General features: G+C 38.3%; 2 protein-coding genes and 1 long non-coding RNA gene across 8 annotated transcripts in view; 1 reads left to right on the forward strand and 2 right to left on the reverse strand.

Annotated features, from left to right (window-relative positions):
* The first annotated feature begins 12,370 nt into the window (after nucleotides 1-12,370).
* On the forward strand, nucleotides 12,371-69,055 carry LOC129426233 (interferon-induced very large GTPase 1-like). Its single transcript, XM_073865052.1, has 6 exons — nucleotides 12,371-12,474; nucleotides 23,280-23,366; nucleotides 23,451-24,059; nucleotides 31,574-32,149; nucleotides 40,194-40,260; nucleotides 63,221-69,055. Exons 2-6 carry the CDS (start codon nucleotides 23,363-23,365, stop codon nucleotides 67,992-67,994), a joined length of 6,030 nt encoding a protein of 2,009 aa, XP_073721153.1. The 5' UTR covers nucleotides 12,371-12,474; nucleotides 23,280-23,362; the 3' UTR covers nucleotides 67,995-69,055.
* A 7,391-nt stretch (nucleotides 69,056-76,446) lies between these two features.
* LOC141362900 (uncharacterized) lies at nucleotides 76,447-79,416 on the reverse strand. Its single transcript, XR_012368474.1, has 2 exons — nucleotides 78,836-79,416; nucleotides 76,447-77,176 (listed from the first exon to the last, which is right to left on the reverse strand). It is a non-coding gene; the product is annotated as an uncharacterized lncRNA (long non-coding RNA).
* Nucleotides 79,417-89,150: 9,734 nt separating this feature from the next.
* Nucleotides 89,151-144,179, reverse strand: part of LOC129436771 (RNA binding protein fox-1 homolog 3-like) — a 304,205-nt gene continuing 249,176 nt past the window's right edge. For 2 of the 6 annotated variants that reach the window (XM_073865025.1, XM_073865023.1), the window contains exons 2-12: nucleotides 130,433-130,684; nucleotides 123,882-124,019; nucleotides 118,842-118,895; nucleotides 116,056-116,148; nucleotides 115,304-115,364; nucleotides 115,115-115,168; nucleotides 104,880-105,012; nucleotides 104,594-104,633; nucleotides 99,917-99,975; nucleotides 96,759-96,837; nucleotides 92,672-95,166 (exon numbers count right to left, since the gene is read on the reverse strand). In XM_073865025.1, the coding sequence (XP_073721126.1) occupies nucleotides 95,122-95,166; nucleotides 96,759-96,837; nucleotides 99,917-99,975; nucleotides 104,594-104,633; nucleotides 104,880-105,012; nucleotides 115,115-115,168; nucleotides 115,304-115,364; nucleotides 116,056-116,148; nucleotides 118,842-118,895; nucleotides 123,882-124,019; nucleotides 130,433-130,684 (1,008 nt within the window). In that variant the 3' untranslated portion in view covers nucleotides 92,672-95,121. Of the gene's footprint in view, nucleotides 90,950-92,671; nucleotides 95,167-96,758; nucleotides 96,838-99,916; nucleotides 99,976-104,593; nucleotides 104,634-104,879; nucleotides 105,013-115,114; nucleotides 115,169-115,303; nucleotides 115,365-116,055; nucleotides 116,149-118,841; nucleotides 118,896-123,881; nucleotides 124,020-130,432; nucleotides 130,685-144,179 lie in introns of those variants that run through there. The other 4 variants (XM_073865020.1, XM_073865021.1, XM_073865022.1 and 1 more) reach the window with 3 other exon arrangements.

Genomic DNA, 144,179 nt, shown 5'->3' on the forward strand with positions numbered 1-144,179 from the left:
CATGTTTCCCAATGGAACCAATGCCCATACTGGGGCACTGAAGACACCGATCTCCACACCAGAGTATTTTTAGGTTGTCACAACATCACAAGTGCAGTCTGAAGATCATCCGCTCATTTCACTACAACCTGTCCTCTCATTAACCCATGCCCAAACTCACCTGAACCAAAATCAACCAACAACGTCCCACACCCGGCAAACACCAATTTCAACTCCCCAAGCTCCAAAAAGAATCACGCCTACAATTTCACTATCCAAGTCTATAATAACTTCAACACAGGACATTGCACAAAACAACACTGCCGTTAGATGCACATCTGTAATTATTGTGGCGGCGCTCGTGCTCGCATCATTTGACCTATGAAAAGGTCTCAAAATAAAAATAGTAGACATATTTCCCATCTGTCTGCAGATTTGTCTCAACAATCCGACACTAACTTTTCCAATTATTTATTGACAGGGCACAGACAGGGTTTAAAACCTGGTGTGGAACGCCTCCCCACACAGAGCTTAATTTGCAATAATCTCCAGTCCGCACTCGCCGAACCAGAAACAGTTGATATGCTTATTAAAGAGTAAATAAACCCATGGTCAGAGCCTGACTCCACCCACTGGCAATATTTGAAAAATGCAAGAAAAGTGGGCAGACCCCAACAGAGATAGAGGGGACATGGTGAGCTTGAACGTAGTACCACAACATCCAAAAGGAAAATTCAACTGCAGTAGCTATCGTTCAACCTCAAGAGGGCAGCACTCAGACATTTATGTCACGGAGTGACTTTTTAAAGGCGGAACTAAAAGTGATGGAGATTAGTTCCGCCCGGACCATAATCCCCAAACACGAGCTACTTCCGGAAACTCCGGGCAAACGAAATCTGGGTTTCATTGATCGCAGGTGTGCAGATGAGCATGGTGATCGTGGATTGATCAATTCAGAGAAGAGGAGGCGTATAAAGGAGGCATCCGGGGAACAGCGGAGCAGAGTTGTCTCAGGAGCCGTTTCCGGGTGGTCTTGTTTCAGCCGCTCGCGCTGGGCGGCCGCAGGGATGCAGTAAGAGTGGGACGGCAAATGCCGAACGCCAGAACGCTGAACGCCGCAGATGTGTGTGACACCAAGGGCGTATAGACTGTAAGCCTTCTAAGAAGGAGTCGGAAGGCCCCGTTGATCCGGCGATCACGAGGAAGCGAAGCGGAAAGAGGACAGGGCTGAAGAGAGACGACAATTACGAGCAGTTTTATTCTAGCCAATACATCGGGTGAGACAAGGCGCTTGGATGAGTGAAGAAGTGTTGCGGATATTGTTGTTTGGGCAAAGAAAAGCAAGGATTTGGCATGTGCAGAGACTGGGCTGAGTATACCCTTATTGTTATCTACCGCTGAAAATTCTTATGGAAATGTGTAACGAGCTGTGAATTGTAAACAGTAAGACTTACCAGAAGTACAGCTGAATGAGGTCGCCCTAACAGAGAGATCGCATGGTGAGCTGTGTTGCCATTCAGTATCTGAAAGAATGAGGAAGAGACCTCATGTCAACAAACGTGTGAGTACCCCAAATAATCACCATTGTGTCATCGTGTCCTTATGAGTGTGAAACAACCAGTGAGCCTTTTATGAGTTGTGGCACAGTGTATGAGAGGCCCCACCCTGGGAAGGAGTTGTGGGTGAGCCAGGAACCACTAGAGAGAGAGAACGTTGGATTATCGTAGCGGCAACGCTTTTATCTGGTCACTTGTAGCATCAGTGCTTCCACGAATCCCAGGACGAGTCCTCGGCCCGATGTGGTATTGACCTTATTTTCACTAAGAGTCTGTGGAGTGCAGTGGGTGAGTCTCCTGCTTTGCTGTGTGTTTACAATTGGAACTTTCAGTGTCGTGCTGTGTCCATGTTATCAGTAACCACTCTTTAGGCTGGACAGAAATCCTGTGAAGAGATTAAGTATTGGTGCTAGTGAATGACCACCTTCTCATATATGCCGCTTGTGATTCCTGATCCTTTTTTCCCTCACCCGTACGCCCACGTAAAAGACCCAGTTGCCCTTATGTATACTCGCCGTACGCCCAAAGCTAAAGCCAGCATATTGTATTGTATACTCACTTGTATGCTCAAGTAGGACCCAGTTGCCCTTCTGCATGCTCACCGTACGCCCGGAGCCAAGAGCCCAGTGCACCTAATGCCCCCCCCCCTTGCTCTGAGAGCCCGAAAGGACTGAGACCTTTTTTTAGTATTTAACCCCCCCACATGCCTTTTAATATTTAATAAAACTTGACTGGCTACTGGCTACCTGAAAATTCTCAGGTAAGATACAACATAATTCTGCACTGCATAATTCCATGTTCCCGAGCATAAAGAGCCTTATTTCTAAGAATTTTCTCTTCATTACCACACCATTGATCAAGCTATTACCCTAATCAAAATCCTCGGGTATGGCACTGGTCTGGGAAAGGTCGACATCACCTCTGCTTTCAAAGTGATGCCCATCCACCCCGATTCATGGCATCTATTTCATAAGCTGGCACAAATTTAATTTGCCTAACTTTCAGCATGTTATCAGAAGCTTATCAGAAGCTTTTTGCTGGATTCTTCTCAACAAACACGGCATTCTTCACATTGTTCACTTACTTAATGATTTCTTAATCATCTCACCTCCCGATGCCATCCCAGTGACCCACCTCCTCACAGTCCAAGGGTTTTTTCTGAATTAGGGATCCCTATCACCCAGGATAAAACCATGTTCCAAGCCACAACCATTGAATTTCTGGGCATTAATTTGGACAGTTAAATTACAAGCCTCACTACCCCCCCAAAAAAGTCAACAGGATAATTCTGGTAGCATCCACCCTCACAGATAAACCTAATTGAGCCAAACACGAGCTGCTTTATTTACTCGCCGGACCGCCCCTTCATTTCACATCTCCTCTCTCTTGCGTCTTCAGTCTACGCACTCGAAGACCATATCAACCTTAACAGCTCATGGCACGATGAGCTAAAATTATGGATAACCTTCCTTAAACAATCAAACGGTCTATCTTTTCTACAACTATCTGGTGTCTCTCCCCAGAACCCTTTAAACCTACCTAACCACTTGGAAGTGCTTCAAGACCTTCCACTTTTCTTACCTAATTTTCCCTGACTTTCCATACTCACCATCACCTCATTCATATACTACCTCAATCACTACAAAAACCTCTAAGCCAGCTCCATCAAAATACACCTAAGCGGAATCAAATTTTCCATAAACTTATCTTTCTCGTCAATCAAGAGAAAACGTTTCCCCGCCAATGACGAGTATTTCCGTCTTTCCGCAATACCGCCATTATCCACTAGGTGGCGTCCTTTCGCAACTTTTTAAAACCGGAAGTATTGCCCTATAGTAAGCAGCTGCATGTCCTTGTCTGTTTTAAAGATTGCTCTGAATGGGATCTCTATGAAAAGTCCATCACAAAAATAGAATTATCTCTGCTTTTTGCTCATTTTTGCAGAAATCTACCCATATTCAAAAGCTGATTACAAAAGAACTACTGAAGGTAGGATGAAACTTTTTTTTTTTGTTTGAAAGCAGAGGGTCTGTTCTTTCATTTGGTATATTGTATGTTTATATATTTGAAGAAGAACATTTTCTGGAAGGCATTAAACTTTTGTGAAAATCATGAAAAACGCTGGCGCTGGCTGGAAACTTTTTTAAAAAAACGCTGGCGGGGAAAGAGTTAAAGGTATCCAAAGAACTCACCCTACCCGTCCCGATGCAAGTCAGCCAATAACCCTAGAAATACTCACCAAATGCATCTCCGCCATCCGTTGAGGTTACCACTCCATTAACAATGCCCACACACTCGACGCAATGTTCATTCTGGCCTTTTTTCTGTACCTCAGATGCTCAGAACTCTCCATCACCTCCAACTTCAATCCATATAACCAACGTACAGTTTCAGATCTATCACTTCTGGACAACGACACAATTTGTTATTTCATCAGAACAAAGCATAACGACCAAATGAGGAAAGGCCATTTAATTTACATCTACCAATTCAACTGTACCAGACTCTCCTAGACTACCTACATTTTAAAAACTTCCAGGATAGATCTACGTCAGACCCACTCTTTACATACGACTCCAACCGCACAGTTACACAATTCTGGTTCGAAAAACACCTTAAAGGAAAAAAACACAGTTTTTCAATATTTTACTATGTTCTTACCTCAACTTGGACCAATTAATACATACCTAACTTTTTTCATTGCATGCACTTTAAATCTTTGTACAGCGCCTCATGAATGTGTGTGCATTTAGCCAAACCCCATTTATTCCTAAGGATCCAAACAGGGATGAATTTAAAATATTCAATCAAACTTCTCCCACATCAGAGAAGCCCAGCGAACCCTCATCAGCTCATCCCACCAGCACACAGACAACACAACTATAAGACTCTATCCACTGCTGCAGCAGTGACCATTCTCTGCTCCCGCAGGAGCCTCGTCTCTTCACCGCCGCAGCGGTACTGTTTTCTCTGCTCCCACAGAAGCCCTGTTTTTCACCATCTCCACTGCCACAGCAATGTCATTTCCTCTGCTCTCGCAGGAGCCCTGCTTTTCACAATTTCTGCTCCTGCAGCAGTCTGTTTCTCATCCGCTGCAGCGGTACTATTAACTCTGCTCCCACAGAAGCCCTGCTTTTCACAATCTCCTCTGCCAAGGCAGTGTTATTTTCTCTACTCCCGCAGGAGCCCTGCTTTTCACAATCTCTGTTCCCACAGGAGCCCTGTTTCTCAACCGCCGCAGTGATACTTTTCCTTTGCTCCCGTGGGAGCCCTGCTCTCCACAAATTCTCCACTGCCATAACAGTGATGTTTTCTCTGCTCCCGCAGGAGCCCTGCTTTCCACAATTTCTCCACTGCTGCAGCAGTGATGTCTTCCCTGGTCCCGCAGGAGCTCTGCTTCTCCTCTGCCACAACGGTGATGTTTTCTCTGCTTTTGCAGGAACCCTATTTTTTACAATTCTCCACTGCCACAGCAGTGACTTTTTCTATGCTCCCGCAGGGGCCCGTTTACCTCGCACTTCACGTCCCGCAATTTTGTGTGGGGACCTACACAGTTCCCGGCTGCTGTCCGATGCTAATTTTGCAATCTTTTGGGAAGTGTTCTGGGTTCGGGCCTAAAGTTAAGGCCAAAGCCCTCTCCTCACCAGGAAGCGATTCGGGCTCAGCGCAATAACAAGCTCGGGGGCCCTCTCCTCGTACAGCATGCAAAATATGCATTGCATTCTATATGACCATTTTTTTATAAGTGTGAACTTGTGAAATTATGCTTTATAAACAAAGTTTGGGAGGATCATGTTTAATTAATTTACCTAATCACCTTGTAATTATGACCAGCTGTCAACAATCAGCAATCAGGTGTCCACCTGATCAGCATCAATGGAAACTTGTATAGACTGGCACTAACTCACTCAGGTCCCTCGATAGTTTCAGCATCCCCTCACCACCCTATCTTTGCACTCTTGCCTGGTCACCTTCCTAACCAGAATGGGGAGGTGTTCTGGGTTCTAAATTTGATCTTAAGATCATATTTGAAAAGCATGTAAGTGCAGGGATGGGAATAAAGGCATTATAAGTAATCTGCGTTACTAACAGCGTTATTTTTTCAGTAACGGGTAATCAAATAAATTTTGTTTTCCCCCGTTATAACCTTGTTACCGGTACTGACAATAAAATGCTGCGCGTTAATATAATTGATCTTACTGAAGTGATTTTCACCAGAGTAGGCTCTCTCTCTCAGCCAGACAAGTGTGTGTGTGTGTTGGGGATGGGACAACCACATAGCTGATGATGATTGGCTTAATTTCCATCGCTAGCCAGGAGTTCATACACAAGCACACGCACAGTCAGTTTGAGCATAAACAGTGTAAAAAAAGAGCAGTGTTGTTAACTTTGTCACTGGATTTACCAACTTTCTAGACCCCTTTAGCGACTTTACCTAAAAAAAAAACAACTAGGACAAATCTAGCGATCTTTTCTGGCGTGGTTGGAGAATTTTGGAGATTGATGTGATCACATTTTATTCATTTTGATTTGTGAATTCATGTGATGTTGGTCCCAATGCCACATATTCACATTTTATTATTATTTATTCCCCTTTTACGTTAAAGCGTGTATACCTCCCAAAGCTGAACACCTACAAAAGTGAAACTACCTTCATTTTGTCCAGCTTGATTTGTGAATTTTTTTCACAGTACAGTTTTTCACCGTCAAGTCAGGTTAAGCTGTTTAATGCGAAAGACACACAGTCAGAATTCATGTCAATTCACTTTCACAAACGAATTTGCTTGTAATAGACACTATTTTACAACTGAATTGTTACTTTGTTGTGTAATGCGGTAAATCACACAAGTCAAATTGCACTTTAAATATTATATACACTTCAGTACTATTTGTGAAAACTTTATACAGCACAATAATGATGATATCTCTAAAACAAGTGAATTGACATGATTTCTGACTGCGTGTTCTTTAACTCTTTCACCGCCAGCATTTTTTAAAAAAGTTGCCAGCCAGCGCCAGCGTTTTTCATGATTTTCACCAAAGTTTAATGCCTCCCAGAAAATGTTTGAACATATATACATACAATATACCATATGAAAGAACAGACCCTCTGCTTTCAAACAAAAAAATGTTTCTTTCTACCTTAAGTGGTTCTTTTGTAATCAGCTTTTGAATATGGGTAGGTTTCTGCAAAAACACCACATTTTGAGCAAAAAGCAGAGATAATTCCATTTTTGTGACGGACTTTTCATAGAGATCCCATTCAGAGCGATCTTTAAAACAGACACGGACATGCAGCTGCTTGCCATAGGGCAATACTTCCGGGTTTAAAACGTTGCGGAAGTGCGCCACCTAGTGGATAATAGCGGTATTGCGAAAAAGACGGAAAATCTCGTCATTGGCGGGGAAGCGTTTTTTCTTAATTGACGAGATATCTCGTCAATGGCGGGGAAAGAGTTAAAATGGTCGTTAATTGTAAAAATAAAGTGTATTTGCCATCTTCCGCATTAAACGGCTTAACATGACTTGACGGTGATGAACTGTACTGTGAAAAAATTCACAAATCAAGCTGTAAAAAATGAATTGTGTGGTCTAAATTGTGGGCGCTGCGGGCTGCAGTTGGATACTATACATGGATTTCTCGGCAACGTCATCACTGCTTGCGCATGCAACTGAGAGGCAGACAGAAGAGACGTGCCTTGTGTTATAGGTCTAGTAGCGGTGTCTGTAAGTCAAAATGCCAAGGAGTTGTTGTGTGGTTAATTGTACCAACAGAGCCAGTCCTGGGTGCTGATCTTTAACATACCAGTAGATTCGGCTATTACGTTACTAGCCTAACATGATAATTCATACATGTATCACAGTAACACTGCAAAAATAAAGACAGAAAAACAGATCCAACTAAATTCAAGTTTTATTTATATACAAACAATAAAGAACCCTTCAGAAATTAAGGTTGTTGCAGTAGTGGACCAGCTCACCAATCGGGCTTTTTTGCCTCCAGTATGCGCTCGCACCCTGTTATGTTAGTAAACAGGAAATCCGTGTATTGGAATTGTGCGCAGCTAAACAGTTTCATTTAAATGATGCCTAATTAATGTCATTGACATATAAAAGACCCTGACGTGGTGCTGATCATTTTCCACATCAAAGTGTGAATGTTGCTTAGGATGCACAGTCTATGATCAAATCTGTCCATACGCAGTCTTTATAAGGCCCAGGTGCATGCACGCATGTTTGTATGAATGTACGTGCAAAAAAGTAAACGCATGTGGCTGTGCGAATGGCACGCAGCTGGCAGAGACCCAGAAGATCCGCCTTCTTTACCTTTATAGTCTCGTGTTCCACCTCAGCCAGTAAGGAACTAAAGAAAGAATTTTTTATTAAATTAATAACAACAATTATTTAAAGACTCTGGACAGAGTGTTCGTGAAACACACACATAACACCCCACCTCCAGATGGTGAATGGTGTGCCCAAAAAATTCCAGCATGTAACAGCATGTGGCGCCCCCAAGGGGGGGCCAGGGGGGGCCGCGGCCCCCCCATAAAAGTCACTGGCCCCCCCAGTGGCCCCCCCAAACAGAATGAGATTTAAAAAAAAAATTTTTTTTTTTTAGATTGAAATAATAGTAATAATATGTATTCATTAAAATGTACACTAAAAGCACTATGTAAAAAAATAAAATACATTTGTATAATGTGATAAATAGAATACAACCTTAACCCCTCCCCTCTCCTTTACCCGCGATTACGCGCAGCCGCACTACCATCCATGTGACGTACACGTGACGTCCTGTTCGCTCCTGTTCAGCCATTGCATGCATTACAGAAGAAACTCACAAACTAGTAAGTAAAACTCAGTTAATTCTACGTTATATAAAGCATATTGTTTCAACTTAGATAATCACTGTCAGGATTTAAATTGGGCTGGGGCCATCCGGGGCTAAACCCCGGCACCAGAGACGTCATGCCCATTCAAACTGACCCTCGGTTTTTAAGCCAACTGGATTTTGCATGCAACCTCAAAATCAAAGAAGCATCCATTAATCTGTTGCTTGTCTTTTAATCTGTTTAATATGCGCAATATTATCAATTCTGTGCTGCATCCTTGTCACTTTCACTTGTCATTTTCGCCGCTTTGATCCTGTTAAATTTCTTTATTCTGGCGTCATCAGCGTCGGAGCGCGCTCACAAGCTTTGCTGTTGCATTTGGCTATCTGAGGAATTAAAACGTCTAAGAAACGCCCACAACATTTCCAAACCCCAGGACGGTAATGTGCAGTTAACCTCCTCTGTGTAGAAAATGTATAGTTTAAAATGTGACCGTCTGGACGTTATATTAGTAGAGATTTCTAGATTTATCTTCTTGGCACAACGCCAAAGTTCGCCAGAGTTCACGGGGGCGCAGAATCACACATGCTCACATACGAGGTAACATTTAATGCAAAAGTCCGTTACTCTAATAATTTTATCTAAACATATTGTTTTAAATCGTTATTGAACATTACAATCAATCACGTGGCTATAGCTTATGTCATTTTCGTTGTTTATGTACTTTATGGATTTAAAAATTACATTAATTTCATAGGATAATGCAGTTGTTTTGCAAAATGCATTAATGACACAATTAGAAGTCATTAAACAAAACGTAAATAAACAAAACATGCCGTTTCAGATGTAAATATGATGCCAATATGTCATTAATCCGATTGAATAGTATTTGATCTAAAAGTTAGTCAACACTTTTGTTTTGGAGGTTTTTGCATGAAGGCTGGGGCGCTCAGCTTGTTAAAAATGTAAGTGCCATAGAAAAGACTGAAGAATCTATAATATTTCGTTTGATGTCTGTGTATGGCCACATTTCTGTGAGCTGTGCACACTGTGCCCCCTTAAAAAAGCCCGGCACATAGGCTGAAGGTCTCGCTCTACTCTTGCCAGTGTACCCGCTGCACTTGTGCATGTGCACTCGCTGCCTGCGGTGCCGCGAAGGGAATAATGTGTTTCCATTCATTATGGGGCATACTCACCAAACGCAAGTTCAACGATTTGCGCGAGTAGATTACATACAAAGTCAATGCAAAGACGCAATCAGACAGACGCGTCCTCGCAAGGGGCGAGGCAAAATGCCAATGACGCGAAGTGGGCTGCGCCATTGCCGAAAACACGCGCTTTTCCCTTCAAACGCGTCTTTGTGTGTATGTGTATGTGTGTGTGTGTGTTTGTGAGAGAGAGAGACAGAGAGAGAGACAGAGAGAGAGGTAAGATTGGTGCCCATGTCGAGAAAACTTTATAGAAGACTAGAAACGTGTTAAGGACTAAAGTATGTCACTCATTTAATTACAGTATGTTAACTGGATAACACTGGATATAACTCATTGTATAGTTTAATAAAATAATGTATTTTAAATACACAAATCAAACGATGATCGGTCGATACTCATCTTTGATAGATTAATACTATTCCACCATCTGATCTTTCAATTATTTGCAATTTTTATTTGTCTCTAGTAAATCATATACTAGTAATAAATAACAATAACTATACAAGTAGCATTAAAAGCAAAGGAAAACTGTTGACCATTAAATTCAGGCATAATAATTTTTTTAATTGTGCCACCCTAAGATTTGTACTGGCCCCTTTGTGCCCCCCCATGAAAACAATCCTGGGGGCGCCACTGGTAACAGCATGTAACAGCATGCGAAAATGCATCTGCCAATACATTATTCTTACCGGCCACATGTTTTATCTACAAATTAAATGCTTTGACAAACAAAGCCTACCTCATTAGTCGCTGATTGGAATTGCGCATTTGATGGATAAAATTAAGGATTGTGGTCTGTATAAACGGTGACGATGAGAGAAGGAATTAATATAAACCTAAAATTATTAAGGGCCATGGTTAACTCAAGCGCCTCCTTCTCAATTGTTGAATACGACTTTTGATACTTTTGAAACTTTTTAGAAAAAAAGAAACAGGATGCTCGACACCATCAGGCCCATCTAGGTGCGTGCATCAGGAGGGCTTTAAGAGACTCAGAGGCATACTGGCATTCTGGTGACAGCCACAAATGAAAAATGTATACAAAAGCTGCTGTAATATCCCGCCATTCCCAAGAACCACTGCAATTAACGGCTAGTAGAATGCACTGATATTTAGCCAGATTAACCGTTTTAAAACCTGTGTTAACTGATTAATGTGCCCGTCACATTTTGCAGAATGACGACTAAAGCATGTCCAAAATATAAGAATACGTTAAAAGAACAGCATAAAACAACCGTGTCCAAACCCGCATATTTCCGTTTACATATTTCCGCTTACAATATATCACCAAGTTACGCACGGGAAAACCCCTTTTGGCAATTACGTCACTACCGTTGCGGCACTTAAGAACTGCAAACATAGAACAAAGAAAGTAGCAAAAAACACACAAAAAACATTCAATCCAATAAAAAAAATCATATACAACTATGAATGAATAAAGTTATTTAATACAACAGCAAGAGACGAGTGAGCTCGTAAATAAACTGCATACCAATTGACTCAAATCATGAATCTAACTTTAATTTAACTTTAATTCGGCTTTGATCTCGGACGAGCCCCCAATTATGTTACGGTCCCTATCATAATTGTCTACGAATCATGGGTCACGTAACATAATAGAAGAACAACAGCTAGTGTATTTCAAATTAACTATTTATTTAAACATACTCACAATAATAACAGAAGAAAGAACGAGATGGGGAGTCCTAAAACATAAGACGAAAACAGAAACTAAATAACCAAACTAGGACTCCCCGCTACAAACAAAAACAGAAAAGTAAACGCATGTGGCTGTGCGAATGGCGCGCGGCTGGCAGAGACCCAAAAGATCCGCCTCCTTCACCTTTATAGCCTCGTGTTCCACCTCAGCCAGTAAGGAACTAAAGAAGACAAATGAAATTAAATTAATTACAATAATTATTTATAAAGACTCTGGGTGCAGTCTTCGTGACACAGACATACGCAAAACACACACCTAAACCAGATAATCAAGGCTTTCAGTATACCTTGGTAATTACCAGTTGGATTAAGTTTTACACTGAATACAATACAAACGGTATGTGCAAGGGATTTGTTGATGTTTTCATGTATCCATGCAGTGCACATTTACAAATATAAGCACTATACAGCAAATCTATACTGAGAAAAAACAGACCATACACACATGATTGTAGCAACAAAAGCACACACAACAACAGTTAATATCAGTTGTTAGGGTGTAGAATGAGGAACCATATTTACTTGGGTTTAAGTTCCAGCATTTACTAGTACATAAACTATGGGTTGTCACATTATGTTTTTTTGTTTCACTTTAGTAGTTCTCTTCTTGTTCAGCACCTGCCAGAAGGTAGGATGTGAGCACTTTAAATTTTTTATACATATTGTCACAATACTGTATCTCAGAGCACAAACAAACTTCTTTCTAAAAGTACATTCTTTGTTGTGGTTAAAAATAACATCCAGTAAGTGCACCCACAAGACTCCATGGTGCTTTGATGCCTTTGTGCTTGTTTATGTATCTTTCTATGACAATAAAGAGGGATATGGTTAATATAATGTGATAATAGAATGTAAATAAAGGATATTAATAATAAGAGTTATTAAAATTTACTTATATAAGCATTAAAACAAAAGTTACAACAACTTTTAGCATATACATACAATCCAGCCTAAAATTTAGCATGCATTTGGTTGTTCCTGTATGTCATGTGCCTTCAGAGAACACATACATTGTTTACAGGTGTGTATAAAAGGACAGCAGAGAACAAAAACAAATTAATTAGATAGACAACTCACACACATTGTTTACAGGTGTGTATAAAAAGGACTGCAGAGAACGGGAAACAAATTCAGGAAATCGACAAACAACCCACACACACAGACTTCCACACTCAGGTTTGGCTTTATTTCTTTGTCTATTCTGTTTTTTTTAGTTACTTTGTGTTTTACTGTATTTATTAGGTGAAATTCAAAACTGTAGTGATGGATTATTTTCACAATTTATCCTATAACCAATATGATTGTTTTGTCACATTTGTGGGAATGGATAAACAAACTAAGATGTGTTTACTAAATTGGCACCTCAACAAGAGACAGAGAAACTTAATATATTGGTGTACCATTGGGTTTAATTTTGCAATGATTTTTAATTTAAACCTCCAAGATTAATTGTATTTTTAATACACATTACACTATTCAGGCAATTTAAGCAAATAATGTACCTATTTATTTAATATATGATATAAAACACAGTATACAAAACGATCACCAATTTTTTTTTCTTAAAAAAAAAAGAAAAATATTCCAAGTGCATCAAGGTCAAACAATTGATTTATATTAAAAAAAGATGCAAAAGCAGATATCATGTCAATTCACAATCTCAGATCTGGTGTGTACACTCTTTCAGAAACTTCCGCAAGATGAAGCGATTAGGAAATGGAACAGTACAGTTAATCCACGGATTAATACATACCTCGGTTTTTTGGCTATTTAAAATAAATATACCTATAATTAAATTGATTAGTTAATAAACTTAACAGTACTGCAGTACAGTAGCCTTCATTAGAATGTAAAGTGCAAAATCACTTTATGCTGTGTACACAGTACATCATATATTCATATCTTGTTCATCGCTCTAGATAACTTGTGGAATTTATCTTTGCGTCATGTGCGTTCTCCACTTGAGTTAAAAAAAAAATTCAACTTGCGCGAAAGATGCGTTTGAGGCGATAAGCCTGCGTTTGCGTCATTCACAGTACCCCACGCAAATTTGCATCTTTGCATTAACTCAGGGCCTGTACTACCTATAGGCAGAGTAGGCAAATGCCTAGGGCCTCAGGTTTGGAGCGGAGCTTCCATAACAGCTAAATCCATATGTGCTAGGCTACTGACAGCAATAGACAAAGTTATAAGGTGATTTTGTCTTTATGTGGCGCCGCAAGAATCGCAAGCGGATGACATCAAGGTACCACAAGAACAACTGATAGGCAGATTCCTCTGAATCATTTCTCGAAACGCTCTTGCGGTACTTTGGCATCATTCGGCTATCGGTTCTTGCAGCGCGAGAAGTCAAATTAGCCTAGCCTATATGATGAACAACATTCAAAACTTTGCAGTTGACTGACTTTAAGTGACATTGAAAGCAGCTTTCACATACATTTTTCCTTTCAACATCAAAATTTACCTGCCTTCAAACACATATGGTTTTGCTAAATTTTAACATTTAATCCATCTGTTAACTAAATTAAAAAATAAAAGTAAAGGTGAAAACATGTTTAATAACTGGCAGTGCTTAAATATTTTTTTACAGGGTATGAAAAGCACTTTATGACACTTTCTCTCATTATTCTGAAAATTAGAGGGGTGTGAGGGGGCTCCAACATAAATTTTGCCTTAGGCCTCCAAATATCTAGAACCGGCTCTGCATTAACTTACTCGTGCAAATAATTAACCCTCACTACTCGCACACTCATTGTGCAAGTTGTCTTTATAATACCTTGTATCATGTTGTTGCTAATTGGGCTGGCATTTTTGACACACCCACCAAACAAGAGAAAACATATCTCAAACATGTTGCACATCATTTACAGGAAATATGTCATTCAACCTGAAAACTGAGCAAAACGTTGCGGAGCAATTTGAGCTTAAACGTGCCCCTGACTGTGTTCATTATGTTAATGGAGTTCTTTGTTTAAAGCAGTAGTGTAGTTTCCGTGACCTTTTCTAGTGGGTATACGGCATATAATGTTAGCAGTGTTGGGGTTAGTTACTCAAAAAAGTAATATATTACTTATTACATATTACTCTCAAAAATAGTAATGCCTTACTTTACTTTATTACTCCCTGGAGCAAGTAACTAGTTATATTACTAGTTATATTACTAGTTACATTTTTTTTCTGGGCAAGAATGTTTATTTGGGCAAGCCACGGCCAAGAAAACATCCAAACACAAAACTCCCAAATCAATAAAAAGTTACAATTTTATTAGATTAAATTTGATAACAATTTACTCATTCAAAATACAGGGATGACAACAGGTTGCAATTATTTTTAGATGGACACCTTTAAATGGACAGCTGATAAAATAATGACGGTTCACAATAAATTATTTCCTGATTAAGACTTCCAAGAGTTCTGTATTCTTAGCAGGGGGATACCATGATGTTAGTGCACATTATTTACCCACCCACTATACCAGGGCTGGACTGGGACAAAAATTCGGCCCTGGCATTTTGGCCCAAACCGGCCCACACTACATATATTTACAAATACCACCCATCTTTGCACGCCTTTAAGCAATAGCAACTCCAATTCCATAAAAGCACTAAGCCCAATTAATAGCAGGTAGAAAAGAGTGAGAGTTGACACAACAAACACTTCTAGAACGTGTTATTTATTAATGCAGTAAAACTGTATAATCCACATGAATCCTTAAACAAGCTTCATCCTTCAAACATTTGTAAACATTTTTGTTAGGTCCTAAAAACACTATTCACTACACACCGTAGCCTATAATAAATAATGAACACAACAAAAATATTCCTATCTGATTAACTGTCATATTATATGTTGATTACAGTTTTTCTGAATTGCTAAAACACTAAACCCCAATCTCTGAACCAAATTCATAGTGGCCTAAACACATTTGTCATGCACTATTTTGGCTAAACTCTAAACAAACTTCTGAGTAAAACACACATTTTACACTGCAATGAACTTGTTTTATAAATGCTAAACACAGGCAGGCTGCTAAAGATGAACACAACTACAACTCAGTTGTCATCAAGCAAACACAACAACTCAAAATTGTACACGCTTTTTTCTAATGGTATTCTTTACCAATTGTGTGGATTGTAAACAGTCTGAGAGGCAGATGAAGAGTACCCTATGATGAAGAACAGGACACCAGAGATGGTGCAATTGGCAAAATTTGCCATTGAATTGCTGACTTTTAACAAAATACAAGTGCTGCTTACAGTAATATTAAAAACTGATTATTACTTGCAGTACTTACAGGAAAGTATTCACTACTACATTCACTGAACTAAACTTGTGTGATTACAGTAATAGAGCTTTTTAACATTATCTGTCAATTGTGTTGTTATATACAATAAACATATATTTTGTCTGTAAGCAGATGTCCTGGATTGTTTGATTTTGCTTGAAGAGAAATGACACGTTTTGAAACAGACAATCAACGAAAAATCTACGAATCAGATACACTCTCGTAGTCACGAACACAGTCTCACCCCATGTCGTCAATATTTGACGACACTTGACCATTCGTCAATATGTGACGCGGAATACCTTTCGCGTCATTTTTTGACGAACTGGGGACTTCAATACTATTACGTCCGTTGCATTCTCTTCTCCTATTTTCTTACCATTTTCGCATCGGTTTAGGGTTAGATTACGCAAAATTAAACCGTGTACGCGAAATTAAACAGTGTACGCGAAATTAAACAGTTGTCACCTGGCGTTGGGGTTAGAAACAGTTGTCACCTGGCGTTGGGGTTAGAGTTAGGTTTGGGTAGGGATGTCATTATGTAAATCTAACCCTAAACCGACGCGAAAATGGTAAGAAAATAGGAGAAGAGAATGCAACGGACGTAATAGTATTGAAGTCCCCAGTTCGTCTGGGTTGTAGTCACAGAGCAAAGAGTGCAATTATTTTGTTGCAGCTTTATCACCATAATTGTGTGTTTTTGACTTGGTTTTATCAAGGGGTATCTATCTAAACTTGTGTTTTGAAAGCAGTTCTGCTTACCGCAACTCACTTCTCCCTCGTCTCTCTCTCCCTTCTCCTCACAATATTTTGCGTGCTGGTGCTGCCAGTGCCACGCACCACCATCATCATCATCATCATCACCAGCGACGCGATTTGAAGAAAACAGTTGTGTTATTTTCCATTGTCTGCCTGAAGAGTCTGTTTCTTTTTGTCGCGCAGTTTTTCTGCACCTCCCTTGAGTTTTTTCTCCATCTCTCTCTCTCTATTTTGACACGTGAACTGACCGACGTTGCACGCTCGCTTGCACAGAGACCAAAGCGGTGATTGGGCCAGCTTTATGTCATTAAAAAAAATAGCCAATTGGCTGCTGCTTAAATGTGAGTGGGCCGGTCTATTTAGGGTAAAAAAAAGGACGATGACTGGGCTGGTCCGTCATTGGGCCAGCTTAATGTCGTTTAAAAAAAATAACCAATGGGCTGCTGCTTAAATGTCAGTGGGCCGGTCTGTCTAGGAAAAAAAAGACGCTAACTGGGCTGCTCAGACAAAAATAGTATGAGATGGATCGGCCCAAAAAGTACGTCGGCCCACCGGGAAACTGCCCGGTCTGCCAGATGGCCAGTCCGCCCCTGCACTATACACAGCAATGCACAGCAAATTCATCCAACACCCAAACATATAAATATATCAATTTAACACCGCAAAGTAATAAATACACAATCAATTCAATAAATATCATTAAAATCACTCAAGCTAAAGACACAGCCTTCGTCAATTACGGTAAAATTGATATACAAAATTGATGGGATAAACAACCTGCATGCAACCCCTGTTTACATACAAACAAACAATGAAATGAGCGCCGGGAGACCGTGGCATAACCTCACATTCATCAAGGTCTCCACGGCGAGAAAACCCACCGTAAATACACCACATTTTAATACAACATAAAAATTACTGCTGGCTTCCTTACCCGCTACCGGACGTGGGGCACAGCGTTCGGAGAAACATTAAAGAGTGTGCACTTCACCGTCAAGTTATTTTCCTTCCGTTGAACATAATAAAATAATGACTGAATCTCCTCCCGTCGAAACTAGCGAACCTTCCTCTGAAAAAAAGCTTGCCGTTGTTGACGCTTCCATTTTCCCGATCTGTCTTTGAGTGTGCCGCTCTGCTGCCGGCTGCCGGGTGTCGACCAATCGGTGATGGTAAATGATACCTCATGCCAAACTTAGACCAATCACTGTTCCATTCACGCCCTCCTCCACTTCCCTTTTGTTCTCTGTGTTGTGTGCCTTTGTGTGATGAAGGTGCTACTGGCGAATGTAACGCAAGTAACTAGCTCGGGAAAACTGTAATAATATTACCATTTTCAGACGGGTAATGCGTTACACTACTAGTTACTGAAAAAAGTAATATTATTACAGTAACGCGTTACTTTGTAACGCGTTACACCCAACACTGAATGTTAGTAACCGTCAGTTCCTCTTTCAGCATGTTTGCTTGTGCTTTAGTGCTAAACTTTGCTAAACTTCTGTGTTCATTTTTATATCTACGTTCAATATTTTAATGTAGCCTATACTGTAGGATCTTAAACTTCTGTGAGAAAATTCATGAATGCGTTGATGTTCATATCCGTGAACTATCATCTTCACTTTGGTTTTTATTAAATTATTTGATTTTGCCATAAAAATTACAGAGCAATTATTTACTGTTTTCCGCCGAACTCAGAGGTCTTCTAAGAAATTTAATATATAATGGTAGGGGAAACACTGGTTAGGGTTAACTAAGTTAGCAACCTTGTTGGTTGCAATACAGTTTCCCATTGCCAACCAACTAAGTTGCTAACAGGTTAGCAACTATGCTTTTGGGAAACGCACCCTAGCTCAGTATCAATTAGCTTAGCTCTATAGTTTTTCCTTAACTAACCTAAATGTTGGTGATTCAACCTCTGAAAAGGGATGCAGTGACCTTTCTTTCTCTCTTCCTTTTGTTGTTCCGACATCTTTCCCGTTGTGGGCTAATTTGTTAGATTTTTGAACGGTTACGAATCAAAACAACTCACTCCAAGCATAAAACACAAGCAAGATCAGCATCTATTTCTAGTTAAATGCTGTCGCGTAGCTCTCTCTATCCAGATAATGCAACACTGATATTGATCCCAAACTCTTCTTGGATCATTTGGTTGGCTCGTACGCTTACGGGAGCTGTCTTTGTTGACACAACCAGCGACAGACGGTAAAGAGTAATTTTAGTCCATAAACAAGTGCGTAGCCCGACAGGCGTTAACGCATACTTCCGCATTTGTACACGACACTGTTGTCATGTGTTTTTTACATCAGTAAAGGCGGTAACAAAGGGTCACATGGATATTAACGCCATTGACAGGAGACTGCACTGCCCCGTGTCACTGTTTACAATGGCAATTCTTCACGATTTAGTGGTTTAAAACATTATAGATATTGATAGTAATCAGCTGGACAAAATATATACAGTGGAAAAAAGGTATGTGAACCCCTAGGAATAAACTGGTTTTCTACTGTGATTTGCCATAAAATGTGATCTGTTCCTCATCTAGGTCACAACCAGTGTTGGGCAAGTTACTGAAAATTAGAAATTAGTTACAGTTACTAGTTACTTCTTTTAAAAGTAATTGAGTTACTTTACCAGTTACTGTATATCAAAAGTAATTAGTTACTAGGGAAAGTAACTTATAAGTTACTTTTATGTCTGCTTTTTAAATGTAAATATGAACAGTACTAAACAGTCAAACAATAAAATGATATGGATGGGTTATTTTAAACGTAAGACTCTAATATATCACATACTGTAGGAATCTATTTTGCTTTAGATTCAGCCGTTGAATATTTTTGTTAGACATTATCTTAATATGTAAGCTTAGTTTTATTATGTATATCATTTAGACAAATATTCTGTGTGTTTACATTGAAAATATATAGGCCTAGTGTGTTAAAATTGTGTATTGTCTCTTTAAGAATTTGGAGACAATTGTGTCAACATGTCATATTTTCTAAAATAAATTATAATTTTTCTGATTCCATATTTATTTTAATAAGCCAGAAACCTCTCTGATGTGTCCTGCTGACAGGTGCGGTGTGCACGTGCAGCAGCTGATGCAAATGATGGGTCCTCCGAAGGTTAGACCGTCTCTTTTCAGTTCTCTTCGCGAACTTCTGAGGCTTCCACCTTGAAAGACCGAGTGCTCAATTTTTTAAGTCGCATGCTTGGCAGGGCGCGGCCATGGAATTGGAACACAGCTTGTGAACCTTGCGGCGGTAGTGCGCTCTTTGGTCATATATTGTTTGTATATGTTTTCTGTTGGATTTAAATGATACACAGGATTAAAAGAAGATATTTAATCAGGAAACGGAGTACGTGAATTGTTTTGTCTCACGGACACAGAGCGAGTGGATCGTTTTGTCGGATACGGAGCGAGTGAAACTGAAACTCTGCACTAACACATACAGTGGGGCAAAAAAGTATTTAGTCAGCTACCAATTGTTCAAGTTCTCACACTTAAAAAGATGAGAGAGGCCTGTAATTTTTGTCAAAGGTACACGTCAACTATGAGAGACAAAGTGAGAAAAAAAATCCAGAAAATCACATTGTCTGATTTTTTTAAGAATTTATTTGTAAATTGTGGTGAAAAATAAGTATTTGGTCAATAACAAAAGTTTATGTCAATACTTTGTTATATACCCTTTGTTGGCAATGACAGAGATCAAACGTTTTCTGTAAGTCTCCACAAGGTTTTTACACACTGTTGCTGGTAGTTTGGCCCATTCCTCCATGCAGATCTCCTCTAGAGCAGTGATGTTTTAGGGCTGTCGCTGCAACTCAGATTTTCAACTCCCTCCAAAGATTATTGAGATCTGGAGACTGGCTAGGCCACTCCAGGACCTTGAAATTATTCTTACGAAACCACTCCTTCTTTGCCCGGGCGGTATGTTTGGGATCACTGCCATACTGAAAGATCCAGCCACGTTTCATCTTCAATGCCCTTGCTGACGAAAGGAGGTTTTGAGTCAAAATCTCACGATACATGGACCCATTCATTCTTTCCTTAACTCGGATCAGTCGTCCTGGTCCCTTTGCAGAAAAACAGCCCCAAAGCATGAGGTTTCCACCCCCATGCTTCACAGTAGGTATGGAGTTCTTTGGATGCAACTCAGCATCTTTCTCCTCCAAACACAAGAAGTTGAGTTTCTACCAAAAAGTTATGTTTTGGTTTCATCTGACCATATGACATTCTCCCACTCTTCTTCTGGATCATCCAAATGCTCTCTAGCAAACTTCAGACGGGTCCGGACATGTACTGGCTTAAGCAGGTGGACACATCTGGCACTGCAGGAATTGAGTCCCTGGCTGCATCGTGTGTTACTGATGGTAGCCTTTGTTACTTTGGTCCCAGCTCTCTGCAGGTTATTCACTAGGTCCCCCCGTGTGGTTCTGGGATTTTTGCTCACCATTCTGGTGATAATTTTACCCTACGGGATGAGATCTTGCGCGGAGCCCCAGATCGAGGGAGATTATCAGTGTTCTTGTATGTCTTACATTTTCTAATAATTGCTCTCACAATTTATTTCTTCACACCAAGCTGCTTACCTATTGCAGATTCAGTCTTCCCAGACTGGTGCAGGTCTACAATTTTGTTTCTGGTGTCCTTTGACAGCTCTTTGGTCTTGGCCATAGTTGAGTTTGCATTCTGACTGTTTTAGGTTGTGGACAGGTGTCTTTTATACTGCTAACAAGTTCAAACAGGTGCCATTAATACAGGTAACAAGTGGAGGACAGAGGATCCTCTTCAAGAAAAAGTTACAGGTATGTGAGAGAAAGAAATCTTGCTTTTTTGTTATTGACCAAATACTTATTTTCCACCATAAATTGCAAATAAATTCTTAAAAAATCAGACAATGTGATTTTCTGGATTTTTTCCCTCATTTTGTCTCTCATAGTTGAAGTGTACCCATGATGAAAATTACAGGCCCCTCTCATCTTTTTAAGTGGGAGAACTTGCACAATTGGTGGTTGACTAAATACTTTTTTGCCCCACTGTACTATGGAGTTTTAACACGTTTTAACAGTTGTTCAGCGCATATTTTTCTGGAAACAACAATCGTGGATCGTTCTCTTCCATGAAGCCGATGTAAACATCTAAGATATATATTAACATTTCTCAGATTTATTGCTTTTGTGGACTACACATGCAAGTTAATGTCATACTGGGATTGCTTGGCAAAGATAATTTACAAACATGAGACGGATGGATTATGACTTGCGCACAATTTTTAAACAAAGGTATGTTGTCCAGTTTAGATTTTTCACGTTCATTCTATATGCACTGTCAGCCATGATAAAGTTTAATTCATTGCGCCGCCCACCACGGTCATGCGACGTTAAATCAAAAATGTCTTGTCTGTAAGTGTTATTGTTTTACAAAATATAGTAACGCGAGTAACGAACTCATTTAAATTTCAGTAATTGTAATTGCGTTACTTGATTTTAAAAAATACTTTGTTACATACTCGTTACTGATAAAAGTAGTGGAATTACTGTAACGCGTTACTTTGTTAGTTCTGAATCAGACCTGCGCATCGTTCAGAAGCAATTTTTGCTCATTCCCCTTTACAAAACCGCTTTAACTCACACACACTTGTAGGATGTCTGGTGTGAACCGTTCTCTGGGGGTCATTCCACAGGTTAAGGTCCGGGCTTTGACTAGGCCACTCCAAATGGCGCATTTTGTTTTTCTTAAGCCAGTCTGTAGTGGATTTACTACAATGCTTAAGGTCAATGTCCTGTTGCATCAACTAACTTCTACTGAACTTCAACTGGTGGACAGCCACCCTGACATTATCCTGTAGGATTTTTTTTAACTTAATTCATTTTACCCTCGATGATGGCAAGTGGTCCAGGCCATGAGGCAGCAAAGCAAGCCCAAATCCTGATGTTCTCTCCACCATACTTCACTGTTGGGATGATGTTTTGATGTTGGTAAGCTGTGCCCATTTTGCACCATAACATTTTTCCCAAAAAATTCAACTTTTGTTTCATCAATCCATAAAATATTTTCCCAGTAGCACTGGGGTTTGCCAAGGTGCTCTTTTGCAAACTTCAGGCTCACAGCAATGTTTTCGGGAGAGCAGCGGCTTCCTCCGTGGTGTACTGTCATAGACACCGTGCCTGTCCAAAGACTTGCGTATGGTAGACTCAGGAACAGAGCTGTGTGCCCGTTCCAATGATGTCTTCAAGCCTTTAGCTGTTACTCGTGGGTTCTTCTTTACTTCATTGAGTATTCTGCATAGTGTCTTAGGAGTCATCTTGACTGTGCGCCCACTTCTAGGAAGCGCAGCTACAGCATTTAACTGTCTCTATTTATAGACAATTTGTCTAAGTGTAGACTGATGGAGGTCTAAACATTTTGAGATTGTTTTGTATCCCTTTTCAGCCTTATGGAGTGCAACATCTCTTGATCAGATATCTTTATAAGAGCATGGTTCAGAAGAGCTGATGCTTCTTAAGGACAGCAATCTTAAAATGTGTGTCTTAAAATCAATCAAAGTTGCACTAAACCACACATTTAAACTCATTTTATTTATTGGACTCCAGTTTGCCAGCTTCTGACAAAAAAGCTTTCAATAAAGTAATTAGTCCATGGGCTCACTTACATTTTCCTCCAGCACTGTGAATGTTTAATGGGTGTTTCCAAAAAAGACAAGAAACTGGAATTATTTATGTCTTGTGAGCTTATGCACACCTTGTTTGTTTATTGTTGTGACCTAGATGAGATCAGATAACATTTTATGGCACATCACTGTAGAAAACCAGTTCATTCCTAGGGGTTCACATACTTTTTCTTGCCACTGTAACACTGGACTAGTGGTTTTTGGATATTTTACTGCAAATATCTTACAAATTGCACCTTTAATGTTAGAAATGTATTATCTTTCTTCAGGATAGTAAGAAGAAGCAAGAAACTGTAAACCTGCAGATACAATTGTTGAACCTGATCTGTCTGGGTCTGCTGATTCATCATTCATGGGTAATAAAACAGCCACATTGGAGTAAGTAATAATAAGATTCTAAGAACAGTATGATTCAGTATGATAATTGGTTTTTATTATAGATCACAAGATTTCTAATCGGACTTTGACATTATTTGGAAACTCTGCGGCTCTACAATTTGGTCATGGTAACATTCTACTGGGAGAAGAACCACCTTCTCTTAAAGATGAAGTATTCTCCAGGATTGATCCTGTACAGATAAAGATATCAGAACGTCTTGTCTCAGTCATCAACATGATTGACTTCACTGAACTTCACCTGGACTCTGTGGATCATCTCATCGGTCAACTAATGCATGAAAATCAAATCTGTGCCTTCATCTTTGTTGTGCGTCTGGGTCAGTTAACAGATGCTGATGAGATGGGTCTTGAATGGCTACAGAGAGTATTTGGTGACGGTGTTCTTCAGTTTGTGATGATTCTCTTTACTTATGAGAGAAAAGAAGAATCTGGCTCTATAATAGATCATCTGAAGAAAAACACTGTTGTAGAGCAACTGCTAAACAAATGTGGAGGAAGATATCACATCTGCAGCAAAACCATGAACAACCAATCAGAGATGAGAGAACTGATAAAGAAGATTGACCGACTGTTTAGTGAGAATAAAGGGCAGTGTTACAGTGGAGAGATGTACAACACACACCTTAAAGAGAGAGAAGACAGGAAAAAGGGTGAGTAGTCTCACTGCTAATATGTAGTAGGGTGTGGGCCGATCCACTTTCCATTACCAATCCGATTTCGATACATGAATTCTGAGTATCGACCAATACCGATCCAGTTCTAGTATTTTTCTTAATCCATTTAGTATTGTGGGTGTGTACACATAAATATATATACACACACACATACACACAACATCACAAGAATATCATGTCAAGTGTAAAAAATTTAGTCAAGTTAAAAGAATGGAAGTGTTCTTAAATATTTGTTAATAGTGTCAGTTTTTGAGTGGAGATAAGACTGAGCAAATAAATAGTTCAAGTACATTTTACTTAATTGAACAAACTGTCACAACACGAAAGATTTCAGTGCGATGCACATCCTGGGAGAATAATGCAATTGAATCATTCTGTGCTTTTTGCACTTCCGGGGCCTAGGACAATGTGCTTAAAGCGTCTTCTCACAGATCTTGTATATGCTAGGCATGTAGTGTATTGCATTCATCCAGTGGTTTACTGACACTTTTTAATCAGATGTTTAAAATATGGTTAGTGTGTGTGTGTGTGTGTGTGTGTGTGTGTGTGTGTGTGTGTGTGTGTGTGTGTGTGTGTGTGTGTGTGTGTGTGTGTGTATGACGCATTTAATTCACCGCTACTCCAGTGTATAAACTCTGCGAGCACCAGACCATTGAGTTTTTGTGACCTTTAATATCTTCATATATGCATTTGTTTTTTGCATAAAGCTGTTGAATATATTAGAAAGACTTAGAATATAGTGTATAAAAATTTTAATGGTGCTTTTATAATAATCTGACTTTTCTATAGAATGACAGTAACAACCACGAGTAACGCACAGTATCGGATTTGGATCGGCCCCGTTATTCCGATATTCCATCCAGCAAAAAAGGTCCGGATCAACCCAATATACGATCCAAAGTATTGGATCGGCCCACCCCTAATACATAGTAATAATACATAACTTTCAAAAACACAAAACATATTTTTTTGTAAATTTAAATAGATGCTGAAGCGTACAGTGTATTTGCAACATTTAATTGTAGCATTATGACATTTTTACATCTACAAAACGTAAAACATTTACAAATATTTTAAGATTGCTGTATAATTTTCCTTTAACCATTTTCCTTTAACCATTTTTTCGATAATGTAACCACCCTACCCCAAACTTACCCTAAACCCAAACCCTTTTTATACAAAAAAATGTATGTATTGTTTTTTATACCTATAATGATGGCTCAGAAACACTGGGACGCCATGTCAGTACTCCGGTGAGGGCTCCCTCTGGTGGTGTGGCGGTATGGACCTTACAGAATCCCTCCCTCTAGGAGCGCCTCCTGACGCTCTACGGGGTCTTCCTCAAGGGCGTGGTGCAGGACTGTCGGGTCTGGCTCGGTGGAACTCTGTCCAGGGCAGTAATTCTGACCAGCGATGCTGTTCACGGGTGCAATAGGATCTTAAGTAGCATCCAATCTCGTGATTTAGCCTCTCCACTTGGCCATTAGATTGGGTATGATAACCAGACGTTAAACTGACATTAATATCCAGATGATTACAAAAAGCTTTCCAAACCTGAGAGGTAAATTGGGTTCCACGGTCCGAGACGATGTCTTCAGGGATTCCGAAGTTTCGAAACACATGGTGAAACATGGCTTTAGCTGTTTCCATGGCTGTGGGTAATCCCTTGAGAGGTACTGAACGGCAGGACTTGGAAAATGATCTATAATGACCAATATGGCTGGGTAGTTGTTAGAGCGGGGCAGATCAGTGACAAAATCAATGCTAAGATGGGACCAGGGGAGTTGTGGTATGGGTAAGGGTTTCAGGAGGCCAGAGGGTAATTCCTTGGGTGTTTTGGACTGAGTGCAGACTCTACAGGATTTGACAAACTGAGTAACATCATGGTTCAGAGTGGGCCACCAGAAGGATGCAATGGTGTGAGTGATACCAGGGTGACCGGAACTGAGTGATGTGTGGACCCATTGCATAATGTGGGGATGTAGAGTAAGCAGGACGTAGGTCTTTTTAGGGGGGCATTCAGGTGGTACAGGATCTTGCAGGTGTTCTTGGATGATCTCTTCCATTATAGCCCAGGCTATGGGTTCGATGATGTGAGTGGATGGTATAATGGAGATAGGTGTGCAGTCAGATGGCATGGGATTGTGATAATGTGACAGTGCGTCAGCTTTACCATTCTTGAGTCAGGGTCTCTACGTGATGAAAAGATTAAAGTGAGTGAAAAACAGGGACCATCTTGCCTGGTGTGTGTTCAGCCTTTCAGCTCCCTTGAAGTATTCTAGGTTCTTGTGGTCGGTTAGGATGATAAAGTGATGCTTTGCACCTTCTAGCCAGTGCCTCCATTCGTCCAGGGCTGCCTTAATGGAGAGAAGTCCTTTGTTCCCCAAGTCATAATTACACTCTGCCTGTGTAAGTTTCCTAGAGAAGTAGAGCCAGGGTTAGAGCTGTAATCGGGCCTTAAAAGCTAGGCCCGAAATGTCCGGAGCCCGACAGAATGCAGCCCGAACCCGAACGTACATTTAGATTGACAGCTTGTTAAAAGCCCGAACCCGTTTACAGCCCGACATTATTTAAATGTGCGCACACACACAGCTTTTGTCAAGAATGAGAAATTTACACAGGTTTTAACATTATTTATTAATGACTAATAATCTACACGCCACTTGGAAGTTGAAACAAAGAAATAAAATAAGTCATCTGTAACATTGTAACATCTCATTCTAAATAGGCTTATGCAATACACTATAAATATGCCAATAAAATTATTATTTCTTAATGAATTAAATTAAGATAATACATTCTGAATTAAGATGGGTATTTGGCAATAACGAAATTAAGAGAAAGGCTCCGCGGGATTTGCGTCGGCACTTCTCTCCATTACTGCCAACATTAGTCTATATCCTCTGTCTAAATTATGTATTTAAGACTCGATTCATATTTAGTTATACATTGAAAAACCTACTCACCAAGATTAGGCTACATGTTTTTTATGAGGAAAATCATTAAATCCACTGTAAATAAATTCAGCACGGTCCTGCGCTACTTGACCGCTCATTTATCTCACAAAGCCGGAGCACAAGCCCGAGCCCGCCGTGTAAAATGTTAGAAATGAAGCCCGAAACCCCCCCGAGCCCGTCGGTTCCCGACGGGTCCCATCGGGTTCGGGCAAAGATCTTCAGCTCTAGCCAGGGTATACTTTATTCATCGGACCATGGCGTTGAGACAGAACTGCTCCAATTCCAGTGTCTGTTACGTCCACCTCCACAATTAACTGTTTTTTGGGATCAGCATGCTTCAGAATCGGGGCTGTGGTAAAGCAGGTCTAATTTCTGGAATGCGTGCTCGGCTTGCGGGTTCCAGGATAATTTCTTCGGTTTGCCTTTCAAGAGGGACATCAGGGGTGCTGCCACCATACTGCAGTTACGGATGAATTGGCGATAGAAGTTAGTGAATCCCAGGAATCTTTGTAGGTCTTTCAACAGTGCGGGGTGTGGGCCATTCTGTGACTGCCTTGACTTTTGAGTTGTCCATTTCGACTCCCTGCGAACTGATATTATAACCCAGAAAATTAGTCTTTGTAACATGGAATTCACGCTTCTCAGATTTTGCGTACAATTTGTGCTGGAGGAGGCGAGACAGGACTTCCTTGACATGGCAGATATGGTCCTCCATACTGTTGGAGTAAATCAAAATATCATCAATGTAGGCTATGACATATACTGGTTCAGGAGGTCTCGGAACACTTAGTTGATGAACGACTGGAACACTGAGGGAGAGTTAGATAGCCCATACGGCATCACAAGGTATTCGTAGTGCCCTCTAGTGGTGTGGAATGTAGTCTTCCACTCGTCACCTTCACGGATACGAACAAGATTATAAGCACTGCGGAGGTCCAGCTTGGTGTAAATCTTGGCTTCTCGTAGTTGTTCTAGGGCAGAAGGCACAAGATAAGGATAGGGAAACTTCACAGTTATATTATTCAAACTTTGATAATCAATGCAGGGTCTCAGGCCACCATCCTTCTTTTCCACGAAGAAGAAACCAGCTACAGCAGGAGAGGTAGACGTACGGATAAACCCATTTTGTAGTGCTTCAGAAATATAGTCCTCCATAGCGCGGGTTTCAGGTTGTGACAGAGGATAGACTTTACTCTTGAGGGGCATGGCATCAGGAAGCAATTCAATAGCAAAGTCCCAAGGTCTATGGGGAGGTAACTCGGTCACTTTGGTCTTACTAAATACTTCAGAGAATTCATGGTAGACATCAGGAATCTTAACATTCTTACCAGTCGGGCTTTCTATGTTGGTTGACAGACAGGGTTTGGGTTTCAGATGGTTGATGCAAACCTCCATACAACGAGAAGACCACTGTAGAAATTCTCCAGTCCTCCAGTTAATCTTAGGATCGTGTGCTACAAGCCATGGGTGACTTAAGATGATGTTATAGCAAGGAGAAGAAATTACATACACAGATATGGTTTCTTGGTGAAGGGATCCAACTTGGAGTGTGAGGGGAATAGTATGATGAGTAATGCCATGACCAATGGAAACATTATTAACTGCAATAACTTTTATTTATTAGTGTCAACATTCTATTGTTTATGTTTAACAGCTAACACATTTGAAGTTACTCATTCTAAAATAAGAACAAGAGACTTTGAAGACACTTTATTATAACTAAAACTCGGGTGTAGCACATTTCTGTTACTTGAGTGCAATAAATGTTTTTTGTTGTTGTTGAAAATATGAGAATCGTTTGAGAGAATCGGGATCTCAATTCCCATGGAGAAAAATCGTGATTCACATTTTAGCACGAATCGTGCAGCCCTTCCCATGGTATAACTCCGCTTTGTGTCATGCCACATTACCACCTTGGGTATGCATTATTTTCTTATAATTCAACGGCCTGTCGTCAATTATTCCTTACATATTATGCAATATAATGAATGTGTAAGGAAAATGTTTGTAACAATAGCAACAATATAGCATTTAAAATATATTTTATGCCACTAATAGAGTCCTACCCCTAAACCTGGTCCTCTCTGGAGTATATTATTGTGTAAGATTCAAATTATCCAACCTTTATAAGCCAAATAATACACCTAACACTTAATTTTATATGTACTCCTTAGGAGCAATATAAACCTGTGGTTTGTTATTTTATACTCATTTTGTTATGTTAAACTCCTTTTATTATTTTATACATCAAGTGGTACTTTTAATGCAAAGTATTATAATCACGGAGTTAAAAATATATGCATGACAGCTCTTAAATAGCATGTTTAACAAAATGAGACAGTTTTGTATTAACTAGTTTATTAAGAGTAGAGTAGAGAGATTGATACATGTATTAGATAGAACAAAGCATAGGACATACATTATGGTTTAAAGCATGATTTAAACGGTGTTGGGCAAGTTACTGAAAATTAGTAATTAGTTACAGTTACTAGTTACTTCTTTTAAAAGTAACTGAATTACTCTACCAGTTACTGTATATCAAAAGTAATTAGTTACTAAGAAAAGTAACTTTTAAGTTACTTTTATGTCTGCTTTTTAAATATAAATATGAACATTTACAGTCAAACAATAAAATGATATGGATGGGCTATTTTACACGTAAGACTCTAATATATCACATACTGTAGGAGCCTATTTTGCTTTAGATTCAACCTTTGAATATTTTTGTTAGAAATTATCTTAATATGTAAACTTACTTTATTTATGTATATCATTTAGATAATTTAGACAAATATTCTGCATGTTTACAAAATATATAATGTGTTAAAATTTTGTAGTGGTTCTTTAAAAATTTGGAGACAATTGTGTGAACATGTCATATTTTCTAAAATAAATGATCATTTTTATTATTTCATATTTATTTTAATAAGTTAGAAACGTCTCCGCTGTGTCCTGCTGACAGGCGCAATGCGCGTGCAGCAGGTGACGCAAATTATGGGTCCTCCGAAGGTTAGACCGTCTCATTTCAGTTCTCTTCGCGACCTTCTGAGCGCCTTGAAAGGCCGAGTGCTCACCTTTTATCGCATGCTTAGTAGGGTGCAGCCCTTGAATTGGAACACAGCTTGTGAAGCTCGTGGCAGGGACTGTGCTCTTTGGTCATATACTGTTTGTATATATTTTCTGTTGGATTTAAATGATACACAGGATTAAAGGAAGATATTTAATCAGAAAACGGAGTAGGCTACGTGGATTGTTTTGTCGGACAGACACAGAGCGAGTGGATTGTTTTTCGGATACGGAGAGACTGAAACTAAAACTAAAAGCGAGCTCACACATACTATGGAGTTTTAACACGGGCGTACAGCGCAGTGTGAATATTTTAGTGGAAACAACAATCGCGGATCGTTCTCTTCCATGAAGCCGATGTAAACATCTAAGAATATATGAACATTTCTCAGATGAATTACTTTTGTGGATTACAAATGCAAGTTGATGTCATAATGCAATTGCTTGGCGAAGATAATTTACAAACATGAGACCGGATGGATTATGACTTGCGCACAATTTTTAAACAAAGGTATGTTGTCCCGTTTAGATTTTTCATGTTCATTCTATATGCACTGTCAGCTATGATAAAGTGTAATGAATCATTGCGCCGTCAACTACGGTCCTGCGACGTCAGATATTTTTTACAAAATAGAGTAACGCGAGTAACAAACTCATTTAAATTTCAGTAATTGTAATTGTGTTACTTGGTTTTTAAAAAATACTTTGTTACATGCTCGTTACTGCTAAAAGTAGTGTAATTACAGTAACGCGTTACTTTGTAGGAGAAAGCGCAGAAGAGCTTGGAGAAGAACAAAGAGACTTTGTAAGGATCGAAGGCGTGCCATGAGGCCTTGAACATGATCCTAGAATATGGCCTTTGAGACCAAGATTTTCCTGAATTTTTGAAAAGAACCGGTTCGTGACTTGGGCCAGGGCTAGCATCGCTCATCATAGCTTACATCAACTTTTAATAGCAGTGATTTAAAATGGATTTCTCCAAAAAGCATGCCAAACTTTACCTGTCAAGTAGAAACTTCGTGACTGAGGCATCAGTGGGAAGCCCAACCTGGTCTTTTTAGCGCACGCCAACGTGTGAAATATTCTCCCAAATACACTCTGGTCTTGTTTCTTTCTTCAGAAGTCTTTCTCTTCTTGTAATACAATTTGTAAACACTTTTTCTCTTGCGACATTTTGAAAAAATACGGTGAGAACGCGAGCTTCAAAGAATGGTTGAAACCGTAGCCCACCACACATATACACCTGAAAGTGAGCCAAATGCAAACGCCTGTGATTTTAAAATGTATTGATAGAAATACATACAAATTTGTACATCTGTCAAGCTGTTAATATGCTTCAGTGTGTATGAAAATGTAAGTAAATGTAGTGCATGTGTGGTACAACCACACCTTATGTAAAAATACACACACTCTCATGAGATCATGTTGGATTTTTTATGAGGATAAAAATAATTTTTTTTATTGTAGTGAGGATTATTCTGCTGGGTAAAGATGTGTCAACAAACAGTCGAGTTGGAAACTTCATGTTGGGAAGATCAGTGTTTAAGAGTGAAGCTGGTCCAGATGATCATCAGATTGAGAGAGTCAGAGGAAAAGACATGATGATCATCAACTGTCCTCATCTGCTCCAGCTGAACCTCTCATATCGTCAGATCATACAGACAGTGAGAGGGTGTGTGGATCTGTCTCATCCAGGACCTCATGTCATCCTTATCATCTTTAAACATGATGATTGTTCAAGAGAAGATCAAGAGCGTCTGGAGATGATCCTCAACTCTTTCTCTGATGATGTTTATGAACACACACTGGTGCTCACAACACACGACTCACACACTGAGGAACAGACTGAAGTCAATGACAACATACAGAAAATCATTAAAAAATGTTTCAGCAGACACTACAGACTGGAGGGAAACAGCACTTCTGATGATCTTAAAGAGACATTTAAAGTCATTGTCCAATCAAATGATGGCCATTATCTGATTCGTGATAAATATGAAGATGCACAGAGTTTCACAATGAATCAGCAGACTGATGAAAGAGGTGAGTTTGAACGTAGGAGGATTTAGAATTTGGAGGCTTCTGGGCACAATGTCTTGTAGGCCCCCCATGCACACAATCAAATTATTATATATATATATATATATATATATATATATATATATATATATATATATATATATATATATATATATATATATATATATACAAGCATTATACGTTTTCATGTTTTTATTAAACACAACATGTAAACATTCATAGTGCAGGGTGGAAAAAGTATGTAAACCTTTGGGTTTAATAACTGCTTGACTCTCCTTTGGCAGGCATAACCTCAACCAAAGGTTTCCTATAGTTGCAGATCAGACCTGCACAACGGTCAGGAGCAATTTTGGACCATTCCTCTTTACAAAAGTGTTTCAGTTCAGCAATATTCTTGGGATGTCTGGTGTGAATTGCTCTCTTGAGGTCATGCCACAGCATTTTAATCGGGTTGAGGTCAGGACTCTGACTGGGATACTCCAGAAGGCGTATTTTCTTCTGTTGAAGCCAATCTGTTGTTGATTTACTTCTATGCTTTGGGTTGTTGTCCTGTTGCGTCGTCCATCCTCTGTTAAGCTTCAGTTGGCAGACAGATGGTCTTAAGTTTTCCTGCAATATGTCTTGATAAACTTTGGAATTCAATTTTCCATCGATGACAGTAATCCGTCCAGGGCATGAAGCAGCAAAGCAGCCCCAAACCATGATGCCCCCCTCCACCATATTTTACAGTTGGGATGAGGTTTTGATGTTGGTGTGCTGTGCCTTTTGTTCTCCACACATAGCGTTGTGTGTTCTTTCCAAACAACTCAATTTTGCTTTCATCTGTCCACAGAATGTTTTGCCAGTAGTGCTGTGGAACATCCAGGTGCTCTTTTGCAAACTTCAAACGTGCTGCAATGTTTTTTTTTTTTTTTTGGACAGCAGTGGCTTCCTCCGTGGTGTCCTCCCATTAAGTCCATTCTTGTTTAATGTTTTCCTTATTGTAGATTTGTCAAAAAATCTACAATGTACAAAAAAATGTTAGCATGTGCCAGAGATTTCTGTAAGTCTTTAGCTGACACTCTAGGATTCTTCTTCACCTCATTGAGCATTCTGCACTGTGCTCTTGCAGTCATCTTTACAGGACGACCATGCCTAGGTAGTGTAGCAACAGTGCTGAACCTTCTCCATTTGTAGACAATCTGTCTTACCGTGGACACATGGACATCAAGGCTTTTAGATATACTTTTGTAGCCCTTTCCAGCTTTATGTAAGTCAACAATTCTTTATCTTAGGTCTTCTGAGAGCTCTTTTGTGCGGGGCATGGTTCATATCAGACAATGCTTCTTCAGAACAGCAAACTCAAAACTGGTGTGTGTTTTTTATTGGACAGTGCAGCTTTAACCAGGTTGGCTGACTCCTGGCTCCAATTAGCTCTTGGAAAAGTAATTAGCCTAGGGTTTCACATACTTTACCACCCTGCACTATGAATGTTTACATGTGTTCAATAAAAACATGAAAACGTATAATGTTTGTGCGGTATTAGTTTAAGCAGACTGTGTTTCTCTATTGTTGTGACTTAGATGAAGATCAGAACACATTTTATGACCATTTTATGAAGAAATCCAAGTAAGCCCAAAGGGTTCACATACTTTTTCTTTCAACTGTATATATATATATATATATATATATATTAAGAGTTTGGTTCCAAAACGCGATAAACGCCATTTTTGAAAAAAATGAGTTACTGCCAAAATCAGTATTATATTAGGTCAGTAGTTAAAAGTAAATAATTAATTTTACGCAAAATCCAATACCCGCCGTGATATTCTGTCATCTTTTCTCCCTTTTTTCCCAAAATGCGACAAACGCCACTCCTGCCTTTTTACAGAACGCAATAAATCCATTTCTGATATTACAGCGGACCATTCACGCAATGCAAACAACAATGGCGGCGCGCTGAGTACACGGAGTCCTAGTTTTCCTCATCTACTTTGTACTTCGTGATCAACAAACAAAACAAAATAATACTTTAATAGCATTGCCAAACCTGTGATGGTTTTCTGTGACGGGAAAGAAGCCATCAACAGCTAATAATTTCGCGAGAGGCACTTGGTTGCTTGTTCTCCAGACAGCATCAAGCTTCTCATGCTAAAACATTGTGTTCTTACAAAGTAAGTGTTTTGGTTAATGCCATTAATGTTTATTTTTTAATCATTGTATACCACTAGTCAACTAAATAAATATAAAATGGTAAAGATGAATGCACATTTATACATTGATTTAATAGATTTATAGCATTTTGAAATAAAAAACTGTCATGGATTTATTGCATTTTGTGGAAAAAAGAATTCGTTTTTATAATAAATCTTTGAAAATCAAGTTATGGATTTGAATTTTGTATGTTTTTATAACCTAAAGATGCTATGTGAAAGTTTGTAACAGAAAATAGTGGTTTTCATCTTGTCACTTTCTTGGTATAGAAAACACGTTTTTACCGAAATTTGTCAAAATGGATTTATTGCGTTTTGGAACCAAACTCTTCATATATATATATTGTTGTTTGATTTACTAATCATTATTCAACATGTTTAGACTGTGCAAAAAACAACAACATTTTAACAGAACAAATTGAATATTCACAAAATGTGTGGGTCTAGGTAAAAAATGACTTTTTCTGAAAACAACGAATTTATAGCATTTTGGAAAAGAGCTCCTCATATAGACGTTTTCATCAGACGCATGTGTGGTGACGCGATATGCGTCTGGCCCGAACTTTATTTCTAGTTTTTTATGCTCTGACTCGTTGCTAAACTGAACTCTTGAACAAATACCTCGTCGAAAATATAAAATGTTTTGGTTTAGTAGGTAATCTACGTGTTGGTTATTTTGCTTGTTATATAAATAAACTACATTTAAAGTACTTTGTTGTTATTTATTCTTAGAGTTTACCGGAAGTTACACGTTGACCACGAGAGCCGCTTGTTTATGTTTTTACTGCTGAAACGGTCTATATTCCCCACTTTATATGAATGTTAACCCTTCCTGTCTTTTTTTGTAATTTGTTGTTTTCTACATACAATTGTCACGGAGTGACTTCAGCAGGGCGGAACCAAAAACGAGAGCGCAGCAGTTCCGCCCGGACCCGTTTGGACGAACACCCATACTTCCGGGGTTCCCGGGATCCCCGAAATCACCGAAATAAGGCACAGCTGTACCAATAACGCGGCGAACGGTGATTGGGTGAGTCACGCTGGAAAAGGAGGTATAAAAAGGGAAGTTAGAGGAGACACAGGGTTCGTCAGATTTGAAGCATATTGGGCAAACGCTGGGACACTTCCGCTGGGCTGAGCTGGAAAGACAGGAAAGTAGCGCTGGGCAAATGCTGGAAATCTGCAACGAGAGAGAGACACAGTAAGAGTCAACAAAGGGTGAGCAACAGAGTGATACGAACCTGGTAAACTATTGGATTGTTGTTGTGTTGCACGGGGGCTTGGGCAAGTTGTTCTCACGGAGCCGTTTGGATTCGAGGACGCCCTGAAAAAGAAGAAAACAGAGGGACAGAAACAACAGAGCCGTGAGTAACTGTAAACATTGTTGTGTGAGAGATCTGCAATATTAAAGGAGTGTGTGTCTTGCCTTCTTAGCGGCCCCACTCAGTGGAAGGCGGTGGGTGAGCCTGGAATCGAGCGTGTTGGACCGAAACAACAGAACCGTGAGTAACTGTAAACATTGTTGTGTGAGAGATCTGCAATATTAAAGGAGTGTGTGTCTTGCCTTCTTAGCGGCCCCACTCAGTGGAAGGCGGTGGGTGAGCCGGGAATTGAGCGTGTTGGACAGAAACAACAGAACCGTGAGTAACTGTAAACATTGTTGTGTGAGAGATCTGCAATATTAAAGGAGTGTGTGTCTTGCCTTCTTAGTGGCCCCACTCAGTGGAAGGCGGTGGGTGAGCCGGGAATTGAGCGTGTTGGACAGAAGCAACAGAGCCGTGAGTAACTGTAAACATTGTTGTGTGAGAAATCTGCATTATAAAAGGAGCATGTGTTTTGCCTTCTTGGTCGGCCCCACCAGTGTGAAGCCAGTGGGCGAGCCGGGGACCGGGTGTGTCCACAGGCATTGGACATCGAAGCCTTTAGCCCGGTTGGGACATTGTTAGCGTGACCGACGAGGTTGCCTCCCTTATCCAGAGCTGGTCTTGCCTAAAGAGGAGCACGGACCTTAATTATTCACTGGAGTGTGTGCTGTGCAGCGTGAGAGTGATCATTTGACGTGAGTACACTAAGTTTGTAGTGTGGTGCCGTGTCCTGCTGTCTGTGCTCCCTCTCAGGGAAACTTGGCTTTCTGTGAAGACCATCGAGAGCCGTTACGCTGACAACCGTCCAGCCAACCTTCCATACGCCACGGCCCGTGTCCTGTAGGAACCCGCGGATGCTGCAACAGAGGTACTGAGAGGGAAATAGTAGGTTATTCGACAGCCAACGGTAGAGGAGCCGCCACGAGGGGGGACCGGGGGTCCGGAAGCTGTGTATGTGCCGTGTGTGGTTAGAGTGCATTAACAACTGCTAATCTGTCTAGATCAGTGGTCACCAATCCTGGTCCTGGAGGGCTGGTGTCTCTGCATAGTTTAGCTCCAACCCTAATCAAAGACACCTGAAGCACTTTAAGAGGCCGCAGCGTCAAGAGGAACCCCCCCCCCGCTCCCGTGCCCTGCTACGATCGGTGGTGTGGTGATGTATAACCCCTTTTCTCCACCCCCTCCCGTACCACACTAACCCTCCCATGTAATCTTGAATGTCCAAAGAGTTGTGTAGAAAGAAAATACTTACTGTGCAGCGAGCTAAAGCTAAACCTACCTAGCACATCCTGAATGCCCAGAGACACCTGTAGAAATAAAATACTTACTGTGCAGCGAGCTAAAGCTAAACCTACCCCGCATGTCCCGAATGCCCAGAGACACCTGTAGAAAGAAAATACTTACTGAGCAGCGAGCTAAAGCTAAATCTACTCCGCACATCCTGAATGCTCAGAGACACCTGTAGAAAGAAAATACTAATCTACCCAGCACGTCTTGGATGTCAAAGAGATACCTTAGAACGAAGATACTTACCATACAGTGAGTTAGAGTCGAACCTACCTCGCACACCTCGAACACCTAGCGTTATCTGTGGAAAGAAAGACACTTACCGTGTGGTGAAACGAAGAACACTTGTCCAGTGCGCCCAGAGAAACCTGTAACAAAAAGAGGAAGGATTCAGCGAGACGTCGAACTGGCCCAGTCTGACACATACTTACCTTGAGTTTTATTTTTGCCCACAGGAGGACGAGGCGCCCCGCGAGGAGTCTTTCCGCACAGGAGGTGGGCTGAGGACGAAGGAGCTCCGCCCGGCCCTTGCCCTGTGATTCCTTGGCCCCATAGGATTGACCTCTACCTTCCAACGTCCAGGCCCCGTAGTGTTCCCCCTGAGGGTGAGAGGATATTTTTAGATTCTCTTCCCCATTCCCTTGGTGCTTTTAAATTAAATTAAATAAAGAGTTGTTTTATTTTTACTTATCTCTCGTTTGTCTGGTCATTGGGGTGCTTGGGGACCTCCTCGAGGTGGAACTCTGGTAAGAGCGTGACACAATCATCCATCATAATGGAAAACACACTATATGAAAATAAAATCTTTGATGCTCATTATCAGAGTTTGATGCTTCTAATCTCAGAGTCACAAATATTCAAGACTTCTAAGATTTATACAATTTTAAATCGGTTTGGTTTTAAAGTCAGTTTTAAATATTTAGTTTAGAAAACTGTCTTCACAGTGGTGCAAAATAAATAACTATACATCAGTAATGAGAATTAATTCTTCTTCTTCTTCTTCTTCTCTGTGTTGATCAGCAGTGTCCATTTAGCAATATACAGCCACAGAGCCAATAAAAGTAAACGCAAAACTATTAAACTATTAAAAGGAAAATTAAGAAATGCCCACCATATAGCCTACTTGAAAAGTCATCAAAATTCTTATTTCTGCTAACAAGCAAGTTAATAAATACCCAGTAAATTACCTTATCACCTATTACACTGAGCTAACATTATGGTGTAAATATCATGTAAACAATGTTAACTACAGATCCTTGAATTCTTGCCTGACTGCCGAATCCACACAGATCACTGTCTGTGATCCATGCTCACTGTCACCCCTCGTCTTCAAGACATAGAAACATTTTTATTTGCCACAAGGTGTTTGTTCTAGAGGTCTGTTTAGTCACTAGCCATATATGGCACAATCTAACGCTTTTTGGTTTTGGCTCAATCATTCAAACTATTTTTGAGTTTGATTAATTATATTTTTACACAAGCAACACACACAATATATAATAGACAGGTATCCACACTGTATTCATTCATCCAGCCCTTTTCTAACAATAGTTCAATTATAAATGGAGCCAGCAATCATTTGTGTGTAGCCTATTTAAAACAATGGCAAGAATTACGCTAACTTTAGCGGCTTTTACAACCCCAAATCAGAAAAAGTTGGGACACTGTAGAAAAAGTAATGGAATAATTTACTAATCTCATTAACTTATATTTTATTTACAATAGAATATAAATAACATATCAAATGTTGAAAGTGAGCCTGAAATGTCATGCCAAATATTAGCTCATTTTGGATTTCATGAGAGCTATAATTCCAAAAAAGTTGGGTCTGGTAGCAATAAGGGGCCAGAAAAGTTAAATGTACAAATAAGGAACAGTTGAAGGACCAATAGGTCAATTGGCAACATGATTGGGTATAAAAAAGCCTGTCAGAGTCTGTCAGAAGTCAAGATGGGCAGAGATTCACCAATTCCCCCAATGCTGCGGCAAAAAATAGTTTTCGGAGTTTCTCCGAGAAAAATTGCAAAGAGTTTGAAGTTATCATCATCTACAGTGCATAATATCATTCAAAGATTCAGAGAATCTGGAACAATCTCTGTGCGTAAGGGTCAATGCTGGAAAACCATATTTGAAGCCCATGATCTTCGGGCTCTTAGACGGCACTGCATCACATACAGGAATGCTACTGTAATGGAAATCACAACATGGGCTCAGGAATACTTCCAGAAAACATTGTCGGTGAACACAATCCACCGTGTCATTCGCCGTTGCCGGCTAAAACTCTATAGGTCAAACAAGAAGCCATATCTAAATATGACCCAGAAGCACAGGCATTTTCTCTGGGCCAAGGCTTATTTAAAATGGACTTTGGCAAGTGGAAAACTGTTCTGTGGTCAGACGAATCAAAATTTGAAGTTCTTTTTGGAAAACTGGGACGCCATTTCATCCGGACTAAAGAGGACACTGAGCTCGTTTACATAATCCGAAAATAAAAACTGCATGTAAACCGGAGTGAAGAGGTTAGCTCCAGTCATGTAAACATCTTACTGCGATTAAGACCTTACTCGCATTATTGGAAATAATCGCATTATTGGTGTGCATGTAAATGAGCTGACTGACAACCCAAGTTGTGATTAGCGCTCAGTTCAGAAGCCTGCATCTCTGATGGTTTGGGGTTGCATGAGTGTGTTTGGCATGAGCTTACACATCTGGAAAGGCACCATCAATGCTGAAAGGTTTATCCAAGTTTTAGAGCAACCTATGCTACCTATGGGTTAGTTGTAACACAGCGTTACAATTAACCCCGCTGGGTCAAAATATTTTCAAGCCCACCAAAAAAGTTGCTAAGAGCTGCAGACATATTTCAAAACAATGCTATGTTTTAGTCAACAAGACACTGATTAATGAGACATAACATTGGATTTGGTATCTTACACACCCAACTTAGAAACCGAAAAAACATATGATGAAAAAATTTACTTACATGCCACCAAAACACTTGTTCATCAATAACTGTCTGGAAAAACACTATACATTTCCAATAATTTGCATGAGATCTTCTTTTGGAAGCATGAAAACAATACCGGAAAAAATTATTTTACATCTTAAATAAGTCTCATAATATTTTCCCTTTTAGAAGTACTTAATATAAAAACAAAATGGCCAAAGAAACATTACCTTCTTGTATGTTTTTTGTTTCACAAGACAAACTAAGAGGCTGTGAAGACAGCATGAAACATTCTTCACAACCAACATGCAAGATAAAAACAAGGTAAGTGTTGTGAAATTACAGACAAACTTTATTTCATGTTAACTTTCATACATGTTTACAAATTCACAAAGTATAGTTAAACCCTTAATAGCTCTTCAAACCTGTCTCTTTTAAACTGGCTATAGATTTCCATGTTATTAACTGACTGATTTTCAACATATAATATAATATCTAACATGAAGTATTTTGTTTCTGCGTTGCGGGACAATTACAATGTGTTCACACAGGGCAGGTTTGGTTTGCTTAAAATTTATCTAATTTAATTTCTTCTTAAGCCTACACAAAATCTACGATCCGCTAATAAACTTCTGCTGCATGTTCCACGGTCTTGTCACAAGCGCAAGGTTGATCGGACCTTCTTCAATGCCGGAGCTTCATATAGCATTGCTCCCTAACAAGCATTTCACCTTGGGGCGGCAGTGGCTCAGTGGTTCATGTAGGTTGTCTACAAACCGGAAGGTTGGTGGTTCCATCCCCGGCTCCACCGGACCAAGTGTCGAAGTGTCCTTGAGCAAGACACCTAACCCCAGCTGCTCCCGACGAGCTGGATGGCACCTTGCATGGCTGACACCGCCATCGGTGTGTGATGGGTGAATGTGAGGCAACATGTACAGCGCTTTGGATGGCCATAGGTCTGTTAAAAGCGCTATATAAATGCAGTCCATTTACCATTTGAAACATGAAAAAATAGACATGAAGACCATAAAGTGTGATTTATAAATATTTTAACAAAGTAAAATATAACAATTACACTTATTTTATTGTGAGCAACAATTTCAAAATACTCCCAGACATGGGAGGATTTCCTCTTTCTTGGTGGCTCCAGATTACAAAGCCAAAATAATAGGTCACAAAAAGCAAACAAATCAATTAACAACCAGTCCAAATCCAATGACATCCAGTGGCATCGATGATTGATCACGAAAACGTCATCATGTGGATCAAGTGGGTTTATTTATTGTGGTTATGGCGGCATTTGGATGTCTGGTAGGGTAACAAGCGCCTGTGGCAGTAAAGACTTGGTGCGTGTTTGACGCTTTGTTGAGCTACGCAGACCGGCATATAGCATTACTATGCATGATTAAAAAATGGCAACCCGCCAAACCGCGCAATGCTGTGAAGCCGAACACACCTCACATCACCGGCACTGAGGCACTATGGTTTAAAAGGATGCTGTGATTTTCGAATTTACTTCAGTAGGATGAAAATACAGTCAGTCAGGTGCAAAATGTACAGGCTGTCACAAGTTCAATGGGTTATCTTCAATGGGCAAGTTCAATGGGTTATCTTCTCATATTTAAACACCAAAAGAAATACCAGAGAGCGATACGAGCATTGAATCTTGACTGAGAACAGGTGAGAGGACGACACGACACAGCTATTAGCTAAAATTATAGAAAAAACGTAAAGCTGCTTAATGTTATGAAGCTTGTGCTTTGACTGAAGGGGCGATTCCAGGGGGCACTGGGGGGACCAAGAACCAGTCAGGAGGGGCAATCAGAAAATTAAACTGAAAATAAATACTGGTTTAGAAAATATTAAGCACGGCTTGTACTGGACTGCTCTGTATCTGACTGTCCCTGACATGGTGTCTTCTGAAAGAAACCTTGTACGTCTTGTTGTCATGTCTAACTCTGTCTTCTTTTCATTTTTAACTGTTTTTCTTAATTCTGCCTAAAAATAAACAAAACCCTTAGCCTGACGTTGTCATACTCAATTCTAGTCAGAATTTGAGTCTGATACCGCTCCATTAGGCTATGATTATGAGATGTGTCTCAACCGAAAAATGCCTCTGCACTCAATTGGATAGACCTATCACCAATAGGAGTAAAGGAGTGTGTGACGTATGTTGAAATGGCGTCTTTTGCAGCCTGACCGAACTGCTAGTTATTTCGCTACAATGACACTAACATTGTGATTATACTAAGTCTGAGTAAGTGAACGTACATCAACACCTACTATGTTCACAACATTTCATGTATATCACAACATGAAGGATATACTAAGTCATACAGTACGACTATCTCTTACCATTTGTACGTTAGTTGAACTTCATCCACGACGATACCCATTACGCTTGCTTGAAAAATATCAGAGCCTAGCATGTCACTCCACTTATTCAGCAGCCATGATTCCGGGGTTCAGAAAAGAAGCTGGCAACGACCGCTAATTATATCCATCTCGTCGTGCACGCCGAGTTGCATCGCCATGATACCCATTTCAGTTGCTTCTTTAACTTGGTTCTCCATAAGTCCAATCAACTGTTGCTGAATCACGTAGGAAGGACGGCAAAAATATCTTTCCGATCAACAAATGCCTTGATCGCGTTTCTCTGTTCCTCTTAAAATCAATGCTCTGTCGATATCTCTTAGAACAGACTCAATGTCAGAATCCACACATCTGAATTCTACAGCGGCAGCCATTTCGTTGTTAATAGATTCAACACACATGCTCTTTGGTGACGTGGTTGGATACCTTACTGTTGATCATCTGTCCATCAACGTATAAAGCCTACCCTGACAATTTGATTGGTCGACCAGCTTTGAGACTCGCATAGTAGATCCTCAACGCAGAAACCCCAGACCGATCTTCCTGTCCTCAAAATGAAGATCGGCTGGAACCCAGGCTACAAAACCCCATTTAATAATAGGAATATTTCACTTTTAATAAATTGTCATAATTTACTCACCCTAAAGTTATTTCAGTTTTTCAGAGTTTTTCTCCTGCTCAACACAAAATAAAATATTTTAAAGAATCTTAGCCAGAAAGTTGATGAACCCCATTGCATTGTTATTTTGTTCCTATTATGGAAGTCAATGGGGTCCACAGAGTTACATGTAGCTGGTATTAGTTAACATTCTCACATATCAGGACCGTTTGGGAAAATATTATTGTGCCTTACTGCCTTTCTTTAGTCTTTAAGACAACAGATAAAGTAATATTTATCTACTTTATATGTACAGTATGGTGTGTGCATTGCTGCTGAATAACACTGACAAAGTCAATTCTATTCAGTAGTCTGCTGAAGTTATGTCAGATAATGTAGATACATGCAATAGCTTGGTCAGTCACACACATAAAAGTTTGACTGGACATGTTTTAAAGCGCACTGTCACGGTGCACATCCACAACAGGAGTTGAACTTTCTGTCCAGTACATCACTTAGTTAAAACCCACTGTGTAGTTTTTTGAGTTAATTCTTAGCAAAAACCCATGTGTTCTTTCAAAAGTATGTGCTCATTTATGTGTAATTACTTCCACCTACTAATCAAAGTATTCTCGTGTGTAGAATCTGCTATTTAGATTCTAACATACGGGCGAGTCGCTCGACTGGCTGAATCCATGTTGTGCCTCCATCTTTGAAATACATTCGCCGACGAGGGACATTCCTGAAATTCAAGCTCCGCCTTTCGCGTTTTCAGATTACACTCACGCTGGCCGCTAGCTGAAGCCTCCCGAGGTTGCATGTGTAGGCGGTAAACGTCATTGAGACTTATTTCAGAATATTAACAATTATAAAGCTGACAATTATTCTAAGTTAATTGTAAATTGATGTAATATGCTTATGACTTGCGAATGTAATGCTCAGTTAATTTAAATAAACCAGGCTTGATGACGTATGCAGCCTCCATATGCGACATGCATAGACTGAAATCCTTCGAATTAAACAATAGCCGCAGACCGTGATGATTCCGCGATCTAATGCTTTGATTTGAAAGTCTGTTGAAGAACTATTCATGAGGACATTAAAACAAGTCGCCAAGGAAGCGAAAAAGAGATTTAAAACGACAACGCGACAGGAAAAACAACAAGACCAAAGTCAATATTAGAGTAATGTTAGTTTTCCAAGATCATGAGGCTCAAGGGACACCGAAGTTGCCTGCTTTCTATCTTCTCCACAGGTAATTCAGCATATTAATTTAAATCTATGCAGTCTATGGTGTAAACTCGAAGTTTTATAGTTCCTTGGCTAACTATAGCATGGTTATTATGCATAACACTTGTTAGTGTGAACACGCATATGGTTTAATGATTTCCAACAACCACACGCCGTCTCTCCAACCATTTATGTAATCTGAGGTGCTGAGATAAATGTTTTTCATATTTTCTGACCTCTAGCACAAACACACGGTGACAGCCCTATTTTTAGCCTTTCATTGATAAAACTAATGCCACTGATCTGCGCGTCTTTCGTTTCATTTTACAAGCGTGTGAAAGTTGAGCGATTTTATTTCAGCAATAGCAGAGAACGCTCTCACGGACATGTGACATGTTTACTTAAAACATAAGCATTGGACTCTGAGATAATATTAGTTTGTGTCCATTTAAACCCATCATTACTCCCGCTCATGTTTACAGTAAATGACAGGAGAGGGACTCGTCCACTAACCGTCCCGTCAGTAATTTGGAGAGAAGCGGTCGAAAGTGGACAAAATTGACGGATTTACATGCCAGGTGTAAACGTGATGTGTTAACAGCCCCTGGGATATTTTTCCTCGCGTCGATGAAAAAGGAGTGTCAAAGCTACATTTATGGTTGCTTTTGTATGTGATTTAAAGCGGACATATCATGACCATCTGACTTTTTCCATGTTTAACATACATCTGTGTGCTTTGATGGATCACAGGCAAAGGACACTGTAAATTGTTCATTAATTTTCATTGCTTTTGCTTTGTACTGGAAGCCATGTTAATCTTGGCATGACACGGCCACCGTACGAGTTAAAACATGCTCCTAATGGGGGGTGGGCACTGAAAGTAATATTCATCCAATCGGGTGGACGTGAAGGCATAAAGTCAAGGGAGATTATTAATCAGAATACTTACCAAAATTTGCTACTGTTCACGCTCACCGTCTCTGCAAGATTCTGTGGGTGATTCAGATTTCTCATGGCACGGCTATTAGAAGACTTACAGTTGTCAGACAGGTTGCTCACATGACATCTACGTCATTGAGCTCAGTTTGAGTCTGCGCAGTACGCTCGACACCCAGTAAGTGCGTGCTTCTAATCGACTTCACTTGTCTCCGTTGAATCCAATGGGGTCGCTGTGTCCATTTCTTTTACTGTCTATGGTTCGAATCCACTGTGATACACCATTGTGTCCCTGAGCAAGACACTTAACTTCTAGTTGCTCCAGAGGTGTGCAACCTCTGACATAGCAATTGTAAATCACTTTGGATAAAAGCATCAGCTAAATGAATAAATAAATAAAAATAAATAAATGCACTTCCCTACAAAAATCCAAAGCAATCCAACTAATCGTATCTAACTAATCCAACAATAATATAATATAGCTAATAATTAATCAAAATATATATACTATAACTAATTTCTAATGACATACTTTAACTAATAATCAACTCTCCAACACTTTGCTTCTACTACTCCTAATACCTATCCAACACTAAAACGCCACAACACCCATGACGTGGGGCGACTTTTAAAACTCCTTTATCCAGAATCAAGGCCTCATTTGTCATTGGTCACATGATTTCTACGTAAACAACACAAGCCTCAAATCAAGGCTTTATCTGGCACGCCTATTTATTTTCGACATGAGCTCTGAAGCCTTGCTTCAACTGTCCCATCACTAGCCATCCATGCTGCTTATCAGTCCTTCCAGAAAAACACAGAGTTTTTTGTGATTGTTGCGGGCAAAAACCTCGATTTTGCGGCACGTTTTCTTAAAAAATGCGATGGAATATGCGGGATATTTATGCAATTTATGCGATGGAATTGCAGGAATTTGCGAAAATTGCGGAACTTGCAAAAACTGCGGAAACTTGCAAAAGCGGCAATGATGTTCACGTCACATAATCACGTCACTTCATAATGTTCCCATGGCAACAGAGGACACGGCTGCGCTTGTGTGAAGTAAATGCAAAATTTTTCAACTTTCCGCTAATATACATGTGACTTTTTGCTACGAAAATGCGGGGATTATGAAATCATGCAAGCGCCGCATATTTTGTGTGTGGAAATCTGTAATTAATGCAGCGAAAGTGCGTCGTATTTGGAAAAAATGCAGCCCCGCATAAATATGCAGACTTTGGCTGATTATGCAATAAATCGTGCAATCGCGTTTTTCTGGAGGGACTGGCTTATCAATTTTTAGATTTTTATTGAAACACTTCTATAACAGGGGTTTACAGCTGGTGAAACTGGACTGATGTTTAGACTGGTTTAGTGTTAATCAACATCTAACTCAGGGCCAAAAGTTACTCAACTGTTAATTAAAATAAACTGTTTACAATCTTTAATCCGTAGCTAAATCCACTCTTTCAATAGCTATTATCTGATAACTATTGATAACATTACCATGTGCAATTTAATGGTGTAAATGTTTTTAATTAATACACATTTAAGATGACCATAAATGAACTCTTATTTGCATAGTCATTGATTAATAAACTTATTTTTTGCATATAATACAAGCATTGTCTAAAAATGAAAATAGGCTTTTACTTAATTATTATTACAAGATTATCATGTAGCCTAATACCAGACCCCCAAACCAAAGTGAAGAATATCATCTTGAATTTGCAAGTCTGAACTGAACATCAACACAGACATGAATTTCCTCACAGAAGTTTAAAATCATACATCTTGAATATATATATATATATATATATATATATATATATATATATATATATATATATATATATATATATATATATATATGAACACAGAGAAGGGAAGTTTAACAATGTGAAGCACAAGCAAACATGCTGAAAGAGGAACTGAAGGCAGCTAAAAACCATCAGGACATAAACACAAGGCTTATTTTATTGCATTTTGGAGCCTTACCTACAGATAAAGTATTAAACTGGATTGATGATTTAAATGTTGTTTACTCACATGTGCGTTGTTAACTCTCCGGATTTTATGTTGCAGCACTGCTCCACTCGTTCACTTCACTGTTTGTTTACAGTGTCGCGTGAGCAGCTACACTGCAGGTTTGACTTCATTTGGCGCTAAGCAGACCTCTTGGTGATGTCAAAGTACAGCAAGAGCGATTCAAAGCAGATTTCTCCATGTTATAACTGGAATCGCTCTCGCTGTACTTTGCTGTCACTCTCATGGGTTCTTGTGGCGCCACAGCAGTCTGCTCCCCAGTCACTTTCGCGTCGCTATAGTAATTTGATTTCATACGCCGATCGGATCACGCAGTTCGGCAGGAAGACAACACACCAAATATATAGCCTAATATGTATATGCATTTCAACCCACTAAAGTAGCAAGTGTAGCATGCTACTGGTCAGTGCTTTACATCTGAATTATGACTAAAAGTTTGAAATGTCACAAAACCATGCTGTTACGCACCCTCACGCTATTTTTAGTGGGTATACGGAAATCCTTGACAATTCCTAGTGGGTATACGGCGTATATCTGCGTATCATGTAGACTACACCACTGGTTTTATTTATTAAAAAAAAAAAATGTACAGCTTTCTAGCCTAATGACCATGTTTTGCTGTATTTCTGCATTTTAATGTTCCTCTGTACAGCACTGTGGGCTGTCCTAGCGACTGTAGAAATGTGCATGATAAATAATTAAACTAAACCTCTTTGAAAAACAGTAAAAAAATCGATATCTTTAAAGTGACGTCACACAAAAAGACGTGATCATGTGTAAAATCGTGCTTAAATCATTGTAATACAGAGGCGAGTGAGAAAAGAAACAACAATGTCAAGGCTACAATTAAATACACAGTTAAAGAAACAAAGTGCCCTCATAAGTCTTTATTGATCTCCGCTAAGTTTGCAATAGCGACGTCATGTGAAGGGGCGTGTAAAATCACCTGATGCTTTTCTGTCCAAGGCAGTTTTATCTGATGTCTGATTGAGTGAGACCTGATGCCTTTTAGTCCTATGCCCAATGCCTGATGTGCGTAAAAACGTAGTGTTTGTTAACAGACGCCATCACTCAGTCACGTCTTGATTATGAAAGCAACAAAAAGGAATGCCTTCCCATGCGTGTGAACCTGCGTTTAATAAAGTAACTGTGCAGATATATACCCGAGTAAACAAGGTTTTACAAGAATACCACAAAGTGCTTCAATTATGAGGCAATTTGTGGGGGTTTTTTTGTGTGCGTTTGGCCATCGCGTCACTGTCTTTAAATGCTAGATGTTAGCGTTGTCATGGTACTAGAATTTCTAACTTCGGTACTATACCTGGAAATTTTGCGGTATTTAATACCATTTTCGGTACCACAAGGGATAATCTGCGACTGCTTTAAGGCCTTAAACTTTTTTAATTATTATTTTACTATAAGACACATATAACAAGACAGAAATTGTAACATGACAACGAGGTCATTGCATATTTATTCTCCTCAGCTTTTGTCTGATGCTATTAGGCCTATTAGTCAGGGGGCCAATTCTGAAAAGGGCTTCCGTTAAGACTTTTGCGGACATGTTTTGGTACAAGCTGTCACCCTATTTTTTTTGTTAGAAGACACCTATAGGTAAGAGATTAGGGTGGTTGTCAAGCTGAATTATTATTTTTTTTTACTTGTGCAAGCGATTTCAGGACAATTTTTTTGGTTTCCAGCTCATCTCGACAATCCAACAATAAATTTTAAAATCTCCACAACCACAAGGACCATATACATAAAAATGGTATCAAATGAAAGCAAACACTCATGGGATGCCTGCTGAAGTGTCAAAATGAACATTTATTGTACAATTTAAGAGAAAACAGAACTAGAACATGAAAAAAACAATCTCCGCCTAAAGAGAACCAGTTTTCAAAGTGAATTTCAGCTTGGAAACATAACATAGTATCCCAAAAGTTCTATCTATCAGTACCCCTATCTATGGGAATGAGTCAAGTCAAGTTTAAAGCTTGTAGGGAGAGACAGTGCAATGATGCACAAGTTATAAAACTTTAATGTCAAGCCGAAATGTAGAACTGTAGATGGTGGTCTATGGTGCTATTTGACTTCATTAATGAACCAGGTTGTAACACATACTATATTTAATTGACATATCACTATAGTTAATAATTCTATCCTAACATAACTGCTCTCTCACTTCTGGGGTTAGGGGTTAGTAACTAGTTAGTAGTAATACATGGTAATGAAGAGCAGCTCGAACATTAAAAAGTAAAGTTTGATTTAAGTTCAGATTTAAAGACTTTACCGCATGTCTGGATTTTAAACTTTATACATACACACGTGAGGAAGATCTTCATTTATGTCTGGACATTGAGGAAGCATTTATCGTTATCGTTACCTAAGAAGAACAATGGAGGACGCACTGGAGGAGGATATTGGAAGTAAGTAACAGTTCATTTATACTATTTATATTTGCTATCATGTAATATGCTCATGGCTTGTGCAGTTCAGCCTACGCACAGTAAGCATCAGCAGACGACACGCTTCGGATTGAAAAAGTTTTGCATTGTTTACAAACGAGGACGCGATCTCACGTAATGGCGGATTTCACTGTTGTATGCTGTACAATGTTAAACACAGTTATTCACTTATATACTTCATGGCAACTTTCAGTAAGCCTGCACTGCTGTATCTTTTAAAGGGATAGTTCGCCCAAAATGATATTAAACCCATGCTTTACTCACCCCCAAGCTGTCCGAGTTGCATATGTCCATCGTTTTTCAGACAAACACATTTTCGATATTTTAGAAAATATTTTAGATCTTTCTGTTCATTAAATGTAATGTTACGGGGTCCAGGAATAGTCCACGACCTTCAAGTCCAAAAAAGTGCGTCCATCCTTCACAAATTAAATCCAAACGGCTCCAGGATGATAAACAAAGGTCTTCTGTGGGTAATCCGTGCGGTGTTGTTGTAGAAATATCCATATTTAAAATGTTATTAACGTTATAAACTACCTTCCGGTAGCGCCGCCATCTTAGACTCAGGAGAGAGTATTAGCGTAGTGTACGCACTTTTCTTAGTGACGTATGACAAATTCGGAGGGCGGGGGGACAGAGCAGCAGCAGAGAAACTCTGTACGCTGCGTAAGCGCTCATCCTGCATGCGGATGACTCTAAGATGGCGGCGCTACCGGAAGCTAGTTTATAACGTTAATAACATTTTAAATATGGATATTTCTACAACAACACCGCACGGATTACCCACAGAAGACCTTTGTTTATCATCCTGGAGCCGTTTGGATTTAATTTGTGAAGGATGGACGCACTTTTTTGAACTTGAAGGTCGTGGACTATTGCATGGACCCCGTAACATTACATTTAATGAACAGAAAGATCTAAAATATTTTCTAAAATATCCGAAAATGTGTTTGTCTGAAAAAAGATGGACATATGCAACTCGGACAGCTTGGGGGTGAGTAAATCATGGGTTTAATATTGTTTTTGGCCGAACTATCCCTTTAAGTGTGTGCTGTAATATGATTCCATGTTTACATGCTTATTTACAAACAAGTACGCGTGACCTCCCGTAATGGCGGATATCTGTTACATGTTGTACAGTGTTAGACACAGTTGTTCACTTTCGTATCCTTCATGGCAACTTTGAGTAATGCTGCACTGCGGGATTTGCTGTAAAATGATTCCATATTGTTTACATGCAAGGCAATTCCATACATTGCGCTTTACACGCGACACCGTTTTTATGAGTGCAGCGTTACACGGAGACGCGAGCCCGCGCACATGGCCGCCATATGCAATGTGTTTTTAAAGTTCATACGCGCTTACAGAAACACGTTTAAAACAAAAGCTAGACGATAAGGGGATGGGCATCTGAAAACAGCTTTTTATATAACTAATCACTGCAGATGTTTATCTGAGATGTTCTGAATTTAGTTTGTGTACATGATAGTTTATATGAATGTACTATCAGTGATATTTACCCATCAGTTATATATGTAAGGGTATTTCTGTGGACAATTTATGCTAACAGCTGTCCATAACTCTATTACAGGTCTGCATCCCTCTCATCAGTACAGAAACTATGAAGTGGAAAAACACTTTTTGGAAATAAAGTTATATGGTAACATTAGCCACATGACCAGCTCTGTTGTTTATCAGTTTCTTATACAAGTTAAGTTTTTGAATTGAGTTTGTTTCTAAATAAACTGAAAATGTCCTACTGACCTTCATCTCTATTTTTATTATATTGTTAACTTCTTAATAAACCTCAAACAAACATGTATACATTTGTCCTCACATTCTTTACTGTAGTTCCCAACATTCCTGCCTCATTATGCAGCTCATTATGCGAGCCTTTGTTTGCTAGCTGTAAATCAATCCTTTCTCGCATACGGCCCCTCTAAACAAAAACTGTCTTACAATTTCTAAATCAATATATTGGTTTATGTGAATGAGTAAGCAGAATGATTTTCACATCATTTTAATGAGAAAACTCTTGACGATTAGATTCAGTTTAGGAAAGTCTTGTTAAAACATGTTTAGTATGGGTTTTGTGGACTTATATCAGTGACTTAAAATTTTTTAGCTTTTTTAAAAACCACGCATAAACATTTTTCTCTCAAAAATACAAACATGTACATACATGTAGCTCATATAATATTTTAGCCCAGTTTGTGCTGAACGCAGTGGTATGCGACACTTGCCATTAATATGTTTAAAGCAACTGAAAAAAGACCAAATGTAAGAGCATGTCAGAACCTCTGACAGTGTCCCAAAATGGTCGGACCCCAGAGGGTTAATGTCCTAATGATCAGCATACTTATTTGTATGTCCCACAGCTGACATGGAACGTTATTAACCTGTTCGGGAACTTCATTTTTTTTTGCTCTAACCGGTTCAGGAACGTCAGTTTTAGGGTAGAATTGAAAACCGGAAACTTTAAAATACTGCTTCTGTTCGGAACGAACCAATTGGGAAAAAACCTGTTCAAAGCCCTGGTTTGCAGACAAACTGTTCTTTATGTGCAGCCCCTATGTGGGCAACATTAATCATCAATCCCAGCTGCCGTTGCCACTTTTTCATCATCATCGGGCGGCAGTGGCCTAGTGGTTCATGTAGGTTGTCTACAAACCGGAAGGTTGGTGGTTCAATCCCCGGCTCCACTGGACCAAGTGTCGAGGTGTCCTTGAGCAAGACACCTAACCCCAGCTGCTCCCAACGAGCTGGCTGGTGCCTTGCATGGCTGACACCGCCGTCGGTGTATGAATGTGTGAGTGAATGGGTGAATGTGAGGCTAATTGTAAAGCGCTTTGGATGGCCATAGGTCTGTTAAAAGCGCTATATAAATGCAGTCCATTTACCATTTACCATCATGATTAGAAAGTTTGGTTCAGACTGTTCACTCTGCTGGATCTGCTGCCTCATGTCAAATCACAGCTAGGCTGACACAACAGTGCCCAATGTGGTGTGGTACTCTTGTGGTATTTATTGATTATTATTTTTTAATGATCATGCTTGCACATAAATTGGATTATATTGCACATTTGCCCAAAATTACAGTAGGACATAGAAAATGGAAGCACTTTGGGGGGGATCCCCTTTTACCACTTTTAAGAATATAATGTTAAAATGGTCAAAAAAAAACATTTACTAAGCTGACAACCTGGCTAGAACACATGTTGAGGGGTTAAATATTAATACTGGATAGGTTGTATGCTTGTACCAAAAAGTGTCCGACAAAGTTTTAATATCAGTTTTGGCCTCCTGACTATATCACACTTCAGGAAATATTTTTGTTTTTCTTCAGGCCTTTAAAATAAACTAACTTACTATCTAGGTAATGGTAATGGTCCAAATGTTAAAATGATTAAAAATGAAAGCATTTATTAATGTAATGTTAAAGCAACACTATGTAGTTTTTTTCCCTTTAAATAATGTCTCTAAAATTATTTCAGTGATAGAACAACTTTTAATTGGACAAATTGTACTGTTGCTGCAACCTGAGCAGCCTCCTAGCTGCTACAAGCACACTCTGAAAGTGGTGGTGGAGGGTAGAGCACACAGCCCCGCCCCTCACCCTGCCTGCAGAAGAGTGTCTGATACCAGGCACTGTTGCGCTTTTTAACCACATGGGGGAGCTGTAAGTCATTTTTACATGGAAACTACATAGTGTTGCTTTAATTTCAACATTTTCTAATACATTTACTTATTAAAATCAAAAGTTGTAGCTTAACATTATCTAGCATAAACAGCATAACAGTAAAAAAGATAAACAAGTACTTAAACAAATGTATGTTTTTTTGTTTTTTAATGTTAGTTAATACATTAACACTTATATGATAATAAGATTATAGTGCCAATGTAAAACTAAACCTCACTGAACGAAATGAGGGTTAATAACTGAGATGTTTGAAACTTTGAAAGACTTTTTAGATCATATACACGTCCAGGTTGTCCCAAGCGGCGACACTCAGTCCACAAGCAGGTGTTGGGCGGGGCCTTTTAAGTTATTTCCGGGCGCTGTGTACTCTTTATCTGCATCACCTGCCATCCACGGATCGTAGGCATTGTGCAGGCACGCCTTGAAGGGTTGGTTCCACATCATATCGGGGGCTTGGATATTTAGTGCAGCCTCCCGGGATCCCACTGTTGTGATATTGTAGACACATTTTAGTTCCTCTTTGATGGCGGCACTGATGTGGCAGCGGTATGAGTCCCACACCAGCAGCCATGGGTTGAAGTTACATTTTCCACCACAGACTTCAGCCAGTGAGCTTTGAGGTTGTCATTCATCCAGCCATTCACAGAAGTGGCGATTACTGCACTGGAGATCTGCTTCTGCATCGCCTTCCCGTCACGAATAGCCCCTTTAAAAACGGCATACGGCTTGAGTTTGGTGCCGTCCCCCTCCCCAGTGGTAAGATGGCTTTTCTCGTGTCCTGTGGTTTTTAGAGCGACACTCTTTGCTTCTCTTGTGTCAACAGTAGTGGGAGACACCATGTCAAACCAAACTGCAGTGTCGTCCATTGCAATAAAGTCCTTCTCTAAAATCTTTTAAGAACTGACCACTGTGCTTATGTAGTCAACATACGAAACAAGTTTCTCAGTTAGTAGATCTGGGTCTTTCTGGACCATGGTAGTGCGACGTCGAAATGAGAAACCATTGCAGTCTAGAATTTTTTGTAGCCAACCCCTGCTAGCCACAAACGAATCTCCTCCATCACTCATGGAATCTCCAACACTTTATTTTGTATCATTTTTCTTGATACTCGGTTGTGTTTTACACGCATGGCGTTGATCCATTCTGGTAGATTTCTTTCTAGCTCCAGGCAAACTTTTTTTCCCACATCCAGCTACACTTGCTCTGCTCTTGTCGACTAATCTTGTCAGCTCATCCTTCTGTTTCTTCCAGTATCGGATTCTCCTGGAGTTAATGTTTAAAGGTCTTGTAGCTTTTTCATCTGAGTTTTTCTCTGCATATTTTAAAACACTTTTCAAATTGTCTTTTGGCTATGCTCCACAAGTTCGTTTTCAATATATATTGTTTTCAAGGTTGTTGAAAGGTCCGTCACTACCATTAAATGACACTGATCTAATGTAGCTACTGCCATGTATGCAGCTGTGCATTGTGATGAACTTGAATGCATTTAGGCAATTACGGGGATTCACAGTCATTTTTTCCTGGCCTTAATTTGAGACCGGCCTTTATTTGTCCGTGATGACCACACCCCAGGCATGACCACACCCCGGGCCGTACCAGAGGCCCAGCGTTTATTTGAATACCAGTAATCTTATACACCCCTTAACCACTTTTATATTGGAAGATACTCCATTCATGCCTTAGCCTACTAAATATGATATGATCTATAGTGATATACAGTACCAGGTATATAGAAGCTGATATATGTAGTCTTAATTTGTGTGGTCAATCTGCATTTAACTTTTTCACCGCCAGCGTTTTTTAAAAAAGTTGCCAGCCAGCGCCAGCGTTTTTCATGATTTTCACCAAAGTTTAATGCCTTCCAGAAAATGTTCTTCTTTAAATATATAAACATACAATATACCAAATGAAAGAACAGACCCTCTGCTTTCAAAAAAAAAAAAAAAAGTTTTATCCTACCTTCAGTGGTTCTTTTGTAATCAGCTTTTGAATATGGGAAGGTTTCTGCAAAACACCACATTTTGAGCAAAAAGCAGAGATAATTCCATTTTTGTGAGAGACTTTTCATAGCGATCCCATTCAGAGCGATCTTTAAAACAGACATGGACATGCAGCCGCTTGCCATAGGGCAATACTTCTGGGTTTAAAAAGTTGCGGAAGGGTGGCCACCTGGTGGATAATAGCGGTATTGCGGAAAGACGGAAGCGTTTTCTCTTGATTGACGAGATATCTCGTCAATGGCGGCGAAAGAGTTAAAAGGGTTTTTAATCCAGCTAAATCAAGTAAAACTACTCTAAATCAAGTACTTTAAGCATGCCAAATTGTCAATTTTAATCTAAATATATTTTTCCCAACAACAAAATTGTGGCGAGTGAAAATGGTGAGTGGCTAGAAACTTGAGCAAAAAAAGTTAATGTCAAGCCCTGATAACTTAGAAATTTGATTGTGACATAACACATACTTACAGTGTCTTTGAAAGAAGGACATTTTCTGGCTTTTTCTAGGGTGCATTTAACAGGTCCCAAAAAGAGCAAAAGTGCAAAGAAAAATTGAGATTTGTGTTTGGCTGAATATTAGTTCACTCAAATCTGAAGGCTTGTTCAACTTCACCGACTAAGGATTTACATATTCAAATTAGAATTGTCAAATGTTGCATAAACTTGACTGAAAGTGGAATCATCTATGTATGTGTGCATGGTATGATGCTTATGCACGTGGCTGCCCTGCTTCCATAGCCTCGAACACCTCTGGGGTGGGGGAAGCTTATAGGGCGGAGCGCCTTGCACTGCTGTTCTCTCTCTGCAGTGCGTGTGTATCTCCGGCAATTCTCTTCCCTTAACTTTTTCCTTGAGGAGCGAAGCAATATATCCACATAAATGTCAGCCGGAACATGTGTAAGGGACGTGGCCTACACACGCAATACTCTACAGCGATGATTCACAAAGTATAACAATCACAAAGTATACAATCACAAAGTAAACAGAAAGAATCTGAGGATATGCCTAAAGACGGTCCATATATAACATCAGCTTCTGACGCAATGTCAAGAGACTGTTCTCGAAAGGAAACAGAAATTATGCCAAATGTCTTTCTTTCAAAATCCCAGACGGCAATTTTAAGTGCTTTAATTGTGTGGCATGCAATTACATGCTCACTGAAAAAACTTTTACTCATCCAAAATCAAACAGGACGTTCAGAGTGAAAGGCAGAATCACTTGTTTAACTTCCTTCGTGGTGTATTTACTGACATGCCCATGTGGGTTATTGTATGTGGGCAAAACTAAACGCCAATTGAAAACCAGAATTTGTGTACATAAGTGTAACATTAGGAAGAATGATGAAAGGTCCCCAGTAGCAAGACACTTTAACAGCGCAGGACATGATGCTAACACACTTAGGTTTATGGGTTTAGAAACAGTTAGTCGGCTTATTAGAGGAGGAGATCGTGAGAACTGCCTTCTACAGAGGGAGGCGTGGTATATTTTTAATTTGAATACATGCACACCTAATGGCATGAACGAAGAATTGTCATTGACTTGTTTCTTGTAAAAAATTGTTATTGGTTCATTTGATCTGAGTAACTTTGGTGTATTTATGTTGTAGTTCTGTGTACAATGTGTTAGAAAACAAAAAATGATGATTGTTTTAATTGAATGATTGAATGAATGGGATGACACTACATTATCATTGGTCGATTGTGTGGGTGTATGGAAGGGTAGGAATATATGAATGAGTTTGGAATGTTCATTCACTTAAGCACACCGAGGAAGGCGCAAAGCCGAAACGCGTCTGTGCCAATAAAAATACGTTTTATATGCAAAGTGCGGCCCTTTTCTTTGTTCTTTGCATTTTGGGACACTGTCAGAGGTTCTGACATGCTCTTACATGGTCTTTTTTCAGTTCCTTTAAAACATAATAATGGCAAGTGTCTCATACCACTGTGTTCAGCACAAACTGGGCTAAAATATTATATGAGCTACATGTATGTACATGTTTGTATTTTTGAGAGAAAAAGGTTAATGCGTGGTTTTTAAAAAAGCTAAAATTTTAAGTCACTGATATAAGTCCACTAAACCCATACTAAACATGTTTTAACAAGACTTTCCTAAACAGAATCTAGTAGTTTAGAGTTTTTTCTTTAAAATGATGTGACAACATCCTGCCTACTCATTCACATAAACCAATATTTTGATTTAGAAATTGTAAGACACTTTTTGTTTAGAGGGGGCGTATGTGAGAAGGATTGATTGACAGCTAGCAAACAAAGGCTCGCATAATGAGCTGCATAATGAGGCAGGAGGGAACTACAGTAAAGAATGTGAGGACAAATGTATACATGTTTGTTTGAGGTTTATTAAGAAGTTAACAATATAATCAAATTAGAAATGAAGGTCAGTAGGACATTACCAGTTTATTTGAAAACTAACCCTATTTAAAAAACTTAACTTAAGAAACTGATAAACAACAGAGCTGTAAACTTCATGTGGCTCATGTTACCATATAACTTTATGCACAAAAAGTGTTAATATGTTTTTCCACTTCATAGTTTTGTACTGATGAGAGGGATGCAGACCTGTAAGAGAGTTATGAACAGCTGTTAGCATAAATTGTCCACAGAAATACCCTTACATACATAACCGATGGGTAAATGATAGCACTACATTCAGATAAACTATCATAAACTAAATTAGTATCTCAGATAAACATCTGCAATGATTAGTTATATAAAAAGCTGTTTTCAGATGACTGTTTTCAGATGCCCATCCCCTTATCGTCTAGCTTCTTTTTTAAACGCGTTTCTGTAAGCAAGTATGAACTTTAAAAACACATTGCACGTGGCGTCCGTGTGCGCGAGCTCGCGTCTCCGTGTAAACAACGCGGAGCTCATAATAAAACAGTGTCGCGTGTAAAGCACAATGTATGGAATGCGTTGCATGTAAACAATAACATATTACAGCAGATCCCCCAGTGCAGCATTAGTCAAAGTTGCCATGAATGATACGAAAGCGAATTAGTGTCTAACACTGTACAGCATGTAACAATGAAATCCGCCCTTACGTGATCACACGTACTCGTTTGTAAACAATGCGAAAGTTTTTCAATCCGAAGCGTGCAGTCTGGTAAGGTTGCTTATGTAGGCTGAACTGCACAAGCCATAACATATTACATGATACCAAATATAAATGAAGACAAATGTTTCTTCAGGAATATATCTTCCTCCATTGCTGCGTCTTCCATTGTTCTTTTTCTTAGGTAACGTTAAAGATAAACGCTTCTCTTCCTCAATGTCCAGACATAATGTTAAATGAAGATATTCCTCACGTGTGTGTATAAAGTTTATTAAATTCAATTCAATTCAATTCAATTCAATTTTATTTATATAGGGCTTTTCACAAGTGTTAATTGTTGCAAAGCAGCTTTACATGAGAAGATGTAGAGGAGAACACAGAAAATCAATAGATAATATAAGAAGTAGAGAAAGCGGTTAAACCGTACAAGCGAGCATATTAATAATGTAACGTATACAGTAAAGTGCTAAGTTAAGCCAAAGTTGGCTGACTCTCCCTGGGACTAAAAACCCTCTAGGAAAAAAAACCAATGGGAAAAAGTCCTAGAAGGACAAAAACCCTTGGGAGGAATTAATATATATTTATATATATATAGAAACGGTAGGGATAGGAGGCGGGTAAGCGAATTAAACTGGTTTAGCCGGTGGTCGTTGGTCGGGCATCGGCTGGTCATCACGTTGAAGGACAGCCAGTGGATCAGTGATGCAATGATCTTCACAGCAACCGGAACTGGGTCTGTTTGTCTCATGGTCCTCGTGGTCGAGGACGAGACAGGGAGAGAAAAACAGAATTCTAATAGCGTAGGGGCCGTTCGCATGCAATGCAAGTGTCAAACATTATAGTGGTTCAAGTCAGCTCGGTTCCAGACAGGCTAACTATTGCGGCAATAGTATATTACCCATATGAGGTATGTTAGTGCTTTGTTCTAGACAAACTAACTACTGCGGGAAAAGTACATTTACTGGACATTTTATGTGAATGCTTTGTTAAAGGCGGAGTCCACGATGTTTGAAAAACGCTTTGGAAAAGAAGACGGGCCGACTACCAAAACACACTTATAGCCAATCAAATCAAATCAAATGCCGGGTTGCGTATGTGTGGGGCGGGTCTATCAACAGAAGGTCCAGATTTTATTGGGGTAGGGGCGTGTTTGTTTAGATGATTTCAAATATCAACATTTGCTTTCAAACATCATGGACTCCGCCTTTAAAGAAGAATGTCTTAAGTTTAGATTTAAATTGATCGACTGTGTCTGATACTCGAACATTATTTGGTAAATCATTCCAGACCTTAGGGGCTAAGTAGGAAAAGGATCTACCACCTTTAGACACTTTTGATATTCTAGGGATAATTAAGTGACCAGAATTTTGTGAGCGCAGTTTACGTGATGGATTGTATTCTGATAGTAGTTCTTTAATATACGAGGGCGCTAGGCCATTTAAGGCTTTGTAGGTGATTAGTAATATTTTAAATTGTATGCGATATTTAACTGGTAGCCAGTGTAAAGATGCCAGAATTGGACTGATGTGGTCATACTTTTTAGATTGAGTAAGCACTCTTGCGGCGGCGTTTTGAACCAGCTGTAGCTTGTTTACCTGATTTGCATGGCATCCCCCGAGTAACGAGTTACAATAGTCTATTCTAGAGGTCATAAAAGCATGTATAAGCTTTTCTGCGTCTGATGCTGACAGCATATGCCGTATTTTTGAGATATTTCTAAGATGGAAGAATGCTGTGCGGCAGATGTTGGCGATATGACTATCAAAAGATAGATTGCTGTCGAACATTACGCCTAAATTCTTAACCGTGGAAGATGGCACCACCGTGCAGCCATCTATGGGCAACTTGTAATCTGACATATTATGTTTGTAGCGATTCGGTTCAATAATAAGTATCTCTGTCTTATTGGAGTTTAGCATAAGAAAGTTTTGTGCCATCCAGTCCCTAATATCACTAATGCAGTCTGTTAGCTTAGAAAACTGGTGGGTTTCGCTAGGATGCGACGAGATGTAAAGCTGGGTATCATCCGCATAGCAGTGAAAACTTATGTTATGTTTCCTGATAATGTCTCCTAGAGGTAACATATATAACGAGAATAGGATAGGGCCTAGAACTGATCCCTGAGGTATGCCGTATTTAACGGGGGAGTGATATGACTCTTCCTCATTTACATAAACAAAGTGATATCGATTGGTTAGATACGATCTGAACCAGGCTAACGCCTGACCACTGATACCAACATAGTTTTCTAGTCTATTGAGTAAGATTGTGTGATCTATTGTGTCAAAGGCTGCACTAAGGTCTAGTAATATAAGGATTGAGATTTCACCACGATCGGATGTTAATAGGAGGTCATTTGTAACTCTAAGCAGCGCTGTCTCTGTGCTATGGTGGGGCCTGAATCCTGATTGGAACTTTTCATATGTATTATTATTTTCTACGATTGTGCGTAGCTGGCTTGCCACTACTTTTTCTAATATTTTAGAAAGAAAATGTAGATTTGAGATTGGTCTAAAGTTATTAAGATCTCCCTGGTCAAGGTTTTGTTTTTTAATGAGCGGTCTAATAACTGCTTGTTTGAAAACTGTTGGAACGTATCCTAATTCTAGAGATGAGTTAAAGATATTAAGTACCGTGTCTGACACTACATGAAATACCTCTTTTAGTAATTTTGTGGGAACGGGGTCTAATATACAGGACGATGATTTGGATGATGTTACTAGTTTAGAGAGCTCTTCTACTGTAGTAGGATTAAATGACTCAAGATGTTCGTTTGGTAATCTAGTGGAAAATGTACTATTGGGTAGAGTGGTGGCTGCTTGCGTAGTTTCAATGTTTTCCCTAATAAACATAATTTTGTTAGTAAAGAAGTTCATGAAGTCATCACTATTGTGTTGGAGTTTACTATTGGTTTCTGTTTGTTCTTTGTTTCTAGTCAGTTTCGCAACTGTGCTAAATAGAAAACGAGGGTTGTTATGATTTTCTTTAATAAGCGTACTGAGATAGGTAGATCTGGCAGTTTTAATAGCCTGTCTGTAGTGTTGAACACTCTCTTTCCATGCTGAACGCCATACCTCTAACTTTGTGCTTCTATAATTTCTTTCCATTTTTCTAGCTACTTTTTTAAGTGCTGCAGTATGATGGTCATACCATGGAGCTGGCGGTTTTTCTTTGATTCTCTTTTTTCGAATGGGAGCAACGGCATCCAACGTGCTAGAGCAGACGTTGTTCAGGTTTTCTATTATAATATCTAGATCTTCACGGTTATCTGCTACATGTTTCATTTGAGACAGGTCTGGAAGAGTGCTAATAAAGCTATCTTTAGTGGTGAAAATTATTGTTCTGGCTAATCTGTAGCATGTTGTAGACTGAGCGGTCCTATCTAGAAGTATTGTGTATGACAGAAGGCAATGGTCTGAAACGGCATCGCTCTGGGGTGATATTTCGATGTCATTAATATTGAGTCCGAGTGACAGAATTAAGTCTAGTGTGTGATTACGAGTATGCGTGGGCCCTGACATGTTTTGTTTAATGCCGAGAGAATTAGTCCAAACATGCGGTAAAGTCTTTAAATCTGATAAAACTTTACGCTTTGTTTATTATTGTTGGAACTGCTGTCTCTTCATTACCATGTCAACAGCGTGTGGGCGTGAACGAATTAGAGATAATGAGCTCAGCCAGGAAAAACGGTACTCTCTTTACTTCAATGCAGATTATATAAACAGGAAATATTTGTTTTTGATTATAATTAGCTTGTCTAAAAGTAGACATTTCAGGCTTTCTTTGGATATATGTATCATGTTTGTGTGACGAGTATTCACGGAGTTTCAACCAATTTCTGTAACGTGATTTGAGAGACAGCTGGTGGAGACAGAAATGTTTGAATGCGCACCCTGTTTATTTTCTTTATTTGACAAAAACATAAAGATCTCTTGTTATTGTGAATGTACACTAATTAAAGAAGACCCTTCAGAGTTTCAAATGATGTCAAACACGTAAGTGTTTGATTATTAATGATGGAGTATTTTAAATTGATTCTGCTATGATAAGGAGAAAACACGTCAAAACGCGTCCCCGCGTTTTTGGACCCCTGGGGGTTAAGATTACACAAGGAGTCTTTTGATGTTGTAATCACCTCCCAGCACTCCTGTACTTCTTTGTCATCATTACCTTTTAAAATACATTTGTACCCCCCCCCCCCCCTTGCACTGTAGTATTTCAGAAACTCTTTATTTCTGTCTTTCTTTAACTGTACTTATAAATAACTTATAAATTCGTCCATCATATAATGCAAAGGCAGAAACAGCACGTGTTTTGAGGATTGCTCTGAATTTGATATCTCTCAGAAGTCTTTCACAAAAATGCAATCTCAGCTTTTTGCTCAAAACTTGGTGTTTTTGAAAAAAACTACCCATATTTGAGAGGTGATAAAAGAGAACAAATGAAGATAGGATGAAAAAAACTTTGTTTGAAAGCAGAGGGTCTGTTCTTTCATGTGATATATTGTATGTTTATATATTTAAAGAAGAACATTTTTTTGAAGGCATTCAACTTTTGTGAAAATCATGAAAAAATGCTGGTGGGGAAGGAAAGTAAAAACAAATGTATAATAAACATTCTGTTTATATTTTAAGTATATTTTGGTTCATTTAATACTATGTCTTTTTGACCTGGGTAGATTTGGTCCCCTTAGGTTCTCGGTTAAAAAAAAAACGCAAGCAGAGCAGAATTTTTTGGTCCCAACCAAAAGAACCAACAGAACCCCAATCTACAAATGTAAACACACACCATAAAAAGAAGCTGAAGCATTAAGTAGGCCTATTAGACAAAGTCTCTGCAACTTAAAAATACCAATTTTATTTTACAGGAAACAGCAAAAGGATGTTGAACAAAATATGGCCCAAGTCTTCAACACAAAGAGGAAGCAAATGAGAAAACAAATGCACAATCTATTTATCAGGCATTATCTTAAAGAAAACTTCCACAACAAGCTGAGAGCTGCAGATGTTCTTCAGATATCTGAACATTCATTAGAGTCTCATGAGTCTTGTGATGAAAAAGAGCTGGTCCAGAATTATCTACAGAAACTACTGATGATGAACTACAGAGCAAGATACATTGATATTAATGAGACCAATGAACATCACACACCACAAACAGAAAATGACAAATCTGGAGATGTTGGGGATTTTTTTAAAGAAGTGTCTTTTTCTAATAATTTGATAAGTAAAGACCCAGTTCACCTAATGGATGTTCAGATGGCTGTGTTTCATTGTGCTGATAGTTTCCTAAAGCAGCTGATGGTCACTAAACTCTCACAGTGTCAGTTTGCTCTTCCTCTTCTTGTTCCTCATCCATTCACACAACAGATTGAGTTTCCTCTCTGGACATTCAGACAAATCAACAAGAGCTGGAAGATGAGAAATACTAACAATGAAATCATCAGTAAAGAAGAGCCAGTCTACAAAGCAGAAACTCCAATGGTGTCGTTCTTCAGGTTTGGTTCTGTGTCTTCATCCAAGTCTCAGCTGATGAACAATCTGATCAATGAGAAACACAACACGTTCTTCCACAGAAACTGTCCAGGCAGCAGCAGAACCAGACTACTGATGGATGGAGTGGTGGAGATTGCCTGGTTCTGCCCATCTGGAAAAGACACAGATAAATTTACTGGCTGTGTTGCCTTCTGTAATCTTCATGGTGATGCTGGAGTCAATGAGAAACAACTGCAGATTCTGACTGAAATGTCTTCAGTAAATGTTTTTCTTCTGTCACAGATTGATAAAAATGACAAAAACGCAACAAAGATTCAAAACCTGTATAGAGACAAAAAGCCACTTATTTGCCTCTTTACTGAGGATGAATCTGCTCTCACTGAGACACGGAAAGCAAAATTTAAAATTGGTTTAAAAGACAGAAATCTGTCAGATGTATCTAAAGAACTCAGAAAAACTTTAAATAAGTGTCTCTCAACTTCAGCATCAGCTTCCATGTTCAGACTTGAAGATTTGTCCAAACACTCAGATATCAGAGTAGATGAGGAAGATGATGAAAACTGCAGGAGAGGAAGAGAAGCAGCACAGCAGATGATGAGTTTACTGAAGAAAAAAAATCTGAGAGAAATCAAAGAATCATTTCTGCCCTGTCAGGGTGAACTCTGGCATCAGTGGTGTCAGAAGAACAAAGAATTTCATCGACCTCAAGAGAATGACATAGAACAAGAAATAAGTAAAAAACAAACAGAAATGAAGAAAATTCGTGAACAGCAACATGAACTTCACATGAGTGAGATTATAAGGTTATTTATTAAACAAATGGACTCACGCAATGTAAATGTGAATACATATTTTCTCAAATGGCTTAAAATCCTCCTGGATGAATTTACTTCAGCTGATCTTTCTGCGCTACATCACAGATATAATGAAAAGTGGTCAGAAGTCTTAAAACTAAAAGAAAGAGAAAAATCTGAACAATTCAGAGCCAAACAAATCGAACTTGAGCAAATATCTGAAGAACTTCAAGCAGCAACCTTTGGTTTAGAGCACATCATGAGAGAGATCGGTCAGATCTATGAATCATGTTCATTTGTGAAGAAGAATAAGACAGACCTACAGTTTGACTTCTCTTCTCTCCCAAATCTTACAGCCGAGATGATGATCTGTGGATTTCCACTGGAGCTGATGGATGGAGATGCTGCTCATGTTCCTCTGATCTGGATCACTGCTGTTCTAGATGAACTCGTACAGAAACTGGGAGACCAGAAAGTCTTTGTGCTGTCAGTTTTAGGACTTCAGAGCTCTGGGAAATCCACCATGCTGAATGCCATGTTTGGACTTCAGTTTGCAGTCAGTGCTGGACGATGCACCAGAGGAGCTTACATGCAGCTGATCAGAGTATCAGAGGAGATGAAAGATCAGATGAAGTTTGATTATATTCTGGTTGTTGATACTGAAGGTCTTCGGGCTCTTGAACTGGCCGGAAGATCCACAAGACATCATGACAATGAATTGGCCACATTTGTTGTGGGTCTTGGTAATCTGACATTGATCAACATCTTTGGAGAAAACCCAGCTGAGATGCAGGATATTCTTCAGATTGTTGTTCAGGCCTTTCTGAGGATGAAAGAGGTCAAACTGAATCCCAGCTGTATGTTTGTACATCAGAACGTTTCAGACGTCACAGCTGGAGAGAAAAACATGGAGGGAAGGAGACGACTACAAGAGACACTGGATAAAATGACAAAACTTGCCGCCAAAGAGGAAGACTCTGATGCAGAATGTTTCAGTGATGTCATTAATTTTGATGTACAGAATGATGTGAAGTATTTTTCTCAGCTGTGGGAAGGAAGCCCACCAATGGCACCACCAAACCCAAACTACTGTGAGAATATTCAAGAACTAAAGAAAATTATTATTTCACAAGCCTCAAAATCAAATGGAATGAGGCTGACACACATGCGTGAGCGAATTCAAGATCTCTGGGAGGCTTTACTGAATGAACGATTTGTGTTCAGCTTCAGAAATTCTCTGGAAATTTCAGTATTCAGGAGACTGGAGACAGAATACAGCAAGTGGACCTGGACTCTTCGCAGTGCCATGATGGAAATTGGGAACAAACTACACAACCAAATAGAAAATGAAGCAATTAATAATGAGATTGAGGAACAAGATGTTCAGGGAGAACTGAAGGAGAAAAGTGAAGAAGTTAAAAGCTCAATGTCAGATTTCTTTGAGAGAGACTCAGATAAAGCTATACTGATTCAGTGGAAAACATCATTTGAAATAAAAATCAAAGACCTTGAGGAGAATGTTGTGAGAGAAACAAAGAAGAAATTAAATGAGATTCTTCAGCAGCGAGAGCTAAAGAAAATGATTGATGCTCAGAGAACACAACATGAAAACACTCTCTTAGAAAAGAGCAAAAAACTTGCATTAAAACTCAAAGACAAAAATAATGGAGAAATACTGAAGAGAGAGTTTGATTCGTTTTGGGAAAAGTGTGTTAAGAAGATCATAAGAGATACTCCACCAATTAAAGACATCAACATACTGAGAGATGTGAAAACAGTCTTGAGTGATATCTACAAAAGTGTCCATGTAGAACATAGAAATGAGAACTACTGCATTCTCCATGTTAAAAACTATTTAAATTATGTAATGGTAAAGAAATCACCCATAAAAAAATCCAGTGGAATTACAGGACAGGTTCAAAATGTGTACAAAGCTGCAAAAGAGAAGCTTGGTATCATTCTTTCTCAAGATGATGAAACACAAATAACAAACTTGATCACAGATGTTGTCCAGCAAACAGACACAATGATCAATACATTTAACATTTCAAAGATGGGCTACAACATCAGCTACATTCAACAACTCACAGATTACATTAAGAAAAGAATAACAGAACATGAAGAAGAGTCAGTGAATTATGTGTTCAGGAATGAATTATTCTTGGATTTGGTATTTTCTATATTTAAGAGAGCAGAAAAGACATTCAATGACCAGCACAGAATGTTTAGAGAAGCTAATGATCCTGTTCTCTATCTGAAGAAGAAGAGGAATGAATACTATAATATTTTCCAGAAATACTGCAGAGGAGCAACATCAACTGCTATTTTTGGTGAGATCATCTGTCAGAAACTGAAGAGACCCATTGAACAGAGTCTCTATAAACAGACTGCCAGAGATTTAGCAGATAAAATCAGATCAAACTGTCCATCACTGAATGGAAACAAATCAAATCTGGAGAAACACATCCTGAAGAAACTGGCAGAAGAAGAGAACTTTTCTGCATTCAATGACTACATTAATTATCCCAAAGAACATTTCAAGGATTTCATCATTGGCGAAGTCAGTCAGTATATCAGAGATCAGTTCAGTATCAAAGTTCAACCCAAGATGAATCAGAACATTGAAGTCCTCCAAAAGAAGATCCTGACAGCAGCTCATGAATCTACTGAAGATGTTCAAGTGAACAGTGGAGATGTTGATTTGTGGTTGAAGTTTTTCACACAGAAGCTCTCAGATGTTCTGATATTCTCTGTGAAGGACTTCAGTGGAGTCAAACATGATGATGTTGATGACTATAAACTCCTAGAAGAGGTGATAAAAACAGAACTTCCATCTCTAATAACTGAAATAAACAGAGACTTCAGCACAGATACATTTGATAAAAAACTGGATCTCAACAACAGACCAGATCAGATTCTGATTGATCACTTATGTCGGTGCTGCTGGGTTCAGTGTCCGTTCTGTAAAGCCACCTGCACCAACACAATAGAAAACCATGATGAAGATCACAGTGTTGCTTTCCATAGAGTGAATGGAATTAATGGATTTTACTATGATAAAACACAGAATCTCTGTACAGATGTTTGCTCAGCTGTAGTGTCAAGTTCTAAACGTTTTAAATCATCTGATAAGTGGATTCCATTTAAAAATTACAGAAAAGCTGGAGGAGTTTATGCGGAGTGGAGAATCACCCCCGACTTCTCATTGCTGCCCTACTGGAAGTGGTTTGTGTGTGGATTCCAGAAAGACCTGGAAAAGTGCCATGGGAAAACATTCCAGGACCAGATTCTAGATGAATGGAAAAAATACACAAAAGAGGATGCAATTGAGAGTTTAGATAAATACTTCTGAATGTGTTGTGATATATGATCTGAATTTCTTTAATCAGGAGGATCTTGATCATATTTTTACAGTTACACTTTAAATTCTGCTGGGTTATAAATATAACTATGCTGGGTCAGGCTTGCCGCCATAGTCGGTGAAGCGGTGATAACCGGTGCTTCAGCCTCTCACTGGTTAGAACACTTGCCCACCGTGACACTGATATTTTCGTGTAATTAAATCATTTAGTTTCGTTAGAGAGAGCAAACACACTAAGAACTGAATGTGTCTGCTGCCTGAATTCAGCGGAGCTGAACGCGCGTCACATCACAGAGCAGCAGGTGTCAGATTTCATTTATTCCTGAGTGTGCGAGGCAGGCTGACTGAACAGACAATGGCAGAAGCCGCGTGCTTACTCGTTTTTGTTATAATATACATATATGATGTTTAATATAAGCGAGATCGTTTTGTTGTTGTGTTTTTCATCAAGAAAAATAATAAACCCATCATTCAAGCAGTGCTTTATGGAGAAGTAGCCGGTTGCTCTGCTTGGGACTGGCGGGTTCTGTGAGAATTACCAGCGCGCATTGACTCAAGCACTTAATTAAACCAGCTGTTGGACTCACATTGCTCGCAAATGTATACGCGATTTAACGCAGCGTACGCAAACGCTGCATTTAAACAGTTGCGTAATTCAAAAGTGAAAGTAAAATGTGCACGTCTGCAATCACATTTATAAGCCCAATTTTGACGCACCGATTAACTGGTGGGAAAATTCTGTCATCGCGGCAAACCTATGCTGGGTTGTTGTTAACCCAACCATGAGTTCAAACAACCCAGCATACACTGTAAAAAAATTCACTAGAAATTACAATGTTATTGCAGCTGGGTTGCCGGTAATTTACAGTAGATTTAAATTTATGTTATTTACTGGCAAGAGTTTGTTCAAAATTAAATACATTTTAAATATGAACAAGTCTTTATCTTTACAGAATAAAACTATACAATAACAGCCTGGGAACCAGAAATCATCATCAACCTTTTTCTGTTTTTGTTTTTTGCTTCAGATTTTGTTTCCCAGAATGTTTTGATTGATGCTGTTTTTTTTTTTTTTACTCTGTAAAGACAAAGACTTGTAAATGTTTAATTTTCATTTAACTTTGAACAAAATGTTGCCAGTAAATAACATTTAAATCTACGTAAGTTACCGGTAACCCAGCTGCAATTTCTACGGAATTTTTTTACAGTGTAGGAATTAAAATTTAGGCATTTAGCAGACACTTTTATCCACAGCGACTTACAAAGATACAGTAAGGAAACAATCAAGCGGGATGGGATGTAGACATGCAGGAAAGTATGCTGGTGAAGTGCCAGTGAAAGTTCTGTAAGTGAGCACATGCTAAAAGGAGCTAACAAACACAAACAGAGCCAAACTATAACACTTAAAAGTAAATGAACAAGTATATTAAAGCAAGCAAGTTTTCTTAAATCACAACAGATACTAGTCTAGGCAATAGAAAAACAAGGTATATAGCAAACTCGTGTACTATTGTGTTCCATTGAGTTGCTTTCTCCATTTATTTATAATCCAACATGTGTTTTGTCCAATATTTATCCAGCATTGGGTTAAAAATAATCCAGCAAAATGTACGTTTCTTTAAAGTTTTCAGCATGCTCCTCTAAAAACTCACTGAAAAAAAAAAGGTTTTAAGATGTTTTCAAATGTTGTTAGCATCTATCTATATCTAAAAGCATGTGTACAATTTCTTTTATTTTTCATATATCCAGTAAATTTGGAGTGAGGGTTACATTTTTATCTGTAGGAGGAAATAATGGATTCAATAATATGTTAGTAAAATTATCAGAAATGTTTCTGTCTTGTAGGATAGAGGAGCAGATATTAAACTGTCTACTGTGTTGGTGATTAGGGAGACTGTCCTCCAAAAAATAACGACCTCATAAGTCGTTTGTGCAAGCACCTTATTACGACGTAGTGTCCTCTAGCGACAGTAGCTTATAAATACTGTACAACATGTTGTTACGTTTTAAGTTTTTTTGCCTTATACATCAGATTAGACACATTTAAATTTATGAATTTGTAAATTTAACCGCACCCTCAACCTTACAGTAAACCCAACCACTTCTCAAGCATATAAACACAACACGCAAGTAAAATTACAGTCAGGTATTTATTGCATAAAACAAAGTTTAAAAGTATTACAAACCATTTGCATTGCAAACTTTGCAAACTGAAGCCATACAATTATGAAAAACACTCAAAACACAGTCAGCTCTCATTCAAACATAAACCACCATGACATAGTCGGTCACAAGAGCCAATAGCGCATCATATTCTTAGCTAACGTAATGATGCAATCGGTCACAAGACACACGAAAGCTAATGCCTTTTCACAATCATGGCAGTTATTGAATCAGTCTACACCGAATCTGATACTTACCGCGGATTGTCATCATTTTTGCATCTTTTCTTCAAATAAATTGATCGTTTGACCTTGGTACACTTGGTCAGGGCTCAATGCAAATAATTTTTTTATACTGGCAGCTTGGGCCAGTGGTTCAGGTTTTCACTTGCCCTGCCAAAAATGTCACTGGCCCCAATAAAAAAAAGTCAGTGTCACATATTTAAAAATAATAATATAAAAGTCAAATATAATTGTATACAAATACAACAGACATGTTCCTAAGGCTCCCAACTTTTCAGCTTTACCTGTAAACTGACAGCAAACTGTGCAAAATATTGCAAAATATGTCTGCTTCCAAGATGTTAATTGATGAAAATATATTTCAGTGACTGAGGGTGAAGCCCTGGCCCGATCGGGCAAGCGACAATACTTTTTACTTACCCGAACGTCTCTCACGCTTGCCCCGGGCCACAGAGGAGTCCTTTATGTTGAACCCATATTTTAAGTAAATTTTTAAAAGGTTGTGACTGTTTTGTATGTTGTGTTTATATCATATAATAAATAAATGGGTATGTTATTTGCCCTAAATGCCTGAATAGTGTAATGTGTAATAAAATACAATTAATCCTGGCAGTTTAAATTGAAAATGTTATCCCTGTACATGTCATCATAGCAAAATTATACCCCAAAATATAATCTTATAACCCTAATATATTAAGTTTCACCTGCTATTAGTAAATGCATATGTTGGTCAAACGACCAAAGCAATCGTATAGGTTGGAGGATATGTTGTGATTAGGCTGCGAAGTATTCATTTTATCATTTTAAAATGGTGGAGTTCTAAGCTACACCTTCCTTTCATTATATCATGTATGAGTGTTTTTAATTGCTTATTAATTGGTTATTAATAATTAAAATGATTTGAATAAATTTGTTATACATAGTAAAAATGATTTGAACAAATTCTTTATGTGGTCAGTGTGATGTTGTTTCTCCCTGTCTATGTGTCCAACAATAGCTAAAATGTTTTTAATTCTTTTTGCTGACTGCTATCTAGGTTTGGATTTAAAGGTCTCTTATATTAACATTCTGTCATTAGATGGTGTCCAACATTCATTGTGTGTTTTGAGCCTAAACCGTGACACCCTCCAGTTAGTGGGTCAGGAGTGGTTTCCAAGTCACATCTTCTCTCCTGATGTTAAGCTTTCCCTCCCCTTCCCTGTTCCATATCTATAGCAAGAGTCTTTTCTGCTGCCTCCAAACTGTGGTCTTCCTCTCCTTTTCTGTCAATTTAAAGGCTATAAACATTCTCCACATTGACTGGGCAAGGAATCCACTATAGCTGACATCAACTAGCAACAGTCATACTGCAATCCTTTTTCTCTGCATTGTTGTAAGAGATCTTGGTGGGTTAACATTCGTTCTATGTATCACAAGCACATGCTATTGAGCAGGGCTCGAAACTGCCGTGGTGTGTGACTTGATTTAGAATGTGTATGCTGTGTGCTGTACCAGGTTCAGTGTTCTCTCCAACATTACATAACCAATCAAATTTTACCATTAAGTTCTTGCGTTTAAGGAAGACCGCAGATTGGCTAATATGAATGTGAATCCTTCCTTGTTGCAGTGCTACGTTGGTATGCAAATCGCTAAAATGTGAGCCAATGTTACTACTGTATTAATGCACAACGGTCCGGATTTAAATGCAACTTCACCACCGAAAAAAATGGCTTAACGTTAAACCTTTCGGAGAGAGAGGCTTAAAGATTACGAGTGGCTCCGCTATAAAAATGGCTCGATGTTACTGTGTTTACCGTAAATCCTTTGAAACAGAGGTTTCAGGTAAAACGGCGTTGGTGGGGGAATTCAAACATTTTAAGCATGAGACCTTGCTTAAACATGGCGAAAGTGCCAAAGACACAAAAAGTGTTGTTGACAAATGTGTTCATTATTGATGGAGACACCGACCTGTCAAAGAGTTTTTGATAATGTATGTGCGCATCATGCTTGAGGGACATCCAACATCCTTGTATGTATTCCAAGTTGAGGTGGACCTTTTACAGTCTATACGGACTACCGGCACATCCGGGAACTTGACTGTAAATTTCGTCACCGCCCCTTTTCGGGGGATAAAAAAGCAGCGCTTCCATTGGCTTCCATTCAAAATAGCGGAACAAAGCAACATTTTTACACAGCCGGCAGGCGTAAATAACTTATGAAATCACTCAGATTAAACATGTTGAGTATTTATCTGTCCATCCTGCCTGCCATACAGCGCGAAAGGTACATTAACACATTTAATTTGGTCAATATAAAAACATGTCCCTTTCATTCTCACAGCGTCAAATTTTGTGTAACAACGCCATCCAGTGATCGCTGGAAATATCGCTAAGCCAGTTAGTTGTATAGCTGGACGGAAAAGTGCACTCATTACTCTAAATATAAAGACATAATGAATAAATACGAAGTAACTTTCAAATACGAAGTAAAATCATTCACTTGCTTCCCTGTTGACTCGATGAGGTATGAGTAAATGTCCGGGTAAGATACCTCTGGCCAATAGGGAGCGTTGTTACACAAATTTGATGCTGGGAAAATGAAAGAGACATGTTTTTATATTGACCAAATTAAATATGTTAATTTATCTTTCGCGCTCTATGGCCGGCAGGGTGGACAGATAATTACTCAACATGTTTAATCTGAGTGATTTCATAAGTTATGTACGCCTGCCGGCTGTGTACGAAGGTTGCTTTGTTCCGCTATTTTGAACGGAAGCCAATGGAACGTCTAGTGCGATTTCCCCCAAAAGTGGGCGTGAACCTGTTCAGAGACATTCTATGACGTTGCGCCGGTTGTGCGTATCGATGGAACACGATAATGCTGATGGTATGTTTTTGTTGTATTTTTAAAAACATTGCCTATTTAGTAGTAATAGCATCCTGGTAATGCAGTTATCAATACCAATATATATTAGCCTTCTATATTAGGGTCACTTTTGTAATGTCACAATTAATCAGTGTTTTACGTGTTTGCTAGAGTTTCTATTGCAATCATAATTATGTTACCAGTAGGGCTGGACCAGAAAATTTGAATATTCGTTCCGTGGGTTGACATTCGATTTTCAGTTTTGAGATTGGAATATATATATAAATATTTTTCAGCGTTAATAATGCAGAGCTTTTGCCAAGCAGGACGTGCGCTTCACGCTCCCGCTCTCTAGGTGGCGCAGAGAGACCAACATCCATAGCCAACAGCCACCAAACCCCACCAGTGAAAGAGATCGCCTCGAACGGAAAGCGTGCTTCCTGCTTTGGCATTCACGCTAATAGTGTTGTAAATAACGTCCAGTTTCTTGCAAAAACTGATTGATTTGCTTCAAAAGACGTCAATATGTCACACGGAGTTATGGGGGTTTAATTTTGTATTGGATATATATGCTTTAGCTCTTAAAGTGTGCGGATCGGTTGACTTGCATGACGGAGCACTGGGGTTTCTGCAAAATATCTTCTTTATTGTTCTGCTAATGAATGGTGTAAGTGTTATCAATAAACTTGATTTTGAAAGTATGCTACCGTTTTATTACAGTTTGTTGAACTTCGTTCATTTATTTTCGTTGTTTTATTTAAATAGCCTACCCTACGTTGTCAGTAATTACTGTGCTGCTAATTTCTGATACGGGAATGTTTGTTTGTTAGAAAAATGTTAGTCTACCTTATTAAAGGTATTGCTCTTGTGTTTTGTTTCACTAATGCTGTTCTCGCATGACGCGTGACAGGCACGCCGCTTTCGGCTTGCGCTGTTCTGTAGTATTTTTAAAGTTTATTAATTCTAAACGTGTCACATGTCCATATTGCAGGGAAAAAAAGGCACTACACTCCCCTGGATCCGCAGCAACACATCCGCCACGTAATAACCCTGTAGATAGACAGACACACACACATACACACACGGAGATTCCTGCCTTTATTAAAGAGAAAAATATGTTCAGCCCCTCCTTCCGAAGCTTCGAATATTCAATTTTATTTCTACTAGAGCTTCGAAGCTCAAAAAATGGTATTCGGAACAGCCCTAGTTACCAGTAATTGTTAAATTATTAATGCTGCTATACTCTTTAAAGGCACACAAGGCAAGTCTGAGTATTATTTCTCTACTAGCTCCCCCTAGTGTCTGGGAGTAAATGCTTTCTATATCTGAGACTTTACGAGACTGAAGGACACCGGGTCGGATACAGCGAACTTGCAAGTGGGGTATTCTTCCTACAGACGGTAGGGGCGGGCGAGAGGGTCTTCATTCGTCATGTAATGAGTCATTTAACCATATACCGACTTACGAAGAGGATTTATTAACATAAAAATGCTGCCTTGTGTCCCTTTAAACAGCATTTGGGTATTTTTTTAGGAATCTATGCAGCAAAAAAGACCAAATTTCAAATCCTGGCCATAAAATGTGTAAAGCCCAGTTGTGGTGTTTAATTTTTAATAAAATAAATGTATTAACTCATACATAAATATACTTATAAATAAAATTCTGGTAGTGTTAGAAGTTTTGAGATGCGCAGTTCTGAAGGGTAAGGTTAGCTTCTCATTCAACAACCTGAGGTAAAACTCTGACTGAGTCTTGCGTGAGTCCGGTACAATAACAAATTAAATCTCACATTATTATATTGCTTTTAGCTGGGATCCGATTCGTAGCTATAGTGTGACAACAAACAACAACGAAATATTGTTTGTTTAAAAACTCGCAGCAGGTAAAAATGTGTGGTTAATTGTCGGACAAAATGGCGAATAACTGAGGCGCCTAATATCGGTCAGGTCGCCTGTCAGTCAAACTCATTTACTGGATCTTATACGTTAATTTGAAATAACAAATTCAGACCAAAGTAGCCTATTAGTTTGCATCCTGATTATTACAATCAGTTGTTTAACATTTCTCATAATTAAACATCTGTACAATTTTCAATGTTTGTTGACTTACAGGTCAGGGGATCTCTGCCCTCATCACGCTCTGGAGCCTCTGTCTGTAAAGTGTAAACGGTTTGATTTGATTTGTCATCTCTCGATTTTTTTGACATCAGGCATGTTTGAACTACGGCGGCTGGCAGAACTGTTGGCGTATGACATCACACTACCGCAAAATCGATTTGAAAGCATACTGAGTCGCCCACTCTAGTTTTGCTCTCACGGTGTTGTGATGTCACATTCCGATCGATCTGCGCAGCACCGCAATGAGTCAGAAGAGTTTTTGTTGGTTTGCTTGTTTATTCTCAACGCTATTCCAGCATCTATGGCTATTCACCTTATTCCGCCACGCCCCTTTTTAATTCTTCGCTCTTCCCCATTTTGTCAACCGACTTCCGCTGCTAATATGGCACAGTGCATTCGGTGGTTAGTTTGGTTGTTAGAAGATTGTTTGTAGTTCGCTATAACTTTAGCGAAATGACAAATATCGCTACTGCTGTAAATGTTTTAAATTAGGAGCACGGTTAAAACTTCATACGACGCTCGGATAGTCTTATATTGTCCCATCAATCGTCTCGTGGTTAGACGATATGAAGCGGCCGCGGCAAGTAACCTGGCATACTTAATTACCTCGTCCTGTCAGGAGTTGATGGAGCAACATTGAAAATTATTAAAAGTATGTCTACCAATATTTACACAGTGATTTCGTCTTTTTTTATAGCAAATGTGCACCTTAACCAGTCAAATAACTATTTCGTTTTTATGTGGTACAATGATAGAATTCATTTGCAAACTTGCCAACACCTATTCCTTTAAATCAGGAGACTTAAATCCTTTTAAGTGGAATCTACAAAGCTCACATATGGTTTAAGAAATTCCTTACAGATAATATCTGATCACACTGTAAAGGCTTATATAACTGCATGGCAGGTTACATCTGATCACATAGTAAATGTTTAATATAACTGCATGACATGTAACAGCTGATCACATTGTAAAGGTTTAATATAAATGCACAACATCTGATCACATTGTAAAGGTTTAATATTGCACAACATCTGATCACATTGTAAAGGTTTAATATAAATGCACAACATCTGATCACATTGTAAAGGTTTAATATAATTGCACAACATCTGATCACACAATGTTTAATATCACTGCATGACATCTGATCACATATGAAGGTTTAATGTAACTTTACAACAGGTAAAGCAAGACCACCCTGCAATAAATTAAGACACAGCTTTATCGGAGTCATCAGGAGCTGATCCCAAGTGTTTATCTGGAAGCTGTTGGTGTATGTACTGGTAAAGTGCTTGGTGACTGTGTAATGGATGCAATATCAACCCTGTGTAAAGCTGACACAAAGATGGTTGTTTCTCAGCAGAGATTTGTACATTTGTGCCAGCTCAACACATTGAAGCAGTTTCTCGGACAGGGTTTACAGGACTAGGATTTAATTATATTAGGACATTTTAGTTTTTACAAACAAACCCTACAAAAAAACAAGACTGGTGCGCATCTTGTGACAAAACAATGGCACTCATATATATTGAGGTATGTGAGTACAAGGTGTTTTTAAATTATTGTAGCTCAAATATGCATTTTAGCCTGGGACCAGGATAAACCCTGTCAGGGAAACTGCACCATTGTTTATCCATATCAGATGTAGGTTGCTTCAGGTTGAGTTGTGATTTTAAAGTGTAGTTGTGGTCAGAGACGGATGGATCCTCCCATTGTGTTTCTGCATCACAGTTTAGGAACATGTTGATTGTATCATCCTCACAGTTGTCCAGAATGTCCACTGCATCACTACACATCAATGCATCTGTGAAAACAATATAACCATAAACATTTTTATGTTAGTATTTAAAATAAACTTGCATCATGAGAATTAATATATAAATGGCACCCATACTTAAACAGAACAGTGTGAAAGAGAGAGATGCATTAAAAAGAGACCGTAACATTATACACACACATAGGGTTGCCAACCGTTCCGTATAATACGGAATCGTCCCGTATTTGACACATAAAATTCTTGTTCCGTATTGAACTGATACGGAACGCAGTTTGTTCCGTATTTTATGAAAATTAATTCAGTGCAAATACATGACAGACACATAGCTTATAATATGTCAGCCATGAACAAAGACCGCGTCATTTGTATAAGAAAACCCTGACGGTGCGGTAATGTCTCCCTCTGTTTGTCTATGATCAGCGTAGCATTTTTAACATCCTGCAGCCACATCAGGGAATGCCCTTTTAATTGGTCGTTTCAGTCATGTGATGTCGCGTATCATAGCAACGATGACGACAAGTGACAACAGCGGGAAATGTAAAAATGACTGCATCCGAGCAGCCGGCGAAAAGGAAACGAGCACAAAAATATAGAATTGAATGAGAAAATGACTACCCGTGGCTGGAATGCGTGAGGGACAATGAATACACGGCCAATTGTACCATATGCTATCGCGTTTTTTCTGGTTGTCACGGCGGAGTGTGTGATATAAAGCAGCACGCATGAGGAGATAATCACAAGAGGAGCGAGAGACTGCGGGCACAGGATGGAGCAATGTCAAGGTTCATTGGTCGTCAGTCGTCTCCAGAGGCTCATATGGTATGTAATTATGTGGATTTTTAAAACTCAAATATAGTTGATAAGAAAGTGATTATATTAAAAGAGATAGGCTAAACATGTACTATCTCTCCAGTGCTCTCCCTCTGTTCCTGTGTCCCGGTCCCTCCGTCTCAATGTGTCAATCATTTCTGATGGGTTTCTTATTAAATAATAATTATGGATTTAGATTGCGCAAGGTTTAAAAAGGGGGTGGGGTCTTATTATAAACTTAACAAAACCATGGTTCATTGTTGGCAAAATGATCATGATTGCCTTTATATTTCACATGTGGTTCAGTCTTGTATACTACTTATTAGGCATACTTTGCTTTTTATTAAATATTTAGGCGTAAGAAGTTGTATGAAATATATTTATCTAAATTTATTAATTAGTTTCCACTATTTTCATCAGAAGTCTTCATTTCAGGGGTAATTTTTTTCAAAATTCTCTTCCGTGGGGGCATGTCACCGGACCCAGGCAACCACCCCCCATCCCCCATCCCCCCCCCCGTTCCTTATTTCCATTTCAGAAAGGTGGCAACCCTACACACAACCTTTAACTTCAGTGTTAAATAATACGTTGTTTAATAGGTCATTATCAATATCTGAATGAGAAATGAACTGACATTCTAGCATCTGAAATCTCAGTAACTTGTAGGAATCACGTCACGTGGGCTACTGTAAGAATGCAATGTACTATAATATCTCGTTGTACTATCGTAAATATAAAAATATAGGTGGACAATTACAACCATTCAAATAGTTGCATTTTATAAACTAACGTTACTGATCTTAAGTGTATTTGTAGAACGGACTTCACAAATCTAACTTTAGGCGAACGAGCACATAGTTAGCTAAGATAGCTTACCTGAAACTGGCCACCTTTTCAACACCCGGCGTGGTTTAAAGTTACCGGAACATCGTAGTCGAACCTTGGGATAAAGGTATTCCTCAGTTGGCTTTAAATTGGTAAGAAAGAAACATAAAGGCGCTCGGGTGAGCTTTTTAAGCTTTAACGCGTCGCCTTCAGTCACTGCCTCAGCTGCTCATCGTCTATGCGGCCGGAAGAACGTTGACAAAATGAGCGAAATGGCGCCGCCCTTGTTGTCGTGAAAAATAAGGTGAATAGATTTACGGTTAATTCATCCAATCCACACAACTGGATCAATACACATGGTGGAGGAGGAGCAATTTGGTATCTTTGTGGGTGGAAACTGGAGTATACCCGCAATAAACCCACAAAGAATACGCAATTTCCACAAAGAAGATTTCCAGACTCACAGTAAATGCAGATGTAATCTCGAACTTTGAAAAAGTGCGAATGTGTAGCCTTTTATGTCCTCTTTCTGTCATGACGTTAGCAGATTCAGTTACAGAGAGCAGCCACAAGATGTCAGTAAAGATCCATTACAATCTTCAACACGTCATTCAGCACTGTCCTTCTGCTTCTGTCTGATATTCAAACAACACGTACATGTCAGCATTTAATAACATTTAAATGTGCTCTAACAATGTAAAATATTTAATAATGAAATTTATAATTTTTTCCAGCAAAATGACCTTAGTAATTCAGTTTGAAAATGTACTTTACCAAAGCAGCATTACATTTAGTTTTTAAATAAGTTGTTGAGCTGTTTCTTGTGTCTTTGTTTCATGGTCAGTTATATCTATTTGAATATTATTATTTTTTCATGTTACATACCACTGCAGCAAAATTTACCTTAACAAACAACTTTTCAATAACTGATGGTATTTTTCGTCCATAGCATTGTGAAAACCTACATGTAAGCAGAATAATGTGATTTGCCGTAACTCAACAACATAAAAGTCATCTGAACAATAAAATCCTGTTAGAGGAAACCAGCACACAGGGTTGAAGAAAATAATATCTATAAACTACAGGTGACAATGACAAAAAACTCAAAAAACCTGTGCATCACACAAATATCTAAAAGCTGTTTTACCTCTTTGGCGTCTCAGATCTGACTTACAACATAAAGAAGTGGTTTTCCAGACAGGGCTTGAGTCCCAGACTAAAATGCATGTTTGAGCTGTCTTAATTTAAAATCATCTTGCACTGACGTGACTGTCTCAAGATGCACATCAGTATTGTTTTTGTAGGGTATTTTTGTTAAAACTACTTAAAAGTCCTATAAGGCCCAGTCCTAAACCCTGTCTGGGAAACCTGCCCAAAGTGTCTACATACAGTGATGTATGTAGTGGTGCCTGGGTATACTGTTAAATTTACACCCCCATCTTTTTTAAAGTGGCCCAACTAAGGTCGGACTGGTATAATTAGTTCACTCCAGAATGGGCTAGTGTTGTTACTTAAAGCAACACCAAAGAGTTTTGGCTCTTTGCTCCCCCTCCAGGTTAGAAGCGTAATTGTCCATTACCACTGTCATAAATACTGAGGCATAGCTGGCTCTGATTGGATTGTAGGTCTGCCGTAAAGCAAGTTTTTGTAGTATTCACTCGGACTACAGGACCGCTACCCGACGGTTGGAAACTTCTTTAGTGCGGTTTTGGCCGATAGAGGGCTGCAAAGCGAATGTGAAAGTGCTGTTAACCCTGTTTAGAGTGGATGAACCACTGAAACTGTTTTGGAAGCGTTATTTTAAGGTAAAAAAACCTCTTTGGTGTTGCTTTAATAGCTGCTGCCTGACTTCTCACCATAAAGATCATTATGAAATATTTAAAGGGATACTTCACCGATTTAGCATTCAGCTTTGTATCTGTAGAAACCCGGCAGTATTACTGAATGACCATGTTTCCCTCCATCATTTCCCCCTGAGAGGAGAGATATCTGCATTTTGGTTCTGCAAAAAAGTCCTCCGATGATGTAATATGACGATTTTTGCATCATCGGAGGACTTTTTTGCAGAACCAAAATGCAGATATCTCTCCTCTCAGGGGGTAATGATGGAGGGAAACATGGTCATTCAGTAATACTGCCGGGTTTCTACAGATACAAAGCTGAATGCTAAATTGGTGAAGTATCCCTTTAATATTTCGGATTAAAACGTGGGTGTATACCCCATGTCATCTAATAAAGAATTGGCTATACCCTGTATTCCTGCGTAAGCCCTACACTACAGCACTGTTTACATATAACAGAAGCAGAATCAATTAATAACACATACTAACCTTAAACAAGGCAAACCCACTTAGCTAAATAAATAAAAAAATGCTTTACTTTCAGTCTCTTATAGTTGCCATTGCCGCTGCTGGTAAACAATGCTTAATGGAAAATTTCAGCTTTTGGACATTTGCTGAAGTGAAATCACCATGTTTTTTGCCAACAGTAATTAATACATCACAATATAATAGTTACTCTTACCATAAAAACCATGAGTAATTTTCATTTCTTTTTTCTATTTGTTATGCATTTAACAATAAATAAAGGATTTGTTTTATAAGTCACTTTTGTCTTTGAAAGCAATGTACTAGAAAACACGAGGGCCCTCTAGTATATGGCGGCCGTGTTGATGCATCACAGCAATGCACCAAAGTGTTCAGTATCAATGTGCCTGTGATCTTAAAGGGACAGTAAGTAGGATTTACCCCCGTTTAGTGGTGAAATTGTATTTTGCATTCAAACGAATAGTGCGTTCTAGCGCCTCGCTTTTCCAAATGCGTGTTCCAACTATGGTAGCCGTTATGTAATCGCTGATCTCCTTGTCCGGGTCCGTTTCAGCTGGTTCACGTGTTCTGAATGAAAATGCGTTATGGAAACTACTACTTTTTGTCCCTTTCTGCTATTATAGTTTATCAATACGGAGGAATGACATGAAAGCCTCCTTGGACTTACCGTTAAATGTAAATAAAGAGAAGAAATTGTAAGCTTACAAAGCAAAGTCAGATCACTGGCAGAGGTCATTTGACACCAACCAGGACACATTGATTTTAATAAAACACTTCAAACCCTACTTACTGTCCCTTTAAACTGTCATTGAATTAGATAACATCTCATTATGTGCATACAGTATTTTATAGCAGTTCTTATTTAAAATATTAGTGTAGAATTAAAGATTATCGTATTGCAGAGCAATGCATTGTTTTTAAATATAAAGGGTAGCTGTAAACATCCATGTTTTTAAACGGTTGTGGTCATCTGTGAGTGGACGTGTTGCCGGACGTGCAGATTTTTCCTCTGGGATGTTTGTGTGTGAAGTTTTATAGTCGCTGCACGCTGATGTTTATTGTACATTATGGTCTATAAGTCTCAGTAACGCGAGGCCCGTGTAATGGCATGTGTTTCCGGAGGGCCTGATTCATTGAGATCGATGCCGTTTTGGCCTCTCTTAGGTAAATGGTTGCCTAGGAGACGGACAGGTGCTTTCCATCATGTGATCCTGAGGGGGAGCAGGAAGACAAATGCTCTCCTTTGGCCTCCCATCGCCCTGGCAACGCTATAACCCTACATCCTTATGACCGAACTGAAAGACAACGGCATTCAATACAGCAGACGCATGTGAGGAGGGAAATTTAATTTTCTTTAAGCACTAAAAGTGGATTTACAGAATGCACATACTTTTAAGTAAGTCAATTTTGGGTTGAAAGCATGTCTTGAATTCGTTTTAAGGTTTACCGAAACTACAGCTTTTCAAGCAAGCTAGTAGTGATGCTTTGCTTGGGAATGAATTAATCTTTTTGAGAAACAAAAAGGAGGAAAATGTTGACAAATGTTTGTTGTGAGGATAAACATCATAAAGCTGAAGTACTCTGAATAAGTCCATTCCATGTAATTTGTAGCACATTATACTAATTGATGCTTGAGTTGTGGATGAATCAAATCATTTGATTCATTGACTCACCAGTAGAACAAACTGTTCATGTTCTCTTTATTTTTAATTGCTTTGGATTAAACTGTGCTAAATAAATAAATGCATTTTTTTTAAATGTATTTTTTTGTGAACGGATTCGAGGCAAGTCAGATGATGTAAAATAGTTAGGAGCTCTGTATAATTATACACATCTACAATGTCAGAAATAAAGGTACCTCTAAAATAAGTATACTGTACCTAAAGGGTGCATATAAGTACCTAAAAGTACATATAATGATCTTTTTAAAGTGCATGTGTGTGTGTTATTACATTGTAAGGCTATGAGAAGCCTCTTCGAACTTTGGACTATCTGACTTTGAATACAATTCACATGCCGCAATTATATAAACCCCTTCAAGAGTACTTAAGCAGTCGAACAGTTATTGTCAGCACACTAAAACACTGTAAGCTTTATAAAAATAATAATGTAATAAAATGTTGCTACTACCTGACCAATCCGCTTGTTAAGTCTGACGTCAACTTCTTGTCCAAATGCTCCATCACATGCCTTAAAGGGGACATATCATGAAAATCAGACTTTTTTCATGTTTAAGTGCTATAACTTCTGTGTGCTTCTGTCAACGTAGAAAACATCAAAAAGATCAACCCAGTAACTCAGCATGTAAAGAAATTGGTAATTGAAATTTTGGCTCCCCTTGTGATGTCAGAAGCGGATAATAGCGCCCCTTTATCTGTACTATCCAACCACGGCACTGCCATTTAGTACAGAGAGAAAGAAAGAGAGAGAGAAAAATAATTGATAGCATAATTGAGTTTCAATTTCAACAGACCACCATCATTGTGATCAGTGTTTGCATTTCATCAGCTCATTTGCACTTTAAAGGACACACCCAAAATGGCACATTTGCTCGCACCTACAAAGTGGCAATTTTAAAGTTATAATAAATTATCTATATGGTATTTTGAGCTTCACATTAGAGGTCCTCTTGGGTCCAAATAAATGTACCCGACCCGAAATGACCCGAACACTTTATACTCGAACCTGACGTGCATAAATATTTTTTTTTAAGAAAGACCCGACCCGAGACAAGCCAAAAAAAATTAGACCCGAGTCCGACCCGAACCAGTTTTTTTATCAGACTGGACCCAAATGTTATGTGTGCATTCTGCAGCCCTGCACGCAGCAGTCAGACAAAAAAAGAAAACCCAGCTGGTCTCGGAACCAATGTGGCGAGCTGCTCCATTTGTTTTACTTTGTTATCTGACGACGACACCACGGTAACCATTTAAAATTGATTGACATGTCTCAATGAAAATTAACCTATCGCCAGCCACACATTGTCGCAAACGCTCTTGGCAAACAGAAGAGAGGTTTGAAAAGGACATTGACGCACACACGCAAGAGAGTTCTGGTCTTCGGTCTGTTCAGCAAAAACACATAAATTTAAAATTACCTGAGACTCGATGCTGCTAATATTGTACCCGACCCATGTCCGAGGCACACTTGAAACTTTTACATCTGAACCTGATTGGGTCTAAGGTCGGACATCAGGTTTTCAGATTTAAGTGGACCCGTGAAGACCTCTAATTCACATACATTGAACATAAAACTCGCAATCCTAATCTTTATCTCGGAAATGACAGATGGTCAGGAAGAAATTAATCTTTATAAAGTATTGTTGAAGTATTGTTGCCTGGGACGTACTGAGCTTGGAGAATGTAGAGTACAAATAGCTTCAATGCGTGATATAGTGCTTATAAGAAGCTTTTTGAGTTTATAGTCTCATAAAGTGAGAGGAGGCTTGGACCCAAAAATGGTCTTTATATATCATGACTTAACAAGCAGATAACTAGTCTTCATACCTGTCTTTGTGACAGACAGGTTACCTAATTAAAAAAAAAAAATCTAATGCACATTGATTTAAAGTAGGTTTACAGAAAACACACATTTCAGTGCAATGCTTTAGGTGTCATAAGACATCATTGAGCAGTTTATTAAAAGTAAATTAGGATTTGGTGTAAAGAAATGCTTTTTACAGCTACTGTAAAAATTCACTTAAAATAGAGTGCCATGCACAGTGATGATGATTTATTTCTGTAGGCAAAACCCAGAAGAGAGTTAGCATTTCACCATTTCCGGTTCCATCATCAGTATATGGGTTATGTTGGGTTAACATAAGCCTATATTCTCATGTTTTATTCTCTGAGATAAAACACACCATGACCCCATTCGTGACTGGTTAAAACGCTTTAAAGGTCACATTAAAGCTTTAAAAAAGTTATTTCTATTATACTGTATATTAATGATATTTCAAACGTGTCTACTCAATTAAATTGTGTTTTATTTGCAGATGATACAAATTTATTTTGTTCCAATCAAAATTTGAGACAGCTTCTGGACATATGAAAATATTTAAAAAAATGATTTGATGTAAATCATTTAATATAAAGTCATTATATATAAATAAAAAGTCATTAAATATAAATAGTCATTAAAGATAAATAAAACTAAATAATTTTAATTTAGTAACAAACAAATAAATACAAAACTCCAGATTAGAATTGATAAGTTTGAACTAGAAATGGTAAATGAAATGAAATTTTTAGGGGTCATTATTGATCACAAGATTAGTTGGAAATCACACATAATTTACATAAAGTCAAACATTTCTAAAACTCTGGCAATCCTGTCTAAAACAAAACAAATTCTTGATTTAAAGACCTTAAAAATACTTTACCAGTCTTTAAAGTGCCGTATATGACTTATTGCGTAGAGATTTGGGGAAATACATATAAAACAATAATAAAACCAAATGATATTATGCAAAAACGTGCAATACAGATTATAAATAAAACAGATTATTATCACCCAACAAACAAGTTATTCATAAATTCCAACCTATTAAAATTTGATGACTTAGTGGAATTTAAAATAGTTAAATAATTTTTTTAAATAATACATTTCCAGACTGTGTCCAGAACTTGTTTCAGATGAAATCGATCTCTTATTATCTTAAAGAAACATGTAAAGTAAACCCCAAATCAGAACTAATGTCAAACAGAGAAGTCTTACATATGAAGAGTTTCGTTGCAAAACAAGATAACCACAACTTTGTTAATTGTTCAGAAATCTCGTTTTTTGGTTGTGCCTTCCAATTAATTTCAATTCAACTGCAGTTTGTTTGTTTTGATTTAAACCTTCATAACTTAAAAAATACAGCTAAGTAGCACCATAAAACAAAATAATAACATGATAACATAATAATAAACATGTTTTAACAAAAATGTTAAAAAATGGATTTATCTCGTTTTGCAACGAAACTCTTCATATGTAAATTCATAAGTAGATTTAGGAAATTATATATAAAAAGATTACACTATATAAAGCAGAATTAATTTAGTTTATTTTTCTTTTAGTCATTACACGCAAGATGACTTTGAGTCTTGTTGTTGTGTGTAGAACAAATTAAATGTAAAAAGGATCGACGTAATAAGCTTCAGCCGGTATCTTTTCTGTCAATCTTTTCTTTTTAAATATTGTTTAATTGTAATTTAATGTTTGTGTCTACATTTGCTTGTAAATTGTCTTTTTTATTTTCCTTTTTGAAGATGACCAAAATAAACTTACTAACTAACTAAAAGAGTGGTTGCTAACAAGTTGCTACATGGTACTTCATACTATTGGGACTTTAAACGTCATCGCGCGCAAAGATCTCAAAAATAACACAACAGGTTGTTTTTGTTTAATAAAATTTGAAAAAGCTGTCAGAAGGTTGGTAATGATGACGTCGATGTCGAGAGACCGTGGTGTTGTTCACTTGTAGCGTGACGTTAGCTTTTCATTTCTAGTAATCAAAATAAAAGTTGTGTTCATCTGTGCAGATTATTTTGTTGGATAAAACATTTAAGTGTCATAAACTTTGGTTAAACACAGAGCTTATATTTGTGATAATCCAAAAGTCTATGGGAAGAATGAATGGGTTTTTGGCAAGAGAACCAGTGTCCCCCTAACCTGCAGGTTGGCATACAAAAATACATCACCTCTGCGGCACTGCATACAGTATCATATACAAGGCGTCATGTTGTCAAACACCAAATAATCAACTTCAAACATCACACACTCGGACAAATGAACTCAAGTAGACAAGTTTATTAATGTAATAATGATGATGTCATATCAATGGGTAGTAATAAATATGATGTCATAATACTTATAATAATAATCATAATGTTTTTTATGTCAGAATAACAAACAGAAGTTTTGTCTGAGACTTGTAACGATTTTACAAGACAAAGAAAAACTGATACATTCACTGAACTCATGGGGGATTCAAAGAGAGTTTGATCTTTAAATATTTTCACTTTTTTTTTAAATATACCTTGAATGCTTACAAAAATGAGAGATTTAAAAAATCCTTACAAATAAACCTTACTCTTTTAGAACAAAATACAAGATTTTGGTGGCTAGGGAAAGAAGAGAGAACGCCGATATTTACAAGACAGAGTAGAGATAGAAAAACAAGAGTTTTACCACAGTAAAACCAGAGAGATGCTGTCTCTCCTTTCTTTAACAAACCTTTTTGTTTCTTCACACTTCTTAACATCTTTTAAATAGAAGATATGAGATGGACTGTAGAGCTTAACCTGAATTAAACCTGGACCAATCCTTTAATAAGCTGATGATTTGTTAGGTCATGTAAACGTCTTGAAATATGATTCGTATTTACTTTGATTTATCAAACTCTAGACTGTTGTCAGTACAGTTCATTTGCATATATGTGTTTTGTCTGTCTGTCTGTTCACTGTGTTGACATCAAGGACAAAGAAAATCCTGCTTGTAAACATGTTTTCTTCTGTTATGATGGATTTGTTATGTGATACTGTAGCACATGCACAGTAAATATCACTCATCGATTGTTCATCCTTCAATGACGCAAACACTGATTGGTTGAGTTACACAGTAAGAGCACACAGGTTTTCAAATGTACGGTTTGCATATTTTCAGCTATTTTACAATGTTTTTTTCTGTACAATTGTTTTTAGAGATTGACATTTTTATTTCTATAATTGTGGTTTAATATATCTCTGAGCACCACTCGGTTGTTTAATAACTATTCTCTGTTTGTGTCACCTACATTTGTGTTTAAAAAAAACTTTCTTAGTATTTTTGTCTTGTTTTCAGTACATATATCTAATATCTAAAAATACTTAAATTAAGATGCATTTTCTTGATGAGTAAAATGACCTAAGATAATAAGTAAAAAATATCAAATTTAAGAGAATTTGTGCATAAAACAAGCAAAAAAAAAATCTGCCAATGGGGTAAGCAAAGACTTTTTTCCTAAACACTTAATTAAATTTTGTTTACCCCATTGGCAGATTTTTTTGCTCGTTTTAATCACAAAATTCACTTAAAAATATGATATTCACTTAAATATGATATTTTCTTAGGTCATCATAATGTATCTTAATTTAAGAATTTTAAGATAGTCATTTTTGCAGGGGTTTTCAAACCTCATGATACTAGCGACGCCTAAATATTATAAACCTTTTGTGAGTGACCCCCTACCAAAAATATATATAAATGTACATATTTTTACGTATAACAAGTATAACCAAACTTTAGAGCAGTGGTTCTCAAACTTTTCAGCATGCAGTGTAGGGTGCATTCCTTTGCGCTCTACCCCAGAGAAAAATCATGACCGAAAACTATCTGAAACTTAGAATTTGAATTTAACAAAACATATCTAAAAAATCTTAAATTAAGATGTTTTTCTTGATGAACAAAATTACCTAAGATAATTAGTAAAAATTTGTGCATAAAACAAGCGAAAAAATCTGCCGATGGGGTAAGCAAAAAACTTTTTTCCTAAACACTTTATTAAATTTGTTTACCCCATTGGCAGATTTTTTTGCTAGTTTTAATCAAAACAAAACAAAACATGTTAAATTATACAATGTAGTGCTGTTGGTTGTTTTTTTGTTAAATTTTATCAAATTTAAACAAATTGAGGCCCACCAGCCCCCTCCCCAGTTTGGGAACCACTGCTTTAGAGTAATGCTATAAACCTAAAGAGAAACATTTTCAATTTAAATGTATTTTTTACTGCAGCAACTTTGACAATAAACCTTGTTTCACGGCAGCTTTACAAGGATACTGCCTTACAAATCAGTGAGGACACTGTAATAACGAAAACACACTAGAAAGATACAAAGCAAATAAAACAATACTGGAATATATGTGGCAAGATATTAAACAAACACATAATAAATACATAAAAAAATACTATGAAATTTTCTGGGGACCCCCTAGATCAGGGGTGGGGAACCCTGGTCCTGGAAGGCCACTGTCCTGCAAAGTTTCGTTCCAACCCTAATTACACACACCTGAAAATCAAATTAAAGTCTTCAGGATTACTTGGAAATTAAATTCAGGTGTGTTTGATTAGGGTTGGAACTAAACTCTGCAGGACAGTGGCCCTCCAGTACCCTGGGTTCCCCACTCCTGCCCTGGATCCTCCTGGTGGTCCCTGGACCCCAGTTTGAAAACCCCTGGTTTAAAAAAACATTTCAAGTCTTGATCTTTCTAGAGAGGAAATAACTCTCAGACATCTGCATCATATCAGCATTATCAGCATTATTCAAATAATTCTGAAATCTTTGATCAGAGCAACATGGGTCACAAATGCCTGGTTTGTCCAATCATTGTTTAAAGAACTTTATGGAAGAGGCGGGGTTAGAGATAAACTCCAACCTAAGCAAAGCTTATGAGGCTTTGTAAATATAATAAGTAATATTCATTTAAATCTAAAAAGGTAAAAGTTTTTTTTCTAGGGCATAATAATCTCAATATATATCAACAATATAGACTGTGAAAGTGTATAAATGTGTCACAGAGTACAGGCTGGATAATAAAGCACGATTCAGTTATGAGTGGAATAAAATATAAAAAGAGCGACTCACACGCGCACACACACAGCCACTTCACGCAACTCCCAATACTCAATAATAGATATGTGTTATCTATGTACAAATACATCTACTAATACACTCTGAACATATATGAATACATTCTTGAAAACACGTTGAACGGGAAAATGTTCTTTTACAAATTCAAGCCATTTTCCTAAATAAAATCCTCTGTTTGTTACACCCCCCTGAAATACTGCGTATAGGTGACGTATTTACCAGAGAACAGGTTAACAGTCACTTTGTAAAACATCATTTTTAAAGGAAGCATTTTATGTAGGTAAATCTGTGGATATAGTTTTCATATAGTACTATAATAATCCTATAATGCTTTTCTAACGTTAAAGACTATAGATGCATCCGTTTCATTTATTTTGGCTGGGAATACTTCACCTGGTTTAAAGTAAACGCGTTTATATAGTAATGCACTTGCATCATGACCCCAGCATAGTGAATTTAAGTGTAAATCATTTGTATGCAAATCACGTGTTTCACAAGCGCGGCCCTCTTGTCATAAACTACAACCCCAACATCACTGAGATGCACTCAAAATTTTTTTTTTTTATATTTCTGACTCGTATAATATTCTGTTGTCTGAGGCTCTTGTTTTGCAGTTGTGCGTTTATCAACCAGTATGAACAAACTCACCCTCCTCGTCGTCTTAATAGCTGGAGAATACTGATCAGAAAATGACATCTTTAGTTTTATAATAAAATAGTCTGAACCAGGTACGACACAGGAAGTTGGTCGGCAACATTGCCAATCATCAGAGAGTTATGACATCAGCCACAGGAAGTGAATGCGTAGCTCTATCCACATAAACGAATCAGAAGCTGGAAGTGGAATAGGAAGAAATGGTGAGTGAGCAATGAGGACGTAAGCTCCGTCCATGTGGAGTAAAAGAGATTATGGTGGAGAATGTGGGCAGAAATCCCTTCACACTCATATCAGTGTCAATTTTCTGTCCATCTTCAACTGAGATAAACATAAACGTGTATCTTCGTGTACATGAACTGCTTCTCTTCATTAACGCAAATATATAAAAAATAAAATGTTTTCAGATGTTTTTCATTGGTTCTTTCAATAGCCGTCTCATTCTTGTCCGTTATTTTCCAGTTGAATGTACATTTTGTTTTCATTGTTTTTCTCTGGATTTCCTCATGATGATCGTGTGTCCTGATGTCCTGAGGTGCAGTTCTGTCTCTGTCCATCTTTAACTGTATTTACTGAGGTGAACAAAACACAAACAGATGAGAGCAAATTCATAAAAGTGATGCTGTAAAATCTGATTAAATCAATTCAGACAGTATTCACAGAGTTTAATGCATTTTATAAATTTTGCCATTATTTACTCAATTTCATGTCATTCCAAAGAAAAGAAAACAAAATCAGACAATATTTTAATCTACATGTATTTTTGATTATTAGTAATAAGAAATAAATGGCACCCCAAGTCAGATGGTTGCTATTTTATTTATAAACGCTGGTACTGTAAGCTCTTTATTTTATTTTGACATATTCATGAATTATAATGAACTTGAATATATCTATATATAATGAATATGTAAACATCAAATATTATGTTTCATAATAATATTATAAGACCATATCATACACATTGCAGTTCAAAATATCAAACCAAAGTACTTACAACTCACAGAGGGATTAATGAGTACAATGAAAATAACATGGTTTAAAGATCAACTGTTTATCTAGAGAAAGTCCACTATATAGCTAATATTCAACATTTATGAAGAGCATCATATATACATATTCACAAAGCATCATTTTTTGCTTTTATCTTTTTTCAACGTGCTGTTCTTAATATATATTTTTTTGCTTAGCATAGTAAACAAGACGGTCCAGAAGAATTGAACCCTGAAGTGTAAATAGACGTCAGTCTACAGGACTTTACATCAGTTATATTCATATCAATTTTTTGTGCTGATATGTAGACTTCATGATAATTGCAGAATAGATACATAATACATTTAAAGATATTTAAAAAAATAATATAATCAAATAAAAAGGCAACTTCATGTTCAAACCAATCTAACACAGAGAAATAAACATTAAATCACTCATACAGTGTATAAGCATCAACAACATCAGAGATGGACAACAGAGCATCTGTCCTGTCTCCAGAGTAAAATACTGTTAATAATAATAATAATAAAAAAGCTTAGATCCTGAATATTTTTACAACTTCACTACGATGGAGTGGTCAGTGGGCAAACTTTCACAGACACACACATATATATTTCATTATAAAATGTTGTCATGTCGTGTTACATACAGTATTTATAAACCTTTGATGTTTTAGTTCTCTTTGGTTGGATATTGCAGAGAAAATAACACATGTATGTACAGCCACAGAAAAAAAATAAAAAGACCATTTCAATGAATGATTTACTATTTATACGTATACGTTTAAGTGAAATTTTACTTGTTATATTTTACTTCATTCTGTCAACTACCGACAGCATTTCTGCCAAATTCTAAATAAAAATTATGATTTTATTTGCATTTATTTATTAAAAATTGAAATGGGAAAAACATGGTCAAAATAAAAATGTGTTTTCCGATCTTTAATACTGCAGAGTTCAAATTAACTTCTCAACATCAAAATACTTATGTTTTTTCATGTATTTTAGGAAAAAATGAAAGGTAACACTTTACAATAAGGTTCATTAGGTAACATTAGTTAATGTATTAACTAACATGAACGAACCATGAGCAATACATTTGTTACAGTATTTATTAATCTTTGTTAATGTTAGTTAAAAGAAATAAAGCTGCTCATCGTTTCCTCTTGTTAGTTCACATTGCATTAATTAACGTTAACAAAATTTTAATAAAGTATTAGTAATTGTTGAAATTAACATTAACACAGATTAATAAATGCTGTATAAGTGTACTGTAAAGTGTTATCAAATTTATTTTTTTTTTTTTTTTAAAAACTTGATTTTTAGTCACATCTTTCATTGGTCTTTACATTTTCTGTTGGGTGACTTTATGTCACTTCCAAGGTTTGCTTTTGTTAAAATTCAAAAAGAGACTGGACTGAAATGGTTACATTACATCTATGATAAATAAAGTCAAACCTGGAGTGGTCTTTTATTTTTTTCTGTGACTGTATTTTCAGATGATACGTTCAGATACATCATGTATTGCACAGCTGGTTTTATCTAATAGGCTAGCTTATATCTGATTAGACGGCTTCACACAACTACACCTGATATATATGTGAAGAGATGCAGTATATCACAGTCTGTCAATATGCAACTATAGAGGCTCTTCAGAGGTTTATTTGGACTCAAAAAAGTTAGCTTTATTTAAACCATTCATTTTAACACGATTGATGCAGTTTCTGTTTTAATCATAGTTGCATAATTGAATTTAAACTGAATTGAAATTGTAACCTTCGGCTTAACTTGATGTTTTATTTTGAAACAACATGATTCAGTCAAGTATCACAAACATTCAAAATAATAAATTTGGCTCATTTTTGGTCAAATCAACTCAGATTTACAAGTCATGTCAACAGAGATGAGTTGTCACAACTTATAACATTAAGTTGACTTTTCTCAACTATATTTTATAAGTTATAACAACTCACCTGTAGTTATAACAACTCATCTCTAGTCAAGATAAATAATAGTAAGTTGAAATTACTTGTAAATCCGAGTTGATTCAACAACAAAAAAATTATGGCAGCAAAGTAATTTTTACAGTGTGGTTTTAAACAAATTAATTCAATGTGATGTTTTCAAATTTAGGTTTTCAGTATGCTTTGCATGGGACTGAATAATGAGAGCAAATGTAGAAATTAATTAAGTTGAACTTAATTATTAATTATTATTATTAATTAAGTTGAACTTAAATTGTTTTTTATTTGGAAAATCGTGTTGGGTTTACATGAATCAGTCATGTTGTGCTACATTAAGTTTTTATTTTTTCATGTTAAGTAAACGTGATTTAGTCATTTTCTATCGACGTACAGTAATTGAGTAGAGCAGAGCTTACATGTTCATTTCATGTTGAAAAAACGTGGGCCAATCACGTGGATCCACTGATCCAAATCTTTGAATTATGTTCAGCCAATTAACTTTTTTTTTAATTTGGTGAAAATCATTGTGTATGCATAAAGGATTGAAAGGAGTTTAAAACATTGTACAATTACTTTACATTTTCTCAAGAGGAATGTTTGCTTTGTAAACATTCAAACTTACTTTTAGCTAAAGATTACAAAGTTTGAAAAGGATTTTGCCTTTATGAATTCAACTCAATTTAAAGTAAGATTTTGCAAACAAACATCACAATGAAATCTGAAACACTGATTATAGAGTTTTTACAAACTTTAACCAGACAGTTTAATAAGAAGAAAGAAGAGCTTTGTGAAAGCAAAATCAAGCATGCATTTTAAAGACCAGAGGGGTTTATGAAGATTATAATGTTAAGGGTATCTTGTAAAGCGTGTGGTTTGCAAGAAGCTGCTTGATAAATGCCAAGCGTGCATTTTTGCAATTATAATACAGTTTTGATTCATTTTAGTTTTTTTACCCACAACATAATTCCAATGTTATTTGATCATTTTCAAGTTTCATATTATACTAAAATGTACGAGAAACGTATAAATAAAGAATGAAACTATTTCTCTATCAGAGCTGTATGAAAAACAAGTTCACAGCTTTCAGAGGTAAATCTGTAACGTCATGTCCTCTCATCTGTGCAATCACGCACATAGACACCCTTCAAATAAACGGTCAAAATTTGTACCCCAGCTGTCACTGGGTCAGTAGTACCCTTTAATATTTACTTATGCATCACTAGGTACAGATATGTGTACATTTGGTACCAATAATTACATCAACTGTTTAGATGTAAAGGTTTACTTTTTGCCACCCAAGTGACAGCTAGTGTCTATATTTTGACAATTTTTCCTGACAGAAATACACTGCCAATATTTGATAAGTGAATTTGGAGTTGCCTTTTCGACAAAATAGGATCCTGAGATATAGTTTAAAATAAACTAGCAGCTATATACATAATAAACCAAATATTTAACCATTTCATACTCATAATAGTCAAGCAAAGTAGAGAGACCATAAAACAGAATTATATAGAAATGTGTAAACATTGCCAACATTAAAAACAACAGCTTGAAAAGTAAACAAAGCCAATTTTGTACAATATATATATATATATACTTTATGAGGCTCTTATCTCCTGATTTCCTACACAACATCTGTGCACAACACAAAAACAAGAAAAGCGTCCCCGTCGTCGTCGTCTCGAGCGGATGTCGGTCATCGCTGTGACCTGGAAGCATTTTAGTTTGAAACCGAACTCCACGTTGACAAAGTTTTATTGGTTTTGTTTGTTTGTTTGTTGTGGTTTAGTATGGCGTGAAGCGATTGTACCCTCCTCTGTACAGGCTAGCCTGCAACATCAAAGATGACAAACGACCAATCAGAGGAAAGCTAGTAACCACGGTAACGGCGGCATTCAATCCCATCAAATTTCCTTCCTGGTGCGTTCTGCGTTGAGGGGCGTAAACAGCATTGATTTCTGTAATGAGATTGATGCGTGTGTGTGTTTGCTAACGCTGATGCAGACAAAAATGTAAAAGCATTACAATTCGGATTTCCAGCTGAACTCTATAAACTCTTCCTTAACTTCAGTTTATTAATAATCTTGAGATCAAGGCAAGAGTCCGGTGTACTTTTTGGGTATCTCATTAAAACTCTGTAATGCTGTGTGCATTGTGCAGAACTGAAAGTATTAGAGACCCATAACTACATTAAATCAAATTAAAGCCAATGCGCTTCAAAGCCGTTGCGAAATATTCCCTTTAAAGTCGAGCATGCAGAAATCTTGCAGCGGTTTTGGTCCTCGTACACCAAGCGACGCATGCATGCACAGAACGGCGGTACTGCTTAGACCTTCAAAGGATAATTCGGACTAATTTAGGAGAATCCACATGCTGGTACAAACCCTCATTTGGTTGGGAGCCTTCTGCAATTTCACGATGCTGGGAAAACCAGCAAAGAGAATTTGATGCAACCTCAGAGGAACTAATTATTAAAAGCAAAAGCTCTCAGTATCGCACTCCCAAACATGAATCAGTTATGATTAAAGAAGCAAAAGTCAAAGTGCATTTTGCCCGACAGATGAGAGATCATTTGACCGCTCTGTAATAATCCTGGATGAGTCGTTTTTTGTGCATCAATAACAAACACACACACATGCACGCATGCTTCCTACACAGACAGCATTTTTAGGGAGTGAACGTATGCTCCTTATTTGAAAATTATTCCCTAGCTGTCATCGGAGCGGTACCCTTTCAAAAAGTTCCTAAAGAGTGCATATTAGTACTTTAAAGGTATATATTAGGACCTTTTTAAAGGGTACACCCCTGTTTTTGTCTTTTTTTTTGTCTTAGTGCTGAGGAAGAGCAAGGAAGGAAATTTGCAAGGACTGAAGCACAATATGTCAATAAAATAAATGAGGAGAGTTTAAAATAAAAGCTCTTAATTAATGAAAGCTTTTAGCTAGCAGCTGCACCGGGGAGCTTTATTTACTCTTGATTTCGCCTCTTTTTTTTTTCATTTGTTTTGCAGACGTCCTGTGAAACACTGCAGGCATGCCGGAGTGCCAAATCAGAGTCGCATTTCTGACTCAAAGCAGTCTACTTGCGTTTGTCCCACGGCACACTGCTGCATGCATTACATGCACCTACAGTTGTTGTGAATAGAGAGAAAACCACGCAGCTCCTCTCGCGCTCTGATTGGACCGTTACTGCTTTCATCTTTGATGCTGCAAACGCTAGCTAAAAACAGACATTAACCTATTGAGGTGCACCTGGTAAATACTTTAGTCATCTAAAACCGTCGTTGCAAAAACATTCACTTTTTATAATTGTGGGGTACAATGTTGATTTACACAACAGCAGGAAGCTGAAAAGCTTCTTACAAACAACAAAGATCAAAGGCAATTTGAGAAATATTAAGAGTAAAGGTGTTGTTGTTTTACCATGGTTCCCACGCTGTAAGTGGTTGCAGGGCCGATGGCATGATTATATGGATCTGCTGTTGCATAGACTCGCCCATAACTGTGGACAGACAATAAAAACAAACGCTGAGTTAAAGCAAAGTCACTTTAAAGGTGCAGTGTGTACATTTTACAAGGATCTATTGGCAAAAATGCAATATAATACTGTATACAGAACAGATGTTTTCAGTGGTGAACCATTATGTTTTTATTACCTTACAATGAGCCATTTTATCTACATTCACTGCGGGTCTCCTTACATGGAAGTCATTGTCATATTTCTACGGTAGCCCTAAATAGACAAACTGCTCTACAGAGCGCATTTTGTCACTTTTTTGTCTCAGACGACGACTTGTTTGTGCTATGGCGGCTACCGTAGCTTCTTTATTTGTTTCGAAAGGGAGGGGTGAGTGGTGGATTGAACCGTTGGTTGCAATTTGCAATCTCATCACTAGATGCCGCTGAAATCTATGCATGGCACTTTTAAGGAAGATACACCAGTAGGCAGGCATGGAATGCTTAAAAAATTTGGTGAGAAATTGGGGTGTAAATCTGACAGTTCATTGTGATACGATACAATATCGATTATCTCCGCCAGTCGTGCAATATTTGCTGGTACATCAAACATTTCTTCGATGCAATTATGATTCGATTTGATTAATTTATTGATACTTTAATATTATGTGCCTAGTTAAACAGTCACAAATGTACTTAGCCCCTATGGTGACTTTGGAGTAAAAAAATCTAAAGTTTAGTTTCATGTGCTCACGTGAAACATTCATGTGCTCACCTTTATGTGCAGAAGTTTTTTTTAAGGTTAGTGAAACGTGAAACTATCGAAGCTAAATGCGGAAGTTTCACGTGCACACGCGATAGTTTCATGTGAGCATGCGATAGTTTTACGTGAGCACGCGATAGTTTTACGTGAGCACGCGATAGTTTCACGTGAGCACGCGATAGTTTCATGTGAGCACACGGTAGTTTCACGTGAGTATGCGATAGTTTTATGTGAGCACACGATAGTTTTACGTAAGCACGCAATAGTTTCATGTGAGCACGCGATAGTTTTACGTAAGCACGCAATAGTTTCATGTGAGCACGCGATAGTTTTACATGCGCACGCGATAGTTTCATGTGAGCACACGATAGTTTTACATGAGCACGCGATAGTTTCATGTGAGCATGCGATAGTTTTACGTGAGCACGCGATAGTTTTACGTGAGCACGCGATAGTTTCACGTGAGTATGCGATAGTTTCATGTGAGCATGCGATAGTTTCAAGTGAGTATGCGATAGTTTTATGTGAGCACACGATAGTTTTACGTAAGCACACAATAGTTTCATGTGAGCATGCAATAGTTTCACGTGAGCACGCGATAGTTTCACGTGAGCACGCGATAGTTTTACGTGAGCACGCGATGGTTTCACGTGAGCACGCGATGGTTTCACGTGAGCACGCGATAGTTTCACGTGAGCACGCGATAGTTTCACGTGAGCACGCGATAGTTTCACGTGAGCACGCGATAGTTTCACGTGAGCACGCGATAGTTTCACGTGAGCACGCGATAGTTTCACGTGAGCACGCGATAGTTTCACGTGAGCACGCGATAGTTTCACGTGAGCACGCGATAGTTTTATGTGAGCACGCGATGGTTTCATGTGAGCACGCGATAGTTTTACGTGAGCACGCGATAGTTTCACGTGAGCACGCGATAGTTTCACGTGAGCACGCGATAGTTTCACGTGAGCACGCGATAGTTTCACGTGAGCACGCGATAGTTTCACGTGAGCACGCGATAGTTTCACGTGAGCACGCGATAGTTTCACGTGAGCACGCGATAGTTTCACGTGAGCACGCGATAGTTTCACGTGAGCACGCGGTAGTTTCACGTGAGCACGCGGTAGTTTCACGTGAGCACGCGGTAGTTTCACGTGAGCACGCGGTAGTTTCACGTGAGCACGCGATAGTTTCACGTGAGCACGCGACAGTTTCACGTGAGCATGCAATAGTTTTATGTGGGCACCCGATAGTTTTACATGAGCACGCTATAGTTTCATGTGAACATGCGATAGTTTTACGTGAGCACGCAATAGTTTCACGTGAGCATGCAATAGTTTCATGTGAGCACGCGATAGTTTTACATAAGCACGCGATAGTTTTATGTGAGCACGAAATAGTTTAACGTGAGCACGCAATAGTTTTACGTGAGCATGCGATAGTTTTATGTGAGCACGCGATAGTTTCACATGAGCATGCGATAGTTTCACGTGCCCACACGAAACTAAACTTTTTAAATTTTTGCTCCATGTCCCCTTAGGGGCTTTGTAAAAATGGAATCAAAATATATAACATGAACGTTTAATTTAACTCTATAAAAAATGCACAATCTCTGTCCCAATAGGAACATTTACAACAACAAAGAAAAAAAACTTTTTTTAAATAAAGAAAAATAAGTAATAAGGGAAAAATTTCACATAAAATCAAGCTTATGATGGCAACAGACAAAGTCTTTAGTATTTCAGCTGGTGCTGGCAAAGGTTTTCTGCCAATCTATTTGTCCAATCCATTTTACAAATACAAAATATTTCCAAACCCACGATTTGTGTCCGATACCAACGTCTTCTGCCTCTTTCGCTGTGTTTTTGATGCTACCACTGCTTTGTTGCTGCATTGCATTTACTTGCTGACACCAGCACACGAAAATAAACAAAAAATGCGAGCTTTGGTGGAAATGCGTAGATGGACGTTACATCAATAAATGAGGACGCGGAGAGTGTCACCTCATTTCGATATTTTATGTTTTTGCATAGATGCATCGTATCGTTAGAAATTTAATCAATGCATCGATCCACACCTATGAAAAATAATGTTTGAGTTCATTTTTTTAAGTTATCTTTTTCGCCATTTTGCATTTATTTGATAGGCAGTACGTAAGGAGAGGACAGGCGAGTATTGAGTGAAGAAATGGATAGGTGATCGGCATAAATTTTAATTTGGAGTACTACCCACTATAGTCTCCCGCTCGGTTGTTTGAGTTCATTTTCAGATTTTTTTGTTATCTTTTGTTCATCTAATCACAGTTTTAGGTTTCAAAATTTTGACAGACTGTTGTCTTCTGTAACTTGTAATAAACACATACCTGTCACTGAAGGCTGTAGCTGTCGTAGGTTGTGTATATCTGTACGCTGCATAACCGCCCTGCAAACACAAACCACAAAACATATAACATACAAAAACATCTGTCTATCAAACACATTGTTACTTTTCATGATTTAATATTAATGTTGCATTTCTTTGATGTAGTCGCTCTTAACTGCTTTGAATCAATGTGTTGTACAAACTTTTTAATGTTTTTCACTTCATGTGTCGCATATGATCAACTCTTTCTCTGTCAACAGATCTCTAAGTTATAGGACAAAGTGGTCTGTTTTCTTGTGATTTGGTGTTTTGTATCATAATCATGAGAGCAGGACGTGTGGGGTGGAGATCAGATCATCTGTCTGCAGGCTCATCACTAATAACCAACATTAATCAATACGTCAGAAGATACTTCAGTCCAGTAACCACACAAAACATTCGTGCATGTTCAGATCAAACCAGCAGGAGGAGCTACAGCACTCACAAACCTCACTGATGCCTTCTCTTTAGAGATGCTCTGAATGTGAGATATAGCTTGATAACTGCATATAAATTAGGTCCAGAAAGTTTTATGTGCATCGAGCGAATCTGTGACGGTCAGCAGAGCTCTACGCAGGGCTGCTGTATTATTTAACAAGAGCTTTTCACACGCTGCAAAATGCCCGAGGCACATGGATGTTCACGAATGCTGAGAGAAGGTTAAAATCAGACGGTTTAGTCACTGAGACTCAAATTTATAAACATTTCGCGTTCTCAGCTCAGGAGGCTAAATGAAGCCAAAACTATTTTTAGGGGTTAACTTTTCATATTTAATTGACTAAGTTTTTGGCAAATCTGAGCTCACAAAAATACAAGCATACAGGCACAAGGAGCAGATTTAAAATTTCCAGCTATTAAAAAAAAAAAACAAGATGAAACTGTACATGTAATGTTGTTTGACAATGCAACATTTAGAAAGATTGCAAATAAAATTGTATTGAATACTGAACGTATTGCTAGTTTACCCATCATCTGTCATACCAGTTTTGGCAATAGAACTAAATGGCACATTTGATGAAGATGTTGGAACGTATGAAATCAGGTTATAGGTGGAGGGGGGAATTGTGAGGTCACATGACCCCTCCCCTTTGTTCCCATGGGGACAGGAAGTGAGGAGGAGCAGCCGTAGTAAACTTCCTGTGGGACTCTGCTGATTGGAGCCCACGCCTGCAGACACGCGGGGTAATAAATCAGACTGTCACCACCTCTGCCCCAATACACAGCACATGCCTCTTATCAGGACACTGTGAACGAGAGCGCACGCTTTACGATCCTAAATATGGTAACAAAACGTACTGTTGAGAAAAGAATTAATGAAGACAAAACGAGACGAGAGAAGATGAGAGCAAATGAGATGAGCTGAGGGAAAGAAAGATGAGAGGATGAGAAAGTGAGATAAAATGAGAAGAGAGTATGAGAGGAGATGAGATAAAGAGTGATGAGAGTATGAAAGTGACATGTTTGTCAAGTATGGGACACATACTTGAAATGTGACCTTGCCATTTAACCCATCCCAATAGTGAACTCACTCACTGCAAGTTATAAGATGAGATAAAATAAGATTAGAGTATAAAAGTAGATGAGATAAAATGAGACGAGATCATGAGGTGGGATAAAATAAAATGAGACGAGAGTATGAAAATAATAATAACTTTATTTTTAAATAGCGTCTTTAAAAGAGCTTTTCAAGACACTTTACATAAAACAAGAAAATAACAGTTGTGTGTGTATAAGATTAAAAGTGCAGACAGATACTCGTGGGCCAGACCATGCAGTGCCTTATATGTACGCATGAGGACTTTAAAATCAACTCGAAACCTGACCGGAAGCCAGTGCATGGACTTAAGAATTGATGTGATATGCTCATTTTGCCTGACTCTGGTCAGGATCCTAGCAGCTGAATTTTGCACACATTGCAGTTTGATAAGTGTGGATTTAGGAACCCCGGCCAGAATTGCATTGCAATAGTCAATGCGGAAAAACAGAAAAGTATTAATAAGCCTTTCAGTCACAGAAAGGGATGACATAGAGCGCAGTCAATATTTATGAGATGAAAAAATGAGTTCTTTACAGTGTACCGAACATGAGGGTCAAAAGACAAACTTAAATTAAAAATTACTCCTAGATTTTTTTATTTGGTTTGTACTTCCAGAACAGAGACATCTACATTTTTAAATAGCAAACCAGCTTTACGAAGCTGATGAGGGGTGCCAATAAGCAAGAGCTCTGTCTTATCACTATTTAATGAGGAGATAAGATGAGACGAGATACTGGAGGTGAGATGAGATCAAATGAGACGAGAGTATGAGAGGAGATAAAAATGAGACGAGAGAATGAGAAGATAAAAATAAGATGAGAGTATAAGTGTAGATAAGATACAATGCGACAAGACAACGAGATGAGATAAAATGAGATGAGAGCATGAAAGTAGACGAGATAAAATGAGACAAGAAAATAAGGTGAGATAAAATGAGATAAGAGTATGAGAGTAGATGGGATAAAATAAGATGAGAGTATGATAGGAGATGAGAGAAATTGAGTCGAGCGTATAAAGGTAGATGAGATAAAATGAGACAAGAGTATAAAAGTATAAGAGTAGATGAAATAAAATGAGACAAGACAATGAGGTGAGATGAGATAAAATGAGACTAAGGAATAAAAGTAGATGAGACACAATGAGACAAGAAAATGAGGTGAGATAAAATGAGACGAGAATATGAGAGTAGATGAGATAAAATGAAACGAGAGTACAAAAGTAGATGAGATAAAATGAGACGAGAATATGAGAGTAGATGAGATAAAATGAGACAAGAGTATAAGAGTAGATGAGATAAAATGAAACGAGAGTACAAAAGTAGATGAGATAAAATGAGACGAGAGAATGAAAGTAGATGAAATAAAATGAGACAAGACAATGAGGAGAGATGAGATAAAATGAGACAAAAGTATGAAAGAACATGAGATAAAATGAGACAATACAATAAGGTGAGATGAGCTAAAATGAGACTAAGGAATAAAAGTAGATTAGATACAACGAGACAAGAAAATGAGGTGAGATAAAATGAGACAAAAGTATGAAAATAGATGGGATAAAATGAGACAATACAATTAGGTGAGATGAGCTAAAATGAGACTTAGGAATAAAAGTAGATGAGATACAACGAGACAAGAAAATGAGGTGAGATAAAATGAGACAAGAGTATAAGAGTAGATGAGATACAATGAAACAAGAGTACGAAAGTAGATGAGATAAAATGAGACGAGAGTATGAAAGTAGATGAAATAAAATGAGACAAGACAATGAGGAGAGATGAGATAAAATGAGACAAAAGTATGAAAGTAGATGAGATAAAATGAGACAAGAAAATGAGGTGAGATAAAATGAGACGAGAGTATGAGAGTAGATGAGATAAAATGAGACAAGAGTAAAAGAGTAGATGAGATACAATGGAACGAGAGTATGAAAGTAGATGAGATTAAATGAGACGAGAGTATGAAAGTAAATAAAATATAATGAGACAAGACAATAAGGTGAGAAGAGAGCAAATGAGACTAGAGGATAAAAGTAGATGAGATACAATGAGACAAGAAAATTAGGTGAGATAAAATGAGATGAGAGTATGAGAATATATGAGATAAAATGAGACAAGAGTAGATGGCATAAAATGAGACGAGAGAATAAGAGTAGATGAGATAAAATGAGATGAGAGGACATAAGATAAAATAAGAGTATGAGACGAGATAAGACAAGAGTATGAGAGAAGATATGACAAAATAAGACAGCATGAGCAGAGAGGAGATAAAATGAGATAAGAGAAATATCTTGTCTTTCAGGTGACTCAGGTTCAGTGTGTGGCCATTATCAGGTCTTCACACTGCAGTCTCTGGTGGGAGTTGAATGTGTTTGTGTGTGTTTTGGTGTATTGTGGGAGATGATAAATCCTGCTATCTGAACCTGCTTCGTCTTATCGTGATTCACTGGTGGCCAGAGAAACACACAACAGATCTGAGATTATACAGGAGGTTCACATTCACCTGCCTGATGGATACAGTGAGAAACTGTGTCAAATAAACACCTGCCACAAATTTCCCTCAAACACTTAAGTGAGATGCTGAACTTCTAAAAGAACAGTCCTTCAAAACGACAACTCTGTCATCATTTACTCAACACACCCCTCGTGTTGGCCTTTCTTCTGTTCGATGAACACAGCAGGTAATGTGTGTTTTATGCTACAAAAGAGACATTAAAGCCCCCCAACAGCCATTCACATGACTTATGTGCTGTATACCAAACCTTCATAACCCATTTGTGTGAGGATCTTCTGCATTTGTGTTCCTCAGAGAACATCATACAGGTTTACAACCACGCAAGAGTGAGTAAACGATGACAGAAAGTTCACATTTGTTTTTATTTATGTGTGAAGTGTGTGCTGAGTAACACTGCATATGTGAAAAAAACACCCTTGACTGTATCATATCTGGCTTGTTTAGTCATTTTCTTTCTTTGTAAGTGTAAGGATAGTGAAACAGTTTGTGGTAAATGGATGGAATCAGGAATATTTTGTTATCAAGATTTTTTTGACACAACACGTGTGCTTAATCAAAGCCAAAACAAAGAATGAAACACAAAGTGACTCACATAGATCTCAGCGCCGTAGAATCCGTCCTGATACAGAACTCTGTGTGACAGAAACAGATAAGACAATAAATGCATCAGATTAACAGCCCTCACAGAGCAGAATTTAGTCATGTAACCACAAGGAATAAATCACTTTGATTCAGAATTCAAAGTTAATTTAAATTCAACATGATCAGAGATTATATGCATGCAAGAGATCAGGTCCAAATCCACGTTTTTGTCATGCTGAGATGCCTTCATCTGGTTAGTTTGTTATATTGTTTGCTTTAGTAAGCAGAGGACTCACGCTCCATAGGCCGGGATAGGCGGAGGAGGCGGGGCCGTACGGAAGGGGTTATAAACGGCTCGACCTCTTCCTCTCAGATGAGCACCTCTGTAGGTCACTGTCGCCCCTGCTGTGGGGTACGGGAAACCCGTCACTGCCAAGACAGAAACACAAAGAAATTTAGGAGGATGCTTAACACAAGATTCATATTTCAATGGATCCTACAACAAATAAATAGAACTGAATGCTTGGTTTTGTTCATCTGCATATCTTTACAGATATCTGTACAGTAACTGATAATGAACAGTGTATGGTGCCTTAGCCAAAAAACATTAATCAAACCTGTGGGATTAAAACTACAGATAAATATGACCGAGGTCTGTTCTGCTAGTCTTCCTGTGAGAGAGTGAATAATCTTCACACATCTTCAATACTTAATGTGCAGAGCAACAATGAGAGATACACTCATCGAGAAAGATCGGACTGGATCTGATATCAGTCATTTATCATTATTTACTTCATCTCATATAATTTCAAACCACTGTCAGTTTCTTCCTTGGGGCACAAAAGATAAAATGATGATATGACATCAGACCATTAGTAATATCCTAAATGGTGCTGAATGGTTTAATGTCCTGGCTTTTTGTCCTGGCAGCTTGGCCACAAATTTGCCATAATGTCATTTTATAGAAAAAAGAAACCTGGCCTTATTCTCTGCACCTTGGCAGAAAGAATATGGGTTTGAAATGACATGACAGAATCACAACAGAATGATCATTTTGTATGAGCTATTAGAAAAATCCTCATCTGTGTGTCAATGGCAGCTGTCCATGGTGCTGAAACTCAGGCAGCTGTCCATGGTGCTGAAACATGGTGCCCTCTATTACTCTCTATCTTTCTCTCTGTGTATAAGTCTCTCAATTTTTCAATGTCAATTTAAAGAATCTTTATTGGCATGATTGTGTCACTTATAATATTGCCAACGCATTGTACATAGAACAAGAAACATACAGTAACACAACAATAACCAACATTAAGGTGGAATTAAGCTAAGGTGCAGGGTGATGGATGAAGTACTATTGCAAATAAAGTCAAATGAAATAGAATCGGATGATATTTACAATATAAAATAGACTTGAAATATAAACATTTGAAGTATACAAATTTACAATTAACGGAGGCAGAATAGAAGTACTATACAAGATCAGGACTGTAGATTATTTCTGAGGGTGTGTAACTGATAAATGAATATAGCAGCAGCTGATGAGTCTTCTCTTTCTCTCTCTTTCTCTCTCTCTCTCTCTCTCTCTCTCTCTCTCTCTCTCTCTCTCTCTCTCTCTCTCCTAAGCTTAAATGTTGTCTGTTTTCTTTAAGTCGTCTAAAATGATATTCCGTGTGAAGAGATGTGTCAATAGCAGCATAAATACAGATCATCAAAATAAGACAGGAGTGAGTAAAACAGGAGGCTATCTGCGGTCATTACCTCACACTCATCACTACAGGCTCATGGGATAGTTTGGGTTACAAACAACAAAGAAGAACGAGGAACTCGGCGCCACAAAGACTTCTATTAGCCCACATATACACACATACAACTCATAACACACTCATACAAATGACCTCACAAACACACAACTCAAAACTCACCCAAACAAATGACCTCATAAACACACAACTCAAAACACACCCAAATAAATTACCTCACGTACAGTACACACAACTCATAACACTCCCCATACAAATGACCTCACAAACACACAACTCATAACACAACTCATACAAATGACCTCACAAACACACAACTCAAAACACACCCATACAAATGACCTCACACATACTAAGTCATTAACACGACACCAAACTATTGCAGAATGTTTACACTGCTACGTAGTCAGGGTCAGATTATCCAATGGGCATTATGGGCACGTGCACTTGGGGCTCATGTGCACTTGGGGCCCAAGCGATGGGAAGAAAATTACATTTGAAAAATCTAAATAATGATATAATTGTTCAAGATGTGTGACCTGTCCCCCTATGCAGGTCCCTGCTTACAACAAAAATATCTACATGTATTGACATTGTCCTACAGGTTGTGATCATAGGCTGCAATGTGTAAGTGTAACTCGTGTAAATGTAAAGGTGTTTTTAATAAAAATAACCACATCTTATATAATTTGGGGGGCCTACAAGACATTGTGCCCAGGGGCCTCCGAATTCTTAATACGGGCCTGTACGTAGGTTTCAAGTAAAGCATACAGACACAATAATAATTCGTTATATAGCGCTTTTTCTGCAGACCTCAAAGCACTTTACATATGAATGGGGGAATCTCCTCAACCACCACCAATGTGCAGCATCCACCTGGATGATGCGACGGCAGCCATATTGCGCCAGAATGCCCACCACACACCAGCTTATTAGTGGAGAGGAGACCGAGAGATATAGCCAATTAGTATGAGGGATGATTAGTAGGCCAATGGGCAAGTTTGGCCAGGATGCCGAGGCACACCCCTACTCTTTTTCGAATGACATCCTGGGAATTTTAAGGACCACAGAGAGTCAGGACCTCGGTTTAACGTCTCATCCGAAAGATGCTTTTTGACAGTATATTGTCCCCATCACTGTACTGGGGTGTTAGGACCCACACAGACCACAGGGTGAGCACCCCCTGACAAAAATGACCAAATACCTCCATGAAGATATATTTAAAGTCTTAAGGGTCGCACACCGGACTTCTGTATTATTCCCCCTCTGCTGTAGCTCTCAAATCACGTTGATACATAGACATTTTCAAACTGAACGGTTTTAATGTAAACAAAATCAGTGATCTCATGCATCTAGTAACTGAAAAGCAACACATTATGTTGTATATTACCAGTCTTGTGAAGTCAACAGTGCAAGCAGGGTTTGTGAATGATAAAAAATGGGCATCTTAGGCCGAACCGTCTCTTTATTCCTCAGCTGTGAGAAACAGGTTTGTGGCTGCAGGCTGGACTGTAGGACGGAGGCAAACTGCTGAACATATGTTGATGTTTAGTCCTGATAAACTGTTAGGCAGAGTCTGGAAAACTCAACAGCTGGTGTTGGGAGAGACCCTCCATCCCCACCGATATAGAGTGGACGTGTGTGTGCTGTCGAGTGTGCGTTATTTAAAGACTTTGACTCCGAACACATTTAAGTGTAATGGGCAGAACTCTGATATGGACCGTGAACTTCTCCCAGATGAAATGATAGCAGCTTGCCTCATCAGAATGAAGAGGGTTCATATAACACACGGCTATCAAACCGGAGAAAGCCCTCGTGAGTGTGTCTCAATGGACAATTACACAAACAACCTGCACCGTATTTCATTTTCATCCATCCACACCATCTGATAACTCATTCTGTACGGTTCTTCCTCCAGAACATAACCAGAACCGCATATTAATCTAATTCGAACCATTTAAGCATCACTGTATTATTATAATCTATATGTAGTCTGATGTTATCTGCAAGGTTCTGGTGAACGAGTTTGTCGGCGTCACACGCTCGCATACGGCTCTCTCGAGCTCGTTTCATTTTCCTTATGAAAGACTTTTACAGTCATTGAGACTTGAGGGCAAATCAGAATGGACTCATTTGGCAAAACAGAGCGCCGAGAATATGAACTAAAGCCAATTACAGCACTGAATCCTTCATTTGTTCGACTGAAGAATTTTACAGAGTAAAATCCGTGACTGCTGATCAAATTGAGCCTAGAGCTAACTAGCAGCGCTAATGATACGACCACCATCTGACTCCAATAAATTAACACCCAGGTTATGATGTGTTCACTGGCGTGTGTTTTTATCGCTGAAAGGAATCAACATGGCATCTAGTTTAGGTAATAGCATGTTTGCGTGAGCGGTTTTATTGGACGCGTGGACTGCTAACACAACAGAGTCTCAGGTTAAGCTTGGTGATGTGGAAAATGACTGACATCAGCATTGAGCCTCCGAGCGTGATGTTTAACCCCAGTTCGCCCCGGGCGACAATCAACCTGTACTACATGTGCTCCTTTGGGCTATCAGCATTCATCATTTATCTTATTTTGGTAAAAAAGGCAAATCAAATGAAAACAAGATATCCTGTTTGCTTATAACACAAGAATTAAATGACAAAATGTAGACATTTAATCAATCAGAATGGTCTTCTCTACAATGATGTTTACTAAGGAAAGAATCACAACTACTCAAAATCCTCTGACCTTAAATATTAGATTTAACATTTATTTATATTTATGCATCAGCAGACACTTTAATCCAGTGCAACTTAAAGGTCATTGAATATGAATAGATTATGTGACCTTTGAGCTGCTAACTCAATGCTTTATGAATTGAACAACAGTAAACGCTGTCCTTCACTCGTCCTTCACCCCTGCAGAAGTTAATGATGCCTTAAATTACAGTTTGTTGATGAAAAATTTGCTGCTTTTTCTGTATGACTGCACTTTCACATGGAGGATGATATAACAGAAAAGCATAAATCCACCTAGCAATACATGTACGCATTTGGCAGACTCTTTTAGCTGAAACGACTTACAAGATGTACATTTTCCAGCATGTATTCCCTGGGATTGAAGCCACAATCTTTTGTGTTTCTAAAGCAATACTCTACCATTAAGTGACAGGAACAGCAGCTAGCAACACCTTAACATCCATAGAGTAATGGCCTGGCAACTACTAAGAACAGCCTAGTAAACACTTAGCAACTGCACAACACCTTAACAAACCATAGAGCAATGCCCCTGGCAACTACTAAGAACAGCCTAGTAAACACTTAGCAACTGCACAACACCTTAACAAACCATAGAGCAATGCCCTGGCAACAACTCACTACACCCGAATTACCCCCTAGCAACAATCACAAAGAAATGGGCCGACAACCACCCAAAACACCTTGATAACTACCTAGCAACACCTTAACAACCATAAAAATTGTGCAATCACCAAAATACCTTAGTAACCATCTAGCACTTGCACAAAACCTAACAAACATAGAGCAATGCCCTGGTAACCACCAAAAATATCCTACTTACCACCTACAAATCACACAATACCTTAACATCCATAGAGTAATGATCTGGCAACCACTGAGAACAGCCTAGTAACCACTTAGCAACTGCACAACACCTTAACAAACCATAGAGCAATAACCTGGCAACAACTCAGTACACCCAGGTTACCACCTAGCAACTTCACAACATCTTATGAACCACAAAGAAATGCTCCGACAACCACCCAAAACACCTTGGTAACCACCTAGCAACAGCACAACACCATAGCAACCCTAAAAATGCTCAAGCAACCACCCAAAATACCTTGGTAATCACCTAGCAACTGCACAATACCTAACAAACATAGAGCAATGCCCTGGTAACCACCAAAAATATCCTATTAACCACTTTCAATCACACAATACCTTAACATCCATAGAGTAATGGTCTGGCAACCACTAAGAACAGCCTAGCAACCGCATAGCAATTGCACAACACCTTAACAAACCATAGAGCAATGCCCTGGCAACAACTCAGTACACCCGGGTTACCACCTAGCAACTTCACAACATCTTATGAACCACAAAGAAATGGTCCGGCAACCACCCAAAACACCTTGGTAACCACCTAGCAACAGCACAACACCTTAACAACCATAAAAATGCTCAAGCAACCACCCAAAATACCTTAGTAACCATCTAGCAACTGCACAATACCTTAACATCCATAGAGTAATGGCCTGGCAATCACCAAGAACAGCCTAGTAACCACCTAGCAACCGCACAACACCTTAACAACCATAAACAAACATGGAGCAATCAAAGCAAAGAATGCAAAAGAAGTGCTGCACAAGGTGTGAATTCCTCATCTCAGTGCTCTTTAGATGTAAGGGGTAATTTACTTAAAGGGATACTTCACCGATTTAGCATTCAGCTTTGTATCTGTAGAAACCCGGCAGTATTACTGAATGACCATGTTTCCCTCCATCATTTCGCCCTGAGAGGAGAGATATCTGCATTTTGGTTCTGCAAAAAAGTCCTCCGATGATGCAAAAATCGTCATATTACATCATCGGAGGACTTTTTTGCAGAACCAAAATGCAGATATCTCTCCTCTCAGGGGGTAATGATGGAGGGAAACATGGTCATTCAGTAATACTGCCGGGTTTCTACAGATACAAAGCTGAATGCTAAATCGGTAAAGTATCCCTTTAAAGAAAGAATTTCCAAGGCACTCGAATGATGTAGAAAAAAGTAAAAAAGCCTTCATTTCATCATGACTTAATCTTTTATAAACAGGTGACAAATACAGCTACTTGTTGTGGCTTACAAGCCTTCGTCAGAGAGAGAGTAACAAACCTAATCTCAACTTCATTTTGAGCAGCAATTAATTAGTCATTTAACAATCACCTGGTCATGCTGTGCAAGACAGCCTGAAGGCATACCGTAGAGTTATACCCTGCCAACCATCCAAAACACCCCAGTAACCACCTAGCAACCGCACAACAACTTTACCACCACAGAAAATGCCCTGGCAACCACCTGGAACAACCGAGTAACCATCTAGCAAATGCAGAACACCTTAACAACCATAAAGTAATACTTCAACAACCACCCAATATAACTTAGTAACCATCTAGTAAACGCACAACACCTTAACAACCACAAGGAAATGTCCTGGCAACCACTTGGATCACCCTAACCATCTGGCAAACGCACAACACCTTAACAACCATAGAGCAATGCCCTGGCAACCACCCAAAAAACCCTACTAACCATCTAGAAATCACACAACAACTTAACAAACCCAGGAAATGGCCTGGCAACCACCCAAAACACCCTGGTATCCAATTAGCAACCTCACAACACCTTAAAGGAATATTCCATTTTCTTAAAAGAAAAATCCAGATAATTTACTCACCACCATGTCATCCAAAATGTTGATGTCTTTCTTTGTTCAGTCGAGAAGAAATTATGTTTTTTGAGAAAAACATTGCAGGATTTTTCTCATTTTAATGGACTTTAATAGACACCAACACTTAACACTTAACTCAATACTTAACAGTTTTTTTCATCAGAGTTTCAAAGGACTATAAACAATCCCAAACGAGGCATAAGGGTCTTATCTAGCGAAACGATTGTCATTTTTGACAAGAAAAATAACAAATATACACTTTTAAAGCACAACTTTACAACTTTAACAACCTGGTGGGGTGACACAGTGGCTTAGTGGGTAGCACTGTTGCCTTATGATGCATTCACACCAGCCGCTGGAAAGGCGGCAGGCGTGATTTCAATGTTAAGTAAATATGAAGACGCGTTGACGTGCATCTGGAGGTCTTGTGGCGCGAATGAGGTGTTTAGCGTGGCGCGGTAAATGCGATTCCATCTCATTCCCGCGTCTAGTTTGTACGAATGGTGCGGAACTTTAGCGGAAAAACGTGGCGAGTTAACCAATCAGGAGCTTGCTCTAGCAGTGACGTGATTACATCAAGGGAGCGTAGTCGCAGAAGCCCCTTCCATGACGCGAATTTATGCGTGAATGTCTCGATCACTAGAATTTCACACGAGTAAAGCGAGTAAACTCAAAATGTCCAAGTGGCAAACTAGACGCGGTATACGCGAATATGACGCCTTAAACGCAGCTGGTTCAAGCCCCGGCTAGGTCAGGTGGCCTTTCTGTGTGGAGTTTGCATGTTCTCCCTGTGTCAGCGTGGGTTTACATAGGGTACTCCGAGTTCCTCCCACAGGCCAAAATCATGCAAGTTAGCCAAATTGGAGATGCCAACTGTCCCTCCCCCAACCTGTGTCTGGAATAACGTGTCTGAATCAATTTGTGCATGTATTAACCAGTTCTCGCCATAAATGTAGCCATAGACGCTGGGAATAAAGAAAGAAAGAAATGCCCTGGCAACCACTTGGAACACCTAACCATCTAGCAAACACCCAACACCATAACAACCATAGAGCAATGCCCTGGCAATTACCCCAAACACCCTGGTAACCTCACAACACCTTAATAACCATAGCCAGCAGCCATATCACCCTGTAGCCCAAGACAGCTTGCCCACTGAAGCTAAGTAGGGTTGAGCCTGGGCAGTACTTGGGTGGGAGACCTCTTGGGAAAACCAGGTTGCTGTTAGTGAGACCAGCAGGCGGTGCTCACCCTGTGGTCCGTGTGGGTCCTGATGGGGACACTATATTGTCAAAAAAGCACGGTCCTTCGGATGAGACGTTAAACCAAGGTCCTCAAGGGGGTCGCACACTGGACACGCAGCTCAGCGCCGCGCAGCGTGGCGTCTAGGACAACTCGGAGGTATCGTACACCGGAAGTGCACATTAAATAGTGCAAGCTTAGTCAGATAGCGTCTACTTCAAAATGCAAAATATACATTAGCACCCAATGCTAATCATTAATGATTTGGGACAAATATGATGTTATTTAATGTTAAATTATATGAGTGGCGCTCTGTTGCGCGACAGGGATTTGAGCAACTTGCTGGGCACCGTGGACAGGCGCCACCTGTCGGCGCCGCTGTGCATATACTCACAAAAAACAATGTGTTTGATTTTTTTAGAACGGCGCTGCTTGGCACTGAGCTGTGCATCCGGTGTGCAACCCTCTTGACTCTATGTGGTCATTAAAAATCCAAGGATGTCCTTAGAAAAAGAGTAGGGGTGTGCCCTGGCATCCTGGCCAAACTTGCCCATTGGCCTAATAATCATCCCCATATATGGGTGATTCTCACGAAACCATTGAAACACCACGGCACTAATGATTTTAGCTATAAAATGTGTAATATAGTAACATTAAAAAGCATCAGAATTAACACAATACTGTGTTCTACCTTGCACAATGTGTGATTTCAACATAAGAATTTATAATTGGAAATTTTATCTCATTTTCTGCTGAAATTCTCATTACCGCAATGTGTCCGGCTGTGTTTGAACATGCGTTATGTTGTAATTTAATCAAATTAACACAAAAATATTAAGAAAAAAAATAAATGATGTTTTGCTAAACTACTTTAGATGACAGAAAAAATATTTACTGAATGTATAATAATAATGAAGAAAAATTAGGAAAATGTTGTGTCCATGCCTGATGTTCTCATCCTCCGCAACACTTTTTGAGAACAGTTTAAGCACACATACAGAATTTTAATAAAGTTTGATTTTGAGTGACCAAGCACATGGACCAGTTACTTCAAGATGGCTACCAGGTAAGATAATTTTTTACAGTTAATATATTGTCTTGTCAGAATGCTTACACGACATTTTGATTATCATTACCGCAACAGATGCTTATTAAATGTTAATTTAATTAATAGAAGCATAATACTTTGATTTTAAATGCATGTGCAGAATCTCCAAATTATGTTCTTTCAGGTTTGTCATGTCATTTTGAAAATATGTCAGTGTTGATGTTTTCTGACTGTTGCGGTAATGAGATTTTTTTAGGACTAATTTTTTAAATTATGTTACAAAAAGTGTTAAATGATAGGTAAAAGTTTTTAAATTAATGTTCCCATTTACTCCAGACTTTGTTTTTCAATGTCTGGTGGGAAAAAAAGTAAATCTAAGCAATTTTTACATTTTCATGCTTGACATTTTTAAAACCAAGTTTTCGTGAGAATCACCCATATACTAATTGGCTATATCACTCTATCTCCTCTCCACTAATAAGCTGGTGTGTGGTGGGCGTTCTGGTGCAATATGGCTGCCGTCGCATCATCCAGGTGGATGCTGCACATTGGTGGTGGTTGAGAAGATCCCGTTTCAAATGTAAAGTGCTTTGAGTGCTACAGAAAAGCGCTATATAAATGTAATGTATTATTATTATTAATATTATAATAGAGAAATGCCCTGACAACCACCCAAAACACCCTTTTAACCACTTAGCAACCGCAGTTGTGTTTACAAGAACCACTTACTGTTTCTTCAGAAAATGAAACTATACTTAAAAACAGCTCATTCAAAATGATTTATGATTATTAACAAACTACTCAAAAACAATCTCATTAACATCTACTCAAGATATTCAGAAACTTCCTGGTGTTGCTGTTACTCGTTTACATGCAAAGAAGTCACAACAGGAAAATCATAGAGGTCACTTACACATAAAATCACCGCCTGCATATTTGTAAATGTCTGAGGTGAAAGATGGTCATTAAAAAATAATGATTTGGTAAGCAGGTTACAGCATCTGTCAAAAACTTCACTTTCCAATCAGTGTTTCTCACCTGCGTAGAGCTCAGGTGCATAAACGGCTCCAACAACTGGATTCAGTTTCCAACCTAAAGAGAGACAGACCGATAAAAACATCCAGCAAACACTTCTGCTTAACAGATCCCACTGGGGTTAAAATAACATCTGTCAGCGATGGTCAAGAGTAAACCGCCAGGACTGTTAGTCTTGTTTGAGGAGCTTACTGTTTGTGTACGAGTTTACTGCTTTCTTATTTGTCATCACTCTGGCTGTGGCGTTGTTCACCTGGGAGAAAGAGAGACAGAGAGATTTAAAAATACATCAAAACCACAAGAGTAAAAGTACCCGCTCATGCACAACATGCATATATGTCAGCATATCTCACACCTTTTACTGTAATGACCCACAATGCATCTTTTCAAAGCTCTCTCAACCGAATCTAACCACACACACACAATACATTACAGAGTATGCTGCAATATTATGAAATTTCTCTAGAAGATGAGATATTATATAATAAAAATGATGATATATACTGTGCAAGCAATAAGAGATAGAAATATACCCAATATATGATCTGATTGATTCATACTGCTTGTGCATCATCCAATGAGAGATGACGATGACGAATATTCAAAAGATTCAGTCCAGCTTTAATATTTTCCTCAGATTATAAATAAAGTTAAAGAAATATTCTGGGTTATTTTCATAAATAATCTCATTATTAATCTCACATCAAATAATTTATTTCTTGAAGCATACCCATTTTGGAGTGGTTTCCATCATGTTTTCATGCGACAAGCCATACATAAACTATCTTAAATTGCATTTAACCCAGAATATTTCTTACATACATAAACACACATGCATGGACAAGAAGCGTGCAGATGCTCTCGGGAGAAATCTCAGGATGAGGACAGGAAATGAGGTCAGCGGGCAGGAATGAGGGAAGGAGAGAAGGGAAAAAGGAAAGCACCTCGATTTTACGTCCTTCTACGATTGTACCGTTTAGTTTCTCCCGCGCGCGATCTGCATCTGTGCTCGTTTCAAACGTTACAAAGCCAAAGCCCTGATGATGCACGGAGTGAAGCAAGGGGATAAAGAGAGAGAGAGAGAGAGAAACAACATTGAAAGGGTTTGGAGAGCGTTAGGAGCACACGACATGAAGAAAGATGAGGAATTAGGATGAAAGAGTTTGCATGTAAAACAAGCATTTCTTTACCAAACTAACACTTTAATTTGATAAGTTAAGTGTGAATGGATGAGTTGCAGAGGAGAGAGAAAGAGAGAGGAATGATTTGAGAGAGAAAAAAATGAGGGCAAAATTAATCCTTTAGACATTTCACACGACTGCATTTCTCAGCCCTCTGTGTTTTATCATGCAATAATTAGCTTACACAGAGGGGTAAAACAGACCCCATTTTTCAACAAGGACAAACATATTGAATGCAAATTGCTGCTTCGTAGAAAATAGATTGTTTATTAATGGGCCGGTCGGTTCATTATACAGCGATGCTGGTGGTCGGGACAGCAAGGCATCATGGGTAATGGGCTTTGTAGGACACACAACGAGCAGATCGGGCTGTTCTCTTCATCATATCGAGCTGTGGGGGGAAAACATCATTGTGTTGTGTTGTATTGTGTGCTTTACAATTGGCCCCGAACACAAGTACGGGTACAGTGTTGGATAATGATCACGACACACAGTAATGTGATCGGTTCAAACTTCATTATTTCTGTGTACTGGGATTTAATTACATCAGAGGAACAAGTGAAAAGAATTTAAAGGGAAAATAATGAATCGTATTTACACCCTAATGTCATTTTAAACCGTTATGATTTTCTCTTTGTTAGAACAACAAAATACAAAAAAGGTCCCAATATTCAAATTTAGAGCATCAGAAAGTTAAATGACATCATTTGTATTTTTGGGTGTATTATCGCTTTAAATAGGCTAAAGAATAAATAAGATTACAGCTGCACTGATATTACATTTTTTTTACAGATACCGATAGCCGATTATTTAGACTGATATCTGTCGATATCAATAGTTTTATAGTGAATTAAATGTTTTTAGCGGACAATAGTAAAAAAAAAAAAAACGCTTTTATTGGCCAATAGTAAAAAAAACCCTGCTTTTATCGGCCGATAAAAAAAACTTTTATCGGCCGATAGTAAAAACATGCTTTTATCGGCCAATAGTTAAAAAATCACTTTTATCGGCCAATAGTTAAAAAAATTGCTTTTATCAGCCAATAGAAAAAAAGCTTTTATCGGCTGATAGTTAAAAAAAATATTTTATCCGATAGTAAAAAATTGCTTTTATCGTCCGATAGTAAAAAAATCACTTTTATTGGCCAATAGTAAAAAAAACATATTTTATCGGCTGATAGTAAAAAAAATGCTTTTATTGGCCAATAGTAAAAAAAAGCTTTTATCGGCCAATAGTAAAAAAAACAGCTTTTATCGGCTGATAGTTAAAAAATGCTTTTATTGGCCAATAGTAAAAAAATCACTTTTATTGGCTAATAGTTGTTAAAAAATTGCTTTTATCAGCCAATAGTAAAAAAGCTTTTATCGGCCGATAGTTAAAAAAATGCTTTTATCCGATAGTAAAAAATTGCTTTTATCATCCGATAGTAAAAAATTGCTTTTATCATCCGATAGTAAAAAATTCACTTTTATCATCCGATAGTAAAAAATTCACTTTTATTGGTCAATAGTAAAAAAAACATATTTTTTCGGCTGATAGTAAAAAAATGCTTTTATTGGCCAATAGTAAAAACGCTTTTATCGGCCAATAGTAAAAAAACAGCTTTTATCGGCAAATAATAAAAAAATTGCTTTTATCAGACAAAAGTAAAAAAGCTTTTATCGTCCGATAGTAAAAAAAAAACGCTTTTATCGGCCAATAGTAAAAAACGCTTTTATTGACCGATAGTTTAAAAAATGCTTTTATCCGATAGTAAAAAATTGCTTTTATCATCCAATAGTAAAAAATTCACTTTTATTGGCCAATAGTAAAAAAAAATATTTTATCGGCTGATAAAAAAAATGCTTTTATCCGCCAATAGTAAAAAAAAATGCTTTTATCGGCAAATAGTAAAAAAAATTGCTTTTATCAGCCAATAGTAAAAAAGCTTTTATCGTCCGATAGTAAAAAAACGCTTTTATCGTCAATAGTTTTTTTATTCGCTTTTATCAGACAATAGTTTAAAAAATTGCTTTTATCATCCAATAGTAAAATAAGCTTTTATTGGTCGATAGTTTAAAAAATGCTTTTATCTGATTGTAAAAAAAAAATGCTTTTATCGGCCGATAGTAAAAAATTGCTTTTATTGGCCAATAGTAAAAAAAGCTTTTATTGGCCGATAGTTAAAAAAATGCTTTTATCTGATAGTAAAAAACCCCGCTTTTATAGGCTGATAGTAAAAAAAAATCTTATTTATCGAATGATAGTACAAAAAATACTTTTATTGTCCCATACAGATTATTGCACGCTATATCGGTGCATCTCTACATAAGATAAGTCAAGATTTATTACTACATCAGGTCCAGATAAAGAGACCGGCAGTGACCTCTGGTACGGCAAGATCGCCATACTTATACGCACTTTCATGTCTGTTTTGTTCTTTGACTTTTTCGTCTTTAATCTGACTCGAGGAAGATCAAACCAGCGCCTCTGAGCCAATAAAGGAGTTCAGCAGAGACAGAAAGATCATGACAACCACACAAACAGAGAGAAGAAAGAGTCATTCAAACCTTTGATCCCCTTTCATTAAAGATAATCTCCACGTCTAAGATCTTCCCAAATTGCTGCAGAAAAGAAGAGAGAGAAAGAGAGAGAGAAAGAGAGAGAGAGAAGAAAGATGAAGGAGATCGAGATAAATTGATTAGAAGTCTCTACTGCGTCCATGAGAAAGTTGAGCTTGAATCCTGAGATGAAATAACAACATTATAGCACATAGATGAAAATTACATAACACACAGAATACACATGGCAGACTTCCTAAAATAACATTTAAAGACTTTAGATTATGTAAAACTTTCGTAATTTTGTTATTGCATATAGCATCATAGTGAATGCAGGTCTCTGGCGTGAGGTCTGTGGTTGGAGGTCTCTGACATGAGTCTCAGCAGACAATTTAAATACCTTCACATTAATTTCACTATTTACGCTTATGACAAGCTTTTGTTTAGCTCTCTCCCTCTTTTCTCTCTCTCTATCTCTGTTGTGTGCTATCATTCCTGAGGGGGGAACATTCAGCAATCTTCGATTGAGCTTGCGTGCTGTTCAGATCGTTAGAAAACGCAGGGATGAGGGACGAGCCCAAGCTCATCTAATGAGCTCAAAGCGAGAGAGGCTTTTAATTGCTGTCTGCGATGGCCATATTATTTCATTAAAAGAAATTTACGCTGTCAGGCGTGCTTCATTGCCATCATTCGAAAAAAAAATGCCAGAGTTCTGCGCTGGATAACGAGAGATAGTTTGATGCTAAAATTTCGTCAGTACAACAGAATGACCACAAAAAAAAGAGAAAAGACAACAAATCAGCTTTACAGATTCAACACTGGTGAACTTTACATGAGGGATCGACTTTGACAGAAGGCCAAAAAAGAGCTGCCAAAGAGCCGAAGAGGAACATGTGAGATATCAATACACAGTCGTATAACAACATAGACGGATCTCACATGAATTCATATTCATTCGTATTTTACGAATGTGTACAATGTGAGTACTACATAAATGTATGAAAAAAACACTCCTAACATCACGGGGCAAAAGCTTATCATAAAACAACATGAATATGGTCGTATGAAAGTATACGAATGAGCTACGTCGTAATATATGTACGAATTGCCATGCAATAGCGTTGAAGAAAAATAATTACTTTCATGTTTTTATTTCTCCTAGACAGGAATGACACCTAATAGAAAGCAAACTGAAACTTAACACATGATGTACTGCACATATGTGTTGAGTAACTAGACAATATTTGTGACTATACAATTAATCCTAAAAGTCTTATTTTAGAAATGATCTCAAACTGTGCTCAAAAAGTCTCGCTATGAACTCAAAATAAAAATAAATGGCACAAGTACATAATAAAATACATTTACAAACACTCGTCTCCTGTGTGAGACTCTATTGGGTCTCATGAGCTATAAAAGCCTTGTTCACGTGATTGTTTAATACATAATATTATTGCTCATCCAATCAGCATCAGCGTGAAACTGTGGGCTGAAATCTATCAATTTCCTCGAATGAATGCACATTTTGCGGAGGGTTCAAACACACCCACACAAACACATTAACTCCCTGGCGAGAGCGCCATGTGTGTGATGGGCTTTTCCCTGGCCAGCGTGTGGCAGATGCTAATTGTTTTAACCAGGCGTAATGGACCATTGATGGAGATTAATTCTTTTGAGGGGAAATTTATGTATGTTGCGATGTTTCCTCCGAGCATGCTCTGTCGGATGTATACATGCAATGCATTGTGGGGAATGATTTGTCCTAGTTTAGCATTAAACGGTTTAGTACCTGGTCACATTAGAACGATTAATGCATGTACAGCACTGTGCAAAAGTCTTAGGCTACTATGAAACCACTCGATTTGTTGTTGTGCAATGGTATGATAAGCATTTATAAAGTGTATTTTTATCAGAATACAACCAAAAAACACCAGATATTTGTATGCAAGATAAAAAAACTAAAAGTGTCCTTAAAGAGTTTAGGTTTAGTGACAAAAGAGGTCAACACTAAATACAGACTTTTACCTGAAAGGGGACATATAATTTTTGACATGTTTAAAAAAATATACATAACATTTTCCATGTTTAAGTGCTATAACTGGGTCACCAGTGTTTCTATGAACCTAGAAAATATGAAAAAGATCACCCCAGTAACTTAGTTTTGGTAAACATAGGTCATTAAAATTTGGCTCCCCTTGTGATTTAATAATACCACCCTTAATCCAACCATGGTACTGCCATTTAGTGCAAAGAAAGATAGATAGATATAGATAGATGGATAGATGGATAGATGGATAGATGGATAGATGGATAGATGGATAGATGGATAGATGGATAGATGGATAGATAGATAGATAGATAGATAGAGGGGGAGAGGGAGACAGAAAGAGAAAATATTTCACAGCACAATTTAGTTTTAATTTGAGTGTCGCCATTATGGTGATCAGTGTTTGCATAATTTCATCAACTCTTTTGCATTTAAAATATTTTGTATGCAATATTTTTGCTCAGACCTGCAAAGTGGCAATTTGAACATGCTATAATAAATTATCTATATGGTATTATTGTCTGAAAATTGTGGGATTCTTTTTACAATTCATCTACATATTGTACATAAAAGAGTGAGAAATAAATATGGGATAATCATTAAAACGGCTAGAATTGGCTTAAGACTTTTGCGCAGTACTGTGTATTATATTACATTACACTACATGTATGCATTTGTCAGATGCTTTAATCCAAAGCGACTTACAAAGATAAGTAGAAATACATAAGGCAGAGGCCTTGAAAATAAAATATGTTCAGATATTATTAACAGATAAGTGCAACGGGGGATTCACAGAAACAGCATGTACAGGCAATTGAATAAATATGATCGAGGTGGTCGAGATAAACCAGTCTGAACCAGCACGGAAATACACGCTGGTCTTGCAATTCGGCTGATTAATGACCAGCTAGAAACTCTTTAAATCCAGGCACTCTCAGCACAAAGTATCCTGGCAAAAACCTCATGCAGGCATTCACGTGAATTTGCATCTGCAAATCAAAGCGCTATTGAGAAGAGCCCAGACCGAGAGAGAGAGCCGTGTATCTACTGATGTCTTCTGATTGGAGAGTTTGCTCTTCCCAGCGATTCACTGAAGTGTAACCGCTCAGATGGGTTGGGATCGAAGCACATTCCCTAATTCCATCTCTTGAAAGTGAGAACGCCGCAGGTGGAATGCTAACACAGTGGGAAAGCCGGAGATGAAGGTAAGACACCCTTTGAGCAGAAGAAAAGTCCCCGAAGCTGCCACAGACCCATGGGTTTTACTTCGTTTCCTACCTCACATTTCCATATGGACATCCTCTGTAATAACCCACTCGACTCCACGCCACCGTGGATAATGAGCCCCTCACTCCGATCTCATTAGCGACTCACAGACTCCACACTTTAGCCATGCGACGCTAACCTGACAGCCCACTCATTTTGCTTTGACTCTCTGTTAGCCAAGCAGCTAATTAGCAACACTGCTAAGGAAACCTTCGGCCCCGCTCGCCGCAGGCTAAATCTCCTTTAGCCGTGAGGCTAATCAAAGGCGCCAAGCTTTGTTTAGCACAGGAGTGAGTCATTAGCGGTGGGCTTTCTTCAATCTGCGCAGGCAGATGGAGTGATTACAGGATGAGGCGGCGGGATTACGTGAGCCGTGAAGGCTACGGTATGGCCATATTGCCTTTGTTTACTTTCCGTCCAACTTTTGAAACACACACAAAGCCCTGTAGAGCTTCGGAGCAATTACAGCCAAGCGCGATCAGTTTGGCGCTAATACTAAACATAAGCCCTCGGAGAGCGAAACGGGGTCGGATTATCTTCCTCGGAGGTGCCAACTTGCTTAATAGTGATTAAACAAACATCCCCAGCCATCCATATCGCGCGTGTACGTGCATGGCCGTTCCCCGGAAAAGCCCCCTGAGTTTGCATCGTATATCTCCGGACCACCTATACACAACGCCTGCGAGCTACTGTAATTACTGTGTTGATTTGGCTTACGCGGGCCTGGCAGCCTCGGAGAACAATAATCCAGCTATCAGAGTGCATGATGGGTAAAGAGAGAGAGGCCACGGAGCACGCCGTACGTGATTTATACGGCTGCGCTGCAGTCTGTGCTGTAATTAACAAAATCTTTGTGAGAGAGCCAGTGGCCGACACCAGCCAAACTAATGAGGGCGGTTTAAAACCACGAGCTGCTGACGGCCCATTTACATGATTGAAATGATTTACGGAAAATCGCAGGAAAACTGCGAACCCCATGCGCACCTGACTTGGTGAATCTGTCTTCTGTATCCTACAGCTTTGTTTGGAGAAAGGTAATTTGGTCAATTTGGAGATTCTGTGTCTTTGCTAAATGTTTACTGTGCTCGCATTATCATGTTTCAAATAATCCTGGCAGTCATTACCTTCATATTTAGCTAAATTATATATATATATAGTTGTAGTTGGTTTTATAGAGCCAGTCGATACTGATCGTATTATCTCAGTGATTTCTAAATTAATTGTGATACATGGTAAATGTGACCCTGGACCACAAAACCAGTCATAAGCCACACGGGTATATTTGTGGCAATAGCCCACAATACACTGTATGGGTCACAATTATCGATTTTTCTTTTTTCATGAATATATTTAGTAAATTTCCTGCCGTAAATATAATTTAATTTTTTTTTATTGCATCCTCAGATTCCAGATTTTGGCCAAATATTGTCCCATCCTTACAAACCATACATCAATGGAAAGCTTATTTACTTAGCATTTAGATGATGTATAAATCTGAATGTGAAAAATTTTGACTGGTTTTGGGGTCACAAATAACTTTGTGTTTTCTACAAAGTGGAATAAATGTTACTTGCAAGTCGGACGTCTCATGTGAGAAGTCCCTTACGGAAATTACAATGGTTTTCCCAAAGTTAAAACCAAACAAACAAACATAACCATGTTTTTTCCAATAAAACATTCAGACAAATGACCACGTTTGACACGTTTAATGTCCATCAGGACATCACAGGACTCACCCCGAACATCTGCCGTAAATCCGGATCCCGGAAGCGGAAGGGAATGTTGGAGACGTGCAATCTCTTGGGTTGCTGTTTTTCTGTGGAGTCTGAGAGCATCAGCTGTTGGGAAACTACAGTTTGCGTCACGTCGTCTGTCTGTCCAGAGAAAGAGAGAAACAGAGACGTCCGTTCATCAGCTCGTAGCTGCAGGTCAGACTCACGATGAATGAAAAATAAAGGATAGTAACTAATCCTACTTATCACTGAAGATCATAACTCACTCCAGCGCTAAACTGACGCTGACTTATGATGACCTACCTGAGGTCATACATCTACAATATCATTATTAATCTCTACCTGTTAGTGTCTCAAACACACACACATATGCGCGCACACACAACACACACGCACACAGCACAGTGTGAAGTTCTCGGGTGGAGGAGCGGAGCCATTGGCTCAATGTTTTTATCATTATGTTGATGATCCGCCACAAATGAAACATCAGACGTCTATGATAGATGTTTTCACTCGTCGTTGACTCGCCCAAGCAGAACACACACACGCACTAACACACACACACATACAAACACGCACACGCAAACACATTTTCTCATGCTGGCTTACGACACCATGTCATCGAAATGTTGTCATTAGCGTAAAAAATGTTCAGATTTATTCACGCGAACGCGCCAACACACCATCAACAAAACTCATGGGCTTCATCAAAACATCAACATTATTGCATTAGTATGAAAACACACATGCACACGCATGCACACACGCACAAGTTTGTGTAGAAAATTGGACAATGTCATTAAGCGATCACCTTTTTTATGAAGTATCACATTTTTGGCACTTAGTGACATTTTTGTTCGGCACAGTTTGCCTTATTACTCTAATGCGTCTGTTTTATTTCACTTTATTCAACCAAATATCCCAAATACACTCTTTTTCTTACGTATGCCGTGCACACACCGGTGCTGGAATCCCGCGGCCCGTGATTTATGATCACGCACACGCGTGTGCATGCAGAAACATGCAGTACATCATTCATTATTACACACACAGACTTTGGCTGTAGGACAGGGTGTGATACATCGTTCTCATTTATCTCCCAACATTAATCACCCCCGCATCATCATCATCACCATCATCACCATAACCACCATCGCCTTTATTGTTGCCATTATCATAATCACTGTCCCCGCAGTAACGCCGCTCATTTGCACTCTTTTATGACTCTCGTCTGCTCTGACACGTCGTGTTCTCACTCGCAGCTGTTTGATTCCATCTCTCTCACTGGGTTTCTGAGAGAGGCCTTATCTATCCATCAAACGACAAAAATGACAAAACAACAGATACGTGACCCTGGGTGTGAAATCCAGGTTAAAGTCCCCCTGTGGGGAAAATCTGTTTTTTATTGTTGTTTATATGTCTATGTGGTGTTTCTAATATGCTAACAAGCCAAGTGCAAATTCATCATTCAACACCATCGCTGAGTATTTTCTCCACATAATTAGAGACAGTGTCATTCCCGCGGTTTAAAATCTTTTTGGTTTTCAACGTCGTAAACATGTAACCAATCACATCAACACAGTTGAACGCATGGATCAGCAGTTCGAGTCATAGATATTATGTATGGATGCTGAAACGATTGCAGTACTGAGAGCAACTGTGATGCTCACACATTGTTTATATCAGCGCTTAAAATATTAGTGCTGCAAACGTGCAGCATTGTGTGAAACTGAACTTAACAGTTACTGTATGTGTCTAAAAGTGCAGAATGTAGCATCTATTTACAATTATATCTATGGTACGAGGTGGTGCGAAAGGTGGGGGGGACTTATTTGCATATTCATATCTATTGTCCGAGCTGTGCGATTGAGTAGATGCCAGCTAATCTGTACGTTGTGATTGGTCTGAATACCTCTGACGTCAGCTGGAAACGTGACGCTCTTACCCTGTTTGAAAGATTCGGTTCCTAATAAGGAGTTAACTCACAGACGAAGCAGAAGGAATTATGATAATGTCGGTCTTGTCTACATCACCAATCCCAGGAAGTAAACTGTTGCCTACAATCCATGTGTTTGTTGTAGTCCAAGAAAAGAGATTTACGTTGGAGAGGATAACTCGTGTATTTGTTTACTTTGGGATTTGTACCTTTTGCATATCGTTAACATGTACTAATACACACTTACACACCAAAGGAAATGTAAAAATGTGAATCGGACAATAAGTGCTCTAAGCGATTGAGTAAAGGCTGGGACAAATTAACATATTAATATCTATGGTCCGAGCTGTGCGATTATGTAGAGGCGGGGACTAATTTGCATATGAATATGTATAGTCTGAGCTGTGCAATTGAGTAGAGGTAGAGACTAATTTGGATATTCATGTCTATGGTCTGAGCTGTTCAATTGAAGAAAGGTGGAGACTAATTTGCATATTAATATCTATGGTCCGAGGTGTGCGATTGAGAAGAGGCGGTGACTAATTTGCATATTCTTATCTATGGCCCGAGCTGTGTGATTCAGTAGAGGCGGGGAATAATTTGCATATTTATATCCATGGTCAGAGCTGTGCGATTGAGAAGAGGCGGGGACTAATTCGCATATTCATATCAATGGCCAGAGCTGTGCGATTGAGAAGAGGCGGAGACTAATTTGCAGATTCATATTTATGATCCGAGCTGTGTGATTGAGTAGAGGCGGGACTAATTCGCATATTCATATCTATAGTATGAGCTGTGCAATTAAGTAGAGATGGAGACTAATTTGCATATTCATATCCATGGTCAGAGCTGTGCAATTTAATAGAGGCGGAGACTAATTCGCATGTTCATATCTATAGTTCGATCTGTGCGATAGAAACATAGTGCAACACGCCATAACCTGAAAACCACGCCCCCCAGGGGGGAGGGGAAACAATCCATCCGTCTCAATTTCTCCTTAAAGGCTGGGTTTTATAGCTCGACAGCTTATAAAAACTTATTTCTCTGTTTTTTTGGCTTGTTAGCTGTACACATTGTCAAACAGCAGCTTTTAGGCATTATTCTGTTTTTTGGTTATAAGCCAGAAATGACAAGGAGGCGGCCTCTCGCAATACAAAGTCAATGGAGACGGTTGGATTGCCCCCCTCAAGGGGCGTGGTTTTCAAATTAGCATAAGTACGCTCTGTCTCTATTGAGTAGAGGCGGGGACTAATTCACATATTAATATATATGGTTCGAGCTCTGCGATTGAGAAGAGGTGGAGACTAATTAGCATATTAATATCTATAGTTTGATTTGTGCAATTGAGTAGAGGTGAAGACTAATTTGCATGTTCATATCTATAGTTCGATCTGTGCGATAGAAACAGAGCGCAACGCGCCATAACCTGAAAACCACGCCCCCCAGGCGGGAGGGGACACAATCCATCCATCTCAATTTCTCCTTAAAGGCTGGGTTTTATGGCTCGACAGCTTATAAAAACATATTTCTGTGTTTTTTTGGCATGTTAGCTGTACACACTGTCAAACATCAGCTTTTAGGCATTATTCTGTTTTTGTTATAAGCCAAAAATGACAAGGAGGCGCCCTCTCGCAATACAAAGTCAATGGAGACGGTTGGATTGCCCCCCTCAAGGGGCGTGGTTTTCAAATTAGCATAACTACGCTCTGTCTCTATTGAGTAGAGGCGGGGACTAATTCACATATTAATATATATGGTTCGAGCTGTGCGATTGAGAAGAGGTGGAGACTAATTAGCATATTAATATCTATAGTTTGATTTGTGCAATTGAATAGAGGCGGAGACTAATTTGCATATTCATATCTACAGTTCGATCTGTGCGATAGAAACATAGCGCAACACGCCATAACCTGAAAACCACGCCCCCCAGGGGGGAGGGGAAACAATCCATCCGTCTCAATTTCTCCTTAAAGGCTGGGTTTTATGGCTCGACAGCTTATAAAAACTTATTTCTGTGTTTTCTTGGCTTGTTAGCTGTACACATGGTCAAACATCAGCTTTTAGGCATTATTCTGTTTTTTGTTATAAGCCAGAAATGACAAGGAGGCGGCCTCTCGCAATACAAAGTCAATGGAGATGGTTAGATTGTTTCCCCCTCCGATGGGCGTGTTTTCAAACTAGGATAACTGCACACTGTCTCTATTGAGCAGAGGCGGAGACTAATTTGCATATTAAAATCTATGGTCCGGGCTGTGCGATTGATTAGAGGAGGACACTAATTCAGATATTAATATCTACAGTATGAGCTGTGCAATTGAGTAGAGATGGGACTAATTTGCATATTAATATCTATAGTCTGAGCTGTGCGATTGACAAGAGGCGGATACTAATTTGCATATTCATAGATCTGCGTTTACAAAATAAGGTAAGGGTGTAGAGTTAAATTCAAGCTGTTTTAAAGAAATTACTGTGACAAATAAAACTTCTACATATGCTATTATGATGCTTTAAATGAGTTTTAACTCATAACATTATTGACTACAGGGGGACTTTAAAGTCTCATAATCTAATGATGAGATTTGCAGCATCAAAGTTAGATTTCCAATTAATTTCAATCTTTGACATGATCTTACTCAGTCAATATGAAAGATATCAAGATAATATTTTCACAGAATTATCTTTACATAAAATTGTATAATTTTACTGTAAAAAACAGTATTGTAAAAATATTATCATAAAAGTAGTCCATAGTAAAGATGCTCAATGCACACGGTAATGCCGAGTTCAGACTGCACGATTTTAGCCCTGATTTTGACTCGCCGACAGGTTTTGAGAAATCGCCGACAAATGGCCGAAATCACAGGCAAATCGATGCTCGTGCACGCGAGTGACAATCACACAGTGTGAATTATAAAAGACGCGTTCTGAGAGGATCGCCGACGAGTCGCCGACACCCGCAAGATATTTGGCATGCTAAATATCTGGACCGGTCGGCGATTCAAAATCATGCCGTGTGAAATGTGTTTTGACTGACAATAACATCGGCGATGACCTACATCCAATGAGAGAGCAACATACAGGACAGCTGGAAGTTCGGGGAGGAGTCTCTCCAAACATTTCCTCATTCATAATTTTTATTTCTTCTTCTTTCTGCTGCAAATGAGCGCACATGCAATTTGTATGGTAAACTTCTTGCGGGTGACCATTTTTAATAATAATCCCAGTCTCACGTGAGAACTCCGGTCTTGCACGCGTGACCTCGCGCTGTTTCCTTCGCGTCACTTCTCGCGTGCATTTGGTTGTGAGACGTAGTTTGCAGCCCGGGAAAAAGTTATCGGCGATTCTTCTTACGGTAAAGTCATGCAGTATGAAAATCCCTGTCGCCAATCCATCATGCAGTCTGAAACAGCAGCGACTGAACGCTTCCCCAGATAATCACGCAGTGTGAAACCACAGGTGACCCGACTAGTTTGAAAATCATACAGTCTGAACTCGGCATAAGGAAAAAAGTTGTAAAAATATGTACTGTAGGCAGTACCCTTTAAAAATGTCCTAATATGTACCATTAGGTATAGATACATAGTATTTTTCTAATAAAAGTAGTAGTTCAGTAACAGTTTTAGTGGTTGTTAGATGGTTTGGGTATGAACCGACAGTGCATCTATAACACAGCGAGATGAGAATTCACAGTGCTAACCGAGATAAAACAAAAAGCGTGTCCACCTTTCTGCCGCGTTAAATTATTAATGCTACAAAATGTACACGATCATCTGAAGAGAAATAAAACACACCAGAGGAAACAAAATAAAAAAACACATTTAACCTTCATTCATTATTTCAATGAAAGCTACAATAACCCGTCTTTCTTTTTCTTATTCTCTCTCTACACACAAACACATTTCTCATATATTTATTTTTAAGTGTTGTTTTATAAATGTTCTGTTTAATGACTGAATGCACAACCACAAAAGCTACAATGAATGATTATACAGCTACGTTTAATTGTCTACAACCCCGTATGAAAAATCCACCAGTTCAAAAGCATTACACCGGGTCACCTACTAGAAACGTCCCTGCATATCTGTCTGTTCATGCATGTAAACATGGAGCAGAAGTGATGTAACCATACATTGCAGTAATGTATGTCAGTGTCAGCATGTGTCAGGATGAGGAGAGGCAAACATGACATCCAGTAACGGTGATAATGTCATTATAACAGCACTGAACCCGACACATCATCACACTGGAGTCAAATGATCTCATTATTTTAGACAGCGGACCGTCTCATTGTCCTATTCATACACCTGTCTGACTCTGTTCCTCTATCTGAATATATGATGAAAAGTTGGGATGGTGTGATTATGGCAAATGACCCTCATCCGACACCTTTAGCTGTTTTGGGACACTGTTGTGTTCATAAAGTCAAGTGAGGTTTCTATGATAGCCAATACCAATCCAAATTGATTTCTTAATAATCATTTCTGGTGTAATTGTGCATGATAGTGCAGTGAAGAAGTCTTTGTAATCAAAAATGACTTTCCTTCATGGCTAAATTGCTTTATTGTATCTGCACTTCCATGTTAAATATGTGTGCACAGTGTTTGGTGATGTCACACACCGTTGTCGTGTTGGTACTGCTGGAGATGTCTGGCGTGTTGCTGTCACCGTTGGCCAGCTCGCTGTGTATCTGTGTCGGCGTGTAAAGCGTCAGGCTGTGATCCGGGACGCGGCTCTGTGCCGTGTAGTCTTGCGTGGGAAGGGCGTGCGGCGTGGTGAACTCGGCTGGGATTCCGTTCTGAGCCGGATGGGCGTACTGCGGGGTGAAAGTCTGCGCCATTGCGTCTGCGGGACTGCTGGCCTCCTGGTTACCCTGAAAACATCAATGCACATGAAACAATGCATTAACCCCCTGCAGGATTCCTATATATATGACCATATGTTGGATTTGAACAATGCAGCACGTGTCAGAGCGAGGCTTCAGTGATGCATTTTATCCGTTCAATTCTCTGATGGAGCGATGAGGGAATATGGCTGCCCTGCGCTTTTAACAGACCATTAACGTAACTATCACATCTCACAGATGATGAGAGAGATATTACAGATGAACAGGACTTTGTTTTGCAGAACACAAGAGTTTTCACAAGACTCAAAGGTTTATATCCGTTGGGATTTTCAACAAGGCAGAAAACAAAGAAATGGTTTCTTGCTAATGTTTATAACAATCAACTCTCAGTCCAGAACAGTAAACCTATTGTGTTGACATACAAAAGCCTTCTGTTCGGTGTTAGGGAACCTATATTGACACTAAATAGAAGATAAACTGCAGTTTGATAGTGTACTAAAGCCAAAGGGGCCATCCGCGTGCCATCCGCATTATGTTATTTTCGTCATCAGGAGGGTCCCCGGACAGTATGCGTACAACAGCACATGCACGAGAAAAAATTGAGACGGGACACTCCACTAAAAACAACTACAAAAAGTAAATAGCGTTTGCACAAAAAACATCCTCTTTTCTTAATTTTTTTTCACTTCTTCCAAAAACAGAAAGCTGTGAAGCATTTTCGTCACCATAATGTTTGATTCCTGTCCTTTTTTTACATTTGTTTGCAATGGTGGATCCACTATACGTTTCTTAATCTATTCTTCATTTTTTAACTCATTCCCCACCAGCCTTTTTTTTTGCAAAGTTGCCCGCAAGCATTATTTGTGAAGTTTCACAAAATGCCTTCCAGGAAAAGGTTCTTGTAAAAATATATAAACATACAAATATATCAAATGAAAGAACAGACCATTTTCTTTCAAACAAGTAATAAACAAACAAACAAACAAAAGAGGGAAAAACCTTTTCATCCTATCTATATTTTTTCTCTGCTTATAAACTCTTAAATACTTTAAAGAAAAGTATTTTTCTTTAAAAATAAATTTAAAAAATAATTAATTAAAATTTTCTGAAAGAATTTTGTTAGAGATCAGATTCAGAATGATTATCGAAACATAAACAGAGTTTAAAATTAGTAATAACATTTTTGCTTCAGTTTTTTATAAATTAAAAATTTATATTATTACGGAGGTGAACTAGAGTGGGAAATTACGACAGTTACAAGTATTCTCCAGCGACTCTAGGGGTCGCTGTTTGACAAAAATGCTGAAAATGCATAGAGCGGCTTTAATTGACAAGTTAACTCGGCAATGGTGGGGAAAGAATTAATGTAATGTAAAAGTCTCAAATCAGTGCTGCCCTGACAGCCTGGTAGAGTAATAATTTGAATAGGAAATAATTTGTATTGTGTATGTATTGAACACGGCCATCCGCGCATAGTCGCGGTTGAGTATACTTTGAAAGCTGCACGGACACGGAAAAAAAGTATACCCAGCCGTTAAGTAGCTAATTAAATTTAAGGGCGGTTTCGCGGACAGGGTTTATCCTAGTCCCAGACTAAAATACATGTTTAAGCTCCTTAATTTAAAAACATCTTGTACTAATATCTTAACATATATCACTGCCGCTGGTTTGCCTCAAGATGCTCACCAGTGTTGTTTTTTGTAAGTTATGTTTGTAAAAACTTGTTAAATGTCTTAAAGACGGAGTGCACGATATCTGAAAAACGCTTTGGAAAAGAGAGTCGAGCCAACTACCAAAACATACTTGTAGCCAATCAGCAGTAAGGGGCGTGTCTACCAACCGACATCATTGCCTGGGTTGCGTATGTGTGGTGCCGGTCTATCAAAAGAAGGTCCAGATTCTATTGTTTAGGTGATTTCAAATGTCAACATTGGCTTTCAGATATCATGGACCCTGCCTTTAATATGTCCAAGGTCTAGTCCTGGATTAATCTAAACGCTGTTCGGGGAAACCGCTCCTAAATCTATTAAACAGAGCAATAATAAAAAATAGGGATGTACCCAAAACTATTTGGCCAAAAATAGCAAATATAAAGCATTTTTGGTGTTTGCCTTTATGTATTTGCATTGTGTATGTTTTCTCATAAGTTTGAGAATGCATTGAGTTTAAAATTAACCCGGCTTCTCAAACTTATAAAAACGAGAGAGCCGTATTCATGGTAAAAACATAAACAACGCAAACACAAATGCCAGGTTCCTGCTCTTGGGGTTGTGTTGGTCCTGCAGGATTTCCTGCTCTGGTAACATGACCGCAGGATATTGATTTAGTTTAAATGCCGGTTTATGGCTAGACGATCCCTGCGTAGGGATTGGCCACCCACATAAACTCCGCCTCCTCAGACAAAAGAAAAAAGCTTGTCCCTTCTGCTGCACATCTCACACTTACATAACTCTTCAACATTTCACCAAATTAAGGTATTTACTAAAAAAATTACAAATTTAACGGGAAACACGACTGTTTTAAAACCAAAAATTTATAAAAATGTTGCTAATGACATCACATTACAACCTGCTACTAAAATATTTAGGTTACGATTTGCTGGAGGAAATGGGGAGGATTATCCCACCCCATATTTTATAACCTAGCCAAAGACAATAAATTTTTTTAAATACCTATGACATGACTAAAGTGACATTTGTGAAAATAATGTTGGCAAAATAAATTATAAAAATTGTACCGAACAATAAAATTTTTGATGACGCGATCAAAAAGCATCGCGTAAAGTGAGAGACACGCAATAGTTTCGGTTGCCAAATGCACCCCTAAAAATCCATGTAGTTAGTTTAAATGAACCTTGCTTCTCAAACTTATGAAAATGAGTGGGCCATATTCATGGTAAAAACATACACAATGCGAATACATAAAGGCAAAAGCAGATGCATGTGATTCAGATTTTGCATCTGAGCTCTTTATCTATTTAATTAGAAAATTAGAGAAGTAAGCTTAAAAATAACTACTGGTAATAAAATATATAAACTGTAAAATGATGAATAAGTGGTTCACATACTCTAAAAAAAATAGCAGGCAGTATACAGTCGAGTGAAATTAGATAAATTGAAACACTTTTTTTACCATTCATCATAATAAAAATATGAATTAGACTCGTTTAGCTGAATTGGCCCTACAGTATAACATCTGTGCACTATGCAGTATGCAGTATGAAAGAGCACAGTAATCATTTACAGGTACCTGCTCAAAAACAACAACACAATCCAACACACTTAACAGTTCTGATGTTTCACACTTTCATGACGCAACGTAAACGCAGTACAAAGCCCAGTTGAGTTTCAAAGCAGATGGCAGTGAAGTGCAACACACACACTTACACACAGATAGTCTACACTATTAAAGGGCGATGCTCTGAGCCACACAGGGAGCTTATTAGTGAAACACAAAGCAACGCTCGCTGCTGTGTGATCTTTACTGTGACTCTGAAGTGTGAGACAAACATGTTTTCAGAGGAGAGATGAAGCAGAGGAGAATAAAGACCTTGATAAATCACAGCTGAACTGTAGACACCTTCAACAAGTGCCCTCAAATACCCCGACATCAGACAGATGATAAGTACTGAGCAGAAACCAAGAGACAGAACACTTTGGGTTGCCTGAGGTCTCTAAAACTAAAAGAAGACAAACTTTGGCATTTGCACTTTGATATTTTGTATTTGTTTTCATGTCATGACCAAAGTGAATGAGCGAGCGAGCGAGTGTTTGTGTTTGAGAGAGAGCACGTTATTAAAATCTTCACACTTTTCATACAGAGACATTAAACTGAGAAATAATCATAAATGTAAGTTTATATAGGGGATCGAATGAATGTACATAATTATTTCCTGAAAGTCAACTTCTTAAAGAAGACATATCATGAAAATCTGACTTTTTCCATGTTTAAGTGCTAAATTAGGTCTCCAGTGCTTCTATCAACCTAGTAAATGTGAATAAGATCAATCCAGTAACTTAGTTTTAGTAAGCATTTGAAAAAAATAGATCATTAAAATCTGTCTCCCCCTGTGATGTCAGAAGGGGATAATACCATCCCGCCCCTTAATCTGCACTATCCAACCACGACACTGCCATTTAGAGCAGAGATCAGCTCATTTGCATTTTAAAGGACACACCCCAAATGGCACATTTTTGGTCACACCCACAAAATTGCAATTTTAACATTATAATAAATTATCTATATGATATTTTGAGCTAAAACTTCATATGCGTACTCTGGGGACACCAAAGATTTATTTGACATCTTAAAAAAAGTCTGATGTACAATAAAAAGGTAAAGATGTGTTGGCTTTAGTCTCCGTTCACTTCTACACTGGTGTGCTATGACATGGTGAGTATATATTGACAGATTTTATTCCTCTAACCGTCGGGGTTGTGTTGGTCCTGCAGGATTTCCTGCTCTGGTAACATGACCGCATGATATTGATTTAGTTTAAATGCCTGTTTATGGCTAGACGATCCCTGCGCAGTGATTGGCCACCCACATAAACTCCGCCTCCTCAGACAGAAGAACAAACAGCTCGTCTCTTCTGCTGCACCTTTCACACTCCTAAAACTCTTTAACATTTCTCAAAATGAAGGTGTTTACTAAAAAGTTACTCATTTAATGGGAAACAAGACTTTACTTGATGTTTTAAAAAATGTATACAAATCTTGTTAATGACATCACATCACAACCTGCTAATAAAATATTTGTAGGGACAGGGTGCGATTTGCTGTCTTTATATCCCTGACTCTGATATATTATTTTAAAGGATTTTGCAGCCAAAGACAGTAACATTTGTTAAATGCCCATGAAATGACTAAAGCGACATTTGTGACAATAATGTTGCCAAAATAAATGATATGAATTTTAAAGAAAAATAAAATTTTTGATGACGCAATCAAATAGCAACAAAAATAATTATTTTAGAGGGTTTTGCAGCTAAAGACCGTCAAATTGGTTAAATACGCATTTAAATTGTGAAATTTGTGAAAATAAGGCATTTTAATAACTGACTTATAACATTGCCAAAAAAGTGAAATGACTGAACCTAAACATAAGAGCACATGATAAAAATGTGCTCATTTACAAGAAAAAATGTCAGACGTTTTGCATCTGAACTTTTCATATGCAGTAATATATATAAAACTTACTTAACACAACCTATTACTCAAAATATTTAACATCACAACTGTTTACAGTATAAACATGATGTACATCAAAACGAGGTTAAAAACCCGAAAACCCGAAAAATATTCCTTGTTGCATTTATTTTTTTAGGTTTAATCAATTTAAAGGTGCAGTGTGTAATTTTTAAAAGGATCTCTTGACAGAAATGCAAAATAATATACAAAAATATATTAACATGGGTGTATAAAGATCTTTTTATAATGACCTGTGATGTTTTTATTACCTTAGAATGAGATTTTTTTTATCTACATACACCGAGGGTCCCCTTATGTGGAAGTCGCCATTTTGTGCTGCCATGTTTCTACAGAAGCCCCTAACGGACAAACTTTTTTACTAAGTTGTCTCCGTCAATGACATGTTTGTCCGGTGGCAGCTACTGTAGCTTCTCTATGCGTTTCAAAAGCGAGGGGTGAGCAGTGGACTGAGCCGTTGGTTGCAATTAGCAACCTCACCACTAGATGCCGCTAAAATTTACACCTTTAAAGTTATAAATTATAAGTTGAAATAAACAAATTTAACGTTATTTTTTTATGTAAAGCAAATGAATTGTAAATTCAAGTTGATTAAACTTAAACATTTAAATGAAACAATTAATTTTTTACAGTGTGGTCCAGTCCCAAAACTCAGTTTTATTTGTAAGATTAAGATAGAGGATAAAAATGATCATGAATAACATAATTATGGCATTATGTCAGTGAAACAGCTGCGAATGAGAGCGTGGTCCATGCGGACTGGACTCAGATCAGTTTTAATTATCAATGACAAGCTGCGTGTCACCTGTGCGGTCAGAAGCTCACGCCCCGCTGCTTTCATCTCAAACCTGTTCATTATCACCTGAAATAAAAACCACTAACAGGCAAACTACAACACAATCGCTGAGGTCCAGATGGAGGATTTCCTCCAATTACAGAAAAACAACAGGACAAAAGACGAAGTCTCTCTTCTCTCTCTCTCTCTCTCTCTCTCTCTCTCTCTCTCTCTCTCTCTCAGTCAGGTGGTCTTATTAGTCTTCATTGTGTGCCGCTGAGAACCCACAGTGTCGTTTTTACACCTCATTTGTGGGAAAATACGTTTGGAAAAACAAACAGCATGTCTGTCCTCAGTGCCAGCGTGCAAAGCTGTTGGATTTCCCTCAGAAAATCAAACTTCTCTCGGTTTTTCATCATCTCTCCATCATCTACAGCTGTGTTGTTTGACTTTAATATTAACCTATCAGCATGTGGAGAGATGTTATTGGAAACTTGTCTGGCTCATAGGTTGATCTTTCATAGCTCAAGAGACTAAAGTTAAAAGCATTAATATAAAAAACACACAAATGAAGTAAGAATACGGAGAAATAAGGCATTTGATATAAAATGTTGTGATTTTCCTCTACTGTGGGTTACATAAATCTCTGTATGTCATACAAACACTAACAAGAAATCCTTCGGTCTTTAACATCGTGTATCTGTGTGTGTTTTGTGGTCGAGCGGTGTTATAACGTACAGAAGGCATAAGAGGTCCGTCGTTCCTCTGAGACTAACGCCGAAAGTGTCTTAATAAAGCAAAGAGACAGAAGATCATTTTAAAGTCTTATGACACAAAGTGAAGCCTCCTGTCAGCTCTCAGAGGACCTGAAGAATCATAACACAACAAATACAAACAATAATAACTCTGCTGGTATTAACCTCTCTCCAAACACCCACTGATGCTCGCGAGCTCACGCTGACAACCAGAATTCAATTTGTCAGTTATGACGGTCTGAACCCAAATAAATGTAATATTTCTTCGAATTCAATTAGGAAATAAGCCAAAGAAGAGATTTCTTCAGCGGGATCAAGCCAGAAGATCTAAACACAGCTGGGACGTTTTATTAATCACATCCGACTGAAATTTAGAAGATTCATAAACAAATTCAACTTTAATATGCTTTAATAAGCAGTTTGAATATCTACTGGTCTGTTACTTTTAATTTGGCAGACACATTTATATATAAAGTGACTTAAAGCAAATAGTTTTCATCAGTATCTTTCTAACCCACGACATCTGCCTACCAACTTAGCTTCAGGTTAACTTGCATTAGTTGCATTATCTCATTACTAATCGAAGTTTTTAAAACGTAATTCTATTTACAACAAAAGAAAATATTAAAGAAAGTCTCACTTTTTTGGGTGAACACCTTTAACCATCAATAGATGCTTCATACAGCATGAGCTGTGCACTTATAGAGTCGGATGCTTTTTCTTTATACAGCTTGGTCAAAAGCAATGTGAGCTAGATCACGTGACGACAGTAAAATAGTGTGATGATTGACAGGACGATGATGGAGGAAAAAGCTAAAAAACAATGTTTTTTAATAAAGGTTTTCTTTCTTTCTTTAATATTTCTTTGTTTTATTGTTGTTGGGTTTTCATAATATATAAAAGTAATAAACCACAAACTAAGCATCTGTTTTAAAGTAAGGGGTCTTATTATTTCTGTAACAACATATTACTGTCATATCATCTGGTTTATTTGCTTAGTTAACAACGAATAATGTTAAAACTGATCAAGGTCTAAAGTTGAAGATATCTTTGGTAAAATTTCCTCACTAGCAGATCCCTGAAGACTGAGAAATTCATTAGGTTTGGTTATTTATATTTTGACATTTAAAGACATTTTACCATTTAAAAACTAGACAAACTTTATATTTAGCTCAGTGTGTGGCTTTTGCACTTTTTAAAGTATACTTCGACTACTCTAATTTAGTTGTAATAAATGAAAAAAAATCTAATTGAATAGATGTTTAGGCTTCTATCTGATTACTCTGTTAATATGGAGAAAATTATTCAAATAATTGAAGCCCTAGTTTACCATCTTAAAAACAAGTTCACAACAAAACAACCTTCAATGACATTTTAAGTGTTGCTTTATTAAATTAAGAAATAAAGGAGAATGAGTCCCTGTGGAGAGCATCTGTGATCAGACGCTATAATCAGAACTGAGTCTGTTTAAACATGCAGATCATTGAAGATCTAATCAGATCACATAAAAACTCACTTAGAGAATATATATATATATATATATAAAACTGCTGTCACAAATCTGTCAAATATGACTTTCTTTATTCCTTAACTCCAAGGCTATAATTATGGTTATGGTTAATCTACACAAGCTGGGGAAGGACAATTCGTCATCTCCAATTCACCTAACCTGCATGTCTTTGGACCCAAGGTGACACAACAAGAAAAGCAGAGGCACAATCCGAGGACCTTTTTGCTGTGAGGCAACAGAGCTACCCACTAAGGCAGGGGTTTTCAATCTTTCATAACTTACGGCCCACCGATAACTGTTTAAAACATTCAGGGGACCACCTTTCTAAAAATGATAGTATCAACGCAGAATAACAACAACAACAAAAAACATCACTTTTGCGTCACTAAAGTGGCTAACGGTACACCTGGTGGTACCCCTGTAAATGAATGAGGAATGTCATTGCTTCAAACGGAAAAAGCAAACCACATAGGTGTCATTTTGAGCAGAAAAAAAAACATTTAAAGTGGAAAATGTAAAAGTGGACTTTTAGGCTTAGACTTTAGACTTTATCTTTATTAGTATTCAAGGGTAGTAACTTTGAGAAGTTTAATCTTTAAAGGTAAAATACTAAAATAAACACATCAATAGTACATTTAATTAATTTTTTTTAAAAGTAAAAACTCAAATTTTTTGCTTTTTTCTATCAACTAAAAAAAAAACATTTCTGCCAAATTCCTAATAAAAATAATGTTTTTTATTTGCATTTATTTATTGAAAATTGAAATGTTTTAACATATATTTTTGAAACAATTCAAAAGTTAATATTTGATGGAATAACCCAGATTTTAATCACATCTTTCACGTGTGCTTTCATGCTTTAAGCCTTATATTGCTGTTGTGTTGGGGTGAAAGTGCCGAGCCCCTAAGGTGACATTGGAGTAAAAAAAATCTAAAGTTTAGTTTCATGTGCTCACGCGAAACCTTCATGTGCAGATTTTTTTAAGTTTAGTTTTGCATGCTCATGTGAAACTTTCGCGTGCACACGTGAAAGTTTCATGTGCGCGCGGAAGTTTTACATGTGCACGTGAAAATTTCAAATGCGCATGCAAAACTAAACTTTATTAAATTTTTGCTCCATGTCCCCTTAGGGGATCCGTATAAAAGTATCTTGCATGTCAAATAATTATGCGAAAGGGGGAAACCCCGAGCCGTGTGCACATCAAAACATTCAAACATAAATGGGCTTTTAGATCACGCATCTTTTGCACGTTTTTATAGGAAAAATCTGATGTAAATATAACAAGATTTATAAAACTTATTTGTCAAATCTATCACTGCCTACGCAGATCACCAGATGGCGCTCTGGGGACCAGCGGTGGACCACGGCCAACCGGTTGAGAATCACTGCAGTGTTGCACCCCAAACATGATTCAAGTACTTAACTCTTTCACCGCCATTGACGAGATATCTCGTCAATTAAGAGAAAACGCTTCAACGCCAATGACGAGTATTTCCGTCTTTCCACAATACCGCTATTATCCACTATTTTTTTTTGTTTGACAGCAGAGGGTCTGTTCTTTCATTTGGTATATTGTATGTTTATATATTTAAGGAAGAACATTTTCTGGAAGGCATTAAACTTCATGAAAATCATGAAAAACGCTGGCGCTGGCTGGCAACTTTTTAAAAAACGCTGGCGGTGAAAGAGTTAAATAAAGCTGTACAGTGTTTCTTATCATGTGATGGTGTGGCTTGAATTTCAGTGACACACAACACAGACCATAGTCAACATTACAGTACAAAGACACACGGTGCTCAAGTTATTTCACATTTGTGTCATCACACTGAGTTCTGTTGATACAAAACTTTTAGATATCTTGGTCTGATTTTAAACAGAAAAAAACTCTATTTTACACTTCTTAAAGGTCCCGTTCTTTCAGTGCTTTTGAAGCATTGATTGTGTTTACAGTGCGCAATATAACATGTGTTCATATTTCATGTATAAAAAATGCGGTATTTTTCACATAATTGACTTATCTGTAAAGCGCTGTTTCACTGTCCTCAAAACAGGCAAATATGTATCGAGTTCTGATTGTGTAGTTTGTTTAGTGTGTTGTGATTCGATCAGCTTAGCTTGCCGTTAGCTTAGCTGGCAACTGACGTATTACTGTGGGCGGAGTTTAGTCAAAAACTGTTCTAATGACATCATTAAAGCAGGAAGTAGAGGGCTGTAGTCCAAACCGGCCGATCACCGTAGACTTTAAAAGGCGAATTCTGTTAAACAAAATATATCGCCTGGCAGTGAACTTTGAGCTTTATTATTTTACAGGTATTATTTATGCCATTATAGCAACATTACACACTAACTAAAGTTTGAAAAATGGGATCAGGAAGAACGTGACCTTTAAGAATTTACCAACCAAATGGTATCCTTTATATCTTTATATGTGCTTAGTTATTTAAACTCTGACACTTGTGTGCCACAGCCTGCGTGTAGCTGATATTACAGAAGAACCTAAAGAATCTCTCTAAAACATTTCACTTTATATTATATAATATAAGATGTATTATATAAGGCCTGTAAGTGTCCAATGCACCCGCATACAGTGTGTGCATTTGTGTGTGTCTGTGTGTTAGTGCAGTGCTCCAGACACAGCAGTCATGAGCTCTAATGAGACAAAGTTGAAAAGTAAAAGCAAAGTATGATGCAAACTGACCGAACCCTTACAATACACCTCATTACTGACCTGCAGTGAGAGAGAGAGAGAGAGAGAGAGAGAGAGAGAGAGAGAGAGAGAGAGAGAGCAGATGTTATTGGTTTAGTTCAATTAAATGCTCTGAATTAAATTGAGGGTTGGTGACCACACAGTTTCCAATAACAGAACCATTGTGTGTGCGTTTGTGTGTCGTTGCGTGTGTGCATGCATGCATGTGTGTGTGTTTTGATCAATGCATCAATGTTTCTCTCTGTACACTTCAAGTAATTGTTTTCAGCACTACACACTACTGAGGGACTCAAATCAATCAGTGAATCTCAGATTATTGCTCAATCTCAGGGTTGTTTGCACTGAAACAGCGATGTTGCATTCTGTCACGCTGTAAAGTGTTTGAAATATTCGCTTGTTACCGGAAGAGCGAAGGTTTTCTGCTGTCACGCCTCTGAAGAATTACATCACTTATAAACTACGTACGTGCTGTAAAATAATGCATGAATAAAAATGTAAAAATCTGCCCTTAGGCTTTTCATGCAAGATGTACGATATACAGTAATGCTATAAAGAGGAATGATTGAGGTCTTTACACATGTATAGACGTGCTAACTGTGGTATAAGGGGTCAAAGTGTGCATGGCTGAATTACTACCTCAAGAATTTATTTCCAACGAGTCAATGGTCAGTTAATTATTCCATAAAAAAAGTGTTTTATCTCAGTACATTGCCTCACTGATCTGGAGACGGATGAAATATGGTCACGTTACTGTAAAACATGAGATGAGTCTTGTAGAGTAATCATCAAACATTAAATCATCTCCGAAGCAAAAGTTAAATGTGAAGAATAAACATGGAGGAGCAGAAAGAATGAGTAAGCTAGTGAAAATCGATGCGTGATTGATCGGAGGACTTTCAGAGAGTTGCATGAGGAGTTTGTGTTAAGCAGAGGCGACAGTGTCACACCGGTGGGTGGAGAGAGAGAGAGAGACTGATGCAGCCATTATCAGACCTGAATGAACCGCAGCACAGATTGTTTGTGGTCACACCAGCTCACTCCAGCTGTTCCCACCTCCAAACTTTCAACAAACTTCATCACCAAAGCAATTAAAGCTCTGCCGGTGTGCGCTCGAGCCTGTGGGTCGTGAGATGGGGTGGCTGTTTGGTTTCTGGGCTGCGAGTCGAGTTTAAAAGCGGGTCTCTCGACGGCCATGATGCGGCATCGGGTCCGGGGCGGGAAGCTCTCCCGTGTAAAGAGCTTTATGAGGAGGAAAACGAATCCATCACAACTCTGGATCATCCAGAAATCAATGGAGCTCTGCCGTCTACGGCGGACGCATCTGTTAGCCGAAGCTCTTCACACAAAGCTCTCATTTCCACAGGGTTTCATCCAGACTGCAGTGGAGAGCTGTAAACTTCAGCGAATGCACAAACGCTGCGCTGTGTGAGAAACTCAACACTGCTGAGGCAGCACCACATCCACAGCGAAATCCAATATTATAACTAACAAACTTTACAGGAGATGCAGCGTGTGTCTGCATGAATGCACATATGTACATAAGAATACAGGCAATACGGCAAAAATAATTCAGTAAACCTTAGTAACCCTAAAACAAACTCTAATACAATGTCAAATACAAGCACAGTATACTATGGCACTTTGGTAAACTTACATTTATGCATTTGGCACACACTTTTATGCATTACAAGGTATATTTTTAGGCCTGTAAAAAGATTAATCACGATTAATCGCATACAAAATACATTTAGTTTTTGCGCAATATATATTTTGTGTGTAATTATTATTATATATAAACACACACATACATTTAAAAAAGTATATAAATGTGTGCACACACGTTTTATGCTAAAACAAACTTTTATTTAGTATGTGATTAATCGCAATTAATCGTGATTAATCGTTTGATAGCCCTAATATAAACTGTGTGTTCTCTGGGTTCGAACTCATGGCCTTTTGTGCAGCTAACGCAATGCTCAACCACTGAGCTATACAGGAGCCGTTCAGTATTACCCTGGGTTCACACCAGCCGCATTTGAGGCGTCAAAACTGTGTCAACCGCGTCTAGTTTGCCGCTTAAACATTTTCAGCTTACTCGTTTCATTCGTGAAAGCCACGCATACAATTCTAGTCATCACGCGGAAATTTGCGTCATGGGAGGGGCTTCTGCGACTCTGCTCGCTTTCTGTAATCACGTCACTACTAGAGGAAGCTCCTGATTGGTTAACGCGGAGTGTTTTTTCGCCAAAGTTCAAATTTATCAACTCGCGCGAACTAGACGCACGAATGTCTACCACGTCGAGCTAAACACCTCATTCGCACCGCGAGACCTCCCTTCACATTGACTTAACATTAAAATCGCTCGCGCTTGACGCCTCTACTGCAGCTAGTCTGAACGCAGCATTACAATGGAGTCTGAGGTGATATTTCTGATCTTAAATTCACTGGGAATCTGTACAGAATCCTGTCTGGAATTCGGAATGGTCGTCAGATCAAAGATGAGTGGAAACAGGAATATTTGGTTGATAAAGATTAAAGTGCCACTTTAAGACAAGATATCGTATACA

This window comes from Misgurnus anguillicaudatus, unplaced genomic scaffold (assembly GCF_027580225.2).
Source record: "Misgurnus anguillicaudatus unplaced genomic scaffold, ASM2758022v2 HiC_scaffold_29, whole genome shotgun sequence".
Classification (NCBI taxonomy): Eukaryota; Metazoa; Chordata; class Actinopteri; order Cypriniformes; family Cobitidae; genus Misgurnus; species Misgurnus anguillicaudatus.

Coding starts and splice junctions, on each gene's coding strand:
- LOC129426233 (XM_073865052.1), top strand. Junction 24,060..31,573: donor GAGAGAAGACAGGAAAAAGG/GTGAGTAGTCTC, acceptor TTTTTATTGTAG/TGAGGATTATTCTGCTGGGT. Junction 32,150..40,193: donor TCAGCAGACTGATGAAAGAG/GTGAGTTTGAAC, acceptor TTGTTTCACAAG/ACAAACTAAGAGGCTGTGAA.